A 144,179-nucleotide genomic window follows, 5' to 3' on the forward strand; every position below is an offset into this window, starting at 1 on the left:
ACAGAAAGGGATCGATGCCAGCTCGGAGTTTATTGGATCAGAGCACACACTGGTCACGGTGGCAAATGTGCTAAATCACTGTTGGGTTTTTTTCTCTTATGAGAGGGTCAACTGGAATATGGCATCGCTGCAATGTAGGCAAAGCCCCAAGAGGTGAGCGTCAGCCGGCGAGAGGTCACAGAGATAAATGACCAGCATGCAATGACCCTCATGACTGAGTGAATGGGGTTAGTGCTGAGCGGATGACCCTTCTTTAAAGGAGGTTTGCCCTGAAAAACATCTGTGGTGCCCCCAAGTGGTGAGCTGAAAAAGAATTGAAAAGGGGACAGAGCCTAAATAAAGTGTAAACGCCCTCATATGAATACACAGAACTGAATTTAACTCTTCTTTATAAAAGTGTAAATATGAATTACACTGTAGAAAGAAAATAGGAGAATTCATTTTTGTCGGCCTTGATGTGAATCTCAGAAAACTGTAACTTCCGTGTGTTTCTCATTATATCTGGTGTGTGTGTGTGTGTGCGTGTGTGTTGTCCAGCTGGTGGGGAACCTGTTGGACTTCTGTTTCTACACCTTCCGCGAGTCCCGGGCGCTGAAGGTGGAGTTCCCGGAGATGCTGGTGGAGATCATCAGCGACCAGATACCAAAGGTGGAATCGGGCCTCACTCACACAATCTACTTCCACAAGAAGTGACTCGCTGACAAACAGTCGGGACAGAAGCGACATTTGAGAACTGGAAGGTGGTGAGAGGAGAGAGAGGCGTGCTCTGAGGGGCCGGAGCTGTCTGGCCTGCGCCCTGTCACCCGCTACGCCGGCTCGGACTGGTTAAGTGAAGTGGCGTGGTGGTGCGGTGGCGAAAGTGGAAAAAACCGGGGAGACGGATTTGACCGTGCGCTCAACCACGTGCAGGTCGGAGCTGTGAAGAGTCGTGGAGCCAGCGTGACGCGCTGAATAGCACTTGTGACAAAGCATCCCGAAGTTCCACCCGTGTGCCCCCCCCATCCCAATCCCTGCCCCAAAGACAATAACAGTATTTTCTATGGAGACGAAGCCATACATTTCTTAGGATGCGCTAGATATAGTCACCACGTGCACACACACACACACACACATAGAGGGAAATTGATACACATGTTCACATGCCTCCATGCAAACGCACAGACGCACTCCACATGCACTAAACATCAGATTAACTGACGAATCTGGAGAAAGAAAAAAAAAAGTTTTTGCAAATATTAACTGTGGCTTATGCAGTCTTTCACAAATAATAGCACTATTAAAAAAAAAAAAACATGCCAATACTTAGATTTTTTCGCTTTGCAGTAGAGCAACATGCTGCAAGACGACAGGAACATCACGAGGAGGCACAGGAATTTAAAAAACACTGTACGGCTAAATGTCTATTTGAATATACAGGATTCCAAGGGCTAAACAAGCGTCATCACAAGCTGAATAATTACACTCAACGGAACACAAGTCCAAGTTGGAAGCTCGATCCGAGTCGTCACAGCCATCATCAACATCCGCATACTGAGTTTTTTTCAATTACAAAAATGTAGTAAAACAATCAAAACTAATATGCAAAAGGTCCAAAGCTAACTCTGTTTTGAAATGAAAAACATGTCTCTCTCTCTCTCTTTGTAAAAGGAAAAGCTTGCACGTGAGGCTCCCGTGTCATGAAATCACTCTTTTTGGCATTGTGTGGAATTAATGCGACATTGACGAGCAATTTTACCGTAGTGCAGAGATGGCCAGGAGTGCTGCAGGACGGGCAAAACACGGCCGCATTAAAGGAAATGATTTTTTTGGTCGAGTCCGATGGTAATGGATTTGACTGAGAGGTGCATCCATAGTAATTGCTGTCATTTGTGTTATCTCCAGAGCAGCTGTCCAAATGTCTGTTTTTACTCGCAATGAAGCAAAACCAGCCCTTTGTGAATCAATACTTATCTACTCTTCCCAGAAATAATAAAAAAGCATTTTATAAAAGTGTGTTGCAAAAGGTTTAGTTTTTGACAAGCCAGTCATTTTACATTAAGGTGCTTCATTTCTACAAAAGCCAGACAAAACATAACATGTACAGTAACTTGTAGAGCGGTCCACCCCCCCATCCCCCCCCACTATAGGGATGGACCCGCAGTTTAAAGACACATACTATGTAAAAGTTGATATAATCCAAAATGGAGCATTACTCTACGCAGTGCTTTACGGCAAAACGGCTAATGTATCAAAACCAGGCAAACGTGTACAGGTATTAACTTCTTAAAGCCGTTCTCTTCAGCAGATGTTGTACAGATGTTTCCAAGTACATGTTGATGAATGCTTGATGAAGAACTGTCGGTATAATCACCCCACCCCCCCACCCCTTTCCACTTTAGGTTGTTTTCCTTTCTCTTAGCTTTGGGCCAAGTACTGCTATGTTAGGTATGGGGCCCAGTCATCTGGACCATTAACTCTTTGTCTCGCACCCCACTGGTTTCTGGGTGGTTGTGGAACACGACTATGATGCTACTGAAAAGCGATAGAGCCGCTGTGGGTGTGTGTGTGTGTGTGTTGTTGTTTTTTTCTTTCTGTGCCCTGTGAGTGTGTATTTACATGCGAGTATGGAGCGAGAGCCTGTGTGTGTGTGTGTGTGTGTGTGTGTGTGGTTTATTTTTGTTTTTGTTTTTCATGGCAAGCATTTGCATAGTTGATCTGCTCCTTCAGCGTGGGTGTGATGCAGTTATGTTATAGGATTAGCCACATCCTATTTCCACATTTAGATTTTTTGCACAGAGGAGATACAATGTGAAATGAGGCATTAATGCAGCTACAGCAGGAATGATCTGTGTTGATAAGCAACTGTGAGGATCTGGGGGGGGGGGGATACTTTCTGCACGGGCCACCAGCCTAAAGTTGAACAACATGACATCGCTGGCAGAGCCGGGGGGTGGGAGGTGGGGTTTCGTGACCTCGGCAGAGTGGGGGGGCGGGACGACTGATGTACCAAACCAGGATCATAACTATCATTAGGGACTGTGTGACAATTATTAGGAGGGAGTAGAGGGCGAGAAAAGAGGGCAATGTTTTTCGGAGTTTGATTTTTGAGCAGGGGGGGGTTGGGTTAGTTTCACTTTCATCTTTTAGCAGACTCGCTGTATGTTCATGAGGTTTCCTTTCTGTCATATATACGTATTCTTTTTCAGATACCGTTTTTTTTTCTAACCCCAACATTAATATCACATTCCACCGTAATAATTTTCATACAGTCCCTTTATCAGTAGGGCCTCATTTTACAATCCGTCTCACGTCATGCGTCGTTGTGTTCAAGTTGTGAAGGACCCTGAAGCTAATCTCTCACTGTTTCTTTATTTTGCCCTTTTTTTTTTTTGTCCTTTTTAAAAAGGTAAAAAAAAAAAAAAAACTGTCTAAAGGTTCATAGGATGACTGGGAAAGTATTTTTGAGAGAATTATATTTTGCTGGAAAACAATATTTAAGTACTTTGTCTAAAAATGATATCCTTTTTGTAAAATGAAAATGTTAATGCATGCTTTTTGATGAGATGTTTACATTGTATTTAAAAAAGGGAAACTTGTGCCTTTTTATCTCACATGATTTACAATTTTACAGTATATATATTGTAAATAATACAGCAAGTCCTTATGTTGAGTATAGTATAAGACATTTCTACTTTAACCATCTTGTTGGAATATTGGAAAGTTTCCCACTCGCCATGTTCTGTGTGTCTTCACAGAGAAGAATTTACAATGAGGGTTGGCGGCAGCGGGGGCCAAGCGGAGAAATGAATGTATCGTACATTGTGAGAGACTTACGGAACTTACTACCTGAATGTTACGGAGAGTAAAAAACAGTAAAAAAAATTACATAAATACATGGATAAATAAAAAAAATAACAATAATCAAAAACGTATTTCTTATTTTGTAACAAGATGTAAGTGATGGATCATTGAGTTGTTGCTGTTGAAATTATTTCCTAACCCATGACGGTATTGTTGTTGAGCACCACAATAAAATGGAGAAGTCACAAACTATTGAGCCTGGGATACGTGATGGAAAGTTCTTGACTTTTCAGTGTGAAAATACAAAACAACGGATGTATACATTGTCTTATTTGACTGTTTTTCATCAGTTGGACCAATTTCAGTTATTGTTAAACATGTTAAATTCTCCCAAATGTAAAAAAAAACAAATGTAAAACAGTAAATTCCAAATACATACACTCATGTATGCCCTCCACAAATATGGGTTTTCACTGATGGAGAATTCAAGGAATAGTTCAATATTTTGGGAAATACACTTTTATTTTTTGCTAATGACTGTTAGCGATTCGTCGCACAGGGAAACAACTGATTGGTTCCAAGTGACGTCACCTGAGTCAGCGTTTTTGGATGAAAATTACAAAATAAATGTAAGGGTATGAAGTCGCAAATAAAGTTCACTCGGCCTCTGTGTTCTGCATTAGTGGCAACGAGCACAACACAAATACATCTCAAGCTGAACTGTTGGAGGCATCTAAAGAAAGATGGACAGAATGGAAGGCTCCACTTCATCTTGATCGCCACCTGGTGGTTGACTGCAGGGTCTGTCATACACCGCACCTCCTTCCTATCGATGATGGGACATGGATCAAACTTAAGAGTCATTCTGGAATTCATATCTGGGGAATTGGAGCTTCATTTCTTTGGAGGAAGTGGACACATGTTACCCGTCTTCATAAACAGTCGGTAGCTGTTAGTCCAGTTGATCTGAGGCTAATGGAAGCAGCTGGTTTTCACAAGAACGCTAAACAAATACGACTGTTCTGCTGGTTTTGCTCCATGAAGTTAGTTTTTATTTTTATTGCCCATTTTGAGTTTAACGATATTATTAAAGTAAAAAGCTAAATCAGTGGCGTACTCTTAATGTGCTCATCTAACCCGAAACATTTCACCGACTCTTTAATGGAATAACTAACAGTTTATTCAGAGGTCATTATAATTCACCATCTACTGTAAACAACACATCAAATCATTTCCCCTACTTGAGGAAGCGATGTTATCTCCTTAAATCCTCCCGTTGAGCATGAGTGACTCAGAATGGGTCTAACTGCAGAACACCATCCCATTTCTCTGTTCGCAGTGACCAATCGGGGGGGGGGGCAGAGAGATTAAGCCATGTCTCCACAGCCATCACCAACCAACACAGATTCAAATGCTTTATTTTTTCAGTTTCAAAAATGACTTTTAACTGAGATGCTTTGTACAATAGATCTGGATCCAGCAAACATGCAGTAGAAACCCCTCAACAGGAACCAGTGAAACATCCTTGAAACCAGTTACTGTATATCTTGATGCAGATATTACCATAGATGTGTTTGCAAGACGATTGCAAGATTCTAATAAAAATTGTTAAAAAAATGTCCCGTGATCTATCTGCTGGTGTGTATGTGTGTGTGTGTGATGAAAGTTGCACCACGAGACAGAAGCGAGGAATGGTGCCCCAAAAAACGCTGTTTGATCTGGATGGATTCGAAACAGCTGCATTTGGTGTCTGGGGAGGATAATGAGCCAAAAAACACATGGAAAAACAAGGGATGATGTGGAGCAGCAGCAGCAGCAGGTAGAGGAGTCGCAGGGAGGAAAGATGAAGAGAACTACGAGAGGGGGGGGGAGTGAAGAGAGTGAAAACGACAATGAGAATAAGCATTGTGAGGATGAGACTTTTTACAGTAAAACGGTTCCTGTGGAGAGAAAAATCACCATTAACCTTGTTAGAGGCTGATCTGAAAACACGCCGGCTTTGCCAGAGCGGAGAGCAGACAGTATTACTCTTTTTGCTCTTTTTTTTATTTTTTCCCCTCTCCCTCCAAATCCACAGCCCTCTCCAAATCTCCCCCAGATTTCCAATTGCTTTCACTTGTAGTCGTGCCAGATAAACAGAATCTATTGGATCAGGCTGATTTCACGGCTGCGCCCGCGCACATGGCGGCTTCCGTGGCCCACTTTCTGAGCTGAGGGTTTTGCTTTCTTTCCTCCTCTCTCTCTCTCCCTTTTTTTTTTCTCTGTTTGAAATTCACTTTTCTCCACATTCCCACTCAGTTCTCAGCCCCACTAATACATCAAGTGTTATTATGGTTGCTTTTCAGAAGCTTTCGACCCTCAGAAGGAACCAGATGAGGAATCAGGACAGTATTAGGTTAGTGTAACCTCTGCTTTGGGAAATTCAAGACACATTTGCGGCACTTAGTCGTGTCGGTATATATCTGCTGTGCTGCGTTGAACCGAGCTGAGTCACGGTGGGAGACTATGTTTTGGGGGCTGAAGGACACTGCGTCATGGGAGTTAGAGGACAGCTGGAACCCAGCCAGGATTCTGGGAAAATATGACATCAACACATCCGTCTGGGTTTTATTGGAAAACACACAAGCATCTAGTCTAACCTGACACAGTGACACTAATGTAACTCAGTCAGCTACACACAACGATGCATGAAGCACGCAGAGAGACAGACAGACAGACGGACAGAGAGACAGACAGACAGACGGACAGAGAGACAGACAGACAGACGGACAGAGAGACAGAGAGACAGACAGACAGACAGACAGACGGAGAGACAGACAGACAGACAATGCCCAAGGCTGCAGACAATCCTCAAATATGAGTCTGACCCCCAGAGATTACTGCTGGTGTTCATTACGTCACATATTCACAAGCTTATGGGGGGGGGGGGGGGGGTAAATGCAAAGAGCTTAACTGATTTCATGAACAAACTACTATTAGAGCAGTAGAGTAGAACTGGAGCAGGGAGGGGTGATTGGAAGAGGAGGAAAAACAGAATGGAGGGTGAGGAGGAGGAGAGAGTTTTAACTGGTCCAGAGAGACGGACAGGTAGAAGGAGATAGAGAAGGAGAAACAGGATGGAGGGTGAGGAGAAGGAGGAGAGAGTTTGAACTGGTCCAGAGAGAGACACAGGTAGAAGGATAGAGAGAGAGAGAAGGAGCAATAAGAAGGAGGATAAGGAGGAGGAGAGAGAGTTTGAACTGGTCCAGAGAGACAGACAGGTAGAAGGAGAGAGAGAGAAGCAACAGGAAAGAGGGAAAGGAGGAGGAGAGAGTTTGAACTGGTCCAGAGAGACGGACAGGTAGAAGGAGAGAGAGAAGAAGCAACAGGAAGGAAGGAAAGGAGGAGAGAGTTTGAACTGGAACAGAGAGACAGACAGGTAGAAGGACATAGAGGAGCAACAGGAAGGAGGGTGAGGAGGAGAGAGAGTTTGAACTGGTCCAGAGAGACGGACAGGTAGAAGGAGAGAGAAGAAGCAACAGGAAGGAGGGAAAGGAGGAGGAGAGAGTTTGAACTGGTCCAGAGAGACAGACAGGTAGAAGGAGAGAGAGAAGGAGAAACAGGAAAGAGGGTGAGGAGGAGGAGGAGGAGAGAGAGAGTTTGAACTGGTCCAGAGAGACAGACAGGTAGAAGGAGAGAGAGAAGGAGCAATGGGAAGGACGGTGAGGAAGAGGAGAGAGTTTGAACTGGTCCAGAGAGACGGACAGGTAGAAGGAGATAGAGAAGGAGAAACAGGAAGGAGGGTGAGGAGGAGAAGGAGAGAGAAAGTTTGAACTGGTCCAGAGAGACAGACAGGTAGAAGGAGAGAGAGAGGAGCAACATGGCACATTCTCTGACAGACAGTCCACAGCAGAGTGAGGGGCCGGCCGGTTGGATGTCTCTATGATTCAGCAGCGTTTTTTGGCAGAGGGGGGGTGATGATGAAGGACCCCCGGGGGCGGGTGGTGGAAGTGGCGGTAGAGGGGGAGGGGGGATTTTTTCGGTCAACTCATCAACGCTGGCCCATTTCATTATGTAATCCTCACGTCTGTTCCAGCCAAACCACAGCACCGGCCTTTATTTATTTATTTCTTTCACTCCAAAGTGGACAAAGTGTGTTTACTTTTAAACGGTGCATCTGCCCACTTCCACCGGGGGTCTGGCTGTGGCAGCGGACTGTTGGTAATTATGTAGCTGAGGCCAAAGCAGGAGGGTCTGGAGGCCGTTCGGTGCATTAATTACACAGACGTGGTCTCAGAATTAACATGCGAGAGGCGGAGATGTTAATGGATCATGGAGGTAGAGCTGGATCAGAGCCTGTTTTCTCATGTGAAAGATGACCATCTATTTTTAATCCCCCTTTTTGGAAAAAAATCAGTTATTTTGGAAGTAGCTTTTAGTCAGATGGACGAGTGCGGGTCAATATAAAGAGGAAGGCTTACATTACACCACCCGGCTCAGTGTGGCAGCGGCGTATCAATCCTCGTTTTACCAGAAACTTTATTCTTAGACTGTGGGAAACTGTGTCTTCTCAGTGACACAAGGCATGAGTCATCAAAATGTAGACATGGATTTCAGAGACGTAAAACATATCCTGAAATATAATAGTGGGACACACTCATATTCACACCTGTGGAGAATTTAGAGTTTTCAATGAACCTAATCTGCACGACTTGTAGAAAACCGACCGAAACAGGCAGAACATTAAAACTCCAAATGCTGGGATTCAAACCAGGAACCTTGTGGCATCAGTAGGTAAAGATGTATGGAATGCAGCACATGATGCATGTTGAGTTTCAACCCTCCACTGTGCATTCTTCCATCACATGCACAGATAACTCCCAGCATCCTTCACTCTACAGCAGAGCTATTGAGGCCTGCTGTAGTGTGCAGGACTAGTCAGGTAAGTTTCGATGATATTACTGGGGGAAATATATTAGCATGCTGATTTAGGATTGTTCATCTGTTCATCTAGCCTATTTCCATTCATTTATCCATCAATTGTAAAATATGAGTACAGACGATTCCAATTGTTTGGCTAACTATTTATATCTCTGGCATTGCATTAGTGTTTTTTTACAAACTTTTTTCTCATCTTATTCTACAGAAAATGGCCACATGCACTATCTCATGTGTGGAGACATTAAACCCTATCCTATGTAGAAGGAAAGGCTGTGTACATTTGCAAATACTGTGCAAAGACCTACGTTAAGAATGACACAACAATGCAGAAGCATATAGTCAAGTGCCCAAAGTTTCCTCAGGGCTCAAATTAGCCTATGACAAAACAAAATGTTTATATTTATGTCTGTATATGACAAGGTAAATACAGTTAGTATAAATTACCCACAACATTTCCAGTTTATTCCCGTTAATTCCCATATATTCCCGTATATTCCCATGGAAAGTTTCCAACTTTGAATATTCCCCGAATTTTGCAACCCTGAAACGCATCAGTGCAAACCACTGCATCACCGTCCATTCTTACATTTCCTTCATGCATCACATTTATTTCATGACAGATATGCACAATATAGTAAAGGACAAAAACAATCTTTATTTGTTTAACATTGATCAAGAGGAAGAGAAGTCAAGGCCCTTTACAAATCTCTTGAAATGATTGCAACTGCAACTGAAAAACACAAACTTGAACCACAGCTCTCAGAAAAAAGTAAAGTGTCTCGTTTGAAGAGCTGAGGGATGGAATATAACGTGATGTGTGAAAAAACTCATACCGGTGAAATCTTAACGGAGATTTTGAGAACGTACTTGGCAGTCATGACTCTTTCAGGATATATACGTGGACATTTGGATAATAAAAACTTACTGAAATCAACTTGTTCCACAGAAGTTGAAGATAAAATGATGGTAAAAATTCGAACAGAAATTTCAACTTTGTGGGAGTGTCTCATTTCTCGGCTCAGAGGAAACTGAGCAGCGTTAAAAAAAAAGGAGAAGAAGAAGCTTTAAAACAAACAACAGATCATACTTGGTTTTCATCACCACAATCTTTTGAAATCGACCTCGTTGTTGAACGTGTCGCAACACAAAAGGCTTCATCGGTGCATCAGAGAGGCAACTCACTGTGTTTCTGTGAAGGAGTGCACCAAGAACAAAACAGCACAGGGGTGTAGTAAAAATTCAAAGAACATGCAATCATTGTGCCAATTACATCAAATAAAAATTGCAGTAGCAATGTGCCTCATCTTCGAAATATCTAAATAATCTTAAAATAACATAAAATGCAGCATTTGTTTATAAGTGAAAGCAGTAACACTCTCATTCAGTTTCATCCACAGCCCGACCTGTACAGGAAGTGCCCTGGTGGTGAAGGCACGCAGGGTATGGCTTCTCTCTCAACCAATGGGTGTGGAGCATAAAGGGTGAGAAGCTACAGTGACTTGAGCGCTGACAGTGTCTGAGAATCACTCTTTGACTCATGGATACCATGTATAGTGGGGCAGAGAGGGGCGAGCGAGGCCTTCCACACACAGAGCGAGAGAGAGAGAGAGAGAGAGAGAGGCGTTCGGTCGCCCGCTGCTGCTACAAAGTTACCAGGATTTGTAGAGGCGACAGCATCTTTGTATACAGCAGAACATCGTAAGTGCGAGCCCATTTTTTTGGAACTACCAAGCTGAAAATTCAAGTGAATATGGAAACTGAATTCAAACCGAGAAACACACGCACATGCATCACAAAGTCGACTTGCCAGCGGAACACGAGAGTAATGTATCGAGGGTGGTCCGCCGGGGGGGGGTGAAACATGGCAGACAGGACTCAGAGGGTTCGGGGGGAGAAACGAGGCTCCACTGTGAATGTCAGAGTTGAGGCGCATGCACACGACTGCACACGTTTCCCAGTGAAGGTGATAACTTGTCCATAAATATTTCCACGTGGGGGGGGGGGGGCTACAGGAACTCCACGTAGTTCTCCGGGATGAGGCCCCTCTTTCCCTCCAGCTCCCCCTCCAGCCAGCCCGGCTCTCTCGACTGGGTCACTGCAGGAGAGGACACAGCGTCACCGGGAGGACAGCGCCACGGGGAGGGAGAGAGGGGGGGGGGGGGGGGGGACAGACAGAGGACACAGAAGAGCCAGTGAGTGTGTGTGCATGTCAGGATGAACAGGGCAGAGGGTTTTAAGGGAGGATGCGGTAACTATGCGTTTTCTCCAAAACCACAATGCAGCTCATTTTTTTTTTTTTACCTCGACTGTAAATCTGCAGCCGGTTTCTGAATCCAGCTTCTCTAGAATTTCACCAGGAGCTGAAGCTCAGCAGCAAAACGGAGCTCTCACTAACTGTTAGGTCTGAAATGTGTCAGTGCACTGAACCTTCCTGTGACGGGCCTTTTCAAAATCCTCCCTGGGTTCTTGATTTGTCTCAAAACTCATACCGTAAAGTTTTCTGTACATCTGCAAGTCAATAGATTTGTGGTTAAATAGTCAGTGAGAACTTCTAAGGAAACATCAACAAACTGAATACATAGTTTTACAGCTATAAGGGCTTCTGTACATCGTTTGGACTGAACACTGAATATATGAGTGAGTTTAGAGCTCAAGCTTTCAAGTGAGAGCAAAAGAGTTCAACCACAAAGAAAATTAATTGCAAAAGACATGTTTTCACCTCCAAGTTACCTGGTACTTGACAATGAAACAAATAAATCGGTGTTATAAGTGTTTTCTGATAATGGTAAAGGTTTAAGGTAAATATGTTTTTATATATAAGCAATATATGGCCTCATTAGAATATTATTAAATACATTTTAAATGATGATAAACAAACCAACTGCTCACGTACAGCATACAATAACACACCAACAGTTTTATACATTTCTGCAATGGAATTCATTTTTAAGTATGTTTTTCAAGATCTTTATCAGCTTGAGTAGCTTTTACCGATTTTATTTATTATTCGATAAATAGTAGAAAACCAATGGACATCCTTAGATGAAAGAATGAAGTTTCTCAACACTCATTGCATTCTAACTATAAGCACATTATTATTTTGTAGCTGTTTTATAATGTTTATTTTAGAGGCCGACCAATTTATTAGTTGGTTGATAAACATCAGCCAGTTAAAGCTTTTCACAGACATCTCTGCATTTATGTTTGGGGATAAAAAACTTTACATTAGCAGAATAAACAATACAGAAAATATGTGCATATCTTTTTTAAATATTATGATTAATATTAATTAATTCAAATTAACTATATAGAGTTAATATTTGGTTGTATTGGTGTTTTCTTTTTGTTTATAGTAAATGATAATGAAGTTTTAACTATGAAATTTCAAGCGTTTATAACACGTTTTTACCAGAAATATTTGACTCCCCATTATCGATACTTTTCCCAAAAATCAGTCGGACTCTAACAACTCTTTCTATCCGTGAACACAATAAATGATTGAGCCAAAGTTGCTCTCTTAATGTTAAAGGGTGAGAAAACATCAACATATATTGAATTCCTCTTTTTTTCCTACCACTCATACAGTGCGTTGCATAAAGTATTCAGACCTCTTGACATTTTGCACATTTGCGATGCACAGAACTCAAACCAAAAAAAATCTTAAATATATTTAGAGATAACTGGATCATGTAGCAAAATATGCAAAGTGTCAAGAGTCTCAGAGATACTGTAAATATTTAGTTATTGAGAATCTGATCACGTAACATGTTGTAACATGTCAATCACGATATTTGGAATGTGATCACGTACAAACAGTATTTGAGCAGAACTTTACTGAACCCATGTAACTGGAGATTCAAACTGGGATCCAGAAGAAACACATCGTTGTGCGATGATAATGTTTCTAATAAACAAAACACTTCAGCTCCAAATGAAATACCAGAGTGAGAACATGATTAAATTTCATTTTTCTGAAAATGTGACACTTAATTAATTAAGTTATGTTTATTCTTTCAGAAACAAGTTCATCTTTAAAAGGTGGAAATCAAGCTTCTATTAAACTCACTCAAATTGAAAAGGCATTTATACTGACATGAACTCATGCAACACTTAAGTTGTGATAGATTCACTGCACAGGCATCAAAACAGGAAATAATGAACATATACTGATGTTTTTATTGATTTTTAAATTCTGCTTTTCTCTCCTTATTTTGCTGCATATTTATAAATCCCAATAACTTCGTAATTTCTATGTTTTGTGTCCGTAACGTCCAAGGCATGAATGCGTGTCCCTGTTAAATAAATAAAATACTAAAATATGATTAAGTTAAAGCATCAGTCATCCAAATCTAATCTATATATGTATTGATGACATGTTTCAGATCACAACTTTAAATGATAATACCTGTGATAGGAGCTGGAAGGTGGAAGAGATGTGATCTCACTTTCAAAGGAGAAAATAACTTTTTAAGTTCTTATAGGTTGCTGAACCATAATAACCAATAAACTGCAATCATTGCAGGATATTATAAAAAAATGTCACGACATATCCCCGTGTAAAGACTACAGAATATCTATAGTGTCTGTTTCTCACAAAAGAGGATTTTGTCAAAAAATAGGAACTACAAAATCCTCATTTCCTCTGAGAGCGATTAAAGCTTAGTCAAGCCTCTTCCCAGACACATGGAAGAGCAAATCTGTGTCTCCTGCCTCCCTCCCTCCCTCCCTCCCTCCCTCTCTCCCTCCCCCTCCCTCTCCTCGTCTCATCTCTCTGTTCGATTGAAGATCAGATTGGGTGTTCGGTTTTCCTCCGAATCCAATATGCCAAGGCTGGTTCTGAGTGAGCGACTGGTGTAGGCGATAACACTTACCGGCGTTGAATATTGCGCCGACCTGGAAGGAGAGCTCAGAGTCGTGCTCAGCCTCACATGGGTACACAGCCTTGGCTTTCCTGCTGGTGACACTGAAAAATGAAGGCAATCAGTGAGCTGGCTGAGCTTTGAGGAGGATTACTGCATAGTTCAATCTGGACCAGGGCCTGCTTTTCATTCACTCACTAGCCTGAAACAGCAGAAATGGGCCAGGCTGGAAAATAAGCAGCCGTACTGAGAGAGGAGCCGGGCCACTACACACTCCGGTCTCGCTCTATCTCCAGTCTAGACAGACGGGCGAGCGAGTCCAAACACACCCACACACACACCTGTGTACCAACACAATGAGATGCAACGCTGTTTGTAGCGGGTTTTGTGCGGCACAAAAAGGCAGGGACACTTCGGTTTTGCATAGCAGACAACCATCTATGGAGAGATAATTAAAATTTGGTGTGTGTGTGGGGGGGGGGGGGGGGGGGGGATTGTGAAGTAGGTCTGCACACAAACAGACGTAGAAAAGAAATCTCCCTCAACTGCGCTTCAGCTTGTAAATTCACATTTGTGAGCTAAGAGGCTGCATTTTAAATCAGTTTGATGTGAAAGAGTGGCATCAAAGGAGCCGCGTCTAGCGCTCTGCAAAGGTTAGTAAAAAGACGTATTTATGCCACTCCATTCCGGAAAACATAAAAAACTGCTTCCACAGAAAAGGTTGTTTTGCCCACCGTAGCAAACGGTTATCTCGAATGCCAGCAACATTACCATGTAGAAATTGTGCCTTCAACACATGATGCCCTGATAAATATTTCATATTCTTTCTCCCGAGCAGCAACAATGCGGGATGAGAGGAGAAAGAAGACATACAAACTGGGGAAAAAAGTTTGTGGTCACAAGAGTTGTCAATACTACAATGTTCAGCCGAGTTCTTGAATTCAGAATATTTGGGAAGAATGCACTCTTGTGGAACTGCATTCGAGGGGGAAATGGGGATTTGTATTTATATGAAAATAACATTAATGGATTCCCAATAGAATGGCCGGGCTGCTTGCAATTACTTTGGCAACATCTGAAAGCGATGGAAATGAATTCATCATTTACTCTGAATAGCTCAGTGTAATGGACAGATCGTCTCCACAATTACATCCAGTTCACCCACTTCTTTGTGTGTATCTGGTGTTTGAGGTCTGCTTCTCCTGCCGAAGCCAAAAGTTGGGCTGCAGGTGAATACACAGAACTAAAAAAGTGAGGGGAAACTATTTTAGATTTTAGACAAAGGAGAGTGTGTGGGATTCTGTTGAGCAAACATGCAAGATAACATGTAACAAATGGAGGGAGGGAATGAAAATGGTCTCAGAAAAAAACAAAGAAACAGTAAAAATAAGAGAAAACAAAGACGGGGACGCTGACTTACTTTTCATCTGGCTTTTCTTTGTCCGAGGTGGCAGAAGACTGATTCTCTCCAGATGTTCCAGGTGTGGACAACAAATCTGCTATGGCTCTGCAGATCGAAAGAAAACGGGATAAAAAACAAAGTCACAATAGATTCTATGGGTTTCTTTTCCTTTAAAGCATGTACAAAGTACACTCTGGTAGGAAATGCCACAATAATCAGCAGATTTCCCTCAGTTTAAGTGTAAACGTTCAGGTATTTTCCCTCAACTGACTGTGCTTTTAGAAAAATAACTGTAAGAACTGCACAGAGCAACAGGTGAGCCAAAGAGAGCAACCTGTTGTTATGGCGACGAGGTGAGAGAAATGTCTTCCAGTCCAGTGTTTCATAAGAGCAAGAAGTCAAACTAAACGGTGTTAATATTAAAATGCAGCAACAAAATTAAACAAGACAAATAAACCACATTTGAGTCACCTTGAAAAATCACACATTTTCTATCTTGTTTCATTCCGTGACACAGCCGCTACAGAGTTCTTTTTTATTGTACAGAAGTCTACAGCCGGCACACATGGGAATTCAAAGAGAAACAGGTTTTCATAAATTAAATCATCCCTTCTACCCCATCTGCCAAAAAGCCTCTCGAAGAGAAGTGACTCTCAATCACTGCCCACATGAGGCTGAGAGGTAAATTTTAAAGAGCAGCTTTGATTTATTTTTCTGAAGGTCGGATATTTCAAATGATGCAAAGAAACTTATCTGCCCCCTTTTTTGAGTTATGAACTTGTGCTGCAGCCATCTTGCAAAGTGTTGTTTTTGTAATCGATGACGCTGGTTACGTGGATATTTGTCTTTGTACGGTACTCGAGAAACGCTTATCCGATTGGATGACAGGATGAGCGATGTGGAGATAGAAACAAAGAAACTAAAAAAGATTGCAAGAAAATTCCATTTACATTAAGGATTTTTTAATCTAAATCTGCTTTCAGAATCACCGATAGTTTGCTGAAACTTTTCACAGGGGGTGTATGGGAGAACGCAAAGATCTGAGTCAGCTGCTCCAGACCTTTTCCAGAACTTTTCCTACCAACCCCCTCATACATTTTGGGAAAAATTAGAAAAGAATACATATATCTCAGAACTCGGAAAGAAAACAAGATTCGAGAGCTTTTGGTGATTTGGTGAAAACGAATCCCATTGATACTTTCAATTGTGGAGGAAGGTCATTTGAAATTGAATACTTAAAAAAAAAAACACAGAGACAAAAGAATTGAATTTCCTCATTTCAATCATAATGATGAAACAATAAACCAGCATCCAGAATTGAAATAAATAGAACATAAGAAAACTAATCCCATTTATTCATGAATCATGTGATATCAACTCAATACCAAACACAATTGATTACATATGGGAGATTTGGTACCAGCGTGTTTAAACAGGGCTCTACACCATCGCTGACAAAACTCAAACACTGAGGGAATATATCGCTGTAAAAAAAAAAATGTGGTCATGTTCCAAAGAGTGGAATCGATGCCAAGGACCATTGAGGCTGCTCTGCCAGATTTCACTGGCTCACTTCATGTGGATTTTTCTTTTAATTCATCAACCACACATGTAGATTCAGAGCTTCCACAGTGATGTATATAACTGCCCCTTGTGTAAAGTCAAACTAAAACTCTCCGACCACAAGCTCTATCTGTTAACGCTTAACAGTCAGAGCTGTGCTTTACACTTGCTGTTGTCAGGGCCAACACGTCTATGGTCGACCTACAGCATGGAGGTAGGGGTCCTGGTAAAGGCAGAGTGGAGCTGAGGAGAACAAGAGTCTTAGCCAGGCATCCCTCTGTGTTCCATGCCTGTCCCAAGGCCAGTGCTAATACAGCACATAATGAGCAAATTGCTCCTAGCTGCCGCTCCCATAGAGACGTTAATAAAGGCAATTAGAGGCAGCAGCTGGGGAGGGGCTGGAGGTTGAGAGGATGTTGTGAATAGTGGTTACTGGTGAAGGAGAGAGAGAGAGAGAGGGGGAGAGCGACATTGCCTTAAGGGATAACATGGTGGGATCTTATGTTGACATAGGTGGAGGTGAGCACACAGCACTGCGCTCATGTTTTAATTCTCCTCCTCTGCTTTGGTTCTTCCCTCGGTTTCATCCCCTTCTTCCCTCTTTTAGAGCGCTTGTCCATCCCCAGCAGCGGCTGTTCCGTTCAGGCCTGGCCTGACTGTGGGTGATTTATAGCTCTGCAGCAGTGTGGGGCCACTGTGGTGCTCAGCTGCTCCACATCAGCATGGGGGGACAGTGCGCTGCAGTGCAGCAAATCCACTCATTAACCTGGGCCCAGGCACAAACACTGTCTGCCTGGGTCTCAGCCAGGAGGCAGGGGAGCAGAGGAGCACCAACACTTCACCCACCTGCAGGTGAAACCACTTACACACAAATCCCCTAAATAAGATGACAAAACAAAAAATGCACACACGCACACACACACGAGAGAGAAAAGTTAACACATTCATCCAACTGCTTTCAGTTGGAAGAGGATTACACAGATCATTTAAGATTTTCAAGACAAACTGTTTAAAATAATCAAAAAGAGAGAAAATCAGTGAATGCCACACGGCTGCCCTAGAAACTTGTTAAATGTACCAGAGGTAAATGGATTCATCCCAGAATTGCTCTCACAATTACAGCTAAGCCAAACCGAGGGAAATCGTTTGCCATTTCTCTCCAACAAAAATAGCATCAAGCTTTGAATTGCTCATCCGTTGTTTTCACCCATCATCGGCCCAGCTAAGCTTCTTCTGTAAATATGATTAAATACAGTAAATGGGGACTCGAGTGAAAATGCATTGTATTTGAGGCCTGAATTAAGATCCCAATCCAGCTATAAATTTATAACAAGTTCTTAAGAATATTAAGTTTGGAGCTGTTACAATTTTTCATAGACATAAACATGTTTGTAATACACTTGAGAAATGACATCTTATTGTATAAAAACCATAACAAACTATCAAACATCCAATTTTAAAGTGAATGCTATTGGAGACTTTTGGTTTATTATTTTAATGACGAGATTTATCGCATATTATCACACACTGCCAAGTTAGTAGCAGGGAGAAATTCATCAACAGAAGCTGACTGCTGTTTCTCATTATTGCAGGAATTTCAGCCTGCAGCATCCAGGCCCTGTTGATCCTGGCGTGGAGCTCACAAAGGGATGAGCAGGACTATCAACTGTCTTTCTACCAGAGGAAGAAGGGCTGCAGTGGGATTTAACAGTGTTTCTAGTAGGAGGTGGGATCAAACCTACAGCCAAGCTGCCCGCTTAGCCACCGCCAGTTTGGGTGGGCAGGAAATAAGATCTGATCCACCATTTTATGATTCACAGCTGTCTGCCAGAGAGAGACATTGAGAGCTGGAGTTCGGAACTGGGGAGAGGAAGGAAAAGAGGCCAAAATAACAATGTAACCTCACTGGGCAGGACATGGGGCAACAGCGCCACTGGGAGAAGCTGTGACTGAATTCACGGAGAGGAGGAGTAATGAGGCGAGACATCAAGGATGAGGTAGATGATAAATCATGCCACAGTCCACATAGTGTTATTACATGACATAGTGACTCAGGATGCATTTGTGTACGACCAGGCAGATTCTGCTGCAGCTATGCTGCAAAAACACTGAAATATGCTGTTTTCCAGGTGCACTTCTGAGCTCACCATAGTGCAGAAAACATATTTCTGAGAGAAGCTGGAAATAATCTGGCCAACGCCACTCCTACTGCTCCTTTTGGCCAGGATCGGACCCACATCCCTGGGTCACAGTCCGGAGAGGTGCTGTGCTAACAGGTCTCCACCATCTCACACGCTAAGATTTATGAGTGAACAAAGCCAGGGCGACACCCTGTGACATATGGCCCAAGTCTTCATCAAGGGACAGGGGCTGCAGCTATAAGTGTAAACAAGACGAATATCTCCCCAACGTCAATACGATTTACACGGCCAATGCGCAGCCACCTGTCTCCCAAGCAAATAAGAGCGGAGATTTACGACCTCCTCCTGGTTACTCCTTCCGTCCTCCAACATGATGCCACATATGTGGGAAAACAGAAAAAGAGTTGGTTACATAACTACCATAGAGCTGTGCCTGTCTTATCCTGCAACTCAGGAAAAAAAAGCTTGGTACCAACAAGCCTACACACAAAAGGCAGGCAACGCACCCACAGAGGTCAGTGTGAGAGAATCACATTGTCCTTTGTCAAGTTGTGAGGTAGATTTGATTTTATTTCACAGCTCCTTTCAGCTGATGGAGAAGGAGAAGGGGACAGTGAATGAAAAAAGCAAAGACTATTTCAAGGTGAATGTGCAGACATGACATAGCAGAGTCTAACATCTGCAGCATAACACAATAATTCATCTCTCACATCAGCATTCAAGACAAGCCATGGGTTGGAAACAACAGAAAGGACCAAGGACTTAGCAGATAAAGTGAGGACAGAAAAGAGAAGCCAGGGAGAAGTACAGCAAAGCATCCAACTCTCAAATCATGTTCCATCTTTTATTATTTCAAAGACAGAGAAAGAAGTAAAACCAGTAGATGACATTTTTAAACACAGGCATTCACCAGAAAATCCATTCACTTTAAAACCCAATTAACACTATAAATAAGAATTGTGAATCAGATTTTTCTATGTATTCATCCACACAGTTGAAAAACAGATTTCGGTTCTTTAAAGAGATAGTTTTCTCTTTGCTACATGAACTTTTTACTGGAGTTGAAAACACAGAACTAAAGCTGCAACTACAGTGTAACTGCTCCATATGATGCTATACAGGGGTACAAACTAGAATTACTGCCTCCACCAACCAGCCACACACCCATTTACTAACATCTCGATCCAGACACATAAAATATGTGAGTGAAAGAATAAGCATATGAATTGTTGAGTTATGGCCAAAAAGATATTGTAAATGTTGTGAGGTCACAGTGACCTTGACCATTGAACTCTGACAACTTAAGTCAAACCTCAAGTCCAAGTGAAAGTTTGCACTAAATACGAAAGAAATGTCCTCAAGCATTCACGAGGCAAAAATCGTATTTTATGAGGTCAGTGATTTTGACCTTTGACAACCCAATTCTAATAATATCATTCTCAAGTCTAAATTTATGTTAGTCCCAGATGAAATGACATTTAATTCGTCATTTCGGATTAATCATATTCACAATATGTGAGGTGTGAGCACTGATCAGTTAATTTTTAAGTCTGTGTGAACGTTTCTGCCAAACGCTGAAGAGAGTGGGTCAGACAGACAGATGGACAGCTATGTCTCTGGTGCGGAAAACAAAATTTAATCGTATTTTGGATGCGTTTCTGTGGAGGAAGAAACGTGACTCAAAATGTGTGAGCCACCGTTTACAGCCTCCTTGCAGTGTGCTGCTTTGATCTCACTACAGAACCAATGCTTTTCATTTTGAGTGGTGCAGTCATATTCACATCTGGGAGTGATGCATAGTGAAGAACTCACCTGGAGTGGCTGCCTGGGCTAAAGCTGGTCTTAGGCGGGGGATGGTCGCTGCGCTCTGTGGGCGTCTCTGAGGCCGACGCTGACGACGACTGGGACGACACTGACTCATTGCTGCCCATGGAAGTCTCATCTGTAGCCAGGTTGGAACTGTTTCCGACTGCAACGGCCACTCAGATTCCAAAACAAAAAGAAGCACATGTTAATTTATTTTCTATTTCATTCTACTGTTAAGGATTCAGCCTATTCAAACTCACTGATGATCGCCTGCTTGGTAAAACAGCCAAATAATTTATCAATATATAAGAAGATGCTGCATCAACAAGGGACTTTATAAACCAACTGGCTGTCAAAACAGGTGAGATTCACAACCAAGTTTTTATTGCTCATAATAATACACTCCTGCACTCACAGTCAAGGACCTGAGAGGCACAAAGTCTTTTATTTCAATTTTACTGACAAATACAGATCCTGCTTTTAGGAGAAAAGCAGGGAAGTGCTGCTGTGTAAAAAAAGGTTTGTTTGGACCCATTCCCTTCTCTTGTCAAACATATATTAAAAGCACTTAAACCAGAAGTCCTTAATTAATTAAGACTGACTACAAATTGGTAATCTGATCTGTGGACATTTTATTAAACAGTTTTTTACCTTGCAAGGAATGACACTCATTAATATCATCAACATGGGAGTTATAATTGGTAAGAGCTCAGGTGTCAATAGGTCATTTGTTCCAACCTTACAAATATAACAGGAGAGTGGTAGAGACGTCAATCAAGCACATCTGTGCACACCCACACAGGGTCATTGTTTAGCTGTTCACTGCAACCCTGCTTTGTTTTAGCAATATAATATAATATAATAACATATAATATTGTTTTCTTTTGAAGTAAAAACTCTAAAACCGACTGAGCTTGACGTGCTAAGCTCCAATCATGTGATACACGAGGGAAACAACTGAGAGGATGAGTTGGTGGAGACCAAAAACGGAGCAAAAAGAGGATGAATGTCAGACTGCACCCACTGGCTAGAAACACTACTCCAAATAAATAATAATAAGGTTCCTGTGTTAGCACTGAATCTGTTTACGCGTGATTTAAATTGTTGGTTTTTTTTTGGCCACATGAACACAAAGATTAAGATTAGGTCAAAATTGTGCTCGGGAACAAATATACAAGTTAAATTATATCAATTGCTTAGAAGATTGTTAGAGGTAAATTAAGGTAATTTGCCTCCTACACTCGACATGTTGCTGACTGATTAATGCACTTTCCTACGCACAGTATACTGTCACGTCTGCAGGGCTATTTGACACATGTAGTGTCACACAAGAGTCACATGTTCACATAAATACTCTCCTCACTCCTCCACTGCGTCATCCTCATTTTGCATTTACCCTGTGAACACTGAGACAACTTACTTTAAATCCATTATAGGGCCATGTAAAAGACACAAAGGTTAAAAAAGGATTACGCCTTTCATCCCTGATATTAAAATACTCCACGGTAAAAGCTGGCGCAAGGGAGGCAAAGAGAGGCAATCTGGTAAGCAGATTTAGACTCCTTTGGTATTGTGGAGGGGATGGGATTTGACTGGCTGCAGATCAGAACTTGCTGGAGCCAGGTTTATTTGGGTCAAAAGGTCACATGATCAACTTGCCTAATGCGCAGGACTTCTAAGTATTTGAAAAGAAGTAAATAAGGGCACACAAAGTCATCAGTCTATTATTTTACATCAAAGTAGTTTTTAGTGCCTCAGTGTGTGTTACTGCTGGAAAAATGTGTTTGAAAAAGGATTATTGTCAGTAAACTTTAAACCACTGTGTGGGATTTGAAAATATGACAATGGCGCCCACAATGGTTGTATGACAAAAGAAACAATAGTAGACATATGAAGTTATTGAGTCTCAAACAACTTATTTGTATAGGACATAAGTGTATATACTTTTGACCTTTTTCAAGCAAGTAACCTCTTTGGCTCCCATAGCTCCTATAGTACAGCTTTAAAAAAACTAAACCTAACTGATACCTGTCAGAGTCTCTCATTGAATGAATAGATATGGGAGTGAGATAATTCCTGGGAAACGTAAGTACTTTACATTTAAAAAGGGAACAAAAGTCTAATTTCTAAAGCCCAAAAAGTTTATTTGTAAGGTACATATACACATTTTGTTTCTGAATGATCACATATTGTAAAATATTCTCCTTCAATACATTCAGAGGATTGAAAATATACAGATGTACACTTGTCCGTCTCTTACCATTCTGAATGTCTAGGGCTTGTGGATTGTAGACAGCCAGGGGCCGATTCTGTCGACTCTGTTTCTTGGACAGCCTTGTGGGAGCGGAGAATACTGGGGCATCAGGTGAAAGAGGGCATGACTCGGGTGCATCTGCAAAGATCTGAATACAGGGGGAGTGAGTAAGTCTCCACCAGGAATAAATACACAGACTCCAAGACTGTTGAGCAGCAGCAGAAGCATGTCCTCAACTGACCCCACTCTAGTGAACGGGTTTTGAAACTCACAGGCTCTATGTAGCGGCAGATGAATGGAAAAGGGCCATTTGCAGCCACAGCGTGTGCTCCTCGGAAAAGCCAAGCAGCTCATTGATTGGATCTTAAAAACTGCATGTGAGAAGATTTTGTTTGTGCCAAAATAAACAAGAGCAGCTCCACATGTAACGCAATCACATCCCATCCAGAAATGTGGGTCTAAGTTAAGGTGACACCTCTCCTTAGATATTGACCTACTCTCTAAAAGAGTGGAGAGTAAAATAAACAGAGTTTGGGCTGGAGGAGGGCTGGCCAACTGGCGCAGCCTGTTTACACTGGGCCGTGTTTACATATAAACTTCAGATGTGGAGTTAAAAGAGAATAGGGCTACAGAGGAGAGGAAGTCTCAGCAGAGACTCCGAAAGGATCACAGAAAAGAAGAGGAGGGAGGTAGGGAAGGAAGGGAGGGAGAGAGAGAGAGAGAGAGAGAGAGAGAGAGAGAGAGAGAGAGAGAGAGAGAGAGAGAGAGAGAGAGAAAGTGGTAGAGTAAGTGAAACAGTGTGAACAGGAGAGGCAGACAGAGGGGGGGCATGAGAGAGAAAGTTTTAAGGAGAAAGGGAGATAGAAAAAGTGAGAAATCTGATATGGCGGAGGGTTTCTGCTCCCTCGCTTGCTCGCTCTCTCTCTCTCCTCTCTCTCCTCTCTCTGCAGATGGAGGTGAATGTAAAACAGAGTCTACTGTTGGTATCTGGGGGTATCAACAGTCTGGAATGGGACTCAGCTGTGAGGAAAGTTAAAGCCTGTCTGTCTGTCTGCTCAACTTTTCCCCTCTAACACGCTGTACTTTCCAAAACGCTCTTGCTGCATTCTAACACTACATCCTTTATCACCTGGACGGTGTTGGATACCTCTGGGTAGTCTCCGACACTAGAAGCATACACTGTACTGCTGCTGCTGTTGTTGTTTTAGCACATTTGTATACCCTGTAGGCTTCACTCCTGCCTCTGTATTCTCTCACACCCCATTTTAGATTTAGGAGCATGGGTGGGGATATTATTCAAAACACACATCATCTTCCATAAATGAAGCTGGAGAAAAAAAATTCACTAAAAGCTCCCAGTTTCATCTGATTCTACGCAGAGTGCAGCGCTGCGCCAAAACAGATTAGGAAACTAATCTCAAACCTTTTTTCGCTTTTGACACGGAGAATTATCCCCCTTTGAGGACTGATACCGATTAATGACATTCTGGGGAGATTACACAATCTCATGAACTACAGGTTATGAAACAACTCATAAGCAAACTGAATATATTGAGGCAGTCAAAGGACCTCCCAAAATTATATAAAACCTATATGGTATTCTACACAATAATCAACCTGCTGAACCATGTGTTGAGAACTGGTATAAGCACTAAGGGTGCCCCCTATTGGCCAGATTAAAAAACTGTGGAAATTAAAAGAAAAGTTAGAATCCTCTGCACCTTAAAAAATAGGGGAAGGCTATGCTTGCACCATCTCGTTATCTGAGAACTATATTTCTGCTCATAACTTTTGAAGGGGCATGTAATTAATACAATATGTTTATGTCCACATTTTCATAGAGGATCTGACTTCTTGACTTGGCAGGGTTTAAACAGACGTGTGAGCTCAACAGGACCCACAGAGAGGGAGAGCATTCACCCTAATTGAGACTCTCGCTCTGCCTAAATGGAATCCTGGTGTCAGGTACAGCACAGAGTGTGCATGCATCTGCCAAACAGAAACTGCCTAATTGAATCTTAAGAGACAAAAAAAAATATTATTTTATAATAGTATTATCCTTCAGTTTCAAGTAATTACATGCTACCCAGGTTTGAGAACACAAAGTTGCTGTGTGCGGCTCGCTGTTGTCATGTCACCTGGTTCAGATTTCATTTGGCGCGATCACTGTACCTTCTGTTGCTTAGTGTGTCTAGCATTTAGCAAATGGCTGTGGATGGTAAGCTGAAACATTTTGGGCAAATGATACACAAATTCCTGCAGTGACAATGATTCATATTGTAAAATCATTGCAATAAAGATTTGACCAATAAGAACAGATACCTGGGGTGGGGGGGGAATTGAATGCAATACGATAGAAAATGTTTTTCTCTGTTTTCTAAAGGACATTGTGCTGATTATCTCTGCTGAAAGATGTAGTGTTGTGAGTTTGGAGTGTTACCTTTCCATTCTGTTCAATGAGGATTTCCACCACGATGTTCTGGAACTTGAGATCCATGATGGCAGCGACCGTCTCCTCCTGTGGCCTCATTAATGTGGGGCCAAACACCACGCCCAGGTTCGCCTCGGTCATCAGATTCTGTTTGCAGTGGGCCGCCACACTGACGGAAATAACAACACACCTTATAAATATTTTACTGCAGCTTACTAATGCAACTCCACCGATGTGAACTTTTGAAACACTGCACTATAACTGTATAATATTGACATTCTTTCATTTTTTTCCCTTCAAGTTATGTAAGGAAAAAGAAGGGAACATAAATAATGGAAAATGTCAGACGTGACCAGTGCCTGAAAAACCCCCTCAACTCCGAAAAAAATGGTAGAGTTGGTAATGGTGACCCATGTAGTTCCATACAAAACTCATCTTGTGACCAAAACAATGTCCATACTCATTTATGTGAGGCACTTGGAATGTAAAACTGTACCGAAAGGTTAATGTTTTGCTTCATAAACGTGAAATAACTTTATGATCTAAACTACAGACAGCTGTGGCTCAGGAGGTACAGCTGGTTGTCCACTAAACTGAGTTAGTGGTGCAATTCCCAGCTTCACATGCCAAAGCGTTGTTGATATTTACTGAAGTTTCCTAAAATAAAATAATTTGTGCTTTTAAGTTTTACTTCCTTCAAATACCACAATTAATGATCCTGACAGTGGCCTTTCTACAAATGTGTCAGGGCTGATCTGAATCACAGATAGCGTTTAAAACTGAGGAGGCATCAGTGCTTTATTAAATATCTTCTCGTTCCATTTTAAAACTGGGACACCTTCCGCAGATTAAACTTTATATTAAGGGGTCAAAAAGTGTAGAAAACCCATTTATTTGAAGAGAAAGTTTTACGGACAGGTGAAGAGATTTCACTCTCAAAATATGATGATATGCGGTGCATTTGCAGAGAGACAGCTTAAATAGCTTCAAAGGATGCCTTTGAAGACAAAAACATTGGTGACAACTCACATTTATAACATCTCTCAAACCATTTCAGATAGGAGTGTGAAATTCTGGCGTTGCTTCCTTCCCCTGCAGGACATGCACAGACGCCAGCTTCAGAAAAATATTCAAGTCTCTCCAGTCTGGAGAATTTCACGCTGGATAATCCAAATTCAATTTCAATAGCACTGCCTTTTTACCAGAGCCTGATTCTGCTGTGGGTTTCTATGAAATAAGATCCACCAGACTTTCAATGCCTCGGGGAAGAGGGATTATTTACTTATCTTCAATTTGCTCATATTTAGTTTATTAAAAGCTTGCTGAGGTAAAACCCTGTAATGTTAGCTAACATTATTTAAATCTTTTCTCCTATCTAATCTCACAAATGGAGTGATGCACAATAGTGGTCTATCCAAGGGATGTGTAGAGTAATCTCAAGAGAGAGTTTAATTTGAGCGGTCCATTTACATTTCACTGGTGGGCTGCAGAACCGTATGCCGAACAGGTACGGAAGGTTCCACAGTCCTCCTCCAACCAATTTAAATATATGCCAGAATGACCGAGGAAAAGGCGAAAAAAGAAAAATGTTGCGATGTTGGCGGCATCACTTTTTCTTACCCAGCAGTCACTGAATAGACAGAGAGGAGATGGAGTGACAGCAGGGAAGGGGGAGTGAAGAGAGTGGGAGTGAGGGAGAGCGAGCGAGCGAGAGAAAAAGCATGTGGAGTGAGAATGAGGAGACAGACAGGAAGAGTAGAAAGAACTGAGAGGAAGAGAGGGGGTGGAGATTGGATGAACTATGACCAAGGAACTATGAACACTCACTTGGCCAGATGCTTCATAAGCAGCCCGAGGACTAGTCGATTCTTCTCCGGTAGATTGTGGACCAGGCAGTGGACAGCTTGGATGCGAGACTCTGGACTACCACCCTCTGTTAAAATGCAGAAGCAGCCATAAACTCACATTAAACTACCAAGATGTCTCTGTGCTGCTAAAGTGGCAAAGACACAATACAACCTGGGCAGAAGAAGAAGAAACAGACACACCAACTTATTAATTTAGAAGAATAGCATCCTCTTTATGGACGATCAGAGGCTATCAATTGGCACAAGGGGTTAAACATTTGAGGATGATAGATCACAGTTGAAACAAGTGAAGAGGTGTGATGGTGATATGTGATCCGAAGCCTCCCAGAATTTGGCAGCAGGGACCACTATGCTGGCAAAGGAGATAGCTTTACGTTACAGTTGCCACCATATAAAGGGGTTGTGTTAAAACCCCCGAGATCATCTCTTAAACATTTCCTCACACATGGGCATCTGGCCGCCCACACGAGAAGCCACATACACACTTCCACACAGACACACAAAATATCATTACTATGGGAATGACAAGGATTTAAACACGGAAAAAGCTTCTTACGGATGCTGTCACCCATCAAAAAATATTCACTGCTAATCCACTTTTTTCCCCCTTGTTATGAGGGCATTGCGAGCGCCTGATAAAAATGTCAACCTGATCCAATTATAGCACTTGTTGTAATAAGATTCAAGTTTGGCTTGCTTTGAAACCATTTCATACAGAAATTATGTTATGTGGGTGAAAGGAGAAAATGTAGCTTATTTTGCTCTTTAAGGTAACTGGACCATTTGAGGACATGCAAATTAAAGCATATTTGGCATTTTAAATCTCTTAGCCCCAACTTTTAATTTCTTATTTGGCCACATATTTTTTGTAGCACTTATAAAAACAGACATAACTTATAAAGAAATATGGGCGGCAAGCTCACACAGTATTCTTAAATGTCTGATAAATGTCAGAAAGATTTATATAAAACAGTCAAAGTCAGCTGAGAGGCTCTTTGGTAAACTAGAAATCAACAACGCATATATTTATTGCAGAGAGTAACAAGTTCCTGGAACAAAGTAAGAAATCGTAAAGCGACAGCATAAACAAAATCTAAAAATGAGGACAATTGTGGATAAATCCTTTTCGTATTCAATATAAGAAGTACCAAATAATGACTATGAATGCCTTACCCAAGATGGTTGACTACTATTCCACACATAACCTTAAACAAAACTTCAAATGTACAGTTTTTCCCTTTCCACTACTGTGCTGTTTAGGTTTTTTGTGTATGTAAAAACACAAAGGCTATGGTAAAAGGGAGCTTCTCTCCTGCACAGAAAACAAACCTTTTCAAGTTATGATCCATATTAAAATTATGAAACTGAATATGAGCATTTTATGTCACTGTACAATGTTTAAACTATTAGTCACTGTATAGTGTTCAGTGGCTCATGGAAGAAGAACAAACTGTTAAAATGCCATTGGCTAAAGCGGATTAAATGTTAATTCCTGGCTGTTACAACGAATTAAATGTGAGGAGTTTCTTTTTTCATTTACTCTGATGTTTTGGTTGGGTGGCCAAACTTACTCGCAAGGCTGATGAACTCTTTGTAAAGTCCATAGGTCATCAACGGCTCGGGAAGGCTCCTTCAGAGAGAGAGAGATAGGGAGAGAAAGAGACATGGTGGGGTGGGTGGAGAAGGAGAGTTGAAGTGAGCGAGGGGGGACAGAAATAGCCGGCACACTGTTTTATAGGGTCTACACACAGCAATGATTAATGTGGCCGGGCCGGGGGATGGAATTAGATGGTGCACGCGTTGAGATAACCAAGTTCATCTGAAGGTACTTTCACACTGCAGCTGGCCAGTGGCCAAAAGGTACTTAGCATCAGAGAAAACTGAGGAGATTGACCCTGCTTTACTCCAGCAGACCAGACAGAAAGTAAAAGACAAGTCAGTGCAACAGTAAACGTGGTTTTATATTGCATAACAACATCGATATGCCATGTTTGATTCAATAGTATTTTGAAACGAGTAAATGTTGCGAGAAGTGTTGACTGAATGAAAACTGGAGAGCACCCTTTCACTTTGAAGCTGAAATAGAAAATCCTGTGTAGAGCAGAATCCCACAGCTGTGAACCCATTACATCAAACTGCTTCCTGCTAAGCTTAAAATGAGTTAATCACAACACAATTTTGATCTGAAAAGGACTTGTCATGTACGTCTTGTTCGGTATACTGAATAGTGCAGTTCCCACGCAGCAGTGGACAATGAAAAAGCACTTTATTTAGTAATTGTGAAAGTAAAAGAGAAACTTAAAGGACATAATAACGTCATTATTCCTTGATTCATCTATTGATGCAGTCAAATTATTAATAATTCATCAAAACAGTGAAGGTGAAAAACTGAAAATTAGACAGACTCACGAATTTAACTGTTCACATTCAAACCTTGTGTTTCAGAATAATACAACTTTGCTTTCATTTAAATAACCAAAGCCAATTTAATCTGCAGCTAACGGCCGGTTGATGAAAACAACCTGGCCTTTAAATGAAACTGCATCAGCGTATTGCAGCCAAACGAAATTTTAAATCTTTGAACTTTACCCTCGCTAGATCCGTCACCCTGGAAGGAGTTGGTGGCAGTGGGAAGCGATGTGACCTTGTGAGGAGTTAATTATGCAAAGTGCATAATGAATCCTGTAGCTATTTTATAAATGACAGGAACTGACATTGGGGGGGCGGGGGTATGTTTCATATTCAAGTCAACAGAGTCAAATCATCAAAATCATCAAAAGAGATGCAAAAAAAATCTCACATTAACCACTGGAGATGACTTAGGTCATTCGTGGATTTTACATAACAACCAAAGTGACCTATCCTATGCTCTAAATGTATGAATGTTTCTCAAAATATGTTCAGGGCTCATTGTAAGTCAGTTAAAGTTTGTTTTTTTTCGAGTGACAATAAACATTGCAATTGAGGGGGGAAATAGTCTTAATACATTTATATCATCATTGCTCACTGGGGAGAAATTGATGGTTTTAGGGCTTCAACTAGCAATTATTTTTATCATCATTACTAATTAATCTATTGTTTCTTTTTTAACACAGTTCTTGTGGTTTTGAGCATTAAATTACTCAAATTTATCTAGAAAAATCACAATTACAGTTTCAAACAGTCCTAAACATCATCTATGCCAGTGAAGATTCAAAACTCGACATCTGAAAAGCAGAAATATGGAGATTTTAGCTTTAAAAACAAGTGAAAACTACTAATTAGCTACTAATTAACTGTCATTCGACAAGTGATTAATAAACTAATTCAGCTTTAAATGGTTGACAACGTGTTTGTGTGTCTCAGTGTGTGTGTGTGTGTGTCTTTCATTACACCGATCCTTACCTCAGATACAGCTTCAGTGCACTTGTTATTGTCTTAACGTCCCAGTCCTCGCTGGCGGACAGATCCACTTCGTTGGTCTTCTCATCTGCATGAATCCCAATCACGCAACATAACATTACAGTAAAATTCACTGACTGAGGAATTAACACAAAAGGCACAGACTAACTACTTCGCTTATTATGAAAAGCTGAGGACTGTGTGTGATTTTGTGCGCAGCCTGGAAAGCTTAAATGTGCAACATAAATATGTAACTTGTAATTAGCCATATGAGGATAAAAGCATTGTTACTAGCTGTGGGGTCGAGTCTGGCCCCAGTGGATTTGGAAGGAAGTTACAGCTTCTGTAGACGGCGGCTGATTCTATACTCATTACAAGTTTAATTAATCCCTTACTACCTCACTGGCTCCACAGGGACTCCAGGGCTGTGTTGTGCTGAAAATTCAGGGGGCTTTAGTCACACCTCGAGTAACCTCTGATGAATTATAGAGAATGTAGAGGTGCAACGTGCCAGTGAGGTTTTTTTTTTGGAGTCAGACACATGTACTGTACAGGGCCAGGGTCACCACACAGACTTCAGCTTCGTGGGTGGCAGGTAGTCTGTTACTGGGAATTTATTTTTGGGGATTTTGTCTATGCACTGCAGCCAGGATGACTGTTTTTTTCTGTCTGCTCTCGTCCACAAACTGGCCTGTCCAATGTCAACTTCTGAGGGCAAATGTTTTTGTAGAGTGTTCAGAGCCAAAGGTGAGCTTCTGTGTGCAAGAGACCGATGGGGTCTGCACAGGCTCTGCGGTCTGCTTTGGCAAAACAGGTCTGGCATAATTTAAACCAAAGGTGAAACTCTTTATTATTTTACCTGTGTTATCTAGATAAAGCCCATTGGGACATTACAGTACTGTGTGGTGATTTGAGCATAGTGGTTAAAGTTGGAACTGCAGCGGCAAAGACACATATACACGACAAAATGTGTTCATAACCAAAGAAATATCTGTTAAAATAGAAAAACTATAAAACAGATCCAAAACTTGGGATGTGTGGATTTACAAACTTTCCAATGACGGTGAGAGAAAGTAAACACAACAGATGTACTCCAAATGTCACAAATAAATAAAAAAAGGAAATTTAGAAATTTGCAAACACATCCACGAAGGCATGTTGCTGTTTGATGTGCTGAAGAGGTTTGTAATAGAAGCACAATGAAAGAGAGAGGCACGGTAGATGTCAACAATGAGAATAAGTAAATGTGACGGATGAGCAATGGTTTTTAACTGGGAAACACCTCATCAGGGGCTGTTTTATGTCAGAAATAATTAGGATTAGCATGCACCCATACTGCTTGAGGACTGTGGGTAGGCTCGAGCCAATCCCAATTAACATTGGGCAAGAGTCAGGGTAAACCCTGGAGAGGTCACCAGTCCATCACAGGGCCGATACAAACAGATGAACAACTATTCACAATCATGGCTAGAGGTAATTTAGAGTTACCAGTAAAACATGTCTTTGTAATATGGGAGGATTTACTGAAGCTTCTGTTTTGCATTTCCTTTTGCTGCAATACAGCAAACTTCTCCCTTATGGGACTGACAAAGGAATATATAATCTACAAGCACGCACTGGGAAACTAGGTTTTTGTAATCTGACACAACACTCATGGTCATTTCAGCCTTAAACCATGAAAATGCAGTAACTCTCATATAACGCACAGTATTCCTCAAAATTGGCCTCACTCTGCAATTATATGTATAGAATTAAAAACTATAGTTCAGGAACTCTCATTGTCATATCCCCACCTACACTAAATACAAAATCCTTTCACAGGTCAGAGGCAAAGTTGAGCTAACTTTTACAGACTTATTCATTATATTCTCGCCTGACGCTCAATAGGTGACGCTGCCTTTGTTTCTACTGTAATATGATGGGAATCATTTTCTATCCCTCTGTCCTCTGTGATTGGACGGCAGCCACATCTGTGGGTGAGAGATGAAAAGGAGGAGGAGTGGGAGGATCCGAACTCTCTCTTCAGGGCTTGCTTCACCCACACACAGTGAAGTGTTGTATGCAAGAAATATTTGTGAATGCTTAGTGGAAGTACAACGTCAATTGTCGTATTAGTAATTGCAAGGTCGAAATTAGCTTTATGAATAGGAAAATAGCCGAGTGTTCTATTTGGTCAATCGGTAAACTAACATTTACTTCAGCGTCTTAAGAGAGCTGCAGCAGAGTGGGTTTGGAGTCTAGAACATGAGTCAGCAGGTTGGGTGGCTGGAAGCTTTCGGAGAGGAAGCTGAGAAAGGCTGCTGGCTGCCTGAGTTTGTTGTCATTCTGAACACAGATTGGAGAGCGAGCTGGTGTCTGCCGGAGACGACAGGAAGCCAAAGTGCAGACAGGGAGCTTTGGGAAGGAGAGAGGACAAGATCTATAGAAAAAAGGAGTTGAGTGAAAGGGTTCCAAGACAAGTGAGAGGCATAAAGGAAATTGAGAAAGGCAAATGACAGCCAACAGCCAGCTGTGGGCATTTGAGGGGCCGTGTTAGTGGCCAAAAAGTGCACGGACGTGGATGGGAGGCGCCCGTCAGGTTGGCTGGCGGATATAAAACTCAGTGGAGACAAAGATACACACTGCAGGCACTTGTTGCACTCCAGCAAGTCTAGCTACAGATAAGCTGAGTCATGGGCTGATTGCCAGTCACTATCTTTTTAATATCACCCAAGCAGACCCATCCATTACATCAGCACATTCGACTAACTGGCTAATATCACAGACAGAGTGGATTAGCATAGAAATAAAAACTGAATCCAGATTTATACCAGGAAACTTGGGTCAGAAAAGAATGGACTTTAACTTACCAATCATTAATGAGAGGAGCTTCTGGACCCTGGAGCTCACACCAACAACTCTGTACAGTCCCTGGTCATTAATACCTGATAAGAAATAATAGTCATTATTAAAATAAATGCATAGCAATTTTGTCATTAAAGCTGTAAAACGCTTTACACGTTTACAAATGAAATCAATGTGGGAAAAAAATAATATACAACGAAATAATCATAAAGAATGAGGAAAGATTATACAGTATCTATACAATGACATCCCCTTTTCTTTTTTTTTACTCATCAGATAACTAAGTGAAGAAGGAAGCAAAATAAATGGGACTTTGAGTGCAGTGCAGTAGCCGCCATTAATATCAACATAATATTAATATGCTGCCTGCACTACCGGCCACTCAGCCCTGCCTCAGTATTAGAGCATGACTGCCACCTTGTGTGCATATAACAAATCTGCACCCAAGCAACTGGTTTTAACTATACACCACTTCAATGTTAAATTTCTCAATTTAAACAACCTTAAAATTCCCTCCACTGACATTTTATTTATATATATATCTGACGCTCACCTCTCGTCTCTATGGCGCTGATGGAGTTCTTCACAAAATCCAAACCCAGTTCATCCAGCTGGGCATCAACTGCAAAGTGGAAGGAAAAATCTTCTTTTAAATATGATGAATCATCAGGATTAACTTTCTTTATAGGTTTTTATAGAACAAAGTCCGGAATCGTTATATACTTACTTCCTCTTTCTTTTGAATAACTTCTTCCAAGGTAGTGTCCAATCTGTTAAAAGACGAAACAAACACATGTTTACAAGCTTATAAAAGTTAATCAATCCTTGTGATTTAGAGTAAAACACGTGAAGACTATATGAAAGTATAAGAAATGAAAATGTTTTTTAGATTTTTTTTTAAGAATGGCAGTTCAACAGAACGCAGTGATGACACAGTAGAGGAAGATGACTCACAGGCTCCTTCCCACCCATGGCCTGCATCCAGAACTTGTGGTCATCCTCTGACAGGGCTTGTACTGTAAGCAATGTCCCTGGCCTGGGAGAGAGTCATACCGTATTAGCAGTCGGCAAAGCCCTAAGGTCAGTTCAGTAATACATTGGCAACGTCTGTCAATATAAAGAATGAGATGTGCTTAGCCGTCTTTGAAACAAAAACCCCTGTCTGACAGGGACACATGTACGTTTAGATTTACAGTTACAGATATCAGCCCTATTTGTCATGCCAGTTGGTTTATGAGAGCGACAATCACGTGGCACCAGATGGATATCAAGTTACTCATCACAGTCCGAATAGGATGTGTGGACTCGAATTTCCATACTAAATCTGGGCTATTGCTTTTCTATTAATACTACAGAAAAGGGGCAGGACAGAGTTAAGATGTGTGACAAAATGAGGTATCTATTACAGGAGGGCAGGGCAGGGTGTGACAAATCCTCCCAGCTCAGTGTGTGAGGGCAGTGCTCCAAGACAAGTCCTGCTGTCCTGCCGCCTGCCGTCTACAACACGGAGCAACTATAGCGGGTCTACAAGATCTATAGAAGATCTATCAGAGCCATATCACTATTGTGATACATGAAGAAAAATCTCATATACAGTAACTGTGCCATTTTTACTGTTATTTACTCATTACTGTAAATTGCTCCCTGCAATTAGACCCTTAATTTCAACAGTGTCTGTGTGAGGTGATAATGTACCGATCGGTTATGTCGAGGTCTAAGCAGAACCTCCTGTCCAGCACGTCCGTTGTTTTGCGGACGCAGGATTTGAGCGTGACGGACTCTGTCTCCCCCTGCAAAAAAATATTATATAGAATGTTGTAGTGATTAGAAACCATTAAAAGTAGCTGGTCAAAATGGAAAAAAAGACTGTATATTGAATGTAATCAAAAAATATATAAAACCCTGTAGAAAATGCACTGTGTTCTTTGACTACTCACAATCTTCCCACCAGATCTGTGGTCGAAGGTCACCATGTGCAGGATCTTCTGCTCTTTGACGAATGTGCAGTAGCGTTTGACCCAACTTGAACCAAAGGGAGGTGGCCCTAAAACAACAAGACATAGATGTGACACGGGCATCCACTGTATCAGGGTTAGAACAATTACTCGTGCTCATCCAGGAAATATACTGACAGACAATGTTGTGAAAGAGCAAAATGTGGAGATACGGAAAGGAATTGAAGATAACTTGTCTGTCCAAACTTCCCTGCTATTACAACAAATTACATAACGTCACTGATGAGATTCTGAACTCATTCATATATGTATATATGTTGAAATAACTTGTCAATTCACACATTTCTAGGAAAACTGTGAAAGTTGTTCTCTGTCTTATAGAGTAGGCTTTTATATTTACAGAGGCTTTTATGTATTTCTTGCATTGACTGTGTGTTATGAATGGAGGTATATTAAAACCTATAGTACAACAGACAACGGTCTTACTTTTTTCCTGTACATAGAGGTAGCCTTCACAGCTGATCGGGGTGGTCTGTCTGTATTCTTGAGGTGCCTCCCTGATCTTCTTCATTAGGTCATTCACCTCTGACCGTGTACCCTCAAATCGATTCCTTGTCTGGGAGGAGAAAAAAAATAAACACACATTCCAGGAAGTCACTTCCTGATCCTCAATCATTGGGTAGGATGACCCTTCTAAAGAGAGGCCACCGCCAATCAAAACTGATGAGCTTCCTCTTGAAAACACTGCAGTATCTTCGTGAAATCAGCCGGATGCTTAGTTGAATTCTAAAATTAAGACTGAAAGAGGGCTAATACTGCAATGGCATAACAGAACGATGAAATAACAAGTAGATGAAGTAAACGGGACATAAACCAGAGCTTTATTTTTGTTAAATGTGTGCAGACAATTCAAGAAAAGTAAATATTTGACTACGAAATGATCGGATAACAAGTCAGACACAAGAGGAGTTAACGTAGGGGCCACTTAGTGGTCAAATTATTTTGAATTTCCTTCTGGAAACAATTACAAACCTTTTCTGTTCTAAGGGAAGAACAAGAGCATACAACTACAAGTGTTTGTGGTTAGGGTTAGAGTTTTCATTATCCCAATTTTAAATATAATAATAAAACTTAAGTATTGCTTACATTCTGGATATTGATCTGCAGGGCCCTTTTATAATGGTCAAAGTCGTTGGCAAGCTCAAAGCCCTGGTGATAAAAAGTGAAGACTGTCTGAAAGAAGGCCAGCATCTAAAAGAAATCACAAAAGAACAAACAGATAAGAAATCTTATCATTATTTATTGGAGTCAGCAGGCGAAAGAGAAACTCGTTACAGAAGACTTGGCTATGTCGCTTTCCACTAAAAAAGAAACTAAAACTCATGTGATATCTTATAAACACCCCCATCCCTGCTGACATATCCCCGGAGGCCAGTCACTCACCGGCTCCACACACTCAAACTTCTTTCTCTCCTGGATCTCCTGCAGTTTGCAGACATAGTCCAGTGACTCCTCCTGAAAGTGCTGCCTCATGCCATCCACCTGGATGTCTGCCTGGAGAGGTGGAGAGCACACAGCGCGATGATTATAGTGACACACAGATGCATGGAAGCAAATAAATAACCATCATGAACTTTATGATACAGTGCAATTTGGGAGGCCAGAGGTTTTCCCGGGTATAGCATTAAATTCTTACAGACCACATACTGCATAAAAGAAATTATGATACTGAAGCCAAGTTCATTTACAGTAAATGGATGGAAGTTTGTCTCAGGGGACTGTATCATCTGTATGAAAAAAATATAGATAATGGATAGATGGATAGATGGATAGATGGATAGATGGATAGATGGATAGATGGATCGATGGATCGATGCTACTTTTCATTGAGTTGAACAACAAGCGATGCAGTGTTGATGAAGTTCATGACTCCCGTTGCTGTGAACAAACCCTGCAGCACATTTATTAAAGTCTGATAGTAATCTGTGTTTGTACCACAGACCCTTGTGTTGCAAGAGTCACAGAGAACACACTGAGCAGTACTGCATCATAATGTCAACACTTTCAAGTGGCCTTTCTGCCTGGTGTATACAGCGTATGTGTAAGCCTTACATGGCCACATGGAACATGTGAGACAAGGAAGGCGAAACACATTTGAAATGTTCATTTCATCGTACTGCAGTGGGGCTTTTTCTACAAACGACCGCAGTCAGGGCTGACCTTGGTAGTACAGTACAAATGAGCACACATTTCCTTTTCAAACACGCCAGGAAAACTGCAAGGCACTGCAAGGCACGTCAGTGGAAACTTGCATGGTCCAAGAGGCTTTGCAGTGAGGCTCTTCCCCGTGGCACAGAAGAGAAACCCCAGAACTGGGATTCTCATACTAAACCAAAAATATCTATCATTTCTGCTGTCACAGCTGTAGATAACTGTCAAGAGTTCAGACAAGGATAAATACCTCTTGGAGCTGTGGCTCTTTCTTCCTCGCCGACATGTTCAGAAGCTTCTCCAGAGAGCTGTAGTATTTCTCTGTCTCTTTCTCGTACTTCTTTCTTTCCGCCTTGAGAGAGTGAAGAGGAGTGAAGCAGAGGCACACAAGAACAAACATATTTGATAAGAAGTAGTCTAGCCTCAGAACTTAGAATAATTCATTTTCTATTAGCAGCTATCTGTAAAATGTGTATTTTTTTACAACCATTAAATTAATCCAGATCAGCTAAATGCCAATGGGTAGAGGACATAAACCATCATACATTACCCTTACTACACCGAGATGGTCTTTCCTAAACTTCTCCAGGGGTTTCATTAACGTTTCTGTGATGTTTCTCATCTAGGCAGAAACAGAAGCCATAACATGTAATATAATAATGGCTCAACTCAGTGATGAATCCCATTAATATTTCATGACACAACATTTCCTGACTTAAGCATTTAGTGTTTCCATTGAAGGGCAGCAGCAACATTCAGTTTCTTTATCTCTGGAGCTGCTATGTTTCGACGGATGAATTGTTTAAATACAAAATTACACAACGATTTAACTTACAGTATCTTATTGTTTCAACAACAGATTAATAGTAAAGTCAAGTCAATCCAATCCTGCTGTGTTGCTGCAACGCTGAGTGCAGGACATGTCTGAACCTGCACGCCCACCCTGCTTCTCCTTACTTTGCACTGTGATGTCATCCCAGTGTGCTGAGCAGCATGTTTAATATTATGGTCTGAGTCTAGCACTAAAACAGTCATCCACTGGTGTCCACTCCCTAACCTCAGACACTACAGACAGATATTACATGGCAACTGCTGTTTATAAGAAGTCACAGACACACACAGACAGGAAGATGTGCATCCCTGTGCAAAGGAGAGAAATGTATCAGATTATTCTGAGGACAAGACTGTGCTCGATCTCTACTCTCTCACTTTATTTCATAGTGTGACACTCAAACACTTGTGGTCGCAGTTTTTAAAACGCAATCAGTCCTTTAAATAGATTGTTACTTCCTTTATAGTCACATTCTGCTTGCAAGGTTTGTGGTTTATAAATGAGCAACTTTAACTACAGAAGCCAGGTGTGTGTGGCTGAATGAGCTGATAGTAGTAGGCAGTAGCTTATGCAATCTGTCTAGGTATTTAAAGCTTGGGTGTAATAACGTAGCTATGCACTCCTGTCCTCGCGGTGGCCACTCCCAGGCAGTTGCTGTGACAGTGACCCTTAGACAGGTACAAGGGGAGCAACGATTCAGAAACCAGCAACAGTAACACACTGGAAGCTGTGGCTGTACTGTAATGTACGGTGGAGAAAATTATATTACAAGTGTCTGCCTGGATCCCGGGTGGATGACGGAGTCAGACTTTAATAGATGCAAATACCAAATATGGGCAGTCATAGGTATGGGCTGGAAGTAAGGAGGTTAGAAAAAAGCAAGCGTACAAGCATAGTAAAGTTAAACAATTTGAGCGCAATACACCACACACAGACAGACACACACACACAGACAGACACACAGACACAAACACAGTCACACACACACACATTCAGGTATTTTCCTTGACTTTCAAGCAGGTTCTGACTGGTTGTTCTCACCATCAGCTCTCTTTGGTCTTCTAGGTTCTTAAGGAATATGGAGAACTCTTGCAAAGACTCATCTGAAAGAGAAAAAAAAGGAAAAAATTAAATTAAATCACTCTCTAACCCTCTCTCACACACGCACACACACAAAGATATTATGATTATCAGTTGTTCCCACCATGGGTGCAAACCAAAAAACTGGTTGTAATTAGCTGGTGGAGAAAGAACCATAAACAAACATCCATGGTGCATGTCTGTTTAGTGGTAACAAGACGAGTGGTTAGTTTCCATCATGCAGGGAGGCAGAAACCACACTTACCAATGCATTTCTCATCGTCTGTCTTTGCATCTCCGATGTACTCAAACTGAAACTCTCCCAGGCACTGGGCAAACTTTCTCTGTGCCATCCCAAGCTCTGAAAGAACATATCAAAATATACAATGATTTAAAACACTGAATTCAAAAGGAAACTTTTATTACAACTGTCCAAAGGAACGCTTTGTTAAACATTAACACCATATGCCGATCTTAAAAACGAGTTCTACCGCATTGCACACGCTTAACCACAATGTTAACATCCTGTTTGTCTGCAGCCTGATACATCCTGTTGCCCACCAAACCCCTGTCTACCAAGAGGGCAGGTCCCAATTTAGAGGTGTGGAAAAAAAAAGAGAGCAAACTTAATTTAATTGCTCGGCTTGAACAAGGAGAGAGTAAATTAAACAGTATAATGCAAACAATGCATAATTCAAATACTGAAGAGGATCAGAAAGAAAGGTTGATCGTAAAGTCACACAAGTGAACCATTATTTCTGTATTTGTAAAGGATGATCTATTGCACTTCTGTCCGTCCTGGGAGAGGGATCCTTCACATGTGACTCTCTCTGGAGGTTTGTCTGGTTTTTCCCCTGTTAAAAGGTTTTCCTTGCTCTTGTTGAGGGTTAAGAACAGAGCACCTTGTTTAGCCCTTTGAGACAAACTATGATTTGTGAATATTGGCTATACAAACAAAATTTGTTTAAAATATGCTTTCACATAAATAAAGCCTACTGCCATTTATCTTGTAACACAAATTCATTCATATTGCCAGTGCAATATCTAATTTTGCTTCACCCCCTGCAGATCAGATAGAAAACACAGCAAACATAATCCCTTTCCAAACAGTGAGGAGATTCCCTAAGGTCGGATCTCTGACCTATGACCGTCCCTTAGGGAAACATTACAGAATGCAGCAGCGTGGTTATTTATAGACTGCAGCTATAAGCAGTGTACTGAGGAGCAGTGTCATCAGCTTGGTCAGATAGCTGTGACTCTGTAGGAAACTATCAACTGAGCTTCACTACTGAGTATAGGCCTGCACTGAGCATCTGAAGCTGCTACAAGACGACTAGCTTCAAGGAAGAGCTGCCTTTACACATTGTGAAATACAAGGAGGGTTTATAGTATTGATAATGGCTGCATCCTAAGAAGAAAGACTGTGGGAGAAAGAGGGGAGATATGCGGCAAAGATCACTAACAGGATTTAAAGATGTTGCAGTAACGTGATATGCTTCTCAGTCCTCAAGGCTACAGTATCCATGACCTTCAAAATAGGTTTTTGCTATTGATGACTCAGCAGAAGTCTCCAAATATTCTCTCAATGAAAAAGGCTGATGTTCGAAATGCTTTGCAATTACCTACACTAAATACAGCACACTCTTATTTCACAGATTATAATAAAATATAAGGAATAACAATCCAAGACTTGCACCTTTTAACATCAGTTATTTTTACTGTGCTGGTCTACTCATGGTTATACTGCTGTGTACGCACCTCCATGTTCTCTGGGCAGCTTGTGTGTATGTGTACACTTACTATGGATTAAATCAGCAGGGGTAAAAAAAACTAAACACGTGAGAGGGGTTGGACAACGTCTGCCTGAGCCTGCATGAGTATAAGCTTCTGCCTCAAGTATTTATTTCAAACAGTTGGAACTCCACTGCTTGGTTGCTCCTCAGCTCAATCTTACATCTCTACAATGCCAAGGCGAACAAAGAAAATATGGCTCAAACAAAACACCTGCCATCGACTCCTTTGGCCAATCGGTCTGAGTTACTGAACTACAGGAAGTGAAGGGATTCACACCAAACAATGGGGCAGCTTAAGTATTGCAGTATTTATAAATGTTTTTTCTTTGAGAAGGCCTTTAAATAGCAGCTGGAGGAAATGGTATTTTACTTGTGGATGAGGTAATGTTTAAACAATACAAGACATGTACGTAAGAACATAAAAAGTCGTCTCTAGCGTATTACACATTTTCTTGGTTCTTGAAGACACTGCGGAGGCCAAACTTCAGCCCATTAATCAAGACTAGAGAGGTTCTATGTTTGTCTTTTCTTAAGACACCACTGCACAAGCAACATTAAGAAGCTAGAACAAACAATAGCATTAAAGTGTAAAGTCCTCTGGTATTTTGGCCAAAATGTTTCTGTCACACACTGAGGTGACTTCTGACTGATGTAAACACAACCTGATGAACTGAGTGCGGGCTACATTTCCAAAATAAAGGTATGGCAAATATAAGCCTGTCGGGCCATTATTTTGGTCGCAACTTAACATAGCGAGTTTCTGTGCAGTGACTGTAGATCTAGAGGAAACCTAAGCTACAGTTAGAATAGAATCCAGTCCAGTCCAGCCTCGTAAACCTCCTTTAAACCAGTGTTAGGCCTTTCAAACGAAAATAAAGTTTCATAATCAGTGAACTATTGAGCCATTATCTGAAGAGCCTCTACGCTTTGAACAATCTGCCACAGGAATGTGGGTAAGATGCCTGGCGTTATTTTCAAACCCCATTTTGAACCCTTTTATAGAGAAGCAGTTTTACAGGTTGTACTTTTTTCCATTCACACTATTCACTCTATTCTTCATGTCTGCTACTCTCTGCTTTTGTTTGGCTTTGTTAGCATCACATTTATTGAATTTTACCTTGTTCCCCACCTGCACATACGAATGAAGCTCCATAGTGAGTTTGTGTCACAATCTATTTTTGTTATTAGTAATAGTAGTGTTACAGTAGTTATGTAATCTGTAATATTTAGTCAAGCACCGAAAAGACAGGTTACAGCACAATCCCGACTCCTCTATGCCTGTTAGGTAATCAATACCCTCATGGAGTCCGGGTTGGTCAACTGCAGGACACACATTAAAACTAAATAAACATGGATGTAGAGTGGAAAGTTCAGCTCCCCCAGATAGTAAAAAAACATGTTTTGACAACATAACACTGAACCTTGACACACCTTAACAGAGCCTCAACCCACCATAGTGTAGTGTGTGTAACATAAGCTCGAGTCAGCATCTAATGTCATTGTATTGTAAAGGATACAGACAAGCTGATGCTATTGTGACAAAACTCTGCCTGATATTCCATACGAGTATTTTTCTTTACATTCATTTGAGATGTTATTTTGGGGGGGAAGATATGGGTGTGGAGTATTTTCCTAGCAGTATGTTAAACATAATCTTTATTTTGCTATGGCCCTGGTCACTGTGAACACTAATGTGTACTCCATGAACAGTGATGTCAAGAGATAGATTTGCAGTTTCTTTATTAGAGCCACATGTTAGCCTGGTGCACAAATCACACCCATCCCCAATCTGATTACAAGGCCTGTGTGCATGTTCAACTCACTGCAGGGTGGACAGCTAATATGAGAATATATGGGTCCAAGCTGTGTGGACTTCATTACATAAAACATGAAGAATGAATGTGATCCAGTTACACGAAGCTCCAGCGTTAATCAATGTCAGACAACATTCAGAGGAAGGAAAACACAGCGGCAGCATTTGTGTTCCTGTGCTGTGTCAATTGAAGTTTAAGCAGCATAGATCAAATGGTTACAATCAGTCGAGCAATAAACAAAAGAGTCGGATGAGAGGTCTGCATAGCAGATTGAAATGATAGCTGATGTCCGGGAGGAAGGAACTGTCACAAACTAGAAAAACCACACACACACCAGCAGGGCACATACGGGTCCAAGGCGAAGGCTTCTCCTGCTTTTTGCCTTTTAAAGAAAGGCATTTCAAGGCAAACCTGGGAACTGTCAAACTTGGCTTCTTTCTCTGCAGAAAGCCAGAGATCCCAGTCCACTGGGTTCTGAGCATGAGTCATACAATCCTCACCTCACATCCACAGTATCTGATCTAACAGGCCAGCAAAGGAAAGCGCAGAGCTGTGTGGCACAAACACGAGTGCCCCTGTTCAGAGGAGGTGGGAAGGAAAACAAAGATCGAAGAAAAACAAAGATGACAGATGGGAGGTTACAGAATAGCAGGGCACTGGCAACTGGGCAGCACCACAGATCACGGCAGAAACAAAGCTGTGTATACCGCAGTGCAGGTCATAATTAGGACAGTGAATACGGATTATACTATTTACAGACAGATCTGAAGAATTACTTTTTTATCTTTTATTTGTTGAAAGTATAAAATGTGAACACGTAGGAGAAAAGTTGCGATGGTTTCAAATGGGCTTTTGTCTCAGCAGTTCTCCAAGCAACCAACAGGTGTTTGATTTAATAACAACAGCAAACCATCACATTTGGACACGGTTTACAAACCTCGAGGCATGAGCCATGGTACCGAGAGCCAGGCTTATAAACTTGGTGCAGAGCCCACACATTTTTATCGCCCACCCTTCGTATCACTGTAACTTCGGTATGTTTTGAGACACACACAGGACCGATGATGGCCAAACAATGAGCCTGTACCTACAGGCATCTCATAGTGCTTCTGGCAAAACACATCTGGGTGCGAAATTGCTCTTTGCATACTTAAAAATTAGTACCTACCATGATTAAACTTACAATACAGCTTTAGCCACTAGGGGTCTTTTAAACAAAAAAATAGCAGAAGACCTATAGGTGTTGTTTTGAGCCATTTAATTAAAGAATTGTTACATATCATATTTTAAACGTCGAAATCCTGAACTTGTTTTCACATGCTGTGGGCCTAAAGGCAGGAAACGTCACATTGCATGTCCTGGCTGCAAAAAAAAAAAAAAGGTTTTCCCCAAACTGAGCCAGAAAAGGTATGTAAGTGTCAAGGTTCAGCTGCTGAAGATGTCCACAGTGTATTCATTGGCAGCTCTCGGAGTGTTGTTTGTTATGATTTCTACAGTCTCATCAAATGTGCCACTTAGGTCAGAAGTTGCCTGGTCCAGGCCCCTCACAGGGCAGCCAGGGTTTACATGTCCGTGCCTTTCCACAGTCCTTCCTGTTCCACTCTCCCATCTTTTCCAGTCTGGATCCCTGCTCCACGCTCAGCTCCCACCTTTGCCCTCGCCACCGCCTGCCTACCCATCCCCTCCCACAACTCCTCACCCCCCTCTGCTCCCTGCCCACAAAGCATTACTTCATTCATGACTTCCTGGTTTCTCAAAACAAATATGTAGAGTGAAGCAACAGGGAAAGGAATATGTATATTACTTTTTAGAATCCAATGTTTTGAATGGTTCTCTACCTCTGCCTGCACCAAAAGGCCCCAGTAGCACTACCATCAGGCAATGATCCAGTATCACTTTTACAGTGGGCCTTGTTCTTTCTGGAGAGAGACGTTCCTCCCACATGACTTCACGTCTTTCGCTAATGCGATTTTAATGAAAGATTGTGGATGTGGCTCTTTGGCAGAATCCGTAATGTGATTACAGAGTGCAGCGGTGAGCCAAAGCACACCGTGCCAGACTACTCTTAAACCTGTCTGCCAATGAGAAAAAGACCTTTAAGTGGCCGGAGTTCTCAAAGTGCAACTCAAAGTGAAGACAAGATCTATACAAAACTGTACAGCTGTGTAAGTGACCGTGAGTGACCCCACTGAATCTCTGTCCAATCTCACATTTTCGAAGGACTGAAGTAATAACAGACGCATGGTTAAACGGATAAACCAAAACCTGACTGACAGGCAATAACGACACGAAGACATAACTATGTTTGCTCAGGACAACAGGGGTGGTAGAGAGGGTACAGACAGGACACAGTTCCTGTGGAGGAAGCCCTCTGAAACAGAAGCACATCTGCACGTTGCTCTGCTGGTGAGCGCTTCCATGTCATGGCTCTCTGGCCCAGGCCCCCGCTTTTAAAAGTTTCCTCTCCGAACCAAGGACTTTCCGTAGAGGGACATCCTCCCAGTCGTAGGAGTGGAGGGAGTTGCTGAGAGGATGGACCGGGAGTCGGAGGTCAACAGTTGTCCTCACACCACATGAGATCATCATGAGGTCAAACTTCGAGTAAACCCTCTTCATCGTGAAACTCTTGAATTCTTTATATTTTCACTTGTAAACAGGACAGATTCTGACAATCTTTATAAGATGGTGAATATCCCGTGTACATTTCAAGGTAGACTTTGTGCGACATGATCTGTCTGTAAAAAATGCAATTATTTGCAAATAGATTCCAATCCCTATAAGGCCATTCAATTTTATATTAAATTATCGGGTTGAAAGTTATGCAACTAAAAATAGAACATTTTCAGTAGTAATTAAATTCACAATAGGAAAGCTCTATCTATGTTTTATCATTCACAGATATAGAGTTGACAGCTGCTCAGATCACCTCGGCTAAATTAGCTCTGCCCTAAACTAAATATTAATAGGAAACACCCTTTGTAAACAGCAATGTAGTATTTTTAACAGTCAGGCTACTGTAAATATAATTTCGATATATTGCTGCGGCCGAGTGAGCAACTCCTGATTCCTGTGAACTCGTGAAAAACATGTCGTTTGAGGTCGGAAAGGGAACAGACACGTCAAAGGTGGCGTGTCTGTGGAGGGCTGCAGCAAAGGCTGACCAAAACAGGCGTTTCATTAACGTCAGTAGGAAAACATGTCAGTCATTGCCGGACATTTCAACAGATTTTGCAATACTCTCAGCGGAAGTGTTTGACCAGGGTTCCCTATTCCATGTCATATTCTCATGAGAGGGGCTATTGCACAAATCAGATGGGGATTATCAGACTAGATGTCCGTTATATGCTACTCCCTAAGTTATAAGTTATATAACTAATAAGTTATCGTTTTCATAATTGAATATGAAATATTAAAAAAAAACAGCCTCCAAAACTTTGCAGAGCTGAAAGTGACGTCTTCAAATGTTCGTTTTTTTTGTCCATAAGCCGAAAAATGAACAAGGATGAATGACAGAAGATTCCAGGATTGCTTTACTATTTGTACATGAAAAATATAGTAACGGATGTGTGATTATTAAAATTGCTCATTTAAATGTTTCTCTTGATCTAATCATTTCAGTTCTACATAAAACAAAGTAATGAACATTTGAAGTACAGTGTTACACTATGAGTTTGAGATGAGTTCAAAAAAAGGATTTTTAACACATGAAATCACTTTTTAAGATACAAAATAAGTGCCCCCCCTCAGGCATTTTCCCACACATTAGTAGATCTCGGCTTTATCAAGACGTGCGATAAAGAAACATGGCCAATCAGCTGCAGTCTTGGCTGAAGAATGACCACGTTGAGGAAAATGGTGAGGCCTGCTCAAACTAACGACCAAAACTATGCAAATAACAGCTCAGTTCAACAATGTAGTGTATCAAGGTGACAGTGTGAAGCAGCAGCAGCAGGTTTGCATGGCCACACGCACTTCAGCTGAGAGCAACACTGAATGTGCAGAAGGGCTGAGAGAATTTAAACCCTCTGTTTAAAACATAGTTGAATTGATGCAGCAGGCTTGTCTCTTGTGCACGGAACAGGTTGAATCCTGGGTTCAAATCCCTACATGACCTTCTGACCCTGGTTCAATTGATTACTTTGAGCCAAATCATGAAACATCTGCTGTTTGTTTAAAGAGACTGAAACCAAAGCAATTTAATATGAAATACACAGAGGAATAGTCTTAAACATCAACAAATAATCTTAATTTCTTAAGATATTTTTCAGGTGACATGAGTTTTGCTGCTGTGAATCAAATCAGATGAATGAGCAAGGCAAAAAAATGTAATAATTTCAATGGTGCGATTTATTCAAAATCATTACAGCACAACATCAGGGCTGCAACAAGCGATTGTTATCATCGTCAGTCCATCTCCAGATTACTGGACTTAACTCGACTGTAAAAAAACAAACTCATATAATCAGTGAAACAGAAAGGGTAGGGGATGAGATCATTTCTGAAACCGAAACCGAAGAATGTTTAAATCATTCGCACTCATTATGTCAGATAACAGCCATTCAACACAAACAAGCTGAGTACGTTTCTGACTGCACCTTGCTGAATCCCTGCCTGGAAGACTTTAGGTTGTGCTGAAGGCAAAAAATGAAAGACACACCAGCACATATGTGACTGAGTAGCAGCATGGAAACAGACATGTGATAAATTAAACCCTGACTTAAGGTTTTAGAGTAGGAAAAACATGCCGAGTGACAATCCTGAGCACCAAGCACGTATTGTGCACGCCTGCGTGAACAATACAACCTTCACACTATACAACTGTATACGTAATTATACAGTTCACTAGTCACACAGGACTGAGATGATGTGCAGTTTTCATGTTGACTGAATATTATAAGTTTGAGTTCTAGGGGTTTCCTCGGGGGGATTTTCCAACGAGGGGCATAGTGAAAGCATTGTGAGTGTGTGTCTGTGAGTGTGTGTTGGCGTGTGTGTGTGCCACCTTACAAACAAGCCCAGCCCACAGGACTAGAGTTCAAAGTGATAACAATCTAATCGCTTTAACCCGGCCGAGTTGTGTGACTTTGAGCAAATTGTGAGCAGGATTATTGAAATAATGCAGGGACACATTCATACTCACTGTGGGAGTTTCAAAATAAAACTGTCCACATAAAACCCTTTGAAATGATCTTTCATAGAGCGTTGATTTCCACACGTGCTTTTAAATTTTCTATCATGTATTGTAGTTTATATACTGGCATAAAGTAAGGATTTATCTGCTAAAATATGTATTCCATGCATCCCTGGTAATATTTATATATGTAACTTCTAATGAGACACTTTCTCTGTATTATTGTAGTTTTTATTTATTGTATTTCAGTTTGTTTTGTGTTTGAGGGATCACGTGAAACAAGTGTTTTTGTCTTTCTGATGATGTTTCAATAAAAGGGACTTTGAAACCCAGTAATCACATTTGCAACATGTCATGTGATTTCAATGTGATTGCTCTGTTCTAGTGTGTTTTTATGTTCCTGCTTGGATTGATATTTGCAACTTTTTTAAAATTTGAATGTTCTTTGCTGTTAATCTGGATCTCAATGGGACCTTCCTGATTACAAAAACAAAAAACTACAACACAAGCATGACAGTTTCCTCAGGCTCTACTTCTCACTCATCTTAACAGAGACAAACCAGTGGAAATCTGCAGGAACGAGATGTTGCAATCAGAAAAAAACCTCAAGACTGTTTCCCAGGGCAAGTGCACTGACTCCAGAGCCTGAATCCCAGTAGAACCCCCCCTCTCCCAGTAACACTCACGCTTCGTGGCATTGATGAGGCTCTTTCCATCCTTGTACAGCTCCTTGATGAACCTGTTGGTTTTGTCCAGCTCCGCCTCATGGACCTTGATTTTGTCCCTGAAGCCCGGGCTGTCCAGGTAGCACTCGCTGAACTCCAGCGGGTGTAGTCCCATTTTTACAACAAACCCGACTCACTCGCTCTCAAGCGCCGCAGGGAGGGAAACTAAACTTTTTAACAAACTGATTTTAAAGACGATAAGTCAATGTGTTCGTTACGAGGAGATTCCCGCTCTGGAAGCTGCTGGTTTTAAAGTCTAACCCAGTGACCACATAGCGAGGTGTGGTAGCAGCGGCTAGCCGAGGTTAGCATGGTGGGTTCTCCCGGGGTGGAGTGAGTGTTGCTCCCGCTGGTTGTCAGAGGGAAAGCGGCGAACAGGTATAACGGGGCCGGGGTGGCGGCGGTCCGGGGTCGGGGGACGTGTTCACCGGGGGTCGGTGGACGGGAGCGGGTCGTCAGAATAGCATGTCTCCCGGTGTCCAGTGGCTCTGTCCCCCGTCAAACTCCCTCCAGCTCCCGGACTGACAGATGGAGAAACTCCGCTGACATCTGCCTGCGTGTAGCACAACTTCTGACCAAGAGTGCTCAGTGGGTTCAGAGAGGGTTCACTCCACTCCACTTCCGGCTTCGCCTCCAGGCAGCTCCACGTCGGTGCTTATATCAATACCTCGTATTGGTTAGAGCAGCCAATGTATAATCACGTGAAGGAGTTAGATACTTTGTTAGTTTGTTTCTTAAATTCAAAATACATAACATAGTTATCAGTTGTTTTTTGTTTTTCGTTGTTAGTTAAATTAAACAAATAGTTAATCAGTTGGTTTGTATCTTTAAAAAACACATAGTTCGTTAATCAATTCGTTATTTAGTTAGTTTCTTCTTTCTTTCTTAAATTAAACAAAGAGTTAGTTAGTCAGTTTGTTGTTAGGGTTATGGTTAGTGTCCAAACATAAGAGACTCAAAACAACAAATGTTAACTGATGAAATCAATCAAAAAACAAATAGCTAGTGAGTTGGTTAGTTAGTTAGTTTCTTCTTTCTTTCTTTCTTTCTTTCTTTCTTTCTGTCTTTCTTTTTTTCTTTCTTTCTTTCTTAAATTAAACAAAGATTTAGTTAGTTAGTTTGTTGATAGTTTTTTCTGCGTTTATTTGTTTGTTTCTTCCTTAAATTAACCAAATAGTTTGTTTCTTAAATTAAACAAACTCTTAATTAGTTAGCTGGTTTGTTAGTTAGTTATCACACTTTACCATCTGGATTAAAAACAAACAGACATTTGTTACATCATTTCCAAAAACAAGATCAGCACCTTGTGTCCTTGTGATCACGTTTCCGAGTCTTTTAACCCAAAAGTAAAATTATAACATTCCACAGCAGTGCATAAAAGGTGAAACATTGCTGGTTAAAAACACATGGCTTGCACTTGTCCATATAGGATATCATCATTTGTGTGAGGTTTTTATTTATTGTTATGATTATGTTTATTATTATTATTATTTCTGAGTATTTTTATCATTTCACTGCTATCTGTGAATGACTTAATCAAACGCATTTTAATCACACGCACATTAGAAACTCAAAAAAACTGTGTCAATCATATGAACTGGATATATATTATCTATGAACGGATGCACAAAACAGCAGCATATAATAATAATAACAATAATAATAATGGTTTTGTCCACTCCTGCTGTTGGGGGGACAGATAGTAAAGTTCAAAACACATTTCACAGAGCGAATTGCTTCAAATGATGAACAGATCTGAATTTCCCTTGGGATTAATAAAGTATCCATCTATCTATCTATCTATCTATCTATCTATCTATCTATCTATCTATCTATCTATCTATCTATCTATCTATCTATCTATCTATCTATCTATCTATCTATCTATCTATCTATCTATCTATCTATCTATCTATCTATCTATCTATCTATCTATCTATCTATCTATCTATCTATCTATCTATCTATCTATCTATCTATCTATCTATCCAGACAATTCACATATGCAATAGGAACATAGCAACATAAAATACAACAGAAGAAATATAATAATAGTTTCTATATATATATATATATATATATACTACATATATATAGTTTAATAGTATCACTACAATACACAAGGTGCGACAAAGGCACGTTTTAATAGACATTTAAAGCTTTAACAATCCTCATGATACAGATGATGATGAGTTCCAGTGAGGCAAACACGTCATTATTATATAAAAATTAATATATTAATATATATTTTATATATTTTTTTGTATCATGAATAATGGAGCTCCCATCACCGCTGACTCGCACAAGGCAGGACAACATCTGAAATCAATAAATTAATTTAGACCTGAAAAGGTTCAACCTCAGAAATTCAGTCACGAAACAATAGCGTTAACGGAAGATTTAACACGTGTGATTATATGGTGCCTCAGATACAGAGGAGTACATAATACAGTATAATACAATATACAGTATACAGTATACTGCAGTATAATAATAGTTCTGCTCACAGTTATATTCTGCTGGACAGTCTCATTAAGATCAATACAAATAGTTGTTAGGCTTTAATTCAGTATCTTAAAAAAACAAACTTCAGTTTTATTTTACTTTTATGCCATTTTTCTGTTGACATTAAGAAAAGAGAGAATATGGGCAGATGGTTGTTCTCTTCCTGTCTGAATTTGGGGCAGTGCACTATGTTGAGCTCTTGTACTCTTTGATTGTGCCTCATTGCCTCTTTAGCTCCTTCAGAGGAAGAGACTTTCACTTTCATGCAGTTTGTGAATTAAACTGAGATCAACACGATTCAGCAAAACTCAGATCAACTTTGTTCGTTGTCAAACCTGAGAAACAAAAAACTGAAGAAATAAATCCACAGACGGAAACAGACACTGCTCCTTCAAAATAAAAGTCCAGGGTTTAAATGATGTCATAGCTGCTGATACAAATTACGTAAAGTTACGACTTAATCTTCACTGTGCTCAAAATCTGATGAATAGAATTATTTGAACCGATCTATCTGTTTGTTTGTGGTTTATCCCTAAAAGTATTATTGTTTTGTTTGTTTGTTGATTTCTGGACTCTTCATTGTTGTTGAATATCATTTTATTTTGTAAATCTGTGTGTTTATAGACATACAGGTTTGTTAATCCAAAATGAAAAGTTTGTTTGTGGTGAAAGTTGATTCAACATTAAATAAAAGTTTTTTTAAGCGTCATAATTCACACTGGATCACTAAGGGTCATGTTTCTTAATTGAGTTAACACATAATAAATATTGTGTCAGTAGGCCGACAGCTTTCTGTTACGCCATTGTTGGAGAAGTGGATACATGTATTTTACATAAAGCACAATTTCACTTTAATAGATTCATCTTCCCTGGATCTAGACAATAAAGATTAATGTTTTATGAAAGGAGGAAGTGCATGTGTCTCTTTATGATCGCATTACCCCCAGGCCTCCTTAGTACAATTCTCATGTCTACAGTTTGTAATTTTAGTGACTGCAACATGTCAACATCTTCATTCCTGTCTGCTCGTACATGGGCAGGAACCAAAAAGAAGCAGATCCATATTGTACAGTGTTTGTTGAATGGTGGAGTTCCAAAGAGTAGATCTTCTCTTCATGATTTGCTTGTCAGCGCTTCCAAGCTGTCTGGTGCTATTGGTGCATTGTGTTGTTTTCTGCTGGGGCTTATTGTTTTAATTACATACAATATACAATTTAAGGTCTTGTAATATATCCATGAGTGTTGGCCACCGTTCCAGGTTCAGCTCAGCTCAGTTAATGGAAATGGAAAAATATTATTTAACATCAGGAGATCATGCAAATGTAGTAAAAGAGACAGTTCACATAGATACTGTAGTTTACATCAACTATATTGTTCCCACCAGATACTCTGATAAACCCCTTTGTATATAGAGATCAGACAACATCAGTCGAATACTTTTAATGTGACATTTTTCAATTTACAACCTGATCACCTGTAGATGAATGTTTCCTCACGACCCGAGGGGCGGAACCTTGTTACTCGCTCCATGTTCGTGTCGGAAAGTTTAACCGCACGGACTCGCCTCTGGTTGAACGGTAGCTGCTGCAGCTTCATCCTCAGCACAGATGTGATTTGTGGAGGTTTTAAAACAACCAGCGTGTGGATGCGACGTGGATATAAATCAGAAATGTCGGTTTCGTGACCCGCAGCTGAGTTATCTTAGCTTTTTGTGTGTTGTTGTTATTAGCATGTGAGCTAACTGTTAGCATCCTGCTGCTGGAGGAAGAACCGCTCGGTGCGATGCTAACAGCAGAAGAGCAACGTTAACGTCTGTGTGTGTTCGCGGGATAAACACGTAAATAGATGAAATAGAAAACAAACTGGTCTTCATCTCCCAGTCTGCAGCCTGTGGTCTGACACCTCTCCCAGTAAGTCTATGTGCAAGTCGTGTCTGTGAAGAAACGAGCAGCTCTCAGTGTGTGTCTGTTGTGGTTTTATTTATTTTTTAAATTAACTTTTTTTTACTGACGTTGTAAGGTGCTAATGTTGATGCTATTTTTATCATTATTTTGACTTATCAAAGTTTGCCATTCCCAATTATTATCATAATTATGTTTTTCTGGAAATCTCATATGATAATAATAATAATGCATTTTTTAATTTACAAAAATATGTACATAATTGTAGTTTTATAAGTCTGACTTTATGTCTTAGAATTGTGAATTTTTATGTCAAAGTTTCGTATCTGTTATCTTAAACCATTGAGTGAGAAATACAAGGTTTGTCCCCATATCTCTCAATTTAAAAAACAAATATTATTCCTGAACGCATTCGTGTATTTTATTATCTGTTTTTTTTTTTGTTTTTTTTCCTCCCAGAAGAAACTACCTTTCATGGTTATGAGCTGAACAGTAGAATATTTTTAATGGTACAAGGGCTGTGTCCAATGATCATTTTCTTATCTAATAACTCCTTGGACTATTTTCTCTGTCAGTAAATAGTTTAGTCTGAAAAAAGAGTCCCAAGATATCTTATCAAATTTCCCATAATGTTAAGCCAAGAAAAAACAGAGAAATTGCCTCTTTGAGAAGCTGGAACTTTTCATTTCTGGAAGTTTTGCTTAAGAAGAACTCTGACTTGCAGTTTTTTATGCTGACAGACTAGTTGCTAAAGCTCCGTGTAGACACTTTAAGTCCTGGCTTCATTAGTCATTCTCACTTCTTATTAGACGTCTCAAGCTTTACTCATTGTGTGTATTTTCTCAAGGGATGCCTAATGCCAGTGCAAGGCCAAGGCACAGCAGGAGGCCCAGGAGGCGGCGCAGAGAGGACCCGGCCAGGAACGAGCTGGTCTCGAGCTCCCTGGAAAGTGCCCAGCAGTGCCTGTTCAACCAGGACTATGGAACCGCGTTTGTTCACTACCTCCTGGTCCTCAACCTCGCACCCTTGTTTAAGGACATTGCAAAGGTGATTACTGTTTGCTTTACTCAGAAACCCAGTCTGTGTACACACTCACTGCACTGATAACACAAAACCACAATCGCACAGTCGATTGCTTGTTCTTTCCTTCACTTCTTTCTCTATAATAGACAGTAATTCACGATCACGATTTTTCATCCGGAGTAACAGATGTGGAGTCAATTAATGATCATTTTATATTATGTAAACTGCAGAGAATTGCCATAGTGTACTTTTATTTATTTAAGGGGACAATATTGTGGATACATTTAAACACAGAGAACTGAGACACTGAAATGAAATGCAGAGCAGGAAATGCAGGGAAATATAGTGCGTATAGCTCATAGTGATTTTAAGATATAGTTTTTGGATTTTTACTGCGTAACTAAAACTTTGGTGACATCTCTCTTCCAGGAGTCCTTCAGGTTCACTCTGTTCAAATGGGCAGAGGAGCTGGACTCTGTGGGACGTATCCAGGAACTTTTTGACTGTTACGAACAAGCACTGGAGCTTTTCCCTGCGGACGAGGTCATCCTCAACAGCATGGGTGAACAGCTGTTCAGGTGGGCTCCTGCACTGTGGGAACGTTAATGTTTACACGTTATTCCCAACACCTCAATACTCCTGTTATTCCAGGGCGTAATTTAGTTTTGACGTTAGTAAGATAAAGCATCTGCCCATGGTTTTTGGTCTTTATTTTGGCTCCTCTTTGATCATCCAGGATGGGATTTAGAGACGAAGCTGCAGGTCACTTCCACAAAGCCTTAAAGCTGAGACCGGATTACCCAGAAGCCAGGGAGAACTTCTACCGTGTTGCCAACTGGCTGGTGGAGCGCTGGCATTTCTTAATGCTCAATGACCACCGGAGGAACCAGAAATACCAGCAAGCCATTCAGAAGGCGGTTCAGAACGGCTGCCACACTGTGCTGGACATAGGTACTGGCACTGGGATCCTTGGGTGAGAAATGTTCTACGAGAATTTGGAAACTTTTTTGTGGTGAATTATAACCTGTGTTTTAACGTACAAATGTTCTTGTTCTGATTTCCTGTCCTCTCTGTAAAGTATGTGTGCTAAGAAGGCCGGGGCTGCCGAGGTGTACGCCTGCGAGCTGTCGAAGACGATGTACGAACTGGCCTGTGAGGTGGTGACTGCCAATGGAATGGAAGGCAGCATCAAGATCCTTCACATGAAATCTCTGGAGATGGAAGTGCCAAAGGACATCCCACACAGGTGCAGTTTGGATTTGATCTCACAGACTCCGCATCTCCATCTTCGTTCGAGCTGATGTGAAATTTATACTCGTGTGTTTGTTTGTTTTTTGTTTTTCTCAGAGTGTCCTTGGTGGTGACGGAGACAGTGGATGCAGGGTTGTTCGGAGAGGGCATCATAGAGAGTCTCATTCATGCCTGGCACCACCTCCTGCTGCCTCCAAAGGTAACTTCAGTGATTCAGCACAAATGCAGAGCTTTAGCCTCCAGGTGCCTCAGTGCAATACGAACATTTGGCATTCAAAATCTACTGCTCTTTGTCACTGACGCACAGACCTCTCATGGTCATGGAAATACTGAAAAGGTTATTGTGAAGCTTGATAAATATATTATATAACATCTCTTGTGACTCATACTGTTATATAGTAAGTCATTATAAAGTTATACCCTAATCATGTTATAAAGTACTTACATATGCAACCGTACAGATATATTTCCACTGAATTAAGTGATAGAAATTCAGTCCAATATTCATGGCACGTTGAGAGGAAATGGATGTTGTGATATGATGTTGGTTCAGTTTTTATTTTGGCAATATTCAACCTCTGACAACATATAGGTTTAGAGGTCGTTTCACCTTTCTGTGTCCAGCAGTTGTGACGTTTCATTTCTTTCAACACATATAGTTATTGCAGTAACTGCAAACAATAATGTGCTTGCATTAGGTTCTAACCCGAAACCTTCCAGTGGTCAGTTAACATGCATGTTGCATTGGTGCCATTAAAGAGGCCTAATGTGCTTAATCATTCAAATTATTTATATCTTTCCCTAAAGAGAGGTGAGAATGAATTCAGGGAACAGTCTGCGACCGGACGTGTCATCCCTGCTGGAGCCACTGTGTTTGGTATGGCTGTCGAGAGCAATGAGATCCGCCGGCATCACAGGTAAGCCTCCATCTCTGTATTCTGTGTTAGATAAGACGTGTTTTCCTGATCAGTTATTTTGAAGCATCAGTACAAGTTGTCTGACCCTCATATGAAATTGTTTGTCTGTGTACAGGCAGTGTGTGTCTGAGGTGGGAGGTCTGTCCATGGCTGCAGCCGGGCAGCTGCGGAGTCCAGTGAGCTGCAGCACTGAACCAGACGACTCCATGGAGCCGTACACCACAGAGAGACTGAGCCGCCTGCCAGGAGGATACAAGTCTCTCACAGAGCCTTTCACAGCCTTCAACATCGATTTCAATAATGTGCAGGTGAGCAAAATTTGTGTGGGCTCTGTCTGAATGTGTGTTCTATCAATTTGATAAGTTTTGACTTTATTCCCTGTGTACTTGATGGCTGGTGTCAAATAGAATAATGGTATAATGAGAGAAATATTTATTGTTCTGACCACATGTCTGTTAGTCCCATGAAACTAATAAACCAACTTCCTCACAGACTGAAATATTGCAAACAAATGGCCTCTTATTATTCAGCTGGGAGCCTGCACGGATAATCTGATTAATGAACTCCCAGTTCACATCTGGTGGATTGGAAGCATTGCATTTGTCTGGTAGGCAGGTACCTGCAGGATGATTTGTTCCTTCACGTGAAGAGTGGATTTGCAGGCAAATGTAGCCTCATTACAGAGCTGTGAAGCAGTCCTCAGTCTGTGACACAAACTCAGTTTAGCAGAGAGGCCTGGTGAATTAGATAAACCCAGCTTTAATTTAATCTAGTTTTATAAAATGTTAGGTAGCCTGACATTTTCACACCTTCCCATTACTATTTATTTTCTTGTTGTTTTGATGTAGTTTGGATGATTTACAAAGAGCCAGTGAGGTCAGATTTGACTGTGTTAGCTTTTGGTCTCTGTTACACACCAAAAACATATTGGTCTTATCAGGCTGGACAGATATGTTAAATATTATTTCCATAAATATGTAAGATTGTTGTAAGCATAAAGTGTAAACAACCTGATTTGTTAATGTGTCTGTAACTTTGCTGTGCTGCTGTATGATGGTGACCTGTAGGACCTGGAGGGCCTGAGCTCCAGGGAGGTTCAGGAGCTCTACCTGCCCGTCATCAGGGAGGGGGAGCTGGATGCTCTGGCCGTGTGGTTCCAGCTTCACCTGGATGAGGAGAGCAGTCTGTCTACTGGGCCTCAGGAGGATACCTGCTGGGAACAGGCCATCTATCCTTTCCACAGCACCACGGGTAAGATACACCAAGTTGCACCAATAGAGACACAAGAGTCCACATTTACAATTGTATTTATATATACAGATAATAGTTTCAAACTTCTGGCTTGTCAGATTTTAGTTTAAAAACCAAGCTTGTTTATATCAGCCTGCCTGTATTCCCTCTTCCCTTCGTCTGTCATGCACTTCCATGTTGTATCAGATGAGGGCAGTGTTTGTCATATCCTGGATTCTTTACCTTTTAAACCTGACATGTCAGTAATGACAGATACTCTGAGGTTATATTGTAGCCCGATAAATCATTACTACATTTACTATTTTCTGAGAATTGTTTACTGTAAACCTGACCACGATAGCACATACAAATGTAGCTTCTTGAAATTCTGATAAAATATGACATTATAAAAACTACATTACATTTACCTAGATTTTAAAATTAAAACCCAATTAAAATAATGTATATGAAATTATAAATACATTTTTCAAATTAGTATAACATTTTTTAATGAACTATGGCAATAAAGATATTATTTACTATATAGTTTACTGTACTTACTATATTGATATACCATATGATTATATTGACTTTACTATATTTATCTTACTATAATATTTACTATAGATTTTTTTAAAAAAAGCTATAATTTATCACCAAAGTAAATATACATATTTTTTATTTATATTTAATTTGACAGGAAGGTCCCACTCAGGGAATCCTGGTCAAAATGGGCAACAGTGAAATAATAGTTTCAAATATAAATACAAACAGGGACAAATAAAAAAAACATACTAATACACAGCAAACAGATTAAAAACAGAACAGAAATATAAACATACAGGAATCAATGGCAAAAGTGAATCATTCAAAATAAAAAGCATGTTTAATGTAATGTAATCTTTTTAACAAGACAAGACCTGGTAATGATTTCAAGCATGTGGTGCATGAAACCAGATGGCAGATGTAGTCGTTGGGAACTTAAAATTGAAAGCCTTCAGCATTCTTCAATTGTTTTAATTATATCAAATTAAAGTTGCCAAATTTCCTAAAGAGCTCTCCCAACTCTTTGCTCTGCTGTAAGAGCCAGGCTTATGTGAGCGTAATACCTGCTGACACGAGGTGACATGTTCCAGTTGGCAACGCGGTGCATCATCTCGCAGACAGAGCTCGGCAGCATTTCCCCCGCGCTGCTAATTGGCTCGGGCAGCGTCGAGGGAGCCGCCACCTTTCCTGGTGATCACCAACATCCGCTTCCCGGCCGCGGTGACGTGTGTGCCGTGATCGCCTGTGACACTCTTTAGTGTTCATGAAATTCTTATAGGCAATAAATATGCATTTCTCCCAAATGCCTCTGACGAGCGGCGCGCTGACATGAAGACATGAACAGATGTTATTCCTGTAGGAATCCTTTCTGCACCCCCCCTACCCCCTCCCTCTTCTCCCCAGTCCCCTGAATCTCATTTCTCTGTTGGGTTTGCTCTCCCTTCCTCTCCTCTTTGCTTTCTGTATTTTCCTTTCCCCCTGCCTCCTCACTCTATTTCTACAACAATCTAAAAATGTTATGAGGGATTCTTCTTTCATAGAGTTTAAAACTCCAAATGTTACATTATGAATAACTATTGATATTATCGTGAGTTTTTATTGTTTATATTCTATTTCTGTACAGCAGGTTTAAACCCATTCATTTCATCCACAAAACTCCAGGGTTTGATATTTGAAATATTTCGACGCATGTGCAGATACAATACATGATATAATGTATTTACACCAAAACAAACTTTATATCCAGTAATACAACAACAATTTAATAAACAAACAAACAAACTATTTTAATAACTCTATTTGAATGATAAAATTACTATAAATCTGACCAAATATTCTACAACTTTCAGCACTTGACAGTATTTAGAGTTGCTGCTGTGGGCATGTGTCTTTTTACTGGACCAAGAAACGATTTGATTTAAATTCCACATCTTACATTGTTCCATTAAAATCAGGTTTGGTCAATTGTTTTCTTTATTGTTTCTTCAGGTTTTGTCCTGAAACCCGGAGACAAGCTGATTGTTGAGGTCTCCTGCCGAGACGCCTACCTGAGGCTCTGCAGCGTCGCCGTGCTGAGAGACGACCACGAAATTCGTCTGGACAAGCGTCACGACTCGAAGCTCTCTGGGAATCCCGTTTCAGTCCCGAACCCTGAAGCCGAACTCTGCAGCGCATTAGCGTGCCTTCAAACTGGCCAGGATCCCCCTAAAGACTTCTGCATGCTGGAATGTGCAGAAATGGCCCTGGTGAACAATGAGGATTACCATCACAAGTTTTCCACTGCGTTTGATAAGCTCGTTTCTCGGCTGAAGATGAAATGCCCAAACCTTCAGTCGGGCCAGGCTGACCCGGCTCCACCCACAGACTCTAGTGACCTGCTGTACGTGCTGGACGTGTCGGAGGGCTTCTCCTTACTCTCCTTCATCGCCGCCAGTCACGGTCACGTGAAGGCCTACAGCTCCGTGGAGAAGAAGAAGCAACAGGAAGTGCTCATGAGACTGGCTCACGCCAATAACATCCCAGAAAAGCATCTGGAGTTCTGGCTCAACAACGTGGACGACGAGCACGGGATGCTGAAGAGGCCGTCCAGGGAGAAGCTGTGGACGGCCATCATCCTGGACTGTGTGGAAACCTGTGGTCTGATCCGACAGAAGCTGATGGAGAAAGCGTCACTGGCCAGGTAAGAGGAAGTGGCAAACATTTGGTTGTGTTTTTGGTTATTACATTTATGGTAGTTTTGTATATTTATGGATACTGTTTTAAGACACTTAACCATGTGATGCACTGCACCAGGTGTCTGCTGGAGGAAGGAGGACACATCTTCCCACAGAGGATCAAGGTGTATGGGATGTTGGTGGAGTCGGACATGTTGCTGCTGGAGAGCGCCGTCCAGGGTCAGGAGCCGACACTGGGATTCAACATCGCTCCTTTCATCAACCAGTTCACTGTAAGTTTACCAATGCACAGTAAGCTGCTGTGTATCCAGGTTAGCTTATTTATGGTACTGATATATGATAACACAAGATACTTTGTTGATTTAAGTTCAGCCAATACACATGCAAACAGTAACAACACTGACTGGTATGTAAAATCCTTGCTAGTGGACGGCTGGTTTGCAAAATGAAAGATGAACATCGATGCCATACCGACCGCATCTGCTATAACTTATAAAAAATGTGGTCAGTAAACATGTTTACCGGTTTCATCCAATAAAAGTGCTGTTTTTTTAATCTTCTGACCTCTGTAGTGATGACTTTGAATCTAACTAACCAATCAGTGTCAAGTCTGGTCTCAACTGGCAGAGTTGGATGATATTGATGTTCAAATATAATAAATGTATTCACCTAATTAATGGGAAATCAAAACTAAAATTGTTAGATCGATGTAAAAAGTACAACATTTGCTGATATAGTGGTGTCACTGTCATCAATGTCATCAGTCGGACTATTGTATATCTACTTTATTACTATTTAATTAATATGCATACAGTTTTGACTTTGTTGAAATTTATAAAATATGAATATTAACAAAATGTTAAGATTTTGACTGTAGAAGGCATTTCAATATACTTATAGAACTAAACAAACAGAGGGCTCATACGGCTTACACCTTGGAGTTGGACTTTTTATTATTATTTCAGTAACAAAATATAATCCAATATTAAATAGTGACTTTAAGTGGGATCTTGTATTTGGAGACGTCTCGTCTAATTGAAAGAGAATGGCATTGCGCCCTTACACGGTTATTGTTGAGCCGAAACTTCTCCAGTCTTCAGAACACAAGTTTGAAAATCTTCCCATTGTAACATCTCGGGCCACTCGTCTCTCGTATTCCGTCTCATGTTCCTGATGCAACCGTCAATCTCGCGCTCCTGATGCAACCGTCAATATTGACATTCTTCACATAGACTACGCTGTGTTTGTGCGCTTGCATCATTCACTTTCAAATTCCGTGGATTAGGTGCAAATGTGTAGCCCGAGGTGTTTGTTAAATATGATTGACACGCGGCGCGATGCAATAAAAGTGTCGATAAGAATCTCAGGTTGTATTTGACTTGATTTGACTTGAGATGATCAGACGGACTCTGATTCCAGTTGCTTTGTTTTCCACCTTGTACAGGTTGTGTTGAGTGGAACAAGGTATTCACCGAGGTCCAGGCCCGAGTTTACTGTTGTTTGATGTGTGTTTCCCAAGCTGGTTTACAGAAGCTGCAAAAATCCCTTTGAATTCTCTTCCTTTATTATTTGGTCTGTTAGTTGTTGTCTTTTATTTTTTTTCCCAGTATCGTGTTTGTGATCTAATTTCTCAGGCCCCACGCGGGATGGTCGTTTGCTTTAACAGATGTTGTCTTTGAAGCCCTCTGTGGAGAGACCTTTTCTAGCACAACTGTCACACAACACACAACACACGGCTCTGCACGAGACATTCCTACCTGAATCCATCAGTACACATTACATCAAGCACATCAGAAAGCAGGCGCCGAGGTCTACACAACTGTGACAGGGAGGAGAAAAGATTCTTTTGTTCTGCAGTGAAGGAAACCGTGACACCTTTCTGTGCCGCCACTTTGATTCCTTCCTCTGCGTTTTACGTCTGGTGCCCTGCAGCCACGGCCTCTTTAGTCAAGTTCGGGGGAGTTTGAGGTGGAAGATTCGTTTCTCAGCATCAATCAACCATCGAGTGATTAGCCACTGACACTAGCAATTAAGAGCTAATGTGGATGAATGCTGGCTTGTGAGAAAAAGAGCCTACATCAATTGTGATTTAGCTTCTGCACCTTGTATACATTCAAGTGTTCCTCTGCCTTTTTTGTTCTTTTTTAAATAGCTATCTGTTCTATGAGTTTTAAGAGAGAAAATATGGTTTTCTAGAGCCCGACCAATATAGATTTGATTGGTGGATACAGATACCAATGTTTGGGAGCAAACTATTGACAAAGAAATGTAATTGAGGCTTGATATTTTACACTTTATGGCTGAAATGGTCATATAAGTCAATTTGTATTAGTTTGCTGCAAAGAACCTTCTAACATTGTTGTAATGTCTCATGTACTTTAGGTCCCAGTCCACGTGTTCCTGGATTTTTCCACTCTGGAGTGCAGACATCTCAGTGAGTCCGTGGAGCTCTTTGTTCTGGACCTCATGGACGCCAATGCAAACTACTCCAACAGGGAAGTCAAGGTAAGGCCTGCATCGGACCAGGGTGAAATTAGTATAATTAAGATGTCGCCTGTGAAGTAGAGCTCTGGTGGAAACAGTGTAGAGCTGCTGAAGCTTGAACTCACGCAGTGACTCGACAAGTTTAGTAAAAAAAACACATCCCAGAGCTGCTTACATGAACATTCAGCACCAGAAAACTGAAATTAATGAGTCACAACTAAGAACACAAACTTGTTTTATTCTTGACTGAATTCAGCCAAGAAAATTTTTTTTATATTGGCCTAGGCGCTGCAGTTTAAAGAAATCACTAAATTAAGAAATAAATGTTAAAATGTTCAAGCTTTGGGTCAGAGACTCTCTTCAAGGCACGAAGTCTTCTCTTTCAGAATTTTCAGAAATTTCAACTTATTGTCTGTAACTGTCTTTTAGTCACTCTTAGTTAGTAGTTAGTTATGTTCACACTTGATGTACTTCAGGGTGTCCTTGCCCCTGATTTTAAAAATGACAAGATTTAGAAGTGACTGGAATTGAGTATTAGACCTAGTCTATGTTCCATTAAGTATCTTGTTAAAGCCCTGATCCGTGTTGTCCAGGTCCAGGCTACATCCTCCGGCAGAATAACAGCAATTCCCTTCTGGTACCAAATCCACATGGACCAGGAGATCAGCATCAGCACCCTGAGCCAGAACTCTCACTGGAAGCAGGCGGCCGCTGTGCTGCAGCAGCCCCTGCAGGTACAGGCTGGAGACTGGGTCCTTCTGGCTGTGAAGCTTCACAAGAGCACCATCTCCATATCAGCACATGTAGTCAATGAGCAGACTCAGTAATAACCCGGTTGTAGCTTCATTTTAGATCATTGTCACAAGCTCTATAGGGAAATGCATTAAATTACTATGCATTCACTTCTGGGTATTGTTTAATATGACAAGAAGATTTCAGTTTTCATGTTTTTTTTTTAAATTAATAATGTAATATCAGTCTCTGTTCTGAGATTGAGTAGAAACCTGCATGACCCGAAGCTGCTTCATCACAACCATTAAGAAAGTTCAGCATTGAACATTCAAGTCCTGTTTTTATTTGTAAATTGTTCCAGGTCTCAGGACATTTATAATTTATACTTATGAATATACTATTTGTAAGTATATTATATAAATATCATAGTTGTCGCTTGATTTCAGTTGATTTTGTAAAGATTGTTTGTGGGTATAAATAAAAAAAGGAAACAATAAATGTGACATTTTCTTAATAAATTGAAAACATGAGCAAACTGTAGTTAATCTGATTTATTGACGAGACAGAAGATGTGTTTAAATTAAGCTGTGGCACAAATTCTTCTGATGTGATCCTGACACTTATGACAAAATAAGAAATAAATCACATAAGGCAATGCAACATGTTTCAGCTGGACACGGACTGCCGATATCATACATTTATGTATTTACTGACTGATCAACCTGATATCCACTGTACATCAAACATGTCAATATCCCTGCACATATCCATGTAAGTCACAAAATACGCCAAGTAGAATCTATAGGTAAAATCAATGGCTTAGGTGCAAAGTTCGTTAAAAGGCTAAAAGGTGGATGGAGAACCTCTTCACATATTAACAGATGAATGTAGTGGATCGATTAGTACCATGGGCACATAGAACAAGACGTCTGTCTATGTAGTAGAGCATTGATAGGAATTTACTAGAATGTGCTTGATTGTACAGTTTCATGCTGAATATGTATATTGTATTAATACTTGGACTGTACTCCTAGTATCTAATAAAACCCATAGGAAATACACTGTTATGATGTCACACTGTCAGTAAGGACATGTTTCCAGTAGGAAGCTCAAAACCTACAAATCCCAAGTTTATCTTTTCCCACTGATAAAGTTAAATCTCGACTGTGCATCTTCATAACTTGGTGCTTCTGCTCTTTTCACCTGTTCTCTCTGGGACACACACAACAGACAATGAAAACAAAATCAACATAAAGTGTCTAGTATGGTGTTGAGCCACCAAAACAGCTTCCATGTGCTTTGACATTGATTCCACTAATTCTACTGGAGGGTGATCACCCTTTGTATTATTCTCCCAGGTCAGTTGAGTTTATAATCTGGTCACCGCAAAGGTCTTAGGAAACAAGACACATCATTTTCGTTCATGTCAAAACCTTCAGTACCTGCTCAGCATCTTTATACTTTCACAAAAGCATGATTGGATGCAATATTGGATGATTGGGTTGGTAAGTTGTTTCTGAACTACTTATCTTATTTGTTGCATTCCTCTGTGTCAATGGCCCTTGCAGGACAATAATAAACACGACTAATCATTTCATCTGGACCTGCATGTGCTCTCACAGAAGCTTAGTGAGTGACTCATGGAAAAATTTGCTTCTAGCAGTTGTGCGATAACGTGTTTTAGAGCTTTGACGGGAGGGGAATGTATGTGTAGCCTGCTCCTGCTTCCTTTTCCAAGATTACTAACCCTTGCTTTAATTTCACTGTAATGCTGTAATGCTTAATTTATTTAGAATATTTTCTTTAACTTCTCCATCCTCAACTGGTTAAGTTAAAGAAAAAAAAGACGGCTCTGTACACATCATGTGCTTTAGTCTTCAGACATAATGTGAAGGTAACATTTGTCTTTTACAAGTTGCATATTTCTTTCACATTTTGAGATTGTACCATGAAAGTACTGACACGTAGATACATGCTTCACTGGGACTTCAGGAGGTTTCATGTAGACTGACCTTAAGGAGCACAACAACACAAGACCGGGCTCTTTGGGACACATGATAAAACAGACCAACGAGTCTTTGCCAATGAAAGTGGATAAAAACCATTCTGGCATAGCTTAATGAGCATAATAATATGCAAACTGGCTAAAATGCTTGTAACCTACAAATCATTAAGCCATAACTCCATCTAAACATTCACCGAGCTGTCACTGGCAGATAGGTCCATCTAGCTTTGCCTTTGCTGGCAAACGTCTACAACTATTTGGCGGATGTGCCCTTTGCTGTTGAATCAGTAACGTATGTCTGCAGGAAAATGGCAAGGCTTTAATTGGGTCCTGCCCAACCATGTGTGGTAGAGTCTGTTGGTGACATCAGCTCTGATGTTGGGCTAAGTGATCACAATGAGATCTCCCTCCGCCACGTCCGTGCTTTGGTCGGTCCGGTCTTCTTCCTGGGTGTCTTCGGGTCTAGCTTCATACCCTTCGTCCCATGGGAGCGAGCTGAGCCCAGCGGGAGCCGACCGGGAGTGGGGCGTGAGGGTTCTCCCCAGGCCCTGGTACTGACCGTTGGGCGACACTGGGTCGGATGCCGCCTCGGTGATGGCGTCTTGGGAGGCCGACGAGAGCAAGCCAGATCGCTCGCCATCGCTCTCCGCCTCGCCGAAGTAAGACTTCCTCGGACGACCCAGAACTGTTCTCCCTGTAAATGACGACCAAAAGAAAATGTCTGTACAGTCTTCTCAGGGCCAGACATATTTACAAAGCTGTGAAAATACACGAGCAGCCAGAAGGCACTTACCAACATTGCGGACTTGTTCAGAAATGTCTGCTCTGACATCAGATATGTCCCACATTGCCATGAAAGAGTCAAAGCACGAGCCCTCCTCGGCCTCCTGGATGTAAGGCTTGTAAGTGAAGCTGTAGTGATGGGCAATAGCTGCCAGAAACATCTCCACACATATGATGAAATCCTGAAGGAGACAGGACAGTTGTAGTGTTGTAGTTAGGGAGTAAAAACAAAACTCGGATATCAACTCGTGTGAAAAGAAAAAAAAGTATCACATTATTCTATTTCCTTACAAACTATGGTCACTTCTTTTTCAACTACACAAGATTTTGCCCACCTGCAATCCAGTAGCGACAGCCTCCACACTGTTCCATTCCCATGTGCGGTCCTTTGAAATGATTCCCACTTTCACCAGCAGAGCAATGAACACGGCTTGCCTGAGAGTTTACATAGAAAGTCGTCACATTACGGCCTGACACAAAATCTGCATTGTTTAAAGAAATTATACATTTTTTTTTATACGTTTTAAGATAAACAAGTAATTACCAGAAAGAGACAAACACCACCATTTTCACACACAGGAATTTGCCCACTGGTTTGATTGGACCCAGCTCCTCTCTCAGGGCTCTGTAGAACAGCACCAGGCAGTACATGGCAAACTAGATCAAGAGATGAAAGACAAAACATCAGACTACTCACATTTCTTATATAAGGCCTCCTAATAGATGGTTCTATATAGTCCCATAAGAAGTATAATAGGCCCAACAAAAAGAGGGGGAAAAGATCCATGTTTATGCTTAGGAAATAGGTGAATTATTTCCAGATGTACAACAAAATGCCATGTCCCATTCTTCAACCAAGTTTTATGGAAATTTGATCAGTACTTTTTTCATGATCCTGCTGACAAACAACAAACAAACCAACCGGCAAACGGACAGAGGTGAAAACTCAACCACCTTGTCCGGTGGTAAAAAAGACGGTTTCATTATTACCAGCTGTGACATATTGTTGAAGATGACCAGGTACGTCCAAGCATTTGTGGAACTGAAATTTCCTTCATCGTACACTCCACACAGCTCACAGATTCTGGGTGGAAGAATAAACTGACATCAATACAAATTAAATGAGCAAAAATACTTTTGTTTGAATTACGAGAGTTAAATTAAGTGCAGTGAACATCTGAGTTTACTTACAAGGCAATCACTGTTGTGAAAGGTCTTACGACTGTGTACTGTAACACTCCCAATTTGCATCTCAACAGTAAAACCCTGCAGAACAAACATGTGACTTGAGTTAGAAAGATATTGGTAAACAAGATTTAAGTTGAAATTAGTAAATATCTATTGATCAAATACACAAAACACGAATGGTTGTAAGAAATATGGTAAATTTGAGACACATGAGTGAAATGAAAACATTTAAACAATCAACTGTGGAATTTTCCTCAACAACTTTTTCAGTCATGAGCTTTAAAATCCACGTACTAAATGCCGCACTAATCTAAAGGGTAAGAAATGACAGGGGGATAAATAAACCTATAAATATATTTAATAGATGAGACTAATGCTGACGACCTTCAAGAAAATGTTAAATGTTTGTTCTCCTTTAGTTTTTAAGAAACAAACTGATTCTTGTGTAAAATAAAGAGAAGGACAAATCTCCAGGCAAAATGAACTACACACAGGCACGTTAACCAATTACTGATGTTGCCAGACTGCGGCTAATTTGAAGCTGGTGACTCTCATTGATTTGTTTCCTTCAAGAAAAAAACACATTCATCTCAACATTTGAACATTCTGTTCCTTGAAACAAAGTTGAACAAACAACAGCACAAGAAAGAAAATAATCACCTCCTATGTCTTAGTCACTCTCATCATTTCTGAACTTTAAAACCAAAACCTCATTGGAATCAAGTTATACCTGATGAGGTAATGTTGTATACCCTCAGGTTTGCAGAAAGATTGATAATAAAACTGATAAATCTTATTATGATATTATTGGAGGTAAGTCAGATCTCTTCTTACGAGCAGTCTAACAGGGTAGTAATATAAGAGGAGAACATTAAGTAGCATCCAGTTTAGTGTAAAATTTGCCCACATGGATATTTTTATGTAAATTAATCCTCACTGTAAAAGTGTTTTTTATTCTAAAGAGAACTTACTCTCCCATCGGCCATGGTGGGCAGCAGCAGAGAGGAGGCAGGTGTTTCTGCTGCTCCTGAACCTCCAGCATCCGCACCAGGCTCGGGTACTGGTTTTCCAGGTAGTTGAGCAGGAAGGTCATGAAGTTGTAGATGACGTAGGCCTCATAGCATTCTCTGCATGTGTCCACATAGATCGCTATGCTGGGGTATTTCAGTGCAAGCCACTGAGAAAGAAAGAGCATGATCACAGGGAGAGAAGTGAAAATATTACATTTTCAAGTACCACATTGCATAAAGCAACATTCTCTCAGTGTTGCTACTTGATGTCAAGTCTCAGCAGAAATGATTGGTGATTTAGTAAATAGATTTGAGTATAAAATATACAACTTACACTGTCAAGGCTGTAGATTGGGACCATCCATAATATTCTATAAAAAACATGAAAACACGTGCATTAAAAAAAAGGCTGTTTCTTCTGATCATGGCAGACGTGCTTGTCGACATGTTTACCTGATGATAGGTTTCTGAAGCTCCGGCTGAGTGTAGTGAACCAGATGCTGAAGAATGCCCCATAATGATATGGGTATGGTCATGAAGACGAATATCCCAGCAATGAACCATGCTTTGTTGTGTGTGCTAACCTGCCGTTACATGGAGAGAAACAGTCAACATGTTAATGTGAGGCTGTGCACCTCCAGCACTTTGACCATCTAGATTATATATTAGCGCTGGAAGATACGGCCAAAACTTATATCAAGAAGATAAATAAAGGCTGTTATATTCTATTCAATGTTTTCATATCAGTTGATATTGATAATCGTCATGATAAAGACAGTTTTTGCTCCTGAGTGAATGTTGTGGTTTTAAACTCTTCTCTTAAAGCAGAGAATGACAAATCCAAACAGATTTCAATGTGTTATACTTCCTCAATGCTTGCACAATGCATAAGCATTAAATCAATAAATATTGGACTTATGTTATTGGAGAAGATTGTATCATGTTCGTTGTTTATAGTGTTTTTTCCCCCCAGCCCTATGTATATGTGCGACATGGGTGGAAGTGGAGATCATTGTATTTTAAATAAGTGTGCAATGTCCTGGAAACAAATATGTATTTGAAGGATTAGTACAGTGTTATAAGCAGAATGTACTCTACTGCCTCAACGGTAGAATGAGTGTTTAAAGTAGATTAGGGCCCAGTTATGTTGCCATGGGAGCCTGTGTTGTTTGTCAAACTAAATGAATAATAACATTAAGATTTCAATGTCATTTAAAGGCTGGAATGTACTGTAGGTGAATTCCTCGGAAAGAAATGCAGTGGGGAAAAATACAAATCCTTCCCTCTGAAAATTGTGAAGCAGAATTAGTATAAATTCATTCAAGTAAATTGGAAGAACCTTAAACTGTCTATAAGTACAATTTAAGTTACATTTAACCTCGTAAATCTTTCTCTGTATCAGTAAAGTATCTATCTATATATCTGTTTGTCTGTGTGTCTGTCTGTCTGTTGATCCAACAGGGCTCCCAGACAGCAGAGGAAACAACGTGTATTCATCACATGCATTCATCACATGCACTGACAGCTGGAGACTGACCGCAGACTTCTGCAGCTCCCAGATGCAAAGTGGCAGGACCACCAGCAGCAGGAGGATGTACAGGACCACCACCAGCGGCCGGATCCACCTCCTCCAGTTCCCGCAGGAACACGGGATGTTGCACATCGAGGCCTCCGAAGCTGGCCCGAGGCTCAGCTGCAACAACAACTTCTTCTTCGCTGGTCTGGAAGGACCCTGCTAGCGCTGCTCGCTAGCTTAGCATCACAGTCACACTTCCAGCAGATCCACCGGGACCTAGAACCACCGCTTCCCTGTTAGAGAGAGTGTGTTACCTCGTCCTCTAGGGTTAAGTTTCATTCATGGAGACGATGTGACAGCTCGTGTGAGTCGGTTCCACTGAGCTAGGATGCTAACTGCTAGCTGCTCAGCTGTTTGACTCCATGTCAACAAACACAGACGATGACCCTCGGACCCGGAAGCGTCGAGTCTCTCAGTGTCTAACACCGGATGATGAAACTCGAGTCCGACAAGTGAACTCACTTCCTACACAGAAGTTTAGTCTTTTAGATTCAAGCCTTTGTTTGCGTTTGACGGTAAAAGTTTCCAGAAAACTAATTCCTGTTGAGTTGCTACTTCCTGTTATTCGCGACAAAGTCCCGCCCACACGCTTCTTCCTCTGGTGTTAATTGGCGGTTGCTAAAGGTCCGCCCGTGTTCTTGAAGCTGATTGGTTTGTTTTGGAGGAAGTTGACCAATAGGCAAACAGAGTGGCTTGTCTTCCACTGTGATGTCATAAACCGGAAGTTGCTCTGCAGTTCCATTGAGAACAACAAATAATAAGTTAAATTGAAATTGGTCATTTTCGCCCCTAGTTTCCATTGTAAAAATGCAAATCAGTTCAAATGAAGCCCCTGGGTGTCCAGTATGTTTATATATGTGTCTATGTGGATATATGTATACATAACTATACAGAACTTACATTTTCAAAACCATGTCTGCAACCATGCGTCATGCATACATACCTCTCTTCCTCTAGCTGACAGCTGCGGTCTTAAAGTTTCCACTTCCTGTCCTGTTGAACACAAAGAGAAATTACACAAACAAGTGGGAGAAAAAAATACTATTTACAAACAGGGATGAGGAAAAAAATAATAATCAAAAAAATAATCAAACACAAGTTTGATTATTCTAGTTATCGAGTTATTCGAAAAAAAGAGTGAGGAGAAGTACAAATTTATTTAATATCACCCTTTCTTCATATATGAATAATCATCTCATAAAATACAATTTCTAAAATTTCTAGGACTGCAAAGCGGCACTGAGTGGGCCCGAGCACATTCATTTTGAAGCGTTGCACGCGTTTTGCCTTTTGCCCGAAAAAAATAAATAATGACTGAGGAAATATTGACACATATAGCTGTTCAGGCTTGAACTCTGATCATGAGACAGATGTTTGGTGCTGATAGGACAATGCACAGTGGAGTTATGACAACTTCGTCTCCTTTGGCGAAGGATGAACTTACGCCGTACCTCAATGTTTACACAGTTTGAGGAAATGTCCCAATTCTGAGAGAGAGAGACGTCACCTTTACAAGACATAAAGATTCCTTTAATCTATGACCACTGACACTGTCACTGCAGGATCGGAGTTGTTTGTTTACGGCTCAGCATCAAAGGATTCAAGGTCCATGTATGTCCGAGATACAGAACCTGGTGTTTTTAATGGCGTGTAATCAAACTTTGACGCCACGCCAAGGTCACACCGTGTGACGAAAAATCGATCTTTGAGTTAGTTTGTATCTCCGTCTTGTCCTCAAAAAGCCAATTCATTTGCCTAAAAAAAAAAAAGAAAAAATCCTTACAATTTCAATAGGGCCTCAGTGTCTGTCAGTGCCTGTCAGTGCTCGGGGCCTAATAACTTCAACTCTTTTCCCCTGAAACTGCTTTACACATGCAGCTTTTATGTTTTTGTCTTTGTATATTTATACTGATATGCATATTTTCCTCATATTGTCCACATATGTTAGTGTTCTATATGTACAAATACCATGTGTTTACAACATTACACTTGATGTCAAGGTCAATTGACAATGAAACACCGCTTCTCCCTGATCCCCGGTGTAAACATATAAGTAGACAGAACAAATGAGTACGCAACATAGTAAATACTCAAAACATGCATTTATAAGGCACATGGTGGGTAGGTTGAGAGTAGTGCAAACTAGAATAGTGCAAAAATAGATTGAGAGTGCAAAAATACTTCATGGTAAGTACTGTAATGTACAACCACAAGACAGGGTAAATAACAGCAGTTGTAGAATGATGAAAGCATTTACAGTAAAAAGTTGAAATGACAGGTGTATGTTAGCATTGAAAACCTTCAATAACAGTTCTTGTTGTTTGTAGGTAAGGGGGGTGGGGGGTGGTGTTTGGTGCAAGAAGGGTCCTAGGGTGGGGAGAGGGGGGGTGATTGTCTGTGTATTTGTCTGTTTTTCAATTAAAAAAAATTAATTCTTATTGATCACAATAAATGCACGCCACAGAGGCCGTGCTTTCGCCACCAGATGGCAATGTAAATTAACAATTACTGTGAAACCAATCCAAACATCAGTTGTAGTAGCAGACAGTGGGTGGAAAAACGACAGGAGGAGGTTGTTTCTTAAACTGTCTCAGACCTCGTGCAGAGTTTTCTCACGGCCAACTTTTCATCAGAACAGGCACATGTGTACTCTGATGACGGCTGTTGTGTGTGCTGACTCACTGTCTAATGAAATCGAATGCTTTTACAGCAATGAAAATGCACACTGTGAAAAAGGGCCAAATTTTTAGGGCGTTTTGCTATTTGCGAACAAATCGAGGAATCTCTCACTGTCTGAAAACTTTTGTAAGGAAAATGCAATGTTGGACTTTTCAATGAGTCTTTATTGATATCATCCAGAGGTTGTCACCCTTTGTTTCCATGTGTTTATTTGTTAGCAAGATTACCCAAAACCCCATTACATGTTGATGTTGATCCGGATAAAGGGACAGATCAAAGATACATTTTTTGTCACTTTTTCTTCGCCTTTTTTTTCACAAATATCCCCAGGTAGTAATTCATGGCTATTGATGGCAAATCTTATATATTAAGGGCACTTATTATAACTATGAGTGTGTGCAATTTGGTGCCTCTTGATTGAATTTAAGGGGACTGTTGGGCATTGGCGGAGGTTGTGTTCTACTGAATGCCACTTTAGTTTTTTTCATTCAAAAGATATATATCTATATTTACATTTACCTGTCTCTGTTAAGACTGAACTACGAGACACTAATTCAGAAATACATTTCGTGATTCTGCTGCCCTGTTCACATTTAACCTCAACAGCGATGTCTAGAAGTCTTGATCATGTTTTACATTTGAAAATCTATCAATTATAAGGTCCAGAGCTGGATTGTTACTGATCCTCAAACTGAAATAATCATCATACTCTTACAATGACCCACCGTTCACTAATTTCAATTTTGCGCTGGTATCCCAGGCGTGCGCTTTATTTTCTTTCATATAAATTAACAATTGAACTGAAAAGAATCACGCACGAGTTTGTCTGTGTGTCTCCCTGCGAAATGACGGGAGGCAGAACTTTCCTTTCTATTGCACCATGTCTCCACTGCCCCACAGTCACAGGAATCACCGGTTGTTGCAGGACAGATTGTTCATGAATTTTGAATGGATCCTTTTGGCTTTTATGAATTAGAAATGGTCTTTGCCACAAGTCATGCAAGCGAGTGTCATGGTGGATAGCTTGGAGGGGCTGCCATGCAAAGTGGCATACAGGGTACAACCATGTTAAGGCAGGGTAGATAAACATATGCTGTGTTTGATCAGAGCCAAAACACATTTTAGAATAAAGGATGTGGCGTCCATCGCTTCTGCTAAATCACCGCCCACAACCGTCGGGTGAAGCAGCTCGTACCGTATGTGCTTGCAGGAAAAGATGAGCAGAATGGATCGGCCGGAGGAACAATAATAATCAATGCACAAGAAAAGAAGAGACATCGAGTCTGATTCCCGAGATATAATGTATCAGCCAAAGTGCACCTCCTCTGTCAGGGTAATACACAAGTGTGCCATTGTTCAACAATGACTTATTTATCTTAATACGTCTGCCATAGGCTTGTGTGTCAGGAAATGTTCAGACTCACTGAGGGCTGTTCACTTCAGCTCATCTGCTCCTGAACAACACCGCGAGTGGAGATGGGGTTGAAGAAGCTCAAAGTCAAACAGCATCGACAGTGAAAATAGGAGTCGTAGTTTTACAACATGTCCCTCTGAGCCTCTTTAAAGGATCAGGCTGGTAATATTCTAGATTTTTTACTATCAATAAACCACAGTATTAGCTGCTTATCTAAAGCTTAATACAACTGAAACCTTCATATAAAACACATGAGTCAGTGTCTCAATTGAGTGACAAATTATTTTCCTACCATGTTGCACTACAGGCATGATAACAACTATATTTTGAATTGATTCCATGTAATATATACATGTAAAAATAAATAATATAAAATATGGCGCCTCAAATCTGTGGCTGAAAATAGGCCCAAACAAACAGAGCATTTGATCCAGTTTGACTTACATTTTTTAAATCTACCAATACCGAGCTGAGTTGAGGAATAACTCTTTGGGACAAAACTATTTGGGACCTGTTTTATGATTTATATCAGTGTTTGTATCTGTTGACAATATCAAGAATATTGAATAAAATCCACCTCGTCAATTATATGTCATAACAAAAGCATTTCATTTAGTCACACTAGGGAGCTGAGCTGCTGAGCAGGGGCTGTAAACTTATACCTTATCTGGCCTGATTGTTAATTTGATGAAGTAAATTATGAATTTAATAACATGCACTACATTATGAAAGCCCGTCAGCTTGTCTGCTGCTCTGTGTTTCCTGTCTGCAGAGGCTGGAGCTGACGGCCTCATGTGCACCATGTGTCAAGGCCAGAAAAGCAGCCAACTCAGATCTGCTCTTCTCACGCAGCCCTGTAGCTTTTCAGCTATTGTGGCTTTTTGTGCTTACCCTCCCTCATCCACTCTCTACTGTGTGCATCAGATTATCTTTTGCAATTCCTATAATTAAATTGGTATAAATATATTTATTATTCAGCATACCTGTATGTTTTTGCAAAAGTCTGAGGGTGTAAGCGACTTATCACTCACAAATAAGTGAGTTTATTTCACCATCTAATGCTTGGGCAGGAAAGCTAATATTGGATTTATTATATTTATTTGTCTCATGTGAACAGAGTGGTTTAAACGGAACTTGTTAGTTGTTATTTATTTATTTTTGTCTCTTGGAATTGAATGAATGTTGTAACACAAATTCCACATTAAATAGAATAGCATGACAATGACTGGCAGGAGAAAGACTTTGAAATTCAAGACTTTTCTTTAATTTCTAAACGTGAGTATTTGAGCAGGAAATCTTGTGACGCAGCCTCCATTGTCTTTGCCTCGGACACTTGGATTTTAACATACTTGGAGAATCAATAAACAAATCTGAGTGGGCTCCGCACTGAGGAGCACTTCGGAGCCACGAGAGCCTCTTATTTGTTTTCAAGCTTTATTCAATTCACTGCTGGCAAGAAGAAAAGGTTCCCACCAAATTCCACAGAAATACAACCGCAGTGTCTCACTCTTCCTCACTTCCTCTCGCACAATCGGGTTGTTCACGTCCCAGAAACACATGGATGTTTTCCCATTCTGTTTCATCTGAATGTTATAACATGTTTTGCTTCATTTCCAATCCTCCGTGTCATTAAACTGTGAAATGTTGTGTTTTATCAACCCATGTTTTGACCCAATCAGTGATTTCATTTGAGGAATATGAAACAGTTTCATGAAGTTTATGACCTGGCTGAGATTTATCACCAACCAGCTGAAACAAATAACAGGCTTTAGTCAGATAAAGACGTGGGTTTCTACAATGTGCTGTTGGTCTTGGGTGATTCTCAGCTTTGTGAATGGAAATACACGGTGCTGGTAATTGTCTCTTTTTGAGTTAGCCGATGCAAAAAAAGTGTAAAATAAATGCTTGTTCCATTAAAGAAAGTTAAAATGTGTTTGTGTCGCATTGAATAAAGTGCCACTGCCGTTAAAACTACAAAATGTTCAGCAATCGCTCACTTTAACGACCATTATGACATCCTATGTAAACAAAAACATGCACAAACAATCCCGTCACATCAAAGCTGAGACTAAAAACGGAGTTAAGTAATGGTCAAACTCTTTTCCTCGATGCTCTTTTGGTAGCACAGATGCGAAGTGAGTTTGGATCAGATTCCCACCGATCGAGCTGGTCACATCCTCTCCGCTGACATTCGCAACCCTGAGGGCTCAGTTGCCAAGCAGGTCACAGTGAGCGTCAAATCACTCCCAGACGCCTTTTTCTCAAAGACGCAGATGAAAAACAGAGAGGGGGCCCCAGTGGCTTTTACGGATAGAGCGACGCTTGTGGGCGAAGGTAAAAAGAACCTCTTTGTTCACATTGGAGATGGAAAATGGATTTATTGGTACAAGCAGCAGCACTAACACGTTGTTTACATGTTAAATCAAAGGCAACAAACACATATGAGTTCCATCTTCCACAGGGTAATGTATGTGTTACGTATGTATATGTTGATGGATAGTGGTAAAATAACACGGTACAGATATCACTTGGTCTTATGTACACAAGTGGGCAAAAGTGGAACACACACACACACACACACATGTTCAAACACACACAGGTTTACATGTATTCACATATCAAACAGTATTAGGCAGTATAGTTGAACACGATTGCCACACAAAGAACACTTATAATTTCCTGTACGTACTTTCTTAAACGAGTGGAGGAGATTGACATCGCTCTCATTTCTGCAAGTTAAATACATTGCTACAGCTAGCAACAAGTTAGCTTAGCTTAGTTCGGCTGGGAAATAGCTGCTGTCGTCCAAGATACAGACATAATCCCCACGAATAGTGATTGGGTTAGGTTTACATAAAGCTGTAGATAATTACTAAGTGATTACATTAATAGTTACTTAAAGGTTCAGTGTGTAGAATTTAGTGACATCTAGTGGGGAAGTTGCATGTTGCAGCTGAATCCCCTTCACCTCACCGTCCCCAATTTAGATGAAACACACTCGAGAAAACATCACTAGGATTATTTTATATAAAATTTCTGTCAATAGATCCCTTTCAAACTAAATCTTACACATTGAACCTTTTAATGTAAATGTATTTTGTTGCCCCTCTGTACAAGTACAAAGTTTTTTGTATGGATCAAATAAAGGAGATACATTGACTTAAACAAATGTTGTTTGGCTAACAGTTTCCCCCTTCTATCAGTCTTTATGCTAAGCTAACTAGCTGATGTAACTTAATATCCAACACACAGACATGAAAGTCGATTCTAACTCTTTGCAAGAAAGCAAATAATCATGTTGCCAAAATGTCAGACTATAACATTCGGAGTCTTTACCACCACCATGAAAACTCATCTGCCTCTGTTATTACATCATTGTCTGGATAAAATACTTATCATTACTGCAATATAACACTTTATAAAAGTGGACACTATACATATGTATTTATATATTCCATGGCTTATACATGCACATTAGCCTATTGTTGTATAGTCAAATTCACAGTGCTATTAAAAAGGTCATTCCTGTCCATTTTTGGTGAATGGTGATATCAGACCTGTCATAACGCAGTACTCCATATTTATCATTTGCTTGACCTGTGCTATAAAAATACAGAGTTGTACCTTATCTGCTCCAAAAACAGTCCTGCACCTTTTCTAATTTTGCGCCAGTGAACTGTTTTTGCTCATATTCTGACACTAGACGTATTTCCAACAAGTCTTCCAGCCGGAACAAGCGTAGGTGGCCGGATGTCGTTCGTCCCAAACAGAGGTCTCCTGGACCTTCGTCTTCAAAGTCGTAATAATACATATGCAGTCAAGCCTATGGAATGGTCACGTCACGGTTAGGTTAAAGAAAAGTTCATGGTTATTCCTTGTGGTTGGAGGACCTTTGGCCTCGTGGTTACAATAATAAACATGTGAAGTTGAAGAATAATGGATAATCCTGACCAAGCAAAGGTCCACCGTGTGAAGGTCTTGTACTTTGTGGCTCCGTCCGTCCAAAAAGTTGCATAGAAATTAAAATTCATTGTCCTCCATTCAGGCTCATACTTTGCGTCAGCGGTTCGAAGGATGATGACTGAAAAAATACTTTTTCTGAACTGGTTGCGTTTGAAAAGCTTCTTCGGGGGTTTTTGAAAAGCTTGAAAACAGTCCTCAGGTGAGTGAGTGGTTCAGTTGCTGTATTTCCTGATGCTGCGGTCGCTGTACAGGTTGTTGGGCTCGGGGCTCTTACACTGGATACTGGTGCCGTTCAAGGGTCCGATGCTGCTCAGCTGGTTGTCAGAGTAACACCAGCAGCACAAGCATGACTTCAAGAACATGTGAAGAGAAAAAAAGAAAGTTAAATTTTAAAGGAAAAGTTTCTGGAAATACATTATATTTCATTTCCGTTCTTGTTGGGAGCTCGATGAGAAGATGGATTCCACTCGCTCATACATTAACATTGTTACTTGTAGGTTTTTCTGTTGACTCCCCCCCACCCTCCCTCCCACAACTCATATAACGTGCAAACTTGAGACATGGTTTATCTCCAGCTCAGGTCCCTTTGACAGATATTTGCAGTGTGTGACCTCTGCCAGTAAAGTGAATACATAAATCAAAGAGCTGCTTTTGCATGGAATGCCATCACAACCTCTGAGTCATGGACCATAGCCCGAGTTCTCTGTTTTCTTTACTGGCCAGACTAAATCTGAAGGCTTATTCAGAATGTGTGTGTGGTCGTGTGTGTGTGTTTATTTTACATGCGCTCTGTTGAAGGGAAGTACTATACCTTGAAGCAGTTTTTAAACTTCTTGCTCACAAAGTAGAGGATAATGGGGTTTATGCAGGAGTTGATGGTTGCAAGGTTGATACCAAGGTAATCCAGGACCAACAGGAAACTGCGAAAAGAAAATGTAAAAATGTCTGATTATACTTGTTCTTATTCTACATCAGGTTTCATATCTTGTACATTAGAATTGAAGAGCACTGTGTTACCAGCAACTCACCTGAGCAGGTCACAACGCGACCTATCATTCTGGGAGTAAACCGTCCTCTTTAGGATCCTGCTGAGGTGCAGTGGGAACCAGCAGAGGGCAAAGATGAGGACCAGGCAGAAGACAGCTTTGGCCACTTCCCTCCTCTGGTGAGGAAATGAAAAGAGCAAATACAATGAAGTTTGCATAATGGAGAGTTAAACGGTTATTGATTACACACTTAGCCAGTGTGTATCCATTTTACACATCGCAACTGTTAATATCCTTTTTGTGGACTTGACACAATTTTGTTTCTCAGAGTTAAAAGCTTATTTGGCTTTTCATCGCCCTTTAGAAGCTGTGTGGTCCCACCTGTTTGAGGTGCTCACTCAGAGCGATCCGCAGGCTGCCGTTCCTGTGGTTGAGCATCTCGCTCGTCATCAGCGTGTAAAAGACTGCGGTGCAGGCGAGCGGGACACAGAAGTAGAAGCCAAACAACCACCAGTCCTTTGCATCCTTGTAGAACTACAGGGACAAGCACATGTGACACAGTAGATCACATTAAATTGGATTAAAAACACAAATCACAGTGTGAGCAGGTCGCTCTTTGTAAGTGATGTCCCCCACAGAATCCTCTGAGATGCCCAATCCTCTTCTCCTTCCATAAAACTCCTCCACCTGCCCTGCATCACACTTTAAGACCTCTTCTGACCCAATAAAACGTTCTCTTCCTTTTCTGTAATTGACAACTTCCCATAAATGACTCCTGTTGGACCTACATCTTTTGTAGGGAGTGTTTTCTCTACACAGTCGCCAAAGTGCTGCTCATTGTGGGAACTGTTGGGTTTCTCTATACATTTTAAGGTCTTGACTTTATTATGTTATGACTTGGCCCTTAAAATTTAACTGAACTGAATACATGTTATTATAATTCATTCTTATTTTTGCCATTGATTTGTTTTTATGAAGCACTTTGTAACCTTGCTTAGATAAGTGCTATACAAATAAGGTTATTATTATTATTATTATTATTATAACATCTGTCTGTGGAGGCAGGAACTCTCTATAAAAGGTGTCATAGCTACTGATGTTAGGTAAAAAGCAGACATCATATGTGATGTTGGAAGTAGGCGTAAACCTGAAATAATCGGACTTGGCTATAATCCTAGAATCTGCTTTTGTAATTGTACCTGACCGGGACCTAAACCACTACCAGACTACCCCTGTTCTCCAGTGCCATTGAACTCTATGTGAATACTTCACATGTTCTGAAAACTGGACTGGTTGTAAATGGCCTTTGTAGGTTTGATAAAGCATCTTGAATTCTTTGCTTAGTAACTATACGCTTTAAAAACAGCACAATTTAAAAACCACCCATTGTGACTGAACATTTTTACACAGGTTAAATCTAACGCAAAAACACAAATTCAAAGTAAGCTGACAAAACTGAATAAAACTGGTGAGAAAAGTAAAAGTAAAAATAAATAGACTTTTTCTATTCAATCAAATGATACTGTTATGAGGCTTACGTTTCTAAAGACCTGTTTATCTAATGCAGAGACATTTAGGACAGACTGGGCCGGCGGAGTGCATATGGAATAGATATTCACATGTGGCTCAGCTCCAGGCCTCAGATTTCAGGCGGGTAATTGCACGTAGCCTGCTATCAATTATGTGCTCGGAGGATGTTAAAAAGGCCACCGACTCTGAGAGAGAGTAAATAGACCCAGTTTATTTCTTAAAGGGGACCTCCCCCCCTCCAAAATCCTCTTAGTGTCAAATTCTCAACTCAGGGCTTGAAAGGTGAATTTGGGCCAGAGCGCCACATCCTGAAATAATCAATTTTTTTTGGTTTTAAATATTTATGGCACTTATAGGAAAATGTTACAGGTGATTTATTTTGCTGTCATATAGATACTTTAAAAGTATACGGCTCTATTAATAGCACATCATCGTGCCAGCCTGCAATTTAAAACACTCAGAAAAAACAACGCTTGCTTTTAAGATGATGGAAATATTCAGCTGAACATGCACTTTCACTTGAAGTCCTCCTCATGCAGCTGAGGTTCCTATCTCTTTAGTCCTGTAATGTTCTGTCTCAGCGACTGTTCAGCACATCATGGTCTGAATACAGGCAAAACAATGACTTGTATAAGAAAACTGTAGGAGTGAGAGAGTGAGCATACCGTCAGAAAAACTGTTGTCGGTTTCATCATGCAGGTGTGTATGGTTTGATTCCTGTAGTTGAAGGTGTACATGTTGAACACCATAGCCTCGGGTATCGCCAGGATGAACGACAGCAGCCAGATGGACACGATCTCAAGGACGGTGAACAGAGGGATGCCCACGCCCTGCACTCTGCTCCAGGAGGCCACGGCTCTGTACCTGTGAGACAGAGAAATTAATATTCAGTGTCTCAGTTTATAAAATACAGTGTGAGGATTACTGGAAAGTGTGGACAAAATTACCCACTAAACACTATTAAGCCCTATTTATAGGTAGTTTCAAAATTGGTCCGAAAGTTCAAACCTTCTAAAGAAACGTTTTCAAACTGCAAACAAACTTATCCATGGAGAGATCAGCTCTTGTGGTCGGACTGAATTTTGGTCTGTCGGCCCAACTCCTGATTTATTAAGCCTGAAGGTCCAGACCAAACAAGGAAGGTGTGAAAGTGTCAGATGGATCAGATGAATAAGACTGGAGGCTTTTGAGTTTATGCAGTAAATATTACATTTTTCATTTTAAAGCATAGATGTTATTAACATGATATTAATATGACGTGAATAAAGACAACCCTTTATTAATGAGAACCAGTCCACAACAGCTCACTTGCTTACAGCTTGCTTCTCCAACTTTAAACACAAACCAGTAAACCCATAATTTTCTCCGTGTCTCATGACTGACAAAGCAAACATCATTTCCCACAAGCGAACATAGCAAACTGCTCAGTCAGCAAAGCATATCAAAATGTTAAGAATTAATGACGAGAGATGATCAATTGTTTATTTTAAATATCTAATATTTATATTTCTGTGAAGCCTCCAAACAGACTGGCCCGTGTTGGCAGAGAGGTCTGTGTTGGCTTGTGTTTCCCGTGCACTCGGTACTTGTTTGCCTGTTTGTTTCTTTAATGGAAACCACTTGTCGAAATGTTTTAGTAAAATCCCGCATCAAGATTTTATGGCAAAAACAATATATTTTTCATGACACATTTGAATTTCTCTGTCGAACAACATGGCGGCATTTATATTTTACTAAGTGGTAATGTATCCACCTTTTTTTCTCTTCCTCCAACGTTGAAAATATGCAAAAGAGTCTCACAGGCAGAGATGTATGCTGTATACACATTTCCTGGAAAGGTGTGCTCTTGAACGCAGCTCTGCAGCTCTGCAGCCTTCTTCTTCTCCTCTCTTATAGAGGTCATTACATCACTGCAGGGTTCAATCTGAACATAAAAGAAGGAGCCTCTTATCTCTAAAGTTGTGTCTGGTGCACAAAGTGAGATGCCACTGAACTTCAGCACTTCACCGTGATTATTTATTCATCAGGGAAATTCTATTAAGACACTATTAAAAAATGTTTTTGCTTGTCATTATACTTGCTATCGAGATGGAGTTTTTAATATTAAGTTCATACGGGCAGAGCGTCCACTTTCTATCATACACTTAATGTTGACCATAAAAAAATTTCCGCTCAACAATTAAGGAACAGATCTTAAAAGAAAAGCAGCAACAGATACTGAGGCAACACACACATGAGAACTAACTTTACAATGAACAATTGTTATTGATCTTCGTTGTTTCCTTGAAATAAGATATTCATAATTTATTTTTGTACGAAACAACCTCATCAGCAAAATGATATGAGACAAAAAACGTTTAAGAGACATAACATTCCGAAGCGAGTCTCTCTCTCTCTCTCTCTCTCTCTCTCTCTCTCTCTCTCTCTCTCTCTCTCTCTCTCTCTCTCTCTCTCTCTCTCTCTCTCCCTCTCTCTCCCTCTCTCTCTCCTGAGACTGGATTGAATTGGCAGGGCTCATTGGCTGAATCAGACTTGTTTAATTTTCTTTCCAGTGATTTGACTCGACTGCCTCCTTTAGTGTAATCAAATCTGCTTTTGTAACCGAGAAAAAAATAATAATCTCTTTTTTTCCTCAAACATGCTAAAAAACCATGTAACCTAAGTGGAGAGCTGCCTCCTTAATGAGAATGGGAAAACTAATATAATGTTAGCCATATAGAATTATTGAAATCCTTAAAAACTACTTTAACAGGTGTGATTAAATATGTGATACTCATTCCTATCCATGCAATTTCATGCCTAATGTGCATCCAACGTCAACTAATTTTACCTCGGCTCATCTTGTATTATCTTATCTTATCTTATCCTGTCCTTTCTTGTCTTGTCTTGTCTTGTCTTGTCTTGTCTTGTCTTGTCCTATCTTATCTTATCTTATCTTATCTTGTCTTAAACACCAAAAACATCTGTACAAATCCCATCATAGTGTTCTCTGAGCAAGAGTTTTGCTGGAAACTAACTTGTGTATTAAAAGCCTTTACAGCTCTTCCTGTGTCTGATGGTGAAGCAGTGTGCAGGATGTGGCCACTGACCTGTCCACGCTGAGGGCGCACAGGTTGAGCACAGTGATGCCCACAGAGGCTTTCTGCAGGAAGGGCACCATCTTGCACAGCACCAGGCCGACCACGTTGTAGTCAAATGGCCAACGTGACGCCAGGAGCTGGAGGAAAAACATAAACAACAACATAATGTTCGGTTCAAAACTTTGATCATTGATCTTTCACATTCACATCATTATCTCTGTCAAGGAAGTTATGTTTTCAATGGCGTATGTTTGTTGGTTTGTGGTTATTTCTGGTTGATCCAGATCAGGGGTTTTTATTTCACTTTCTTTAAAACTGTGAGATTCTACAACATTTTCGTTAATTACTCTTCGTTATTACTATTCATAAATGTTGGAAATAAAAATGTGGATCTAGTGAGTGTACAAGTGGTTTCATAAGGAGACTGTTGGGACTTGGTGGAGTTTTGTGTTCTACTGAGTAACACTGGTTGGGTTAATTGATGTATCAAAACAACCTAAATGATTTTCAATGAAGAAGTTAAAGCCTTTCTGATTATTAATCTCTCTCTGTGTAACTGAATTCATGTTGACCAGCATCAGATCTGTATATGTAAACTGATGTTGCTGTGGACTGAGTTACTTCTCAACATCATCTTAACGTCATTGAGTATTTAGTTGGACATGGACTCTATGAAGCTCATCAACTTTGAACCACTTCTGCTGACATTCCCCATTTCCTGCCAACATAAAGCTCTCAAAACCTGCAACTAAACTTGAATGATAATGAGTCCATATTGTCACTAGTATCTAAGAGCCACTTCCACTGCCTCTCATTATATTACTTCCTTAGTGAAAGAAGTCAAGGCCATGCGAGTGGAGGTTTTTGTTTTGCGTCAGAGCCGGCCTTGGCAATTTTCCTTCAAAAGGACACAACCTGCGTTGATCAAGTGTCTCTGGGCCGAACCCAAAGGAAGAACTTTACGATGCTTCCTGGCCCTATTATGTTTATCCGTGCAGTTTCCCAGTTTCCCAGGAGGTCAGAAGAGGAGCCCACGCCATTGTTTTTAGAGTATAAGTAGCAGATTATTTTTGGAAACACAGTCGCTGCCCTGAGGAAGTGAACAGGAGGCTTCAGGATGGTTGCAGCATTGTAGACGTGGCTCTTTCTTTGTTTGTGCACAAACTGTTGCCCAAGTAAGGTTTCTGTTTCCTCTTTGCACATGTGCAGCTGGAACTTCAAAGTCACCGTGGCCTCAAAGTCCCCCACTTAATCTTAACCAGGTGGCGTTCTCATTGTTATGCTGTGAAATAGAGTCCCATAATGAACTCACTACATCAGGTTGACTGATCACTGTATTTAGCAATCAGGGTTGATTACTGCCCAGAGCGTGACACTGGTTACTGGTGAGAATCAACACAAGACGGGAACCCTGAGAATAATATTTCATCATTAGATAACATTTATTATTTAAAAGGAAAAATCTGTGGTGAAGTAACACGAAAGAATTTCTGATTGTGGTTGAAGCTGTTCGTAAACACAGGATTGAAAAATTACCTTTCGCAAAAGATGTTGGATTTTTATCTGCGTTTGTTTGTTTGTCTGTTACCAGGATTAAAACCACTGATGGATTATCTTGAAACTTGGTGGAAGGTTGTGTTATAGTTCAGGCAATAAATCATTATGTTTTGGTGCAGATCCAAATCATGGGGCGGACCCTTTTTTCTTTTCTTTTACAATGCAAGATGGGTGTTTTTCAACATTTTCACCAATTTCCAAGGGAATGATTAATGGATCTTGATTAGAAAATCAGAGATGTTCAGGGGACTGATATTTATGAATGTTGGCAATTTGGTGAAAATCCCCAAAAAAATCTGGATCTAGTGGATTTAAATGTGGTTTCATTAGGGTGTAGGCTTTTCTCAGCTTCTGTGTGGTATCAAATAGGGTTAGAAAGCTGTAACTACCCCCAATGTGTAGCTGAGAAACATAATGGGGCCTTAGCTATAAGGCTTGTTTTAAATCAAGCATTCTGTTGGGCCTTGCTGGATGAATCCTTGTTCAAACTCATCCTTATTGGCTTCCTACGATCCTTGGGGGGTCCAATAAACAACTGAGTCCAAAAACAACTCACATGATTTAACACTTGAGGAGCAGTAGATTATATCTCAAAATAAAACTTCCAGATAAGCGTCTAATGTCTCGGGTCAGCACAAGGCCACTGGCATGTGGGACTACAGCCTGATCCCTTTGTTTACTCACGCCGGCCGTATCCCTGCTCCTCTCATCACTAATCTGCTCACACTCCGAAGATAACGCCGTCTGACTGATTACACTTTCCCGTCTATTTGCACACTCACTTACACCCCGCCCCCATTTCCCCATCTATAATATCCCACTTTAACTTTGCCTTTCACTTCAATTGTTGCTGCTTTTCACTCTATCAACACACAGAGACCTGTCACTCAGCGGCATGGCTGTGAAAGTAAGTAAAACTTCAAGTAAACATGCACAAATGGAGTGGAAACTGTACCTTGTAAACATTGATTGGTATATCAATGAAGATGTAGATGAGGTCCCCCAGTGCTAGGCTGGCAATCAGGGCATTGGGCCCATTCCTCATGCACTTATTGCGGTAAATAATCCTCAGCAGGGTGGCGTTGCCGATCAGGCCGACTGCAAACACTATCACGGAAATTGTGGTGTTGATGTACTTAAAGTAGCCCTTCAGAGAAGTCATCTGCAGGCACATCGGAGGTTTTACCGGCATCTTTACGACAGTTTCATTGGAAAAGGCAGATCCCGCCGCTTGCGAATCGACCCCCGGGGCCCGCAGGTGAAGCCCCGGGCCCGTGCTCGGACTGACGGTGCTGTAGGTTCCACGAGACTGACGGGTGGAGTGGGCGAGGAGGCCCAGGTCCTTCTCGGCTTGAGCTCTGTTTATCTGGCACATTCCCCTGGCTGCCAAACAGGCCATTAGCACCAACATATGTAGAGCTGCGGTGCCCATTGTGGAACACAGTCGGAGCTTTGATTTCACTGATTGGAATGCAGTCCCAGTATATCTCTGGTGAGGAAAGAAAACAAAACGAACAAGAGGAAAAACTGGTTATTTGTCAGAGAACAGATGGAAATCCCTCAATTATCTCATCTCCACTTAAATCCAACCAAAATGGAGTATTACATGTTTTACAGCGGTACTGTCCAACACTGTGAGCAAGTTTTAAACTTCTTCAAGACTTCATAAAGGTTTTACGAAGGCGGCACAGACGGGAGATGCTGGGGCTGGCTACAGTGGGACAGTGAGGACGAGTTATCAGCAAGAGCACAAAGAGCATCTCCTTCGCTCTCCGCTGCTCCTGGAGGATATCAATACTTCTTTGTGTTACTACTCTGTCTCAATAATGGTGCAGCTACACAGGGTAGGCTTCATGTGTTCCCGTGCTGCTCCGACCATGAGTCCCGTCTCTGGGTTTACAACTGGCTGATTTCCTCAGTGCTGCATTTTTCCCTCTGTTTCCAATTTAGTGAGGTTTAAACATGTGGTTTGAAAATAAAGCGCTTTTTCTTGCATGGCTGCGGGGTCGATTTCAAGTAAAAAGAAATACGCAACGCAAGATTACAGACTATACAAAAAGACAAAATACAGACTTTCCATCTGAATGCTTAGTTTATGCATAACTTCACCTTTTACTGCCTCTTATCAGGCACAAAAAAACCAACAAACTTTCTGGACAAAAATCAGAGTAGCTCATTCCACGGTGGAGAGCAGATAAAGTTTCAAACTGTCAGATGGATAGTGAAGCCCCTTTTCATCATGTCACAGTGCAGGCAAACTCTTATAGCCCAGAGTTCTTCCTGTTCAAAGTCCCAGCTGTCACCAAGTACACAAAGAACTATTTAGCAGCCAGCCCTTCAAGTAGCATCACAGTTTAGCATCAGCATGACACTGCTGGGATCTGTGACAGCACGCAAACCGATCTGTCCATAAATAATAAATACGTTTGGTTTTCACCTACCGCTTCTAAAATGTCTGCCTGGCCCCCTTGGAAAGTGTCAGGCAAACTTTCGGCTGAAGCCCCCAGACATCTGTATCACATCACATGAGTAATTAACGCACTATCAAAGCCGCACGGTATCCCACTTGGTTTGAGCAATGCACCCGTCTGCTCTGAGGTGCCTTCGCATTATGGCTCAGAGTTTCCTGTTGAGAGTTTGCAGTATGTCTGAGTGTGTGTGTGTGTGTGTGTGTGTGTGTGAGGTTGTGTGTATCCCTGCATGTGTGTGTGTGAGTGTGTGTCAGAGCACCAGTGAGACACTTTGACTGGGTGGGATAGCAAATCTCCACCTCCCTTTGGTAACAGACTGGGCCCCCTTTGGAAACATCACCCCCCCCTCCCCACTCTCTCCTCTCTCTTGGAGGCACCGCCTGCTGACAGTCATCTCCAAGGCACTGCAGCACACACACACACACATACACACACACACACACACACACACACACACACACACACACACACACACACACACACACAGACACACAGACACACACACAGGGGCATCTGGGAGCCCGACGGCCCCCCCCTTTCAACCTGCCCTTCTCCTTAAAACCCTCCTACCTTCTCTTCCAGGCCCACTTACATTATGTCTTGTATACATTACATGCAACTGTTTCCTCACACAAGAGGCAGCAGAGGTTTGATCGGAAGGAGGACGGCACGAGGCAGTCAAGTGTCCATGTTGCTGTGCCATGTTTCTTTTAATTGTGATGGGAGGGGGAGGACCGAGACGGGAAGCAGGAGCGAACCATCAGCCGCCGGTCGTTGCTTTTACAGAACAACCAGTGTGTGGGTGGTCGAGGTGCATCACGCTCCCTAGCTGCTGCTGAAGTTCAGATGCTGTAACAGGCTGTGAAGTCCCTTTAAATGACCAGATATACATTATCACTGTAGGAAAACAAAACACTCTTAAATATCGACACGTCCCTGACAGCCCGGTGCTCTGTGAGATGACTAAAAGCCCGAGTGAGGAGAGAGGACGGTCGAGTGTCCAGAAAGACGAGTGCTCCTACATCACTGTCCATTATGGATTCCAAAATGGACCTTTTATCATGAAGTGCACTAAGAGCAGGAAGAGGGCCATCAGAGCCGCTCATCCTCGGTCTTTCCCACCGACAAAGAGCCGACGCAGCAGCTGCTTAAAGGGGAAAACCACTCAATTAGGATATTCATGTTCTATTCCTGTCTACGTCTGACAGAGAACATAGTTGTTGAGAGAGAAAAATCTCCTCTGAACACATCAAATGATAAAGTAACCTCCTCTCTATAAAATTTCAGTAGAATAAGAACTTTGATGGACTGAGACATTTATGTGTGTCTGTAATCTCTGGTAGGAAAGTGTGATATCCTGTGTATGTACAGTAAGTATATTTGTAATTTGCTTTTCAGGAAATACAAAAACGAATATACGTAGAAGTATTAAAGTGAGCTTATGTTATTTCTTTGTGCTTATATGCAAATACTTAACATTAATATGAAGTAGTAAGGGGTAGATTTATTTATACGGTGCTGCCAAAATCTGATTTTTATTATTAATTATCACAAATGAAAAAAGAGAAATGTTGGAAAAGGTAAACACATACAAAATCAAAAATTCATAAACTTGTATTTTTCCATTTTAAATTTTCAAGTTAAGTTATTTGAATGGAAATGTTCGAAACAAATCTACATCTATGCAACGTAACAATAATTTAATGCATGTACATGTTTTAACAATAATTTTACATGAAGCAGTGCTTTTCCCAGTGATATATTTTTTTTATCAAACTTTAAATTAAACTGAAAATAAAGGTTGGGTGTCGATTCATTTGCAGGTACTTTCTCCTACAGTGCAGCGTGACTTAATTGGGTAATGCCAATATTTACAGCCGTTTAAAATTAAAGGGATCATGTTTTCTTTAATTGTAGTCATGAATATATTCATGTCTTCTGAATTACTTATGGTCAGCAGTGGCGAATATTTAATTTATTGGAACGTGATTTGCTGACGGCATCTGATTTCCCCCCCCCCCCCCTTTATTTCTCCGAAGTCCCTTGATTGTTGGCAGCTTCGATGACATTTTAACTTTTGAGGGGGTAGTAGAGCCTTTGTTAGTAAATCCATTAATATATAAATGATGAAACCTTTACCTGCTCCCAGTTGCCTCGGCTTTCATGTTGTTGTTGTGTTGTTGTTTGGATCGTAATCAGGTATTAATGCCATTCTGTCTGAACTCAAAGATGGCAGGCTGCCTGGTAATTCATATGCTTGTTCTCTGATGGCATCTGTCGAAGTGTGCTCTCTGCATATTGGTACATACCCTATGGGAAATTTCAATCCAGCCCCAGACTGAGTGGGATGTAAGCAATTTCTTAACTGGGACACTTGCGCGAAAAACAGAAAGAACAGAGAGCGAAAGATACAGGGAGAAAGAGGAGGAGAGAGGGAAGGAAGAATAAGTTTGAGGCCAATTCTACTGTGACAAGCAGTGACAGAGTGAAGAGGGTTCAGTGTAACGCCTGGCTTTATTAATTTGGGACATATGGTTCGCACAAACAAAAAAGAAGTTGCAGCACGAGAGATAAAGTAACGTGAATTGTGATGGCGGCGTTTTGATAATCGCCTGATTAGTGCCAGCGCCTGACTTCATCTGAAATTAATCAATATAATATGAACAGACTCCTTTAATTAGAAGGAGGGAAACGTTGTCAGAGCAGCGATGATGATATCTGATGAAAAGAGCCTGTGGAGAAGTCGGTGTTCTCCACAAGAAAACAGTTGTAAAGTTTTTTTCTCCCACTCTGGCCTCAAGCTGTTTGAAGGTGCATGTTTAACCGTCACTGACAGAAAAGGTTAGTTTTGTACAAGTGGAGATTCAAGATGTTTATTGACACAATGTTACCAGTATTATCGTGTGGAAATACTTTAGCAGGAAGCTCTAAGTAATATTTACGGTAATTAATCAAATATATACTGATAAAATGAGAGTATTCAGACATTCAGACAAAAAATGTGATGTAATATGACATTGCCAATTTGTTTTAAATGCACTTATTGTTTGAGTCTGTGAAAGATGTTTAGTAACCTCAACGGTAAATGGAATTTGCTTTTAATCATTTTTTTCACGATTAAACGACCGTAGTAGAATGATATTTCCCACATTAAGTGGATTTGGATTGCTGCCATTGACTCTTTCTCTCACTCTATTCCTCAGCTGGAGAGCTGCAGCAACAGGGTCATCGTATCGATGTGCATTGTGTGGATGTCAAACAACTTCTAGCTTCGTAACTGAGACCTGCATTCGGACACCTTAATATAAACTCAACCGCTTCCACAGGATGACAGCAGCAGACCTCACTGACATCAGGAGGGAGTTAAGGAAAGTGAGGGGCTGTGTGATCATGTTGAACATCATTGTGTTGAGGAATTGTTGCAGTATGTGGTGCTCTTTAGATTTCTTAGCTTTCTGTTAAATGCAGATACTTGCAAGGCACATTAGCTAGATTAGATTGTGATGATGACGAGTTTATCTACATACAAAAATATTAAGTCCTCTCCTGATTAAGGCAAAACTAACATGATCGAATGAAACATGAACCCTGGTTCACACCTTCGTTCAGACTTTTACGTGCGAAAACACCCTTCTCTTTGGAGCAACTATAACATTATTCCAGGATCTTTAGAAGCTTAAGACTTAGTTTGATGAAGAGCTATACCTTGGATCATAGCTACGATGAACTAAAACTAGATCTACTGTAAAGTAGACGAATTCTAACATATTGTCTTGAAGAACCATTTCTGTTTTTTGGTGTTTAAAGACGCCTTAGCTTAACTCAAACACTGGAAAAACAAGGAAACTCATATTTCTATCTTAAGACGTCAAAGTCGTCTTCAGAGTTATATGTTTCCACTTTGTGTCTCGTAAATTCAACATGTTGACGTGAAAACCAGCGCACTGCGGTGTCATTAGCACTTAGCTTATCAGAGCTGTTTACTGTCCAGTAACAGCTGGGTCCTGTGTCGGCACAATGGCTTTCAGATCATCAACCCTGCCAACGCTCCGGAAACATCATAGGCAAGTTTGATAACTAGACACAACACACAAAGGTTTAGTTGATCCTGTTTTGGTGGTGGGTAGCATGCTTCCATTCACTGTGCTATGCCAAGCTAACAGAAATCTGAACCTCTACTTTAGGCAGAAAGATGCACTTGATGGTTTTTACCTAACGTGTATTTCACACTACGAAAATTTTAGTTCAACTATCCATCTCAAACAAAAGCCTCTGATCTGGCTCGCCAAATACTAGCTGTGAACTCTTCAAAGACGATTTGAGAGGCTCGTTACCTCCTCTGACGAGATTTGTATTGGCTAAATACCCAGAAAAATCTGCGACAAGTTCAATCGCACACAAGATGGGGTGACGAAGGTAGAGATAGAAGCAAACGTACAAGTCCGGGCTTTTCTCATGGTGAATGATTGTGCAAGACTCCAAATAACGAGAAGACAAGTCAAAGTTAGCATGTTTCCATTGTTTGAAATAGAACGTTTACTAAAATTAACTATAGCAATAGCTCAATAAGGGATGAAAATGACAGTTTTGTAGCAGCTTAACTTTACAGGTAACAACCACAGAAATGTTGCCATGTAGAATTAACATAGGTGTAAAGAATAAGGGAGAAAGTGGTTCATATTTTGTTTTATTCGCAATAGAATAATTTAAGCGAGATGCTGTTGTCAAGGACGACAGCGATAACAAAAGTATTTCCGCTAAGTAAAAGCATATTGCTAACTGTGAGTCATTTCCCAAAATGTTGTGATAACATACAATACTTGCAGTGTTCATATGCGTAACACAGAGCTCTCAGATGACAGGCTCACTGATAGTGGAGTCAGTTGCAGCCTGGACGCATTCCATCTCACAATCTGGCTCTTGTCAGACAGACCTCAAATGAGCTGATAAATGCAAGAGTCTTAGCCCATCGCACTTTTTGCGTTCCCCATATCAGAAAGCCCATGAGTGCACGTTCAAAACATCTGGGAAATAATTACCACGCCCGACATAGAGGCCTGTTTTGAAAAATCTGTGTTTGTGGATTTTTCTCAAATGCTGATATCTGTGTGTGAGTTCTGGATCAACCTCTAATGAGCGGGAAGCTGCTGTGGCGTAAACTGCCACCGAGGCCGCGATCTTTGCTCCGCGCAGGCCTCACTGGGAAAACATCTGTGGACAATTTTGAAAGGGGCTTGCTACTTGTTAATACAGCTGTGAAGACCAAGTGGCCAAAGCTGAACAAACCTGAGTGGAAAGAGACTGATGGGGTTTCCCTGTTGAACACTGGGAGGCTGATCACTTGTTTGCTGATACAGACGAGTCAATCTCACCGTATATATAACTGCATCCATGTGCTCGGCAGGCGCTGAGCCGGAGAGATCCACTTTCTGTTTAAGATCGCCATCAAGCAGATTCACATACATGTGGGATGTGATGCTCTCATGTCCACCAACCCTCTGCATACTTTCCCTCTAATCTCCTCCCCACTGTCCATCATAACCAGTTGCTATTTAGATGGCCCCCCCGTGCTCGCTCCAGAACACCTAATCCCTCCACTTATTTCCCTTGATTGCGAACCCTGTTGTTTTCTGTTTTGATGCAGGGCACCGGGCCCATTCGAGGTCCTCACTCAGGCTGCCTTGTGGACATACTGGGGGAGAAGGGTTCGTATTTTCATGAACGCTTCACATTTCTGAAAAGTTATGAGCTGGGGTTTGTTTGTAAAAGTCAAAGTTGTGGTCTGGTGCAAACTGTTACATAAAAGATGGATGTACATGGGGCCTCACTCAGAAAAACAATATCTTATTCTTGGTGCTACACTATGTGGCCACTTTATTAGGTACACCTGTATCATCTAATGCAATTCAATTCAACAGCTCCCATTGCAAAGTCTATAGTGTTCTGTTTCCGTTGACATTGTTGGAATTGTGTAAATTATATGTGTATCATTGAACTCCATAGAGGGGAGTAGAAAATTAGAAACACCTCTGAATATAATACAGTGTTGAATACCATCACTAACATAAACCTATCAAATCTGGGGATCCTGAAAGTAAAATTTAAGGCAATTGTTTAGGATTGAATTTGTGTTAATGTTTGTGTGAGGACCCCGAATAATAAATCTTAAAAATATCTTCTACTTTAACTACAACACTTACCAATACCCCTGCAGGGGTAAAAGTTTGGCATGCAGACGCTGAATCAGTCAGTTAAATATAATAAAAGTTACTGCTGGAAATAGAGCTTCTACAGTCCCACCATGAGCAATCAAGCTTCTATTCCTGTGTTGTGCCGGGTTATCATTGAGGTCATTCCAACTAAGTCTATAATTAACACATACGTATAGCGTGAGTTGCAGCTGTCAGACTGTAGCCAGAGAATGTATACACATATACTGTGTATTATTAGGCTTATAGGCTCATTGTATGGCCAATAATAACACATTAATATAATAATAATGATCTGCAATGTATTCAAAGGATAAGATGCATTTTCAACAAGTCCCATTAAAATATTTAAACCAAAAAAAAGAACTAAAACAACAAAGAAGTTGTCTTTTGTTTGTACAACCAAAGCCTAATATACTTTAATTACAATTACTTCAAACTGTGGGATGTCCAAAAAGTAGTAAAAGAAAAACATCAATGAACAATACTGTTGCCCTGGGTGACATATGTCCCATCTTCATAATGAACATTGGCAGCACTGTAGGTTATTGTGACCATGTGTACAATGTCCTGCTGCTGAAACGAAATCTGAAGATCACCACTACGAGTGAAAATGCAGTCCTCAACAGTTGCATTGTTATCTCTGTCAAGGAAGTTAAGTTTTTATCTGCGTTGTTTGTTATTTCGCAAGATTAGGCAAAAACTACTGGATGGATTGTCAGCAAACTTGGCAGAAGGATGCATGTGAATGGGTCAGAGAACAACCCATTAAATGATGGAGTGGATCCAGATCCGGGGGCAGATCCAGAACCTTTCTTTTTTCACTTCCTTTAACGTTGTGAGAAAGGGCGTTTTCAAAAATCGTCGATGTCTGTGTCATTTGGTGCAGATCCAAAAAAAATATCCAGATCTGGTGATATAAATACGGATTCTGTTTCTGACTGTTGGGCTTTGGCAGACAGATGTGCTCTCTGAGTGCATTTCCAGTTTACTGCTGTTTCAGTGACATATTTAAAGTCATTACTTTGGTTTCTATCACATGATTTTAAGGAATTTTGCACTGAGGAGGAACATATGGTCTGTGTGGTGGAAAGAAGGATTCAGAAAGCATTGAAAGACGAAGTGAAACATTTTGTTTTTTTGTCTTTTCATGGAACAATAAGAAAAAAGTACAACATATCTCTTCAACAATGTTCAACTTCAGCACAGATAATATATATTCATCACAAAACCATGAGATGAAGTCACAAACTGTACAGTGATCGTAATCAGTGTTTCGAAATGTTTATTGACATCGCACGTCATCCCGCCGTCAAACATCTGCACTGTTGCAAACTGTGGTCGGAGAGACCTTCATGCATGATGCATTACCTTCCCTGGGCATCTTCTGTTTATCTTCCATGTTGATTAACAGACCACAGGGATTCGCCGGGCCTCCGTACTGTATGACCTTCTGAGTTATGTTCCTCCAGCTCACTGGGGCTGCAACTCCCCAGACCTTATCATTCTCTCCTGTGTGCAAGAGGAAGAGAGAGACGGAGAGAGAGAGGGTGGGGGGTGTCAAAGGTTAGAGGGGAGAAGGCTGACACCATCTGGCAGTGATTGTGTCTCCGATGAGAGCCTGAGATATCATGTGTGATGTGACTCGAATGTGTATTTGTCTGTTTGTGGTCTGAATGTCTCCACAACAGCCTGTAAATGATTCTGATAATTTATCTGTGCTAAGAGAAAAGTCTCAAACAAAACAACTCTTACATGTTTTTCCATGAGTTAATACAAGGATTAAAAAAACACTGCTCACTTAAAATTCTATAATGCCAAACAAATCATTATATATTTAATGCCCTCGTGTGTTTTAATACAAGGATAATCACGCTGATGAGTTGAGAAGGCTGTGATTCATGGGATATGCATATCTAAGCGTCACTCAAATCAATTAGCCTCGAGCAATAAGCTGACCTTTGACTTTCCTAATGGGGCCCTTATTCTGCCTCCGGGGTCAAAGGATATTCAGAGGCCCACCTGTGTAGACAATTAAAACCAGGAAGCTTGTTTCCAAACTGAAACATAACACTGACAAGATTCACACGCAGACAACGTTAACAGGCCAAACTAAGATATTTATTACATATATATGATGTAGCGTTAAGCATCTACAATATGGTGATAAAGATTTGATTGTTTCTTCAATGACTGAGTTATAGTTTATTGAGTCTGTTTATATGCATTAGAGATGTGCATTAATGCATGAATAGAATATTCTACATTGTTTGGTCGTTAGCTCTCATTTAAATGAAAGCCTCGGGGCCTGGAATGTGTTGGCTTTCACAACTTTAAAAAACGTATAAATATTTATCACTTACAAACACACGTGCAAACCTGAGGCTTGCTGTAAAAAGGTTGTTTTCAATAACTTATCAAGTCTGTAATGTTGGATCATCCTAAAGAATGGCTTGTGTCCGATCTCATCAAAACGTTTAAATTGATTTAAAGACAACATTGACCAGGTAAAAGTGTTACAACAAACATGATGTGGAGTAGCATTGGCATTATTTTCGAGTCCTGTGTCTGTTCACTTAATTCATTTCAGGTGTCTTTAGTCGGTAAACAGTCGACTGTGTTTGTTTGGTGCTGGAAAAGTTGTAGACAATGGGTTTATCAAATCTGCCAGCAGTGACTGTAAACAACATGGATGAGAGCAGAGAAGCTGAACCATAACTGGAAAACTGTGGGCTGGAAAAACCAGTAACAATTCACGTACAGATGCCTGATGGTCCTGAGGGCTCAACGTCACTGAACAGGCACGGTGGTGGTTTCATGTGAGGGTTACTTTACAGCTACATCTGTCCAAGAGACACTGGGATTTCTCCATTGACTGTACATAATCTATCCAGAAATTAAGCCACAATATCCTGGATGCTCGGGATGCCATCTTCTGAATGTAGCCACGATATCGGGTTCCCGCCAAAACAGCAACTCAACCAATCCCGAGTCCGTCTCAGCTGCCAATCATGATGTTTTCACAACATCAAACCGGATTAAATATAGACTTCAGTGTGATCAGACCTAAAATGACACAATCCATCTTTGAGAAAAAATGATTTGATGTGTATTTTCTTAATTTGGACCATACCCCATCCACAAACATGGATTAGGCTGAGTTTATGACTTGTCAGACACCAGGGGGCAATCAAGATGCTCCCTGAAGTCTCTGCTGATAACCTTTGAACCCCAAAGGTAAATATGTATATTTATCATGAAAAATCTAGTCTTAAATATTTCAAACCATAATGCGTCAATGCCTCTTTCCTTTTCCCATGCAGACTTAACGAGTTGCTTCAGACTCGGGTCACGTCTTCTTACCTTATCGCTCATTTAATCAGACTGGGACCCAGCCTTTCACACTGACTGCTGTTTCCTGCACTCCATGATCAGAGCGGAGGAAATGGGCAGTGCCAGACATGCCAGGGCAGGGCTGCCCAGAAACTCACTGTGAGGTTGGAGATACGGGCCATTAACTGCAGCCTCGGCTATTTTATAAATCTGCCATGTTTTTGTTATGTGGGCGTCTCTGAGAGGTTTGTTGAGGTCGCTGGGTCGCTGGAGACTGATGAAGTATGAGCTGTGATGAATGTTCACAACTCAAACCTTTATTTTGAGAGAAAATAGGCCAAAGAAAACCAACATTAAGCAGCTGGATTTTACCACATTCATCCAGAGGTATCATTGTGTGATGGAGTTGTGATGAAGTTGCGTTGTTTGTTTATCTCACTGATATCTCCCCATAAAAGCCTTTTATACTTATGTCCATAAGAAACTAAGACTACTGCTGCTACAACTACTGCCACCACTACTACTAATACTACTACAACTACTACTACTGCCACTACTACTGCTACTACTATTACTACTACCCCTACTACAATAACTACTGCAACAACTACTACTTCTAATTATAATTATAATATGAATGAGACAAATATTCTTATTTTGTCTTTATAGCATCTTTTAAACAGAATTGCAAAAAAGTCATTCAAACAAGTAAAAACAATTAATTAATAAAAGCAATTAGAATCATGTAAACGCTGTGAATACCAATTAACTGAACAAAAGGATTAAAAATAAAAAAGACAACATTGCATAAAAGCAAATAAAAGGAGTATAACATCAAAAAAGATAAAAAGACGAGGTCCAGTGAATTTTCCCAACTCTCTGACTGTGACATTATTCGTTTTTATTCGATCCTTGAGGATCCAGCCAGGCAGCCGATGTGTCAACACTTTTACGACTTGCAAAGGGAATAACCTCTGTTCACTGCTCGAGCTGTGCCTGGACATCATTCTTATCATCATCATCATCATCATCATCATCATCATTTCCTGTGCTTGTTTACACTGAATGTTCTTACAGACGCCTGGGCTGCTGCTGCTGTGTGTGAAACTGAGATTATCGGAAATGTTAAAGACCGCAAGAAAAATGTCGGCTAATGGGTTTATATACTGTAACTTATACATGTCTGTGCCAGGGCAAAGCTGCTGTGAAATAGAGCGTTTCTTTTTTATCTGGTTATATCAACAAAAGTCCAGCAGGTTCTTCAACAACAGAGACATTTCTCTGGGAAAAAGAAAATAGCTTTTTAGAAGAAAAAAGACCTATATCTTAAAATAAGCATGCACTGTTAAGGAAGTCATAATTTGAAAAGACATTAAAATAAAAACAAAACAATAGACAATTAGAGCAAAAACTGCTTTGCACTAAAAACAATTTGTAGGTGTAACAACGTTTTTAGTACATTAGCACAATCTGTACAAATACACCAATCATAATCATAATAAAACATAAAAATGCTCAGACCCACCACATACTATCAGTTCAGACCACTATAAGTTGAATATACAATGTGGGTGTATTATGGTGACTGTTGTTTCAAACCTGGATTCCCTCCAGCCATTATTATCTAACTCAATTATCACCATCCACCAGTTGCTTTATGAGAGACTCCTCATGAGCTTTTAACAGTTTGATGGGATAAAAAGATTATTGAGTGTCTGACCCAACGTGCCAACAATAGAAAAAGATTATCTGGCAAAGTATGAAGTCTAATTTAATCATAATGTGTGAGTAACTGCATTGTTAGGAAGGACAGGAAATAGCACTCAACCTTTGCTTTCTCCTCCCAGATTATTACTTTACTGTGTCCCCTCTGAAATCAGACCTATATGCACAGGGAAAGTAAATTGAACCTAAACTTATTTTGACTTTTCTTTAAGTTTCAAATCTACATATAATTTGTTTATTTTTAATCTGGTTATTTATTAATTTCATTTCAAACATACTTCTATCTGTTGGGAGAGTGGAGTTAGTGTTTGGGTCCCATTGGAAACAGCTGGTAGATTCAGAATATTTCATTCTTCTTATTAAGACCTATTGAATTTTCCGCACAAAGTGCAGCTTCATCTCACCAATTTGAAGCTGTACTAGTTCGGCTACTAGAAGAAAGGTTGCTGCAGAATGAAGCGAAGCAAGAACAGAAGAACCGCCACATCCACAGAGGAGGTCATTTAGTCCGAGTTCCTCTTCTTCTTCTCCTCCTCCTCCTCCCTCTTTTCATTTCTTTTTAGAAGCCGTAATACAACAACAACACATCAATACAAAGAAAAAAAACAAGAAATCAACAGTGTGAAGTTGTCTTCAAGTGAAAGATAACTCGACTTTTGCTGGGGTCCCGAGGAGGCTTCTCTTCACAAGTACAGAGAAGCTTCTGGGCAAAGAAGTAGAAACTTTTTGAAGTGAGAGGATTCTTCTGTTTTCAGTTCAGTTAGTGAAGAAAAAATAATGCCTTTGACTTTGGATCAAGAGATCTCATCATGCAGCCTCCAGACTGGAACCTAAACATCTGTCGTCTTATCCGTCAAATCTATACATTACATGTGTACGTGCAGTGTGATCTCAAAGATTATGATTCCAACGTACACACATGCTTATCTTCCAAGAAGCCACAGGAGCTGTTTCCCGTTGGCTCTTCTTCTATCTCATTAGTTATATTTTTAGGAGGAGGTGGAGTGGACGTCCTGGCACCTTCACCCGTCCCAAAGCAACATCCTGCAGCTCTGTAGCAACATCCTGCACTTCTGCACCAGAGGACGTTGTTGGAGGCGAATCATCGGCTCTGATGAGAGCTACTAGATCTATTCAAAGCCTCCGATGGAAGTTGCTGCATCATATTTCTTCTTCACACACTTTTTTTTCTTGTTGTTACTAATTTTCTCATCATTATTAGGCATCGATGCTTTTTGTCTCATAATCCTGAACCGTGGAAGGATATCATAGTTGAACTATAGACCCCTGCTAAAGTCCTTTATCCCCAGAAGCTCTCTTGACATCTGCTTTTCCATCCTGAGATAATTGTATTCAAATTTTTGTGTCTCTCGCATGTTAATAACTTCACCAACCATGGTGATTCCTGCTGAGGTTGTGTTATTACTAGCGAGCTGGCCGGTGAAACTCTGCAGAAAGTCTGCATGTGGTGGATAACTGACCAATAAGTGAGTTGATTTAAACGACCAAGTCTTAGGTGATCTTCATCACATCCACACACGTGTTATCGTCATCGTCACCTTCCCTTGTCGCTATGGACTCTCCAGGTGACTTCTGACCTGATGATATCACACAGAATGAGCTTTCCACACAACTCTGGACGTCATAGTTGGAGAAATTCCTGCTTTATCTCCTCGTTCTCTTCTTTCTCCATCAGGTGCTCAGAGGAAATTGTGCTTTTCAGGGTGAAGTTGCCAGATGTGGTGGATAACTCGCCAATTTACTGTGAGTAGTTTTTAACGACCAGGTCTGAGGTGATCTTCAGCACATCCGCACACTAGTATCGTCATCGGCACATCTCGACAGACACAAAAATAATGCACACACGTATTTTAAATGTAACCAAGTACCCACTGGAGTTGAAAAATGACAGACTCTTCAGTGAGACTCTGGAAAAACCTCCTGACTATGAGACATGGTGGAAGAATTCAGGACGAGTTTCTGCTCGGCTGCTGCTTCATTTCCTCTCCCGGGAAAACCCAGAACATTCATCCTCCTCTGAGAGTCTTGATGATAAATTTATCTCCATGACCCGGTCACCCTCTGCCTCTGCAGGTCTCCCTTCTAGAGGCTCAACGTTTATTTAAAGTATTAAAAGTAACCAATACACAAACATGGCCCCTGTGAATGTTGTATTATTACATGTTGTCCAAGTAACTGGCAAAACTGTATAAAACTATCATGAGACACTGTGTTCTTTAGTTATGTTTCAATACAGTTGCGGAATAGAGGGCAAATAAAACAAACTAATACATTTGAATTTATCACAAGAGAGGGTTAAGAAATAGGAACAAAACAACTTTAATAACCAACTAACTTACTGCTTATTAAATGAATGACTCAAATTCTGATTGGGTCAAAAGCAAAGCAAAAGAAAAACAGTTACAAGTTGTTTGAAATTGGAGAAAGTCAATATGATTTGAGCTTTTTCAAGAACTAAAGAAAAAACATATCTGGGCTTCAGGTTTATTTTCATAAAGCTTAAATGTTTGAGCCTGAAGAAACACGTCTGTCTGCTGCGTTCAACCTTCCTCTACAGCTCAGAGTTATTTTTCATTTATTACTGCTTGTTTGTTTATGATATCCCAAAGTGCTTGTGTAATCATTTACAGACTGAAATCAAATTTGCTTTCATGACATTGCCGGCTGAGGTGGATCTAATTTCACTTACAAATTATATTTTGTAAATTAAATTCTGTTTTTTGAAAGTAAAAGTATAAATAGGGAATTACTTTCATGGTTTACAGGGATGCTTGATTAGGACAGAGGCTTTGTTGACGTCTTAGAACATACCCTTGGTTTTCCTGTAGTACGTCAAAATGTGTGCAGTGAAAAAATACTTTTCATAGTTTAAACATCAGAACATCGGAGCAAGAAACTATGTGGGTTATTCTCTTGAACAAAGTTGGCAGAGCAGCAGATTAGCCCTCACTGATGTAACAAGCCCTAACCCAACCCTGCGTCATCAAAATCTAAAAAGCTCTAAAATTCAATTCACTTTATTTTGTATAGCACCAAATCCCAACATACATTTCTGCATTATCTAAAGGCACTTTACACAGAGAGGTCGAGACCTTACAAATATCATAGAGAAACAGTACCCACAACGAGAGAGCCCTTGTTGACAGTGGGGCGAGAGAGGAGAGATGGGGGATAGAGGAGGGGTGGAGGGAGGAGAGACGAGAGAAAGGAAGAAAAGAGTGAAGGAGAGAGCTGGGGGATAGAGGAGCGGTGAGTGGAAAGGGAGAGAGAGAGAGTGAAAAGAGAGCGACACCAGGGACAATACAAGCATAGGGGGGTGTACGGGCAAACATGCCAAATAATTTAGATATCAATCAGCATACGACATACACATTTTTGTATTATCTTCATAGTTGTACCCTTTAGTATTGTGTAATATCTGAATTGTGTCGCCTCAAGGATTTAAACTTCAGGAGAAATGTCTAGTTATCATTCCATTCAGATGTGTTCATGCAAGAACTCAAAACATCACATGTAATATATTTCAAAATAAAAGTGCCTGTGACAAAGAGCTAATTATAACATCAAGAGTAAGTTGAGTAATTGTTGCTCATGATTGAGATCATCCCTCTCAAAGCTTCTCTGAACCTCATGATTCTCTCATGTTACATAGTCCCACCGAAGACAATTTGATTATATCATTTCTTGTTGAAGTATAACAGCATAAAAAAAAATCCATACACCGTCTCCAGTCTTTCCTATTGAGCAAACAACACAGACATCGCAAACAACAAAGGCGGATCGATGCTCTGGAAGTCGCCTCACCGTACCGCTACTGCCGTATAAAACATTACGCCACACGTGTGTTTATTGGGGAGGGCGGGGGGGGGGAAACGTGTGAAGGTGCACTGAGTCCGCACGAGGCAGAGATCAGTGGAGCAGCACGAGCGGCTTCCTGCGGTTGGAGACCCTCAGAGGAGAGTGGATTACACGTTTAGAAGTCGCGGATCACAGTACAGCCTACAGCCATAGACCCCCGCCTCCATCTGGTGTCACAGCCTCAGCAGCCGAGCTAATGACCCGAGCCGGCTGGCTCTCCACTCGAAATGGGCTGGTCGTCAATATGTCTAACCTGAGGTGGGACCCGGAGCCGCACAGTGGCAGGGGGTCCGCTGTGCTTCAAATCCCCCTTTTCAAAGCTTTTCTTACAAAAGATATCATTTGAATTCATGGAAGTCAAACCACCGATAGGCCTCTTTCCAACCTGTGTGCGATAAGATCGTTTTAAAGTTTCAAACCTTCAGCGTTCATGGAAGATGACGACAACACGTGGGAAGTTTTGAGCCTAAAGTTTATCCTCCAATGAAGTCTACTTCAAGGCAACATGTTTCCTTTATAAAGACTTTTGAGAATACTTTGTCTAATTCAATTCTATGTTGTGCGGCATGGTGGTACAGTGGTTGTCACTGTCACTCTCCAGTGGGATGGTTTTGGGTTTGAACCTGACAGCCGACCAGGGGCTTTTATGTTTACCCCCACACCGCTTGTGAACCCGTTCGTACTTCTTTTTTAAATTAATTTACTTGATTTGATAGGGACGCTGCTCATTGATCAGCAGACATTACACTTTAAACGAGCCAGAGTTAGCTCCACAGGCTAGTTACCATCTCTTGTGGTCTGGTCTGACCAGCACCATGCACGTTAGGTTATTTCATTTGAACAATAACTTGTCTGACATTATCAGATCCCGATCACGTTTCATAGTTGACTCTTCTCTTGTAATGTTTTTCTTAGTGAATGGTTCCATTTCATGAGCTCATCAAGCTCGTTGACGGAGGAGAGATGTGAGTTGAAGTGACTCATCAATGACCCATCAGTGAAACACTACTTACTCCAGTGGGATCTTTATGAACACTTATTTTCCTCTGTCTGACTGTCTGGTGGCATTGCACTGGATAGTGGCTCTAGTGGCTGGAGGCTGTATAACAACAATTCTGTCGAAAGGGGCAAAGGCTGATGCAGTACAGCATAGTCTGCAGCAGGGTGTGCAGAAAGACTGAGAATCACAACCACTACATTCTATCACATTTTGATTTTATGCCTATTATGGAGTTTTACCTTAAGCTTTTAGACCTTTAGTTTATCATAAACAGGAACAAGCTGCCCCCCTCACCCCCATGTGATGCAGACATGCAGTAAGAGAGAGAAAAATTCAAAAGGTCCTGTCATCTAAAACTCAGCCTGTCCAGCAAATCCAGCCTGTGCGAGTTCCTTCATAAAATATAAACAGAGCAAACATGAGAAGACCCGAGATGACCTCCAGCATGTTGTGAATGTGAGGCCACCTACTGGGAGCCTCTTCAATCAAAGACCTGGGTTGCTTGTGGTGTTAGGGTGCAGGGCTGAGATGAGTCTGTGGCTCAACGTCGCTGTGATGCCCAGAATCCACATCCCCATCTCCGTGCCCTGCTTCTTCTTTTTTTCTAAAGGATCTAATTCCCAGAGAGAACACATGCAGTCTCATGAAACATGTCCAAGGAAAACAGCCACCCCTGTGACCTGCGGGGACGGTCAGCATGGGCCCCTAAATCCTCCAGGGAGATCCCATGGGCCGAGCATGGGATGATTTAATTACGCTAGGAAAACACTGTGTCTGGGTGTAGGTGTATAAATATATATATATATATATATATATATGTGTGTGTGTGTGTAGTGTGTGTATAGCCATGTTTTGCTTTCCTTACTTGGTTTGACTGTCAGTGCAACATGGCAAGATTCAAGTAGTCCACTGGAATACATGCGTGATGGCTTCATATCAGATATACACACAGTTATGTATAAGCCACCAATAATTCAATTTGAGGTTATACAATGAAAAGGTGCAACTTTTCTATTTCGTGAGTTTCTACACTTGGTTTAAATTATGTGTTTTCATCAAGAAGCAAAGTGTAACCATTAAAACTGAAAACAAGAACCCGAACTGTAAAAGGAAATGGGGGGATAAAAACAGAATAACACAACTTGGCACGGACACGGCTGGAAGAAAGTTCACTGACCAGTAAGACGGGAAACCGGGTGATTCAAGAGACTGTTTATGATTTATTATGCATGTGATGAGTCCCAGAGCCTCTAAATCTGAGAAGCCGCTGCCACAGTCCAAGAGAGTGGACGCTGATAAACTTGAATTATGTCCGAGAAACAATTTCTTTCACTAATCACCAACAAGCTCGCAAGGTTTGATTTTGATTTACCTTGAAAAACAACTGCAGTCCTTTTCGTTTTTGTTTTGTTGTTTCACGTGTGTTAACGTGATGCTAATGCCTTTGTGATTGCTTCTGTGGTGCATAATCGCAAACATGTGACCCTCTGCCCTGCATGTGGTAGCACTTCACTGGTAATGGCTCAAAGGCCGGAACGGGTTCCTCTGCATCTTGATGTAATGATCGAGTTTGGTCAAAGAGAAAAGGATTAAAGAGAAAAGATTATGTTGCAATAAAAAGTATGAAAATACTGGTCTGAAGTCGGGCAGTTCAATTGTAAACAGAGACGCAAGTCCCATCGGAGATTAATGAGGCAGCTATTGGGTAAACAACTTGCGAGAATGACTTCTGTTAAATGGGTTTCCATGGTGAACAAATATTTTAATTCATCTGTAATGGGTTTATTTTCTTGTTAAATTAGAGATTGACTCTGGTCGAACGGAAACAAATATTTGCTGTATTGTTCATTTGAAGTTTTGAAAAAGAAATAATCACATTATTAAGCCAAGGGAAATGACGAATCAGAAAAGAAAAAAACGACCACAGAGCCAACTGTGTGAAACAAATTTTCTACCCACAATCCTCCTTTCAGACGCGGGTCACATCCTCATGTGTATCGTGTGGCGACTGAACTCCTGCATGTGTTTGTGTTCCTCTTCTAAACTGCATGGAAGCAAGGATCCATTAGTTTCTCTGTGTACAATCTAGATTCAAAACATCAAAGGTACAAGGGCCTGATTATATAATGGCACTGACTCCGTCTATATATGCGACGGAGAGGTATTTGTTATCCGAACCCGTCTTTGATCAGAGACGAACAGCTGATGTCCATAATGACACAACAAGGGACACGGATCCCTCGGCGGAGGCACATGTGCTGTACGTGTGAAAGGACAAAGTATACTTAGAACCATGTCCATCATCGGGTTCATTTAAGTGACATCATGGCAATAGTGTGACCATACTTTGGATATCAGGCCCTTGTACTTTGTTGTGAGCCTTTTTGCGAATGCCCTGGTGGCACAACGCGTTATTGGCAATAAATTACCGAAGCGCAGAACTTGAGCAAAAAAAAACCCGGCTTCGCAGAGCAGCTCGAGACGTGCGTGAGAAATTTCTAACCTTTCTCAGAGTTCAGTAGGTTTTGGCTCCCTGCCCGGAACCGCCGGGCTCTGGATGACGTTTGGGGCCTTTTGATTTCTGGAGTATAAAAGGTCAGCGGCGTCTGTAAACAGCAATATAACTAATGATAGACGCAGAGAAGCCATAGTGCTTTCACAAGTTTTTGAATTTGAATTGTACAAATATCTAAAGCAGAGGTTATTTTGAGGAGCCTGAAGTGGAATAAATGTTAGAAAAATAAACTAGAGGTGTTATTTCATCTTTCCTGTCTCGTTATTGACCCCGTGACCCGTCAGGTTGATCTCCTGACCCCTTGAAGTTTGCCATCAAACCAACTCCTCCTGTGATCATTAGATGAGATTAGGTGTGAGGTCACGTCCAACAAGTGTTTATCATTTATATTTTGTCACATTATTATTATTGATTATTTTGTTTACTTTTTTGTTGTATAGAAGAATACTTTTATTTGGTGATGTTTAACCTGTGAACTTGAACTTAGTCAATGTCTACATTCGTTCACAATGTTTTTCAGTAGAGTTTTAGCAATTTGCCCATTCACAAACATTCATGCAGTTCGGCACTTATTCACACACACTGTCGGCATGGGAAACCAGGAATTGGGTGAGACTGGGATTGAACTGCCAACCTTCTGATGAGAGGATGACCCTCTCTACCCCATGAACCGCAGCCCCCCAAGTATCATCAGTACCGAGACCAGGCCTCGGTTGAACACTCTAACTTTTATTCTTTTTGTCATAAAATGTTTTTGGGCTTCAGCCCGGAGGAAAATGTAATATATTCACAACCTCATGTTTACGAGTTCTACATATAATCTAAGTTGTTTATTGGTGCTCAGGGATATTTCCAACATTTTGTTCCAGAGCTGTGTTTTATGACCATGTGTCCACTAGGTGTCACAGTTGCTTGGTTTTCTCGAACGTCCCGCACTGTGGTTCCAGTCACAGACCTTTACACACTTTCCTATCCTGAGAAAAACCCTGAACGAGACAAGAGGTTGTTTCCATTGAGTTTTTCATGTATGAATTCGACTGCTGTCAACACTTTTCAATGTGTAGTATATCAATGTTACTAAACTAAATCAACACGACCTTTCAGATTATTTAAACTTTGCCTTAAGTGTTTTAAACATTTAAATGAATTTTATTAAGGATTAATTTTTATAAAATAGTGTTGTTCAACCTTTAACAGAAACTTTAAAAATATATAATTGAGTGGTAAAAATGGTTATGATTTATAGCAAATAAGATTTCAGACGATTGATCATTTGTGCACAAAGTTCCTGCATTAATGGCTGAATAAAAACAGGGGTGAAAGTCTACATTTGACATTTTCACTTTCCTTCTGCTCAGTCAGAACAAAAGGAGAGTATCAGCTCCAACATCAACCCCCCGCCCGCTGTCTGGCTTCTTCAATTTCTTCTCTCTCTAAATTTCTCTCACTGTGCATCGCTCCATCTTTCCTATTCAAGTCAGACAGATGCCTCTCCGGAACTTCAGAGCCGAGGAGTGGAAGTGATGAAAGCCACAAGCCGGGTCCCACTGCAAGACCCCAGCTCCTCGTCTGCCAGCGCAAACTCCCTCATTTAGAAGCACATCCTGGAACTGGGGCTGCTTTTTAATTAAAGCCTTGGTGGATTGGGCGAGACCCAGTAGAGGTTGCGAGGGAAACTTTAAAGTTGCACTTGACAGGTATATTTAAGTTCACCAAGTTTGACCAGATGGAACATGTATATTGTATAAGTCTTTGAATATGGCGGTGGTGGGGTGGAAAGAAATATATCAAACAAGCAAAAAAGAAGAAAAAAAAATCATGGAGGGGGAAAAGGGAAGGGTGGGTGCTAGTTGAGGGATGCAGGCATGAGGGGGGCGTACAGGGAGCCCAGAGCAACTAGCATGGAGCAAGCAGAGCACAGACTTCTGGGTAAATCTTAGATGTTTCCGCGAGGAGGAACTCAGGAATTAATTCAATAAGAGCAGCAGTCTTTATCTGGCGTCAGATAAAATACGGCATTTGAAAGACTTAATTGTTAATATTCATCAATACGTCTAATTATGCGGGGAAAAAAGTGAAAAATGCATCATGGGTTCCTCATCAGATGAATGGATGCGTCCCTCAGAGAAGACACTTCTAACGTGTCTTTTTATGATTCATTAATCCATCTCCACTAATCAGCCGCATCACAACATCAGACAAACAAACACGGCTAAGTCAACTGATCAAAAAGATCCCAGCATGCAGTATTGAGCCGCGCTTCCTTTGCGAAATCATCTCTGGGAGGCACAAACATTCAGCGGCGGCGCTTCGGAGGGAACCTTGTTCCTCCCGCTGCCATTTGTGAATGTTCTTCATCCAAAACGAAAAGTTTTCAAAGTGTCTCAGTCTCCCAGTGTGAACTATTTGTCTAATGGAAGCTATAGCAACTGGAGGAAAGTAAAGTATGAGAAGTGACTTTCTATAATAGACAGAGTTTGATGGGGTTGATGTTGATGTTGGAGCTGATACTCTCCTTTTGTTCTGACTGAGCAGAAGGAAAGTGAAAATGTCAAATGTAGACTTTCACCCCTGTTTTTAATGGAAGCTATAGCAACTGGAGGAAAGTAAAGTATGAGAAGTGACTTTCTATAATAGACAGAGTTTGAAATGTCATTTGCACAGTTCTCATGGCTCAGTGTTTGAATATAGGCAGAACTGGATATTGAATGAATAAGTGCAAACAGTTGGATGTTTGTGTTTTCACCACTTCTTTCTTCCGAGTGTGGGAGAGAATTAAGAGCTTTGTGTTTGCTCCCTCTAGTGAATAATTGTGGAAATGACAAAACTGGACACTTGATTCATGATAACAGGCAAAGATCAGCAGCCATAAAACCACTATAATCTCTCACTGTGAAAAACCTTTTATAACTTTCATTCAACTGGAGAATTCTTCAGAGCCCAGTTTTTTTTAGTTTGATTATTTCCCAACACCCTTCACATCTCACCCTGTGGTCGTTACCCAGCAGCCACCAGCATTTACACTTTAGTTTCATCATCAAACTGGAAGTTGAGGAAATTAACTTTACGGCCCCAGACATAGAATTGATCTTAATGAGTGTCCTCCAACAATGGTCGGATTGTGAAAAGTACATTTACTTTGTTGCTGTAAATTTTCCATGTATCTGTACTTCTGGGTATTTTTCTCTTATACTCAACTATATATATGTGTGTGTGTATTATATGCTTGTATTAAACACAGTATGCAGTAAGTACAGTTAATGATGTAGGAAGAAAGTCTACTATTAAGTACTTTTAATACTTTAATATTTAAAAGCAAGTACTTACTTTTACTTAATGTGAAGTTAATTTTGACTCAAGTACATTTTTTTCTTTTGTATTAGTACTTTTACTTTAATGTTTGAGTACTCTCTTCACCACTGTCTTCCACTTTAGCTTTTATTTTTACTTTGGTTTTCAATAGTGTTATGTATGCAATGTTAATGAGTATAATGATAAGATATGGGACAGTCATAATGCTATATTTCTCCTTAATGCTGCCCCTTCATTATTAATTGCCTGTATCAAACACCTATGTACCCACTGCAGGGTACACATTTCCCATAGATGTTACTTCAGTGAGCAGTTAAGATTTAAAAGCACCGGGCAGTTCTCTTTTGCTTCTGTGAATTAATAATCAAAGAAAAAAGGGAAGAAGGAGTGAGGCCTTCAAAAATCAATGGACCCATTAACGAGGCTGGGTGTTGTGTGTGTCTTCTCGTACCTGGGTGGCTGAGCGTGCACGTGAGGTGTGTGTATGTGTGTGTATGTGTGTGCACGTACCCGCATTAGCACATCCATGGCAGCGAGTCTTTTGCTCAAAGCCGGGCCGTCGTTTCCAGCGCAGCAAGTTATACTCAACGTCTAAATCGGAGGCGAGCGGAGAGCTGAGCTAACTTGTGTGGAGACGGAGCACACTTTTGGGTTTGTTCCTTCTAAACGTCAGTTGTCTCCTCCAATCAGTGTGGTCATGTCTGCATTATTGATACTGCGAGGGCCTGAGGGGCCCAGGCTCAGATGGTGCACAGCCTCACAATGTTCTCCTGTGTGTCTGGAGAGATTCTGGATCTGGGGAGGGCTCAGAGGTAACGTAGGACAAAAGTAAAATTAGGCCTAGAGCTGAAAACCTGCGCCAACTTATTCTGGTTTAAGTGAAAATAAATGGTAGCAGGGCCTTTGGGAAAGATCATGGTCAGGGGTGCACCAGGGTCTCACTGTTTGTACGTATGAGAACACACAGGAAGGATGAAGAGAAGGGAAAGAGAGAATCAACACATCAACAGAGGCCATGTTGTATGATGGAGATTCATATGTTGTTTGTACATTGACAACTTCACAGTCTTCAGGAAGAGATCATGTTTTCACCCCATTTTTTGTGAGCTAGTGAGTAAGTTTGTTAGTTAGTTAGTTAGTTAGTTAGTTAGTTAGTTAGTTAGTTGGTCCGGACCATTTAGTTTTACTTTCTTTAACATTGTGAAATAAGGAGTTTTTCAACATTTTTACCAATTTCCTCTGAAAGAATTCATGGATTTTGATTGAAGAAATTGGTGGAGGTACTGGTTGCCATTGTAGAATATAGATACAATGGAGGATAAATCTGTTCCAAATTAAAAGCAAGTCAGTAATAAGTTTGTACTCATCAATTAACAGCTAATTATTATACTGGTGACACTGATTCCGCAACATTAATTGATATAGCTTGATAGAAATATGTTGAATATGAAATATGACTCTTGATTTTTCTTTTTCTTTTTGACCACTGAGTCAATGCTGCATAACTTTTTGGGACTTGAGATTAAAAAGTAAATCAATTGATAGAATACAAATATAAACTTCTTCTCATTGTCTTCCATAGTTACAATTTAAACATTTTAGTGAAATACACTAAACAAGATGTGTTATATAAGTGACTGGTTAAATGCTCTGGGAGTTTGGCCTTTAGCTCTGGTGTCGAGCAAAGGTGATGTTTTATTTCCCCTGATGAGGTTAAATATTATGTACTATATATGGCTCAAAGATCTGGCTGCTTACACTTAATAAAAACAATTGCTTCTTCATTCAGCCGTAAAAAAGAAATTCAAAAAATGAGGTTTCATATTTCTTTAGACATTATACCAGAGTGGGAATTATTTTTCCCCAAAATAGACTGGATTCAATTGCAAGCAACAAACAACTTGTGGTCCCCAAATTATGTGTCATTGATATTCAAACACTGATTTGACAATAAATTAATAAATTAATACAATTTTAATTGCAGAAAGGATAGTGGATACTTGCTGTCATGTCAAATAAATATCACAAATCATTTTTTAATTATCTGATTATCTCGAACGATGTGTCTTAAATTGATCAATTGCCTTTTTTTATGTATTTTATACCTTTAAACCCCTTACATGAGCATAAATTAGAGATCACTGTTTGAAGCATAAAGACCTAATCAAAGCTGGTGTTGAAATATAAAAGACTTTTATATGAATATGAAACAGTTCACCGTGACCATAGCAGCATGAATGCTAAGTTTTAGTTTTAATATTTTAAATTACAGGGCAATATTCATTCACATCTGTCATAAAGGAATTGGGAATGTGGTTTACCTTGATGTGTTTTGATTTATTCTGCAGGCCCTGAGGTTATACCCGTGAATTAGAGAGCATCAATAAGGAAAGAGCATCTCCCCTGTCCCAAAAGTGATAATTACCAACATCACTATTGATCTGACTATTGATGCATTGCTAATTGTTTCTTGCAGTTATTTATTTAATTCCATGTCGGGCCATGTGAATGTGCTGACCTTGTGCGGCAGGAAATATCAGGGTTTCTCAGTGGAGGAAAAACACACATTAAGATTCCACTTAAAACCTTAAACCAACAAGGACTTTTTTTCATCCAAGGGAGAGAACTTGGTTATGATCTGTTCATGAGGATGAAAAGCACGAACAGAATGATAATTTGAGTCGAGACACTCGGACGATACTTTAGTCGTTTCTTCGGCGCAGCCTTGAACAGTGATGCTCTTCAGCGTCTCCGTGGATACAACTGAAGGTTCAAGGTGGCATCGCATATATCGATCGCAACATGACATTTTCGCAGATACGGATTAATAATGACGATTATTCATCATTAAATGCGTATTGGATTTAGCACATAAAAAATGTAGTCATATCTGGGAAATGAGTTTCTCGACACAGAAACTCAAGGTCTAACTTCACGGAGTGCGTAATTAGATCTGGGATAAATATTGAAAGACGAGATTTGGAAATTGTTTTAGAATTGAACATTTATTCAAACACGTTTCTTTTTACAGCTGTGGCCAAATCCATAACACAAGGTAAAAGTCTGTATATATGTATATAAAACACGTCTTTATTGTATTGTTAGCGCAGAAGAGGTTCTGCTTATAATGAACTGACATCTGTTATTCAGAATAATCAATGTGTTGCATGCTTGCAGGGATAATGAACTGACTAGATGCAGAACAAACAGAGACTACGTCAACTTGAAGAAACTTTGAAGAAGTACGAGCAGTATTAAGTCACATGAAGCCTGTTTTATTTAAAAACAAAGTACATTTAAAGAGGGCCAAACAAATCTTAGAGACCATTTTTACTTTACCAAGGTGTTGACACAAGCAGAGGATGAAAATGTCAGGATAACAAATGATTGACTTTAATGGTTTACTGCCTGCGATTGGGTCATGTCTGAATAACAGAAAAGATGCCCTGTTGTGTTAATGTCAGGGTGTCACACGTGGTGCGAGGTAATAAAACATTGTAATCGACTTCGAGGGAATTTTGTTTATTCTATCAAGAGGTTGACAAAACCTTGAAAAGACATTTTTCTGCTTGGGTTTGAAGCTAAATGTGTGTTGCAGGGCTTTAGTGGACAATCCACTCATGAGCCAGACCACTGGGTGCTGAGGGACACACACTGCATGGAATTTATTCTAGGGCCAAGCTCAATGTGTGTGTGCAGCATGTGCCCGTCTGGTGTGTGTGTGTGTGTGGGTTGTGCACGTCCATGGAGACAGCTGGCCTTTGCCAGGACATCTGGTACCTGTCACAACACGTTGTGCGTTTGCGAACACTTTATTGGTGCGCCCTGCCCAGCTCTGCCCACCCATCAGGTACCTGTTTAGACCTTTAGTCAGAGCTGTACCGGAACATCAGCGAGGGCCATGTAGGTGTCTAATGCAAGGAGTGTGTCGGCCTCGTGTCCCAGCATGGCGGCAGGAAGCCCTTGAAGAGGATTGGCGTCCCTCCTCTCGTCACACACGTGGAGGGTATTTTGGACGCCATCCAAGAGTGAGGCGGTGATGTGAGTAGATACGACTTCCACTGGCCTGAGTCTGCCTGAGCGGTGACCTCGGTGCCTCCACCGCGCCTAATCCACCGTTAAATCCCATCGGGTGAACTCTTGTTTTGACACAACCGAGGGTGATGCGTTGAGCACACACGCGCATGCACATATTTACAATGGATGTCAGCGGTTGATGATTTTGAGGATAATTGCGGTCGTATTTATTTTCTCCTGCTCTTCCCTCTGCCTCTGCCCTCCAACTCCCGCCCCTCCAGATTGTGAAGCCGAGCCTCTAGCAGTGTAGTGCTGAAGGTGTGTTTGTGCTGTTATGCCCTCTGGCTTGGCTGCCAGCTTACTCCCACTGATCTGAGCCAGAAGGCAGACTGCCGAGGAATACCGATCACCTTGCCCAGACCGAATCCTTTGAGCTCTCTCTGGCATCTTTCCCCCTTCTGCCAGTTTCCTCCTCTGCTGCTCTCTTCCCCCTTCTGAAGTTGACAACAAAGACATCCTCAGGGTCCTCCTTGATGTGAGACCCACTCTTGATCTTTTTTCCCTATGTTTTTGTACCTTATAGTTGCACTACTTTCATATTCCGCTAGCACAATATTTACACACCAGAAGACAAAGAAACAGGGGTCTTTTCATGTAGGAACCCCTGCCAACATGTTAATCACCTGAGGACTTGCAGTGGTTTTGTTGGCCCAGCAGAGGCAGGACATTAGTGAGACACCTCAGAACATCACCTCCGATTTGACCAGAGCCACAAGACTGGAGCTGGAGTATATACAGTATGTATCCATCCATTCATTCATCCATCCATCCATCCATCCATCCATCCATCCATCCATCTGTCCGTAACCCTAACACTCATCCATCCATCCATTCATCTATCCATCCATCTGTTCGTAACCCTCATCCATCCATCCATCATCTATCCATCAATCCATCTGTCAGTAACGCTAACCCTCATCCATCCATCAGTCTATCTATCTATCTATCTATCTATCTATCTATCTATCTATCTATCTATCTATCTATCTATCTATCTATCTATCTATCTATCTATCTATCTATCTATCTATCTATCTATCTATCTATCTATCTATCTATCTATCTATCTATCTATCTATCTATCTATCTATCTATCTATCTATCTATCTATCTATCTATCTATCTATCTATCTATCTATCTATCTATCTATCTATCTATCTATCTATCTATCTATCTATCTATCTATCTATCTATCTATCTATCTATCTATCTATCTATCTATCTATCTATCTATCTATCTATCTATCTATCTATCTATCTATCTATCTATCTATCTATCTATCTATCTATCTATCTATCTAACTAACTAACTAACTAACTAACTAACTAACTATCTATCTATCTATCTATCTATCTATCTATCTATCTATCTATCTATCTATCTATCTATCTATCTATCTATCTATCTATCTATCCATCCATCCATCCATCCATCCATCCATCCATCCATCCATCCATCTATCCATCCATCCATCCATCCATCTATCTATCTATCTATCTATCTATCTATCTATCTATCTATCTATCTATCTATCCATCCATCCCTAACCCTAATTATCATCCCTCAATCTATTTATCTGTCTATCTATGTGTTGGACTCTGTAGGTCTGTCCGTACAAGAATCAGAGGACTATCATTTGAACCATGATATCCAATAACAGTCCCCCCCCCCCCAACCACACACACACAAGTACACACACTTCACTTCATCCTTCTGCCTCTTCCCTCCTTAGCCCACCCCGCCCCTCAAGCCCCCTTCCCTTCACCAGCAGCCCCCTGCCTCCGTGAAGAGAAATCTCTGAAGAGCTAATTAGCGGTGGAATGGAGTCCAGGAACAGCCGACGGAGCCGAAGAAGGGAGATTGGCGCTGGTGCTAGCTTTATCGGTCAGGGCCTGACAGAGGGGTGACAGTGAGTGGAGGCAAACCACCGGCTCACAACTGACAGAGACAATAAAGTGAACCTCTGAGCCCGGGAGAAAGAGAGTGACAGACAGGCGAGGCGAAAAAGCCGGATTCTAGGGGGCTGTCCTGTGGCCTATGGGCGAGCGGCACAGTCCCAGCCACTGAGGCAAGTTTTACACTGTCCCTGCCTGAGTGCTGTTAATCATCCCATCTGAAGGTGTGGAAGGGAAGTATGGGTTCAGGCTGTCCAGTTCACAATCAAACAAAATATACTGGGTGTTTTTTGGTGTTTGAATTGGGCAGGTGTTAAAGAAAGCACTGTTTTAAATATGGTTTAGGTTTGAATTAATCTTCATCAGTATAATTCACATTTTATTTTGTTGTTGTAGTTTGTTGAATTTAAATGAGGATGTACCCCACATCCGGTGGTGTGATAAATGCACCCGACTTAATTTTGTGTATAGTTTTTTTTGGCCTCTTTCATGCATGCATTTCATTATGGGCTAAATCTGAGCCTGAAGGACAGAGATGTGCTGACTGTGTTCTGTGTCTTATGGCAAAGACGTAAAGTTAAACACTGGATTTTAATTTCAAGTGTATCAAATCAGATGAAAAGCTGAGGTTATGGTTTTGTTCAGACATTTCTTGCAGACAAATGCACAACATTCACTGAGAAAATGCTGAACCAAATTACCTCATATTATTCATTCTTTTATTATTTAATTTCTAATTTCCCAACCATAGTTAAAGCCTGTCAGAAAAATACAACCTGCAACCATAAAATAACTGAAGATGAGGAACAGGAAGAAGAAGAAGAACAGGAAGAAGAACCAGAGGAGGAGGAAGAAGGGACCACCCGTGAAGGAGGAGTAAACACACAGCTCAGGTGTGTGTGTGTGTGTGTTTGTGTGTGTGTATATATATATATATTTTTGTGTATGTCATGGCGGTTGCTTCAGGACTTCTGAGGACTTTTAAAGGTTAGTGACGTTAGCAGTTTGCTTTGATTAGCATAGCTTTCACTTGATTAGCAGCATGGTAACATATGTTGTGTCACAGATTTGTTAGTTGGAGGTTATATGAGACCTAATAATAAAGTCAAATATTATCAAAAACTATTTTTTACAAGTGTGTATATATATATACATATATATATATATATATATATATATATATATAAATATATATAAATAAATATATATATAAATATATATAGTACACAGAGGTATTGGCTGAAACAGTGGGAAGCTAATGGTCCCGGTAATTGTAGCTTCATTACCTATCGGCTACTGTACTGTGTTTAAGTAAGTAATCAACTGAGGTACTTGTACTTTACTTTGTTGTTTCTATTTCATGTTGTTCAACTCATTTACTCCACTACAGCATAATATTGTACTTTCAGCTCCACTACTTCTGACCGCTAGTTCTTGTTTCAGGTTTTCATACCCTTTCTGTTCACTGGGAACCATTCACCTCCTAATTTGTGATTTAGAATCAGGTTTTTAATGGCTTGTGACAATTCAACTTCATAAACTAAATTATTTAATAAAATCCATCGGATTAGCTGGGAAATTTGCAGTCCCAAAGCTTAAATTAAGGTTGTCTAGTAAGAATTAGTAAAATTACCACAGCAGAAAGATAAAATGTATTATTGGTATCAGTAATATTTATCGAAGGAAGCTGTATATAGTACAATAGTACTAGTACAATGGTGACAGGTTCCACGATTTTGAATCATTTTTTCTTTTAAACTTCATGTCAATTGTGCTATTGCCTTCTCCCTTTGTACTTTTCCAGATCCAGATCTCACCAAAGGTTTACTCAGATTTTCAGGATCATGAAAACAGTGAAAAAGACAGTGACTTAAACTTCATTGTTTATTGACCTGTTGCATTGTTTCTCCTGCTGATTTAACGGACTGAAGACATGGACGTTGTGTGTCCATCATACGATAGACCAACAAGCTCGCCTTGTAACCCTGGAGGAATGGATGGATCTCCTAACATTTTGTGATTATGCTGCCATTGCTCAAGCCCTCCACATCTCCTCACTGTGACCTTACATCAGCTTGTGAGTACTACCACAGTGGATTCACGTGCTACTATGCTTTATCATGTCAAGCAGCCATCTCATTAAGTCCTTCATGCTCCCAAGCAACAGCATTGGCTTGCAGTAGGTTTTACCACAGCAGACAAATCACAGTAGTGAAAAGCACAGATTTCAATTATACAATTTTTGATTAGTCGAACTCCGATTAGCTGCTTCAGTTTCAGGGGCCGGGGGCGTTCTGGCTCACTGATACAATGCAAAGTCTTATTGCAGCACTTGAAGGGAGTTCGATTGCATTTAAAAAGTTTCTAACATGTTTTTGTTTTGGTTCGATCCCATTTGCCACATTGTAGGCTGAGCGAATAAGAACATCTCTTTTTATAGCAACCTTCCAAGCCCACAGGGGCTGAGTTTAAGAGACTTGATCAAGTTTATGAGCTGTATCACTTTAAGTTCATACAATCTTTATTTTGGATTTAACAACATAGATTCTTGGCTCAAAAGGTCACTTGTGCTGATGATGAACCGACAAGCCAGACTATGCAGTCGGTCCCCTTTAGCTTTAAGCAGGGTCATTGTGACTTTTAGCTTATTGTTTCAGTTGCACAGTCCATAACTCACCACTCTTACATTTTCATTTTAAGCCAAATAAAACCCACTGTACTGTGTTTAAACAGAACACAATTACAGATAAAAGTAGAGACGAGTGAACATATTGATGTGTGAAGTAGAGCTCGATCTTTCATTCAGGAGTTGGTGGAGACCAAAAGCTAGATAAAAGGGAAAGTGATATTGGATTTAACTGTACAAAAATATGTTTTTTTATACTGACAGAATTGGAGACTAGCTGGTGAAAGTAGTGAAGGGTGAAGCAGAGCTAGAACTTTCACTGAGGAGCTGGTGGAGACAAATAGTAAACTTAAGAGAAAACGATGAATGGATTTAACTGTACAAAAATGAATCCTGTAATCATTCTCCTCTTTATCTGATAACAACTTAAAGGTTGTTTTCTGCTGCCCTCAAGTTGCTGAAAATCAATCACTGCAGAGGTTAAATATTCTCAGTTAAATACAGTGGTGGTCAATCCTACACACCGTGCTGTGGTCTGTGGCTACTCACAAGCTCTCAGCAAAGTTTACTCTGGTATACACAGTGTGTCTTATATGTTTTCTTAAATCTAGTGTATCTTACCACTGTTGACTGTAATCAAAGACAGAAACGTTAACAAGAGGCAAGCAGGCGAAATCTCTGGGAGGAACACACACAAACTTCTCCCTGGCAGGCTTCAGCAATGGTTTAAAAGTGAGAAAGTATCTAACATAAGAACAAAAGATTCTAATGATGTTTGCTCCACTATACCTTTGCTAACATGGCCTGAGTGTTGGGAAAGGTCAGAGAGGTGGCATTATACTTTTATGATGATCATTTATTTATCTTGTCAAGTAAATCCAATCAGAATGCCTGGGAGCTACCCAGATAGCAAACAGGGATAATTAGCATCACTGGGAGAGGTGGTGTCTCCTTGTACTCTGGCCTCCACTTGCTTTTATCTGTAGTAGGAGGTGGAGAAGCTAAATATTGATGGAGCTGCCCGTACTCACTGAAACTCAAACAACACTGTCCAGCTTTGTGAAGGGTTGTGTTTCCGCGCTGGACTCTCTTCTCACATACACTAAGGATGACAAACAGCAATCATTATTACTTCTTTGACTCTTTCTTGCCTGTAAATGCTTAACTTGTAATTACACTCGCCTTCAAACTTATTTTTTATCAGATAAAACGGGTTTTGTTTTTCTTGTGGTTGCTTTTAGACCTTTAGTTTGGTTTCCTCGGTCCAGTTGCTGTAAGTGACCACAGGGGACAATCCAACTGAGGTTCATTCTGTTGACTGACAGGAAGTCATGCTACACATCACTGTGCCTTGGTTTCGAGTTCTTGCTGGAGACTGCAACTCGACCTCCTCTTTTTAGAGATGATGAAAAACAGAACGAGAGGTTGAGCAGGACTTGCACCTGGTCCATTTGTTTGGGGTAATTTAGGGCTGTCACACCCTGGCTAGGACAAAAGTTGAAGTTTTACAGAGTCTAAGGAGTTTGGTTTCTACATAGAGAAGTTTGTACCTATGTTAATGTGAAGAAGTCCGACTGAGCCATCTACTCAACTCAACTTTATTCATAGAGCATCTTTCATACAAACATGCAACCCAAAGTGCATCACAGAGCAAGTTTCAACAGATTACAACAATAAAACAACAAACATGTGATAAAAGAAATGAAAGGAAGTCAAATGAGTAAACAAATACATTAAAAAGTATGAAAAACAACGATTAATACTTTTTGTTTAAGGCCAGAGGATCTGAGGGATCTGCTAGATGCACAACTAAAAAAATTCTCTGAGAGAGATGTTAGAGTGCCAGGTGATTCAGTGATTTAAAAACTACTGTGAAATTCTCAAAATCAATTCTTAAACTGATGCAATAACTTTAATATAGGTGTTATACTCCCTAACGGATCTTCATCAGTACTGTGCGGCGTGATTTTCTTAACAAGTTGTCGGTGGCCGGCCATACAAGAGCATTACAATAGTCAAGCCTAGAGGTTACAAAAAGTATATCTCTTAGATTAAAATCCCTTTCCTGCTCCTCTGTATAGGCATGTGTATGTGAGCTAATTAGTTATCATGTCTGTTCAAGTTTACACCAGGGAATGCTGCTGACATCCCTTGTGTGTTCAAGCTCTGCACCTCTAGAATGTTCCCTCTCCGATTCCCCAAAAGAGCCTAGTTTAATACTAATTAAGTTGTGTTTTTTTCAGGATGTACTGATGAGAAAAAAACAATGCAGGATGTAGAATTATCTGTCTAAATAATCCAACCCCAAGACACTGGTAACAGAACAAAAGCTTGGGAGTTGTCACCGTTCGGGTACATTCGTTTGCAGAAGAAAAAGAAAGCCAGGCTGACCTCTTCTGGTATAAACATCTGTTGCACCAAACAAAAGTAATTCTTTGTAGTACCAGGTTCAATAATCTGAAAACGTGAATTTTCACCTTTCTCATTCAACATCAACCCAGACTGTACAGCCTTCAAAATAATAAGCTAAATCCAAACCTCCGTAAGATAGTGGACACTGTAACCTTTATGACAGTGTTTAATCCTTAGAAACAAGGTTGCTCTGTGTTGCTTTTAATCACCTACAGTATATCCATTACAGATTGCTGACTCTGAGGCAAGACTAGTTGTTAAATGGTTGTTACTTTCCTTATTGTTCTCCTTCATAGCTCTGCTGCAGAGAAGCAAAGTCTAACGCCTGCACTGACATTAGGTCTGGATGTGAGATACGCTGTAATGAGGTATTAAATTGAAAACTGAAAGGCTGTTAGCATTGCAGCTACATTATGCAGAGGCCCGATGAGCTCTCTGAACATTACCCATTATAATGTATGTCCTCTCTCATTGTGTATTCTCCAAGATGCTAATCATAATGCCCATCAAGGCCTCAGGGCATTACTAACGGCACGCCGATCAGCAATATTGACTAGATATTGTCTCCTGAGTTCCAGAGGTCAATCTGAATAGCTGAAGTCTGTTTACGTCCATTTGGCTTATTACAGCTTATAACTGAAAAAAAAAGGACAGCAGACATAACTGGACAAACTGGGGAATCGTTTCGTCCTCCAAACAATGATTGATCGTTGTCCAAATTAGAGCAACTGGCAAGTGAAATTCAGTCCTTCGTTCCCTCTTCTGGTGAATGGCATTGTCCTGCTTTTGTGCTTTACTGTTGCTCAAGACATTCTGTGTATACCTTGGGGTGTGCTGAATAATTAATGCTGCCCTAATGACAACTGCAGACCCAGATATACGAATGACCTTAAAAAGATTGATCTTTTTTGATGTTGTGTAGTACTTTGAACTATAAATCTGTTTACCCTATTGACCCTGGCGGACTGATCTAGAGCCAAACCGGTGACACCGTGTATCAGAGTAAAGGTTTTTACTTTACTTTATTTACTGATACAGCTCCATTAAACAATATTTTCTGTAAAAGATTTTGACATGTAATGTGAAGAGGGCTGCTCGACCATGTTTATTTAATTATTTTAGTATCTGTTAAGTGAGATACTGAGATTTTAGTGACGCTTCTGTTGGTAGCATTACTAACGATAATTTAATAATGAAAATCATTTATTTTTCATAAAAATTATATTTGGCACGTAAAAGATCATTATGTTAAAGGTATTTTAATATGACCTGACATATTGTCCATTATTTGATTGTAATTGGGCTAAACTAATACACTTTCTGATGAAGGGCTAAAAGACTTTTTTTACCTTTACCCTTTTGCAAAAGAGGGAATACATGAAACAAACAAATAAATAAATGAATAAATGTATACATAATCAGTGGTATCAGTATTAGCTTGTGGATTTTTTATTTTATTTCTATGTACAGTATTGGTAGCATGCTAGAATATCATGTTCTTTGAAAAAGTATCTAAAGACGATATTGAGAAAATTCAGACTTGTCTGTTTCTACCTGATATTATACTGATAAATTGTAAATATAATGCAGTTCACCATCATTATATGTTGGCATAATGTACAGCATTCATTCAGCACGGCATCTCAAAGATTAGGAGGAAGCTACACTGACATGTCTGCTGCTTTGCCCGTCTCTAAGTGGAGGTGACAGCATTCAAACACAGTGACCTTGCAAAGGGGACCGTTGACGGGCTTCCCTGTGACTGAAAGAACATTTCTGGAGGCACCCTGCAAGGCTTTTCGGTTTGCAGGGGCCCATCATCAAGGGAGCCTGCATGGCAGCAGAAAGAGTGGCCTTTTTTTATTCTTTTAGTATTTATGTGCTGCTCACGGCACCACATCAACAAACTCACTTCAACTTTACAACCCTACAACTAGCTTTGACTGGCCAGACTTTGATGGGCAGGGGTGAATACCGACTTGTGAATGAAGTGTATATTGATATGATAAAACATATGTAATCTTGAAAGTGGAGAGTGTATTGATTTTGGGAAGTTGTACTACATAAAAGTAACATAAGGTGTTTAAAAAAATATGAAAGCTTGCAGATGAGGTGGTACTCTTAAGTTTGAGTGCTTTTATTCATCCTTGGATCAGTGATTATTCACAAGATTATACACAGTCGATACTTCAAAAATGACTTCAAATTCATAAAATGCTAAATTTATACAGGTTGGGAAAAGCATGGAGAAGACTGTCAAGGTTTTTAAAGGTTTACTTAGCAAGAGTAATGGATGAGATATGTCAATTTCACAGTTTATAAGCCCTCTGTGTCCCTGGAGGGCTGCCGTAGCCTCTGGCCATTCTCCCCTTACCTTAGGCATCATCTGGAAAAAAACTGATGCTGCGAGTCATTCTGCATCCCTGCATCTGTCTAAAAATAATTGGTCAGGAACCTTCTCTCCAAAAAAGGGCCATGAAAGAGTAATAGCTTGCAGCAAAAAACAGGTATGTCTGACAGATAACATTTGAAACTAAAATGTGTAGACCTACACTTTGTGCTCTGCAAACCTCAAAGCTAGTTTAAACAAAGTTTCTTTTACTTTTTCTTAGGAGAAAACAATAGTGTAAAAATAGGCTTTGGATAATAAAAAGCGTTGGATTGTATAGACACTGCCCTGCAAACATTTTCTGGTCACTTTAATCCGGATAAGGTGTTCCCCGGGATAAGCAATTATTGAATTATGACATGTTGAGTATTACTTAGTCGTAGACATGTATACGTCCTAATCGCATTATAATTTATATATATAATATGATATAATATTGTAGTTGTCACAGCATTTTGGGACATGGAGAATACAATGATTCTTATTGACGACGCACAACCTGGGTTTGAGTCTTAAGTAGTTAAACCTAGTTAAAACTGCACTCTGTATAACGTAAAAGGCAATATGAATGGAATGTTTAATCAGCAACTCATGCCAACTTAATACAATACCCACTCTGTGGTGTAATTTTTGAAGTAACAATAGTCTCAAATTCTTTCGGTTACATTTCCTTTGCAGCTCCTGTGAGGCTTTTGCTGGTTGATTAGTAGAGTTTCTGTAGCTCTAGTCCTTCTTTGGGCTGTCGTGACATTTTGAGCCTCTTGAACGTTTCGTATATTTGAAGTGCAAAACCTGCAAAGAGACAAAGGAGCGAACAAGAGTGAAATATCAATTACTGGAAATTGATGGTCAAAAAGAGCTTCTCTAAGTGGACGTATTCACATAATGATTCTTTAAAACTTCTTGCATTTGAGTATTTGCGCTTTCTATATCTGCAAAGTTATGGAGGACTTCTTGTTATGGCCATAATCCAAATAAGGGCTTTTCTCAAATGGATGCATTTCTTTCTTCTTACCACTGTGTTGTCTGTTATTCCTCTGAAAAGCAACAATAGATATTTTGACATCAAGCCACATTCTCATATGCATGGGAACGTATGCACAAAAGGAAGCCTGTTTTCTGTTTTTTTCAACATTTCAAACAAAAATATATGAAAAATACATGTTTATTTACTTGCAAATCCTTGGGTTGGAAGGGACCTGAAATGCGTTCATTGGATTGGGCCTGAATCTTCGCACTGTAGCCAACCGCTAATAACTTGGCACATCTACATTTGCCATTCTTTTTGGCCATGTCTAATCCGGCAGAAGAAAGGCTCCTGTTCTCAAGTACTGGAGGGAAAACAATACCACTGGGCTTTGCTCTACCTGTAAGCTCACAGATGAGACAGAAACAGAGAAAATTAAGGGTAAAAATCATTATTCTCTGAATGAGATGCCTTGGGTTTGATCAGAGTGTGAATCAAAGCTCAACTCTTAGACTACTTAAACATTCACTTTTAAAATTCCAACCTGATTGTACTTTTTATGGAAATTTCCTGCCATCAGTGGCTGCATTCTCTCCTATCTCCAGGTCCTCTTGTATCCCAGTAGATATCTGACTCTGCCCTTCATTAGAATTCTCTTGGTAAGAAAGCAGGAGAAATGAGGAGAAGATGTAAATTCAGTAGAAAAGAAAAGGTTTAGATCTTTTCCCTTTTTTGTCCAGGGAATAGACAAAAAAGAAGAGAATCATGGATGCACCACATCATCGAGTCAAACCTGACACCGTGACAGGAAACTTGAGAATTTCATTAAGAATGTGTTACAACGCATCACAATCAATGAAATTACAATCTGCATCTGTTTTTTATTATGTGATGTGGCTGTTAAACAGAAAAAATATTGAGAATAACATCTTTAAACATCACAACCTTAAATAGCATACGCTAGATAATTTATCTGTATTTTATGTATGTTTTAATTTAATCTAAAGAACAGCCAAAACTAAAACAAACTAAATCTGCTGTTGTTCTCTTGTTCAGTAACCATGTGTCTCAACGCCATCTTGTAATCATCCGGGCGTTGGCACATATTATTACAATTTAGCTTGCATGAAAAATACAATATGTGTTTTAAATAAATTTTCATGTACATTGTTTTAATAGGAAGCAGAGAGCCATTCTCTTAATCTACACTTTGAATAGGTTTTATCTGAGATTTATATATGTGGCAATACTTGAGCATCTTTTTATCTTAAGGGAGAAACAGTCACATCTCCGCTCTGGTGACACGATTGTTAGAAATTAACAAAGCTTTCAAGTGGAAAGTTCTTTGAATGGCTGCCTGCCACGATGGACACAGAGAAAATGTAGGCTGTAATAATTCCTGCCCGACCAGGGAAATGGCATCAAGGCCGATGCGAGTCACATGGCAGCCAACCAGCACTTTTTATTACTAAGAAGCCATGCGCCGGCTCCCTGATGCTAATCAGTCTCCCAGAGACCTCAGCGCTGTGTGGTTAGTACGGATTTACAGCTCCTCTCAGCCCTTCACTTTTATTAAAGATGATCTTTCACACAGAAAGAAGAGGATGTTCTCCAGACAAATGTTAAAATGCAATGCAAAGTTTCAGGCATGAAAGGCGAAAACTGTAGGATTATTCCTCGGCTATTCCAGGGAGGATGAGAAAGGAGGAAAGAATGTGGAACAAAAACATCAAAGGGCTAAAAAGGGAGAAAGGCTGTGAAATATTTAGTATGAGGTCCCAACAGGTGGTCAAGAGTGCAATGCAGGGCTATGGTTTCATTACCAATGAATATTGTATGATGCTTGTACTTATGAGATTTTGTCATTTGTTTTCTTCTAATTGAAAAAAGAAAGGATCTTAACATATATAACGCAAATACAATACAATATATATGTGTTTCAGGGTGTAATTAAATGACAACTAGGCGATACGAATTAAACACAGAAAGTATTTCATTGCTAGAAAATATAAAAAACAGTTAAATACCACTTGAATCTAGTTGTTAAAGAATACTTGCATTATAAAAGTGGCTTTAAATTGTGTATTATTGCAAACAGCAGAAGATGTTATGTAAGATCTAGTGGCCAAAGCTTGTTAATTAAAGAATTGTCCATTAAGAATTTAAACTTTGTGATTGTATTTGTCTTCCCTCTAAGCAAAGAGATCGTTTTGTTATTTAAAAAAAGCACTGATTTATATGACGTTTATACTGACAGTGTGATAAACCGTTTCCACTCTGACATTCCACTCGTACTGCAGCGTACCAGACTATTGGTTTCTACATGATACTTCAAAAAATCTGTGGTGCTTCAGAAGCAAACACTGATGGAATACTGTTCCAGAGAGCCACACTTGATTTTTTAAAAATGCAATCAATTCAAATAGTGTCTGAACAATGTTTGAAAAATATTGCCTGTCTGATTTTTTTTGGGGAACAGAATGGATAAATTATAAACTAATGAACATTTGGGACTAGGATCGCTCGCTGCAAAGGGACTGGAGTGTTTCTGTGAATACACTTGAATACGATTATGCTCTCTGTCATCTGGCTTCAGCTTATTAATGATACACACCCATTCTACAGGAACCCGTATTCATTTTGTGATGCAACACTGTGGTAAAAAAAAAGAAACTACTTCAAATTGACCTGTTAAAATTTGTATTTTTTTAAAATTAAAATTAAAATTTATCTGCAATTGTAACATTTACTGTCACTATTGAAGAGTTTTAATTAAGTTGAGTTAGGAATTGTTTTTGTGGTGATTCTCGTGTCAGAGGACAAGAACATCTCATTATTGCAGTTTGCATGTTCTGAACACTCCCATCACTCAGTCACATTTAATGATTATTTTCACTTAGTCAAAAAGTAGTAATTGTAGAATCATATTTCTCCTCTTATATGGACAACAAAGGTATTAATGTTACTTATGTAAAAGGGACAATTCACATTAATTAATATACACACATAGTCCAACATTTTAATGTGCCAGATTTAGCCTTAGGGGCTAAAATAACCAATAGAAATATGTATAAATACACAGAAGTACATGCACAGACACAAACAAAGGCGCATAAGAAATAGAAAGCACAAACACACAAATGACCATTAAAAACAATATAAAGACAAGTTATTACAAAACTCATACATGCACACAACAATTAGTGAGACTAGAAAATAAAATAAAATCCGTAACAGTGACATAGAGCCACAGTTGTAGTAGTCCCTGGTTCTTTGGGTGTTTTTAAATTTACAGGGATTTTATAGACATCAAATGTTTCAACCTCTCACGTGACAGATGATTTTGGAGTTTATTCTATTATTCAAAATCGTCAGTGATTAATTTTTACTTCCAGTTTCTAATCCACTAATCAATTAATCAACAAATGACTTTAGTGCCATTAGTCATTTAGCTAGAAGAATTACTCCTTGGCCTGTGTTTTTGCCAAAGACCAGTTATTATTCAGAAGATGTGTAAAACGTATTTGAGGATTTCAAGCGTGGCTTTGAAACACGTTTCACTTAATGTCAACTCCACTTTATCAGCAGGTGTTCAGTTTAAGCTACTAAGATTGCTTTGAAATGCAAAAGGAGGAAAAGCTCAGGTGGAATAAGCCGTATACAGTAAACTTACATGAAGTAAAGTCATGACCATCAGTGATTGAATTTGCTATTTTCCAAAAGAGTAAACAATGAACTTTCCCCCATCAAGATTTTCTTGGATGTAGAAAAACACCGGTCTCCAGCCGGGTAACAAACACTTTTCCACTTTCTGTTGTGCTCCATTCTTAAATTAGCACGGCTCATGGTGAAAAGCCACAGGGTGTCTATGTATTTGAAGCCGTCGTATTTGCTCCTTCTTCTTCTTCTCCTCGCTCTTCTCCTTCCTCAACCACCCCTCTCCACTATACTGTATGTCTTAATATAGAACTAGATTGCCTTAACATTACTTCCTCGCTGGCCTCTCATCTACAGGCCATTTTGTTAGCAGTTTAGTCTACCAGGCCGACAGTACAGTATTTCATACTGTAAAGACAGACTCTCTTTTAACATTTAATCTGCATGAATCTAACAGTAAATTATAGACGACAAGTAACAGCAGCACATCAGTGATCTCTTAAGACAAGCCTTTTAAGTTTTGTCGGTCTTTCACAAGGGCAGATCTCCACAGATGAACCTTGTATCTCCAAGATTATTAATACAACCCTTAGGGAGAACAAACTGCAAGTCTAGCAACTACTTTATTAATCTCTCCTTAAATTAAGGAGCAGTGGTGGGCATCCTTTTCCTGTGGTTTTCCTTTTGCGGGTTTTACACACAGTAGAAGCCTGAACAGGTTCATAAACCCAAATGTCCCGTGGCGATTATTAGACACACTAACGACAGTGCAATTAAGACCCTCGCCTAACTAAAAACAACTGAGTATGCAGAAAAAGTAAACTGTGCGGGCGTGTTTTTATTTGCCTTAATTCATAGACAGGTCCTTAGTCTGCCTTACAGGTAAGTTTGAATTTCATTTGGCTCTGCTCTCTCTTAACAAACGAGATGAAGAAAAGGGCTTAATTAACATATATTTACAAATTATACTATTCAAACTAATTTAGCTTCTGCAAAATGAATCTAAATTACAAAGGAAATTGAAATGGAGCATTAAAATGGATGAGTATTGTTTTAGGAGAGTCTTTTGCATCACGGATCTTTTCTTAAAGTTATTCAGAGTCCTTTGCAGTAGTTGAATCTATCACACGACAGTGTGATCCTCTATTAGTGTTGTACATTTTACCTAATTATTTTTTTTTGTGATACTTGTTGACCATTTGCAACCATGATATTACATTGAATTATTGTCCAGAGTTTTCTTTGATTTATTTGTCAACCAGATGAACAGATCAGAACTCACTATAATTACTACACAACATGAAATGTTTAATATTAAAGATGTTTTTGGTCCAAATAAAGACAGACTATATAATCTGCATTGATATATATATATATATATGCATTGATAAATATATATATATATTTAATAGCATTTGTGTTAAATCACATGTGATCAAATAGACTGCTTTTGAAATATAAGGTCTAAGTTTTACATTGTAGTGTTGCGCATGTCCTCAATTAAACAAATTCATGTTTCTATACAATGACAAACCCATCCTACAGCATTTTGAATGTAATGTTAAAACATATATAAAATAAGCCCCTGAGAGTTTTAGTCACTTTAATATTTTTATTAAATGATTCATTCATGAAATACCTCTTGTGCTACATACAATCTTAATCGTCAATGTTCTTAGTAGCGATTCAAATGAAAAGATGATTAAAACCTTAACTTTGTCATTAAGTTGTTGGAAATATGCCCGACTCATATTCTGATGCAGTTATTTCTTAGTAGCACACAATGTCCGCAGTATGTGACTGAGCTGTATCCATGAGCCACGTGATTTTCAACAATATACAAAATTCTACATCTTCACAGTGAGCAGCCTCAGAGCGGCACAATTATGAAGCCGTCACAGCACATAGCAGACTCACAGTTATTTTTGTTCTACATATTTTCTCCCACATTCACTCACTTATTATTATTCATTTCAACAATGAATATACATATCATGATTTGATAATGCGGCCGTAAAGAAAGATTTTCTTTCCCAACCATAAAGCAAACCATTTGTTCACGAGTTCCATTTTTTTTTCGGGTTCCTTTGACTCTGTCATACACAATTTATTATTTATCCCAGTCTTCTGTATTACAAATGGTCTCAGGATTAGGACAAATCAGGGCTCTCCAAACTATCAGGAGGGAAATGGATTCCTGAACAATATGTGTCAACGGAGAAATTGGCAAAGGAGTGACAGTGGCCCTGGAGAGGGGCCAAACAATGCCTGTGTGTCGCAGGAGGAAATCGCACTGTTCCACTTGAGACAAACACAATTTCATATTAATGAATAATTGAGAAAGTTTAGAACTGGGTTGGGATAAATGTGTGCGAGCGTTACATGTATCTGTGTCACGGTAATACTTGGATTGTTTCCAGCAGTGCAACCCTATAGAGCCGGGTGTCTTTTGTGGGATTTAGCGGATTGATCACATCGGTTCATGAAAAGACGGGTACTGGCAAATATATTGATTAGCGTACACAAGAATTCAAATTAAGAATTTTATTTCAACTTCAAAACCAAAGTTTAGGATTTATTTGGAAAAAAACAAACTTTATTTCAAATTGATTTTAAAAACAAGCTTTCATGTGATTTAATCCTGAGTGAATTGACTGGAACCTGCACCAGCTGCTGTTATCCTACATGTATTTACGGCTCATCAGCATGAACTTGTGCTGGCGCTTGTTAACCTGTGCTTGGGTAACAAGACCGTGGCTCGTTTGTTACATGAGAGGAGAAGGAGGAGAAAGGAGGGGGTGGTCGACTCGGAGCACGGTGCCTTGACTGGAGACGAGGATGCTCCATATTGCACCCCCCATCCATGCTAATGATCCGAGCTCTGCACATAATTAAAGCCCTGGTACCCCTCTCCTGTGAAACGTAAAGGAGGGGGGGGATTCATGTACGTCTCCCAATGTAGCTAGAGGAGGTTTGGAAAACTTCTGAACATCTATGGTCCATTATGTATAATTTCAAAACACATCCCAAGTATGAGGAAAAGAAACTTTTCATTTTTAATGACAAAATCATGAATTATTCTATTTATTGTATACACTCACTGTTTCAAAGGTAGCTGGTCCATGAAAGGTGAAGCTGAAACAGGAGGAAAGTCTTTTTTGCAGTTAAGTAGGACTTACGGCAGCAAACGACACCTGTTGAGCGCTGTGGAAATGAACTGTAGCTAAGTGCAACATTAAAAGTCAATCTTTTAGTGTTAATATTTTTAATGTTTTTCTTTGTTTGTTTTCTCACGATTCTCCATTATTTTCTCTATAAATCTAGAAATATGATACATGATACAAACACAAAACAGAAACTGCTTCTCCCATAGTGTGAAGGAATTATTCAAACTCGACTCACTGATTTTTAAACCAAAAGTTTGCCTCCATTTTCAACTTTTCATCAAGGTGTCTTTTAAAAATTGGAAGATTGCATCTGCAATGACTGAAATAGAAAATATCATCCACAGTTTTCAATTTGAAATCTTGAAACTCATGTGTTCTTTTGCTGTTTAAAAGAAGCAGAGATTTCAACACTTCGGCGTATCGGGTCGTTGAGTGACGCTGTAATATTGTGTGATTTGAAGTCTGAGAATTTCAGCCATGTTTCCAGTTTTAATTACAATCTTACTCGTTGTTGCATATCCTGGGAATGAACTATGTGCTCGTGGCTTGTGAGACGCCTGCGTTTATAAACCAATAATGATTATCTTTTATACATGATTTATTAGTATGTCCTAAGGAAGCAGTGCTTTTTTATTCCTAACAGGCTGACTTGACTGCTCAGTGTGTAACTCTATTTAAAGTCACAAAAAAAAAAATCCAGCTCCTGCTTTTCTTCCCGCCTTGTTTTTAAGGAAAGGAATTAAAAATATGCCTTGCGCTTTAATTGTTATCCATTATGTATGACAAGTCTTGTTTGTTATGAACTCCACAAATTAAAAGCAATGCACTCTTGATTGCTGGGATATTTTCATCTCGTGTGCATCTGCAGCACACCGTGTAGTACCCACATTTAGCCAACAGGTGTCCCTGCAAACCATACAAACATTTCACCGTGCTGGTGGTGCCCGCAGCGTGGCACAGTTGTAACTGCAAACATAACAATCATCACCATCTCTTTCACTGGTGCAGAACCAGAGGCCACAGGGACAAGAAACTGATGATAACAACGTAATTTACGTGTCGTGAACATTCCTTGACATTTTCTTTATTTTTGTTGAACATAATGACACAATATATTTAGTCTATATATGATTTCTGGGTTGATTTCTTATATACAATTTCCATGACTAGTCCAACTGATTTAATCACATGTTTTAAAAGATTAAATTAAAATGGAGATTTATTATATTTACAAGGCACGAACGTGACTCAAAAATGTGAAACAAATTTGAGCGCTCTCAAGAATTTTTCGTCTAATAAAGTAACGTGTTATAATAAAGTACAACACTCCAAAATAACAAAAGGTGGTGGTAATATCTTGGGTTGCTTCTCTGGTAATGCCTGGACTGACTTAGATGGACATTAGCTGAGTTTATACACTCGTGAAATGAAACTCTTTCGTGTGTAAAATGTTCAAGGAACTATATTATGGGTATTCAAAGTGATTTTCCTATACATTGGTGATAAAACAGCCCCTGATAGTGTCATTTGATGACAGCAGAGATTAGATTACAAACCCAAGCTTGCAACAAATCTCGTCTGTCAGTTATAATACCCGCTTTGCCCGTCAGTTAACAGTCCCAAGAGCTAACGCCTCCATCAGACTCTCCTCATCACAATTTACTGTTCCCAGCAACTGGAAGGAGCTCCGGAGGAACACCGAAGTGGACCTTTTTATGTCAACAGCTCCATGCTTTTACTGATGTGCTCGCTGATAATTGCTTTTTGCCTCCAAAGCCGGCAATAACCCAGCAATAACTGAAACCTGATGTTCCTCCATGTGCCGTCTCCTTTGTTCTGTGATAGCTTTTAACTGTCTTGAGTCTGTTTTTGTCTCTGCACTGCTACATTTGGGCTGTAATTGTATTCATGATGTCTTATTGCCTGATATACTGACTGCAGAGTGGCTCTGTCTTGTTGGAATATTAGTTGACTTACAGTTGCTTATCCTATGATTTGCTGCTGTTGACACTCAAGTGTTATGTATGTAAGTGTATTGTTGTTATGTATTTATTTCCCATTTTGTGGATTAAATCATCAGATCCCTTATTTTTTGTGTCTTTTCGATACTTCCGAGCTGTTGGTTACTATTGACCAAGCTACTCATTCAAATAACTGCGATTAAACAAGCAAAAACTTGAATACAAAAAATCGAATTGACATTATGTAATGAATTAAAAATTGCATTATGCAAAGATCAAATACCCAAATTGAATTACTTGAATCTTGATGGTTATGTATACTTTTAATGATATTTTGTAATTATTCACAAATATACACTTAAATCTTGAACTTTCATTAGGAATCAATCCGTGTTAAACACTGTTTCGTCAGGTTTAACCACATACTGCTCACACTTTCATATTCCCCGATGTACTCAAACATGTAAATGGCATCTTGATATTCCCACAGGCGACCAGTGCACACGGCACATAAACACAAATTAGATAACAAGGTAGCCACAACAAGGCCTTTGTAGGTCTTTGATAGCAAAGCACGATACTACAGAGGATTCTAATAGGTCGGCTTTTTCTGCCTGTTGTTTATACACCATCTGGCCCGTGCTTCAACTACATCCCTTTAGGCCTGCAAATAATGACTTTCCATACCCTTGCATCTAACCTGTGCATGGCTCATTGTGCTCTAGGCGAATATGTGACACGTCACATCCCTCCCCTATGCTTTCCTCGTCTTTTACTACACCTCTGCTGTTGATGTTTTTGACTATGGAGAGAGGCAGACCTTCGCTTGCAGGATAAAAGGCTGGGGTAGCGCCCCTCAATCATTCTGCCCTCCAGGAGGCGAGAGGAACGAGGGATGAGAGGGATGGGGGGGCCTAGCAGGGTGCAAAGATGTAAGACATATTTAGATACAGCTTTGGCTGGTGTAAAAACTGCTGACTTTTTTCCTCCCATCTCTTCTCCTTCCTCTTTTGTTGCCTTTGGTGACAAAAGACATGCAAATATTGGAGCAGGACCATTGAAAGCACTGGTGAAAGCACATTTAAAATGTCAGGGCACTGCCTGGAAAAGAGAAACAGCTGGAAAGTGCATCTCCCACAGGCTGCAGTGAGTGTCGTGGTCTAAACTGCCACAGGAAGAGCATCTCTTCATTTGCCAATGAAGTTGCAACTTCTTTTGCATCATAGTGCTGGAATAGAAAGACTGATATCTTTCCTATCTGGTATCAACTTTCAAATAAGACATGTAGAAGCGATGGTGCATCCACATTAACCTGCATGTCCCCACGCTATTCACGTTTTCAGCAATTTCCTTAAACAACATCTGTGTAGTCATGCTGGTGGTAGTGGGGTAATGTCGAGAGCTTTAAACTCTGAATCGTTACTCTAATCCAGGCGCGAATCCCCCCTGGGGAGGCTGCAGGGCCTGGGTCAGACATATGGTGGCAGAAGCCCCTGGTGGAACCAGCCATATAAGCTGGATCAGCTTCAGCACTTCCTGACCGAGGCTCGGGCCGCACCACCGAGCAGGTAAACGAGGGGGGTGGTGGCAGCTACCCCTTTAGCAGCAGGAACCACAGCAGTACCATTAGCAGCCTGAGGGCAGAGAAATGGAAATGGTTTCATCCATGGCATCTGCAATGCTAAGGGAAATTAAAGTCAGGGCAGCTAAAAACTTACACTAAATCTGCTGATCCTCTCTGTACTCTGTTCTGTTCTTGCTTTAAAAATAAAATCCATTATGGTTAGTAATCTAAACTCTGACATTATTAACAGAGACGGATTACACTAACAGAAAGTTATTTGTATCTGCCACTGTAAAGTGAAAACACTCAAGGATACATGTTCAGGGCCAGTGAAGATTTTGTCAAATAAATAAATGAAATTATTTAAAATAACAAAAAAAAACACTTCAATTCATAAGCATTTATAATTTAGCATAAAACACAACAACATACATTTTTTTGATAAATAATGACAGTTGAGGAGTGAACCAGTAACTCATAGCGTAAAGCAAAGTCCTTTTCCACACAGGACCGGGTTTGAATCCAGCCTGGTCCCTGGTTCCTGGTTCCTGGTCCCTGGTCCCTGGTTCCTGGTCCCTGGTCCCTGGTCCCTGGTCCCTGGTCCCTGGTCCCTGGTCCCTGGTCCCTGGTCCCTGGTCCCTGGTCCCTGGTCCCTGGTCCCTGGTCCCTGGTCCCTGGTCCCTGGTCCCTGGTCCCTGGTCCCTGGTCCCTGGTCCCTGGTCCCTGGTCCCTGGTCCCTGGTCCCTGGTCCCTGGTCCCTGGTCCCTGGTCCCTGGTCCCACTTCCCTTCCTTTCCCATCTCTCATAACAGTGACCATTCAAATACAAGAATAAATGCTTAAAATGGTTATTTAAAACAGGGAATTGAGTTTCTGTTAAAGCGTCAAAAACTCTAGGCTAATTAAGTCTTTTATAGCATTTGGCCTAATAAATGTGTTGTCAATAAAAGGCCCAGGACCTTATTGAAAGCTGAACAGTTATATCAGGCAACTGGTTTATGAGGCCAGTGTAACATAACCATAAGCCCTCAGGACTTGAGCATGGTGAGACACATTTGTCTGCTGGCACGTCTCCTCTCTCAGAATGGACCATTGCATTCTGAGTCGGAAAGTTTGCACTCCTGTGATGCTGTTACATCCACAACGAATGTAAATGACACGCAGCTGGAAACGTTAAAGAATCATGTTTTTTTTATCATATTTACACTCGATCAAATGTAGAACATTCAGAAATTATAAGGAGGCACGAGTATTGTTAGGCTGAAGATGTTCCCTACTATTTATTCATTAGTTTTCTGTGTTTAGGCGATAGGTCTGTGGAGTGGAGTTTGTTTGATTTTTAGAGAAAAACATAATTTTCCCAGGATTCTGTATGTGGATGGATTTGCACAGTAATCTATAGGATGAAGCTTTTTGCATTGTGGCTTTTTTCTGTGGCTCCGAACATCATGCTGAGTGGCCATATCTCCTTCCCAATGTGCTTTCCCTTCAACCTTCCTGACTGCAAGGCCTTCCTCCTTCTGCTGCTCTCTTGCACTTGTGTGCTTCTGAATTTAATGCACTGGTGTCAGCTAAGAAAAACAACACAGAACATGTGTAAAGCAACTGAACCACTCATGTTCAAGATCCCAGTAACACGAGCAAGAAAAACTGAAGCTTCTCAACTTGTTTCCATTGAGCTGTTAAAGGAAATTCAGATTTTTTGTCATATTATACAGGTGATTTATAAGTTATATAATCCTTCTCAGACTCCCCTCCAACCAACACCTCCAAATTCAATGGAACAAAATTCAAAGCAACATCTCCTGTCTGGTTTTCTGGACCTTCCAAAGCTGTTATGAATCAACCTTTAGAAATAAATCTGTTTAATGGTATGGCCTGGAGTCAAGGCACAAAAACATCTTCGGTGTTTCCCACAGAATCACGTTCAATCTGTGGTGGTAGCGGCTCTGGGAATGGATGCAGGCCAATGGGGGTGGATTGTTGTGATTGTGCAGTGAACATGCATGCAGAAGTGGCAATTAGACAGAGGAGGCAGGTGTTAATCCTGCTGAGAACCCGTTACAGGAGGACGGTTACAGCAGAAAGTTCTAGTATTATAACAGATTCCGTCTGCCTGCCGAGGACATTTAAAACTTAATGGATGGTATGACAGCCCACATCTGCGGTGGGATTTCTCCCGGTGCTGCCATGGGCCTGTCCGATTGTGACAGACAGGTCAATGTGTTTGAGAGAAGCGAACAATAGAGAGAGAGAGAGAGAGATTGGTACTGGAGCAACTTAAACAGGCTTATAGAATAGGGGTGGTCAGTGTGTAAGAGAAATAAGGTTGTCCCTTGTCGTCACATCATCCACCCAACACACTGCATCATCACAAGCCACATTGCATCCCACTCTCCATACAATATTGTAAAAGGAGGGTGTTTGAATTACTTAAAACAAAGATAGGATAGTCCTTTCAAATGTTTCCCATTTTCTCAGTGGGCTACATAATATTTAGGCCATATACAAACTCATTGAACAATCCTGTGTCTTTAGACAACCAATTTTGATTTAATTCAAATTTACGGCGCAACAGATTTTTTAACTGTAATTTTTTTTAACTTACTGGATAAGACCAGGAAAAATATCTGTTTCAAAATCTTGTGTCTCAAGAATTCAGTTTCTATTCATTGACGTGAAGAAATGTAAAACTTTGCTCATTTTTCAAATTAAGCAACTTTTAAAGCTACAACCCAGGACAGCTGAGCGAGTAAAATTTGTATCTTCACCTTATGTTATTGAGAATTAGTGTTTATGAAACTGATAGGATCTAAAAACTCTAAATGTCATAGTTTGAATCTACCCATAAATGATTCCATACATGAATCCACCCAGACTATTTACTTCATACAACATTTCAAATTGATCCTGAACGTCCCAGCCGTGTTTGTCTACAGACACACACCTACAGCAATCGCTCGATCTCTGTTTCCAATCACTAATTGCGATATCATGAAATTATGTTAAATTACATTATCATAAGTGATATTACAAGCCTGACACAACAAAAAGCCATTCTCCTCCCACTGAACTATATAGATAGATGAGCCGCAATTTACTGTCAAAGTCTAAAAAGAGACAACTTGGTCCTCTGAGAGAAGCATTGTTCAAAGTTTTCACTCAGTGCCAAGTTTCTGAGCCGTGGCATGTCATTTTCATTTTGTTTGGCATTTTTGAGACGTCTGAGGGAGTTGGTGTGCACTTTAAGAGATGCTGACATGTTATTGTCTGAGTGCCTTTTGGTCTTCATCTCTAATAGAGAATGGCTTGGCTTTTGTATTTATAATGCATGCTCTCTTTGAGGTTGTTACAGGTGCCACTGAGAGACTCCTTATCAGTCTCTCCTTGTTGATATTCACACCAATGTAATTGCTTTGCCTTCTGAACAATATATCCCGAGTAGTGTATGTTACATATTAGCTAATTATGGATTCTCTCAGCAGTGTGGCCTCACCCAGCCTCACCTGGTTTCTAATTAATTAGCTATGTTTATGCTAGCCATTATTACCCTGACAGCTCGTTACCTTCATCCCAGGAAAGGGTTCTTTCATGACAAATTACTAGGCTGGATGTCTGACACCTCTCTGACTTGCCTGTGGTGTCCCGTGCTGGGGACGAAAGCCCAGATGACTCTAACTGAGCTGTGTCTTGAAGATATGAGATATTCAAATGAGATGCTAACAGAGAGGGACTTCGTGATGCCGGATGTCTAATGTTAATGTTCTCATTTGAATATAAAAGAATCTTTGCCATTTTCTGCGGATCAAAAAGTGAGAATAAGAGATGTGAATGTGAGTTCTTCAGGCATGACTGACAAGACAATAGGAAAGTTTTACAGTGTCGCTGCCTTTGTCGAACTGGTTTTCGGATGGCACTCAAAAAGAGAAGATTATGGGTTAATTGTAGGGCACTTAATGGGAAAATTCAAGTGTTTATATCTTGTTTTGATACAGCACAATAAGACCCAAGGGTGCACACACCCAAATGTAAACATACTTAGGAAATTGTACACACAAAATCAGAAACGTTTGTATACAATTTTCAGTAATTTCCAGGCAAAAACATTTGTATTAGTGTGGCTGATAAATAAAATAAAATTGCAATACAGAAAACCAAAGAAAATGTATGTTTGATGTAATTAGAAATAATGCTACAGTTATAGTATATCCACTTGACTTTAGACTGTATGGACATTGGACAATGTGTCTATATTTTGCTACTGTCTAACCAGAAATGAAGCCTGCTTTACGAACGCTGCCACCTTGTGGCAATGGCGTAATTTGGGGCCAGATTCTCCACCACAGCGACCAGCAGATGGTCCTGCTGATACACTGGTTTGGCCAATCGAGAGTCAGATTCAGCTTTCAGTCATAATGACAACCCATTTTTATCATATCAGAAACTTGAAAAACTAAACAAACAGCAGTGTAATAAGAATTACCTAAAATGACAGAAAACATCTTTGAGAAAAAAATTACATGGACTTTAGTCAAAGTCCCATCCGCCGAAACAGAAGAGGCAGGGTATATGATATTTATTGCAGCCAGCCACCAGGGGGCGATCAAGAGACTTTGCCTTCACTTTTGGGGAACTGTGTGGTCGATTATTATGTAGTGTCTACTTTATGATACCTTTTTCAGCTTGCTTTGGACGTATCTTGAGCACAATTTAAGGCAAATAATGAAATTAATTTATCCTCATTTAGAATCTTATTATATATGACTTAAGTTATTACTTTAAAAAACTTACAAATTCAAACATCCAGTGTCTGTCACTCTACGACTTAAATACTGCCCTTATGAATAGTGCCTCAAGCATCATTTGATTATGAACTGCTGTCCATCAATGAACTGACATGTATTATTGTATAGAAAGAAACGTTCACAACCTTCTCTCTGGGTGTCGGTTCAGCTCCTACAGCCTCTGTGTCCTGAGAAAGTAATTACAACTTATTTGGACAAATAGGTCTATTCAGGAGGGGTTCAAGACCCCCCTGAACCAACAGAGGGTCCTTCAGTGGGACATAGATAATAATTCATGCTCAGGGGCTTTATATATGCCAACAGGTCTTCTTATGCACCACCACTGCTCAATATACTGTATTGTCGAAGGCAAATTGAGGATGTATAATTCAATAAGCAATGCACTAAAGAATTAATATATTCAAGTTAATTATGGCAGAGTGAGGGAAATGTTGTACATTGGATTCCCAAAAATGATTTTTTACTTTTGACCTTGGTCTCTCCGGATCAGCTTCATTATGAGGTTTTAGTTATAGCTTAACATTTTAAAACTATTGGCACTATTTATGATTCAAGGATTGATGTCCTTTGTTTAAATAAAATATGCCTGAGCGGTGGGAGTGTGAATGAATCTTCTCCACTGAGTGATTAGATGGGAAATTTATTTATTCATGTTTATGTTTCGCTATTCTTAAGACACCTGCTCCACGGAGGAAAAGCTGCCAAGGAGATGGGAAGGAAGTGGCTGGTGTGAGGAGTTGATGAAAGAACTAATGATATCTGAGGGTTTTAATGAGAGGTTCTGCTTCTCTCAACCTTCACTGAGCCGATATGCAAACCACCCTGCAGGTCCTGTACCTGCTCTGAGCTGAACAAGTTGTTCCGCGCAAGAAAATGAGTGGCCTCATTGCGTGTCCTCCCAACTTTGACAGCTGGGAGTCGCCTAAGGCTCATCCTGAAGCTACTACCTCTTTTTTATTTAGAGCAGAGCTGCCTTGGGTTTTTGCAATCTTCCATTAATTGCAGTGCGATGTCAGTGACGGTGTTTGTCCTGAAACTGCATGCCTTTATAGTCCTGATTGACAGTCTGATTGTTACAATGAAGAGGGCTCCGCTGAAACACTGTTAGTTATTCCTCACGGCAAATGACAGCTAATAATGATGATTTAAAGAAAGAGAAAAGGTTCTGGTGAGGTTGAGGTCTTAACGACAGCCTCAGAGGATCACAGCAACTTCTGTAAATTGCATTAACTTTTTACAATGTAGGCTCTGGTTTTTTTTGTGTCTGCTAGCCTCATCTCATTAGTTTTTCCAATTATTATTCCTTTTCACTGTGTTACTACCGGGCAAAAATTCACACCCCTGACACAGTAAAAATAATTAGCTACTCCCAATAATGCAGCAGAGTGTTTGGAGCAGAGTGGGGTCTCAGGGTTTTTTTCCAGGGATCACAACACTCTGAATTACCTGAAGAATACCTGGAGCAATCCGTGAACCTAATTAACTTCCCACAGAGATCAAATCTACCCGTCATTTTGAAATACATGTGAAATCAAAACGAGCGTTCGCCAAGGTTGTCCGTCCCTTTCGCTGCTACCTTGTCTGGCAAATGCTGCTTTTGCCGGAATCTATTGCATCTAAGCGTAGAAGAATGACGGGAGAATGCGGTGCATGGGAAGGACCCATTATTCCATCAAGTAATCAATGTGCAGTTTGAATTCATTTGAATGCACTCAATCATGCCCCTAATGTTGATAGCTCACGGGTGTGAGCATCAGTTATGCAAGAGTGTTGTATAGCTTTGGTTTGGGCCCATTTCATCAAATATTTATGGGGTAAAAAAGTGAATCAGAATAGGAGTGAACAGAATTACACTTAAGTTTCTCATGTGTTCAGAGCCCTTGAATTGTATTGTTCTGAATACAGAGTTCTTTTGTCCAGGTTTCTTTGTTTTTTGGCTTGTAGAGGGGTGTTAGAGGAATCAGACATGTCACTGAACTTTTTTTTTTTTCTTCTTACACTTTTTTTTTCTTATTTACTTAGATGAACTCATCAAACCCTCACTTTCATGCCATAAAAGGCCCTTGTCTTCATGGACATATTGTACAAAAGCAAGTGATGCAAAAAGGTGAAATAGGGGTATATCGCTCCAGCTCAATTGAGCCTGCCTTTTCTCCTCACTCTTCATCAGCCGTGCCTGCCTCTCGCCTTTGTCTGCCAGTGTGTGTGGCTTTTAGATGTGATGTGAGCATAGTATTCTCTCAGACCCAGGCAGTTACTTTGTGAACAGCCGCTCGCTGCCTGCACCACACTGATGGTATTTCACTGCTGCATCCCCCCAGTTATATTAAATTTGCAACTGGCCCTCTTTAAGTCTTTTTCATGAGATGTATGTTTTAAAGAGTGTGTCAATTCTTAAAGATGCCCTTGGCTTTTATCAGTCGTTTTTTAGGATGGCTTTCAATAAAGAGTGAGGCGAGAACTCAATGTGACGCTAGCCCATTTTGCTTGCATAAACTGCATATAAAATCTTAAAGTCAGATCTTAAAGGCTGATACGATCTGACTTAAAACCGTCTCAACAAAGCCGGGGCTTCAATATTAATGAATTTAACTTAACATCGTTTTAACAATGATTCAATGTTTGCTCTTTTCGGTTTAAAGCACTTTTCTTGTTTTTAAGCTGTATCTATTTATTCCTTTTCACGCATGGCTTCAGCTGCTCGGTTCCAACTGCAATGAGACTTTTAGAGCCGGGACTTTACTTCTGTGAAGATCCCTCTCAAAGCCCTGCGAGAAATCAGCAAAGCCATTTATTTCATGTTGGAGACGGTCTACAAATAAATCCTAAACAGCCATGTTTGTTTTTAACAGTCTCCGAGTTCCTCTGAGTTCCAGCTGTTCTGTTGACCTCTATCCCTCGTCGGGTGCCAGGGTAGAGCAAAGGGCACAATTACTTCTTATTAGAGCTCTGACTCCTGATACACCTCCACTGGGCGGGGCGAGCCATCAATTCGAGACATGCTAAACCTCCTGTAGCAGGAGACGGGGGAGGCCAGCAAATGTGAGTTCATGTCAACGGCTGATACGATTGTGGAGTCAGTGGTAGTGTCCTGCTGAGTTCCTGCACAGATCAGAGATCTCAGATCCACAGTGCTCACTCGTGAGACTCTGGCCTTCTGCAATATTTACCCACTACATGGGCTCATCGAGTTGTCATTCAGACGCCGAAGCACATACACTCGTGCAGGTCCACACACACACACACACACACACAGTAGAGAGGAATTACAGTATGTCTTAATTATGGATTTATATCAGCCTGCAACAAATCAGGTCTTTTGACAGGCCTACATTAAGAAATTATTAGGTGTTTACTCAGTAGCTTGAATTAATCAGGTCTTGGTTTGCATTTTTGACTCTTGACTGATTACAAGTAAACTCTGAGACAGTCAACCCACATGTGGTAGGTTCATTGGTACTGAGGAACAAAGGGTGATAAATGTGGCTGCTTCACCTTCCCGTAAACCTGTTGTCAGTCCTCACAGAGTTTTGGTTTGTTACTCAAAATGAAACCTCGAACATTGCGATTTTCAACCTTTGTGTCAATAAACAGCAGAAAATCACAGGGGTCGCCATTTCATTCAAGAAACTAGAAAACTAAGGCATTTTTTGGCCATGGAAAGATTTTCCCTTTTTAAAGCTTTGGCTATTATTTTGTGCTTTAGTGTCGGCTTTCCTCGGTACCATCCTCCATTTTCGTAGCAAAACAATGTTAAAGCACTGTGCAATAGGTCAAACTGAGAGTGATCGCCCTCTGCTGGATGTTAGAGTTTATGAATTGAATTTCGAGCAGATCATTGCTGTTCGAATGTGAACTTTCCCCTCCCACTTTTGAATGAATGTTAGTATTTTGAATAATAAGGGACAGCCCTGTTATTTGAAGCCCATTAACACATGCTACCCATGAAAAAGGTCACATAGTATTTACATAGCTTTATACAGATATTTATGCTTTGTGCTATGTTTAATTTTGAGGTGTCACAAAAGTTGAGAATGCCATTAAAACACCATTTGCACTTTTCACACAAATTTTCCAAGGAAAGAATTTGGCCCTCAAAGATCGTACAACACTGCGATTATTTGATTATTATCGTTATTTATAATTATTTATTTCAAACGAGCTCAGGATTGTTGGCTTTATGTGCTGTTTATTCACACAACACAAAAGACTATTGATCGCCTTTCATTTCACCATATCTGTTCTGAATTTTCCGCATAAGGTTGACCTGCACTTGACTTGTCACATTGATCCACACAGTCCATTCTGACCAGAGGAGAGAGAGGCCAAGACTGTCGATACATAACGGAGTCCCCGCTGACTTCACCAACGGATAATTATACCTAAACTTTTCGCATATTGTGGTTTTTTTTCATCTGCTAATTGGTTATTTCACCAATCGATTTTAGCTGTTATTCAAACCACGCTAGGTTTTTTCTCTCCATGATCTGAACCTTCAAAGGATGTCGGAGGTGAGATTTGTCATAAGATGATAACAGGGCAAAGAGATTGTGAAGGACTTACGTATTCAAGTTTTAAATTAAAATTACAGAAATAATCATCTTTTTATCACGTCCTCGTCTCCAAGATTTGGGGGTTTGGAGACTATCATAAGCAGCATGTCAAATAATTACACAATAATCATTTGGTTTGTGTGAGGAGCCTCTCATATCTGGTCTGATGAAAAGAAAACAGGAGAAATAGCTTTTACAATGTAGATATACAGATACTAAATTAATTGCTGAAACTGGTTAAAATTGTGTCAATTGGAGAGAAGAGTCCTGTGAAAGCATGTTGGTCCAGAACCCTCATGCTAAAGACAACACTGAGTTTCTCAATCAGATATAAATA

The 144,179-nt window shown here is 40.3% G+C and overlaps 5 protein-coding genes across 7 annotated transcripts in view; 2 read left to right on the forward strand and 3 right to left on the reverse strand.

Annotated features, from left to right (window-relative positions):
• nr3c2 (nuclear receptor subfamily 3, group C, member 2) overlaps positions 1-2,850 on the forward strand; it is a 74,328-nt gene extending 71,478 nt beyond the window's left edge. For both annotated transcript variants that reach the window (XM_061088384.1, XM_061088373.1), the window contains exon 9: positions 538-2,850. In XM_061088384.1, coding sequence (XP_060944367.1) covers positions 538-693 — 156 coding nt within the window. In that variant the 3' untranslated portion in view covers positions 694-2,850. The remainder of the gene's footprint in view (positions 1-537) is intronic.
• A 6,485-nt stretch (positions 2,851-9,335) lies between these two features.
• On the reverse strand, positions 9,336-49,331 carry arhgap10 (Rho GTPase activating protein 10). Its single transcript, XM_061089566.1, has 23 exons — positions 48,752-49,331; positions 39,593-39,688; positions 39,289-39,350; positions 37,966-38,037; positions 37,666-37,767; positions 36,648-36,758; positions 36,351-36,455; positions 35,691-35,820; positions 35,187-35,293; positions 34,945-35,039; positions 34,204-34,285; positions 33,977-34,019; positions 33,803-33,871; positions 33,255-33,329; positions 30,409-30,493; positions 28,596-28,654; positions 26,984-27,089; positions 25,166-25,325; positions 22,732-22,873; positions 20,478-20,646; positions 14,980-15,066; positions 13,572-13,663; positions 9,336-10,795 (listed from the first exon to the last, which is right to left on the reverse strand). Exons 1-23 carry the CDS (start codon positions 48,903-48,905, stop codon positions 10,707-10,709), a joined length of 2,292 nt encoding a protein of 763 aa, XP_060945549.1. The 5' UTR covers positions 48,906-49,331; the 3' UTR covers positions 9,336-10,706.
• Positions 49,332-52,877: 3,546 nt separating this feature from the next.
• Positions 52,878-64,018, forward strand: prmt9 (protein arginine methyltransferase 9). The gene is made up of 13 exons (XM_061085946.1): positions 52,878-53,205; positions 54,044-54,243; positions 54,649-54,797; positions 54,956-55,192; positions 55,298-55,465; positions 55,567-55,669; positions 56,278-56,387; positions 56,503-56,695; positions 57,455-57,638; positions 59,652-60,342; positions 60,456-60,609; positions 62,720-62,842; positions 63,415-64,018. Exons 2-13 carry the CDS (start codon positions 54,046-54,048, stop codon positions 63,646-63,648), a joined length of 2,544 nt encoding a protein of 847 aa, XP_060941929.1. The 5' UTR covers positions 52,878-53,205; positions 54,044-54,045; the 3' UTR covers positions 63,649-64,018.
• A 71-nt stretch (positions 64,019-64,089) lies between these two features.
• On the reverse strand, positions 64,090-70,677 carry tmem184c (transmembrane protein 184C). Its single transcript, XM_061085957.1, has 10 exons — positions 70,077-70,677; positions 68,993-69,123; positions 68,874-68,910; positions 68,501-68,706; positions 67,533-67,607; positions 67,332-67,425; positions 66,886-66,998; positions 66,677-66,776; positions 66,352-66,523; positions 64,090-66,252 (listed from the first exon to the last, which is right to left on the reverse strand). The coding sequence occupies exons 1-10, from the start codon at positions 70,200-70,202 to the stop codon at positions 65,942-65,944; spliced, it is 1,365 nt and encodes a 454-aa protein (XP_060941940.1). The 5' UTR covers positions 70,203-70,677; the 3' UTR covers positions 64,090-65,941.
• Positions 70,678-76,566: 5,889 nt separating this feature from the next.
• ednraa (endothelin receptor type Aa) lies at positions 76,567-87,984 on the reverse strand. 2 transcript variants are annotated; one of them, XM_061089364.1, is made up of 8 exons: positions 87,766-87,984; positions 86,280-86,813; positions 83,777-83,904; positions 81,353-81,551; positions 79,539-79,691; positions 79,200-79,333; positions 78,983-79,091; positions 76,567-78,521 (listed from the first exon to the last, which is right to left on the reverse strand). In XM_061089364.1, exons 2-8 carry the CDS (start codon positions 86,754-86,756, stop codon positions 78,384-78,386), a joined length of 1,338 nt encoding a protein of 445 aa, XP_060945347.1. In that variant the 5' UTR covers positions 86,757-86,813; positions 87,766-87,984; the 3' UTR covers positions 76,567-78,383. The 2 variants fall into 2 exon arrangements, with proteins under 2 accessions (XP_060945347.1, XP_060945353.1); XM_061089370.1 differs by lacking the exon at positions 87,766-87,984 and adding an exon at positions 86,931-86,957.
• Positions 87,985-144,179: the final 56,195 nt, after the last annotated feature.

The sequence above is a fragment of the Limanda limanda genome, chromosome 2 (genome assembly GCF_963576545.1).
Source record: "Limanda limanda chromosome 2, fLimLim1.1, whole genome shotgun sequence".
Classification (NCBI taxonomy): Eukaryota; Metazoa; Chordata; class Actinopteri; order Pleuronectiformes; family Pleuronectidae; genus Limanda; species Limanda limanda.

Excerpts from the sequence above, each read along its gene's own strand:
- tmem184c (XM_061085957.1), bottom strand. The coding sequence starts at position 70,202 with ATGTGCAACATCCCGTGTTCCTGCGGGAACTGGAGGAGGTGGATCCGG. Across the intron at positions 68,911-68,992 it reads CTTCAGAAACCTATCATCAG|AATATTATGGATGGTCCCAA; the intron begins GTAAACATGTCG and ends TGTTTTTTATAG. Across the intron at positions 67,426-67,532 it reads TTCACAACAGTGATTGCCTT|AATCTGTGAGCTGTGTGGAG; the intron begins GTAAGTAAACTC and ends TCTTCCACCCAG.
- ednraa (XM_061089364.1), bottom strand. The coding sequence starts at position 86,756 with ATGGGCACCGCAGCTCTACATATGTTGGTGCTAATGGCCTGTTTGGCA. Across the intron at positions 79,334-79,538 it reads TGAGTGAGCACCTCAAACAG|AGGAGGGAAGTGGCCAAAGC; the intron begins GTGGGACCACAC and ends TTTCCTCACCAG. Across the intron at positions 79,092-79,199 it reads TCGCGTTGTGACCTGCTCAG|TTTCCTGTTGGTCCTGGATT; the intron begins GTGAGTTGCTGG and ends TTCTTTTCGCAG.
- arhgap10 (XM_061089566.1), bottom strand. The coding sequence starts at position 48,905 with ATGGGACTACACCCGCTGGAGTTCAGCGAGTGCTACCTGGACAGCCCG. Across the intron at positions 37,768-37,965 it reads ACCATCTCGGTGTAGTAAGG|GCGGAAAGAAAGAAGTACGA; the intron begins GTAATGTATGAT and ends CACTCTCTCAAG. Across the intron at positions 27,090-28,595 it reads AGAGTTCATCAGCCTTGCGA|AGGGTGGTAGTCCAGAGTCT; the intron begins GTAAGTTTGGCC and ends GCATTTTAACAG.
- prmt9 (XM_061085946.1), top strand. The coding sequence starts at position 54,046 with ATGCCTAATGCCAGTGCAAGGCCAAGGCACAGCAGGAGGCCCAGGAGG. Across the intron at positions 55,670-56,277 it reads ACCTCCTGCTGCCTCCAAAG|AGAGGTGAGAATGAATTCAG; the intron begins GTAACTTCAGTG and ends CTTTCCCTAAAG. Across the intron at positions 60,610-62,719 it reads CTTTCATCAACCAGTTCACT|GTCCCAGTCCACGTGTTCCT; the intron begins GTAAGTTTACCA and ends CATGTACTTTAG.